Below are 121,896 nucleotides of genomic sequence, written 5' to 3'. Positions count from 1 at the left end.
GCAGTGGTAGCCACAGCAGGACCAGGGAAACATCACTTGGGCCATGAGAATCACTGTTTCTCCAGCTTAAAACAAACTATAAGTAACTTCCCAGATAATGAAGCAGCTTTTTACAATCCTGAGGCAACTAGAGATGCTTGAAGCTAGTCAGTTTGCTTAGAATGCCAGAACCTAAGGAGTTCTTTGGAATGGCAAAACTGACCTAGAATCTCTTCAAACTGGGCAAGGGACCTAACAATATGAGTCACTGAGGCCAACTGTGCAACTGTGTAGAGCTGTAGAGATGCATGATAATAGCATTCCTCGAGAGTTCTTTCCTTACCTGCCACATCAAGGTTCACCATTCATTATAATATATTATTTTCTAATTCCTATAAACTTCCCCTTTGCTGGGCAGAAATTCTTGAGTTCTCTCATGGGTACCATTCAAGCAGTACGATTCATCACAACCACTAATTGATCTTTACTTAAACTTGCCCTAGGAAAACAGAAAGTCCTCAGAGAATATGGATATGTGCAGTGTATGTTGGTTGAATCACAAACAGGAAAAGGTTTCTGTGGGATGTATTTTTAATGAGAACACATTGTTATACTGCGAGCATGTGGCATTCTTGCTTAAGAGAAACATTTACAAGAACACATACACATTTATATCCAAACACCAAATGAAGTAGATACTTTAAATGACCAGTTTGCACCAGAAATAAAATATATTATACAAAACAGGGGTTATATCCACAGTCATTAATCTTCATTTTCTACACAAAACAATAAATTAAATCACATTATATGCAGATAGTTCTACTTACATTAGAATAATAAATTGTAGCTTGTGCGGCTTTCATTTTATTTTTCTACCATATCTTGTGCGGCTTTCATTTTATTTTTCTACCATACTCCTGGTAGGTCTGTATTGTTTGGTAGTCCCATATTTAAAATAACAATGAGTAATATGGCCCAGAAGACAAGGGCTGCAGAAGTAATCCTCCACAGTATCTATTCCATGTCCTCTTGGTTTCAACTATTCACCGTGAACAAACGGGGAACAAAGCTCAGATTCTCAGGACCCAGCAAAAAGTCTGCAAACTCACAGCATCTCCAGGTTGTTGAGGGCACCCCATTGCTGTCTTGTAAGTAAGACACACCACACTGGACTTCAGATGTTGGCGTTGAATAATAAATAGGGTATCCTGTTTTGAAATCCAAATTTTCCTCTTTCTCGACATTTTCTGCCCAGTGATTGTGTGCTATCACAGCTTTGGTCCCCTAGCAAATAAACAATTTGGTAGTCCATGTTACGACTTACACCTTTTGTTGGAAGGGCCCTTTATTCCTGTGCATAAAATGTAGGTCTTTAAACACATGAATCAAAGCAACAGCATTTTTGCTAACTCTTGGTTTTGCTTATTCAAATCTCTCCCTTAAGAATCAATCCACACCTTATACATCAAAGAGCTATTATAACATATGGATTTTTACTTCTGAGATTCAGCTTCCATTGAAACCCTTTCACCATGTTTGAAGTAGCTTAAAACATGAACATTAACTGCATCAGCTGGTTTAGAATTGCTTTACCTTTGGTCTGAATTAACATTAGTGGTTAATGAAAAATTTGAACAAAATCCAATCCAGCACCTTTTGAAAGTCATTTTAATCCTAGAGTCTAGCTGTGGGGTATGCCTGTAAGAGACATTTGTGAGATCTACATGCTGAAAACCAAAGCAAGGCTTGTTGGAATATATGCACATCACAGGCTTGTCCTGCGTGTGTGGTCAAGTTAGCATAAGGGTTCTGATCCAAAGCCAGCTACATTCTTATAGGCAGCACTGTTTTTGTCTTCTTTCCCTCTGAGGAAGCACAGAGGTCCTACTCACAAGTTTCTACCTGCTTGGGCAAGATGCCGATGCATCTTGGAGCCACGATGGATGGTGGAGGGGGGAGTGAGGGAGGAAGGGTGGGAAGGACAGTGGCAGCTTGCGATGCCACCATCTTCTGTTTCTTTCAGAGGATCAAGCTCCTGATTCTTCTGGCTGGGTGTGTCCCAAGCTTCTTGCTGAGTCTGGCTGTTGAAGATGGGCTAAATTATTGGGTATTCTGTAGTTCTAAAGACCAACTGAAAAAGAAACAGATCCCTCTGAACAGCACCTTCTCATTCTCTATGCTTCCACACTGCCCCAGAAACATATTCCATGTTTTCAGTTTCAGTTTTTTCCACTGAAGAAGAAATTTAGCCCGTTTTCAGCTTCCCCATAAAGCGCTAACCACCAGGGCATAACTAAACAGAACCCATGAAATATAGATCGAGGGGCCTAATTTTGGTTGGTGTTTGGTTTTATACTGTATCCACTCAGGATCTGGGCTCTTTGTGTCCCAAGAAACATAAGTATGCATTCTTTTCAGTTTATAAATACTCCCTTAATACTGGTGGTATAATATTTTATTTGGCCTCCTAAAGAGACTTCCACAAATAGTCCTGTATACTCACTCACAAGAAGGTGGTGATGCCACGGGAAGCTCATTTCTGAATTGTCACTGTCTGTTGAGGTCTATACAATAGCTTCAATCTTACTGCCAATGGCATAACTTACACTTCCCAAATCAGGAATAATCAGAAAGAAAGTGGTAAAACTGGGACAAAGGGGGCACAGGTTCCTTGAATAAGTTAAGGACCCTAGAACCTGTAAACAGGGAGAACTTATGGGATATTCTAAAGCAAAAGTCTGAATTTTAAGGAAGAGGAGAAAAGGAGACATTCTCTTTCCATACATTTCTCTTCTCCCTCTGTTAAATATAGCTTCTGAAATGTAAAACAAAAACAAAAACTATTTCAGAGCCTATGGAACTATGTCTGTGGTTCAGGAAAGGATAAGCTGACAGTTCTGGGAAGTGTAATGTTGTAGGGGCTTCCTCATGGAAACTATAGTCATCTGCGGGAAGATATGCGATTGATACAGAAAATTATTTCTGGATAAAAGTGATTATCTGGAGAAAACTTTTATTTTTGAGCCCAGAAAAAAAAAATCTACAAAGTTGACAATGATAACCGTAAAACCTATACTTATTTCCAACACAACGAGTATATACTTTCTGTATATACACCATATATATATACGCCATATATACAGAAAGTAAATACTCATTTTGACCTATATAAATATCATCTTGTTTGGCCAGATGAGAAAATACTGATAAAGCTTCCCTTTTAAAATCTGAACACCCTAGACTTCAGGGTAAAAATGTATAGGCTGATTTAAGAACTAAAGCCCTATTTATTTTGCTGTATGATATCTGGCTTCTGGTGAAATATGAATGATTAGTTGTCAAAGATGCTGCTTAGCAGTTAGGAATTTAAGTCCCAGATTATAATCTCCAGCGATCTTAACCCAAGGTACACTTGGGACAAACACCTACACTTGTGAGATCTACATGCTCTCTACAAGCGACATTTTCCAACTTAATGGAGTTTTGGTGACTCATATGATGATTTTCAGGAGGAAAGAAGTGGAAATAGACATGTAAATTAGCAATCAATCTCAAGAACCCCAGAACTGCTTTAACTTTGGAGCAGAATGGCATGTATCTATGAAACCTCATGATTTGTCCTGCCATCTTTAAAAAAACTAATGCTTTATTTCTACCATTTTATCTGGGGATATAATATTAAGTTTAGAACTATTCCTCTACCTGAAGTAGAAATAAAAGTATTTGCTTTAAAAATGTTACAGTTATCAGGCCCCTATATAAATTCCAGAAGGGTTAGAAATGTTTATATCCAAAGACTGCAACCAGGTAGAGTGATTTTCTCCCTGTACATAGGCTTGAAATTACATTTTTTTCACAAACACAAGATAGTATAAAATGAATATCTCTAAAACACATTGAAAACATCATTGAAAAATAAAAATGAGAGAGAAATAAGCTCTCAATTCACAAAAAAAAAAAAAAAAAAAAAAAGATGGATGCAAACCTTCCATTCTGTTTTCACTCTGAAGATTTCTGAGCTGTTAAATGTTTTCTCTCCTATATTTTACTTCCCAAACTCTCTGCCTACATTGGAATTTCTGGAGCTTGCCTTTCTTGCCTTCTTTTTCCATCTTTTTTTTGAAGTCAGCACTTTTTCCTTTGCATCCTCCTGGAGAACTACAACATAGTCATTTCTGTTGATCATAACTCATTCTGTTATCATGCTCTCCAGCTGCCCGAATCCCGTTTTTTAAATGTAGAGGGGAACTATGCTTCACACAGAAATCATCGATTCACTGAAATAAGCCACTTGGCTGGCTGAAATAGTAGTGACAGAGGCAGACTCTTTCAGGGAAGCATGCTCAGCCAGCTTCCAAGATATTCAGCTTTCACTCTGCCTGCCTCCACTACTACCTGTGTGGACTACACCTTCATCACTACCAAGGAATTGCTTGAACTCCCCTATTTTCCTTCCGATACATGGTCTTTTATAGTCACTAAGGTAATTTTAGAAACTATTTTCCAGATGTTCAAAATGTTACTGAGGAAAGCCCCGAGTGATGTAATTACAAGATGGTACACTAATTTGGCAACTCCCTATTCTCTTACCATTTTCTCTATAAATTATCAGCAAAAATGGCAACCTGAGTTTAAACCTATGTATAGAGTACTGGGTACAAAGGAGATATTCAGATATTCAATACTTATTTAACTTTGTCCAAATCCCTTATATCTACACCTAACCCGCTATTGCATGGGTTATTAGTGGATGACTATAACACTGTATAAAGTTGTCCTTGAGGAAAAAGGGCTGCCTTAAACCCTAGTTAATTCTAATAAATTCCACCCCTTTATGTTGAAACTCATCATTTGACCAGAACTGGAAGAGTCTATCCCTAAAATAACTTTTCATTTAAAACAGAAAAATGGGGTGGGGTAGGGTAACTGGGTGATGGGCACTGAGGAGGGCACTTGATGGGATGAGCACTGGGTATTATACTATATGTTGGCAAATTGAACTTCAATGAAAACAAATGAAAAAATTTTTTAAAAAATAAGACAGATAAATTGATGTACTCCTGTAAAGTCTGTGATCTGAATACATTTCTAGATCTCTGTAATTAAAGCAGCAATTGGCATTTGGCTATGGCCAAGGGGTAGAGGGAAACAAGGAGAAAAAGTGAAGCATCTTTCATCATTGCTGGTTTGTTGTACACTTATATTTTGCTTTTAAAATATAAGTGGAATTTAATCTTCAAAATGAAAAAATAGACACATTTTCTAATAGCAAAATATAAGATTAAAATACCTAAAAATAAAGTGTTAGTGTGAAATAGGGCTTTTTTTTTACCTTAAAAAGTGAAACATTTTAGATTTGCTTTTCTTATATAAATCCTCTTATCTTATTAATAGTTATAACTTTCCAGAATAGCTTTTATGAGACACTGAAGGAGACAGGCAGGAAATCCTTTTTCAAGATACGAAGTCAGGACCTAAATATATACATTGGACAGAGCAGTCCTCAACTTCAAATCCGTCCATCAGCACTAGAAAAAGGAACACTGTATTTCCAACCTTGAGATTTTTCATTACATTTTCCTCTTTTTGGATGTTAAATTTTTCCAAGAATATTCTACTTTTAAAAACTTTATTCTAGCTATAAAACATTTCATTTAAGAAAACCACATTTTTGTAGCCTTATGTGACATGCCCCCCAAAACCATCAAGATATGGAGACATCAGATTTTCAAACATAAATCTAATCATATGCCCTTGAAACAGTATGAACATTTAACAGAGTGAGGCTATATTCTCATATTTGTTTGTCATGAGGTGAAAGGCCAGGAGGCTTATGGTGATTAATAACATTTCCTGAGCTTCTAAAGAAATTTTACAACAAAATGACTAACTGCTTAAAAGAATGAGTTCTTCAAGAGCGCTCCTTCTGTTCCATTGATGTCTTTCATCCCATCTATCTCCTTAAAGAATCTCAGGCCAAAAGAAAAGGCTTTCTTTTAAGCCACTGAAAAATGGGATCTGATGGAATCTTCCCGTAACTCTCGATGTTTTCCAACGTTACTTTCTTCTTGCTGGCTTCGCCTCTCAATGGTTATTCTGTATTTCTTCCTGGGTAAAGGGAAAGTGAATGTAGTAATAAAACCTTCCTTGGCTACAAAATACTATGGTTTCTCTTACAAAGAATGCCCTCAAGGGACATCTGGGTTTGGGCTGATAAATGAGAAGTGATAGAATATGAAACCCTGGTCAGAGATTAAAGCAGCGGTGCCCCAAGGCGTTATGCCCTTACTCAACAAGGAAAATTGGCATGCTTTCTGAAATGCCAAAGAACAAGCCCTCCCCTTTTTCCCTGGGTGCCTTGTGGGTTAAGTCTTGTCTTTCTGCCACAGAAGCTCTCCCTAACTCCCAGGATATGTCCGAGATAAAGATCAGATTAAGTGGACTGTGACCAAAGGAACAGGAATACAATTGTTCCCACAAAGAGTCACATACACTCAGGGTTACATTTCCATACAGAAATGAAGAAATCTTGGTCTAATGACTTGGGACTAAGCCACAAACTCAATCACCAAAGATTACAAAGGAATGGACCGCCCTCATGATTTGGGACTATCAGTATCTTGAACACACATAAATATTACAATTTTACGAGCTTTGGGGCTTAACCACAGTGGCAATTAAATGTGTGGATTCTCCAAATACTGAGCACAGACCAGCCCAAGAATGTGGCCTGCTCAGACCCACCTCCTCCTCTTTGGAAGGCAAACCCAGACACCTATTTCTGAATTGGAGGAAGCTTAAGAATAGGTTAAGTTGTTTTTCCTTTGTCCAAATTCCCTCTCCACTTACGAATTTGGTGGGTGATAGGAATTTGCATCAGGATATTTGTGATCAAATGATAGCCGTGGCTCTGTGGCCCATAGAGGGATGCAATAGAAAGCCCTGTCCCACTGCCCAGGATGCTAACCCATCAACCACCAAACCAGCTGTGTCACGAATACCATCACGAATGAATGGCTCCATTTTTTAATTACCATGCTTTTGGGGGAAAAGCAAGATACAGACAGGTGATAAGAAGGGCCGTGCAAAGGTGAGTGATAAAGGCAATAAAAGAAAGTGAATTTTAAAACTTGATAAAGCAGTCCTAACCTGAAAAAGTAGAAGGCCATTAACAAGCCAGCTCCTAGTAAGGCCCCCACCACAATTCCTGTCACTGCCGATTCTTCTAGACCACCTGCTTAAAAAAGAAACATAGATAATCAGAGTTCATTTGGAGAAACAATTGGAAATGTCTCCAGTTTCAGTCCCTGGAGGGTTTATCTCAATTTCCCACTTATGGCACATTTTCCTTTTTTTGTTGTTGTTTTTTAAGAAAGCTTTTCTAAGGGATCCTGCACTTTCCTTTTTTTACCAAGTACAAAGCTTAAGAAGCATTTAAGGAAGGACCAGATGAATGAACACACTGCTACAAGAGTGAGAGCTATGGGAATGAAGCAGGTTCAAGGAGGATCCGAGCAACACTGGAAACGGAGGTTTTCAGGTCCGTCCATCCACACTTGAGCTCCTAGTCAGAGAAGACAACTGGACAGACCACGGCACTGACCCAGCACATCTTATTTTCACAGACAGATGATGACACTTCGAAGTGCTAGAAGATTTGGTGAAAAATGCATTGGGCTAGTGTTCTGTTTTTAGATGTTCTCTCACCAAAGCCAGAGTTTCATGTCAAAATGTCCTATATAGCTTTGTGAAAATGTGAACAACAAACTGAAACAATCGAGTTCAGTAGTGTCCCAGTTATTATATAAACATGATAAATAGTGTAGTGTCAAGCCTTTAATGCATTATCCCATTTAATCCTCAGCCCAAAGGATTGGGTATGCTTTTTTCATTTTACATATGAGAAAATTGAGGTTTAAAGAAGTAAGGGAACATTCCTACAGTCACAAAACCAGTAAATGACAAGGGTGTAACTTGTCAGTAACTCCACAGATTGTTCTTAACACATTTCTGCCTTTCTCCTTCCCATAACTATCACATATACACAAATAACACGGTTTGAAGGCTGGTCCCAAAGTAGTAAGCACACACATGTTAGCCTGCAGTGACGGACGGGGCTGAAATACCGATACTCACTTGGTTCTCCCTCACCAGCTTATCAAAGGGTCTCTCTGAAGCAACGATTTCCAACACTTTCCTCTTTGTAAGCTCCTTCTGAGAATGTCCACTTGCTTCTATATGTATGGCAAGGCTGCTCATAAATAGTATATTTTACACATATTTGCCAATTTGTAAATTTGGTCGCGTTTAAGGGACATTATCTGTTCGGTTCTGAGGGGGAGGAGGACACGTGCAAACTCAAAATCAGAAGGAGACTTGCTACACACTTAATTTGATCTTTTTATTTTCCCTAAGTGGAAATCTCAAATGTTAAGGGACTATATTATGGCAAGAGATGTAATAATGGGGAGAAGCCTTCTACCACTATGAAAAAATAAGAAAGACCTAGAAACCTCTGAGGCAAGTGGGCTGCCAGTTTGTGAATTCGTCCCATGGGTTTTACCACATGCTTTTTACCAAAAGCAAGCTGGACTATTCGGAACATGAGCTCCTAGATAACATCTGTCTTTTAAAGTTGCATTATGGTTAATACCGTAGATGGTGAAACACAGAGCAATTAAGTCTCTAAACTTACATGATTTGCAAGGAGAGCTGTTGGTGTGCTCCACAATTCTGGTTTCATCTATTCTCAGTTTTAAAGGTCCCCAAGGATATTTGACATTTGGCCGCATTTCAAAACGACCTTCTTTTCCAAAGTAATCACCAATAACCTATGTAAAGGCAAAAAAAAAAAAAAAAAAAAAAAAAAAAAAATATATATATATATATATATATATATATATATATATATATATATATATATATATATATAAAAGCTCAAAGTTCTCTGTTTCCAGAGGAGGCACAGGGTGGGCTCCCCTATCACGCAGATGATGCATCCTTGAGGACTTCATCAGTCAAGATTTGCAGTCACTGGTGATGCTTTTAAGGTAAGCTGAATTTAGGGAGGACTGTGGCTCCCATGGCAGGAAAGTGGTTATATAGAAAACGATAACCTCGGAATTTATGGCTTTTCTCTTGCTCATGGGAGGAGGCACTGCTGCACCCCTCTGCCACCTGGCACACAGCAGCCGCGCGGTCAGCCGTAGTAGAGCCCAAGTTACTTTCAGGGATGTGGGAGAGAGTCGGGGTCCACTTCGGAGCCAGATTAAGCCATTAGAGGTACCCAGCCTCAGACCACCCTATAAAGAGTCAAGAAGGGGGCACCTGGGTGGCGCAGCTGGTTAAGTGGCTGCCTTTGGCTCAGGTCATGAATCCCGGGGTCATGGGATCGGGCTTCACCAGGCTCCCTGCTCAGTGGGGAGCCTGCTTCTCCCTCTGCTTCTGCCCGTTCCCCTGCTTGTCCTCTCTCTCTCTCTCTCTCTCTCTCTAATAAACAAATAAAATATTTTTTAAAAAAGTCAAGAAGTCTCTTTTAGGAACATCCTGTTTCACCCTTCTCTGGCTGGAAGATTAGTCCATGACTTTGGGAGTTACATTCTCCTCTCTGATGAATTTACCTATTTGCACCCCCATTTCCAGACTGAACTCTCTTTTTCAATTGGCTGGGTACTCCTGGATGACTCAATTCAAGGTCTGTCCACAGTTTCTAGTTCCAACTGAGGTTTCACCAGCTACCGGAGCCCTGATCTAGAAGTACCTTCCCGCCCAGGTTCTCGGGATCTGTTTCTCTTTCTTCTGGGCACCAGCACACCGCTCCTGAGTGGCCTGTGACATCTCCCCTCTCTCTCCAGAAGGAGGCCCAGCCAGCGTCCACAGGCCATTTCATGTCATAGTAAAAAGAATACTAGACAATCACCAAAATATAACAATCGCTGGCATGTGCTGAGAACTTACCGAGTACTTTACACACATTCACTCCTGACTGCTGACAGTGACCCTATAATGGACTGTTACTATCCGCCTTTTACAGAGGGAGAGACTAGAATGTACATGAGACCCAGACTACTCCAAGCGTTAGAAAACCATTCAGGGAATGTAGCAAGTGCCTGCTGGCTCTGCTCCTCCCACAAAGGCCAAACATGTATACTAAGAGAAAAGCAGCAAGTCCCTTATGCCAGGTCACATCAAGCGCTACAAGGACATCAACTCTGGGTGGGAGCCAACCAACAAGGACACTCGGCCACTGGAAACATGGGATTTCCCCACTTTGGGTCAACATGGAACCATTTCTTGAAATCTTCCAAAATACCCTCGACCAGAAGTGAGCCTTCCCTACTTGGAAACTCCAAGATTTTCAGCTCATTTTTTATTTGAAGGCTGCTTTGGGGACAGCTATTTGGACACCAGGACACATGCATTCCTTGGAATCTCAACAAGCAGAAGGAGCAGCTGAGGCACAGTCTCGTTTGCTCACCTCCTGGGTGCCTGCTTCTGGGTCTGTCATAGCGATCACAGAGAAATCCCCATACCGGTCTCCATTGGCATCTATGGACACCTGCCCGGCAATACCTAGAGGATGAGATGTGAAGAACTCCAAGTTAGTGACTTAAAAGACCTCCGTCTGCCAACAAAAACAAGAAAATGAATTGACAGGATTTTTTAAACAAACTCATGCCACAGGGAATCTCATCAGACTCTGAGCATTTTTGTTGGCATTTGGAAAGACATTGTAATTTCATCTGTGTCTGCATTCCTAAATTCTTAACATTTCTCCATTTAAAAATGAAAAGAAAAAGAAATAAATGACCTTCTTTGGGGAATATGTTCAAAAAAAGAAAAAAAAAAGATTAAGGCTAATCCTGAAAGTAGCATGCTTATCCCAGAGTTTTGTATTAATTAAAAAAAAAAAAAAAAAAAACTTCAAGGACAGAAAGGTTGGAGGTGCTGTGCGCTCCTAGACTTGTCATGAGTTTGTGTTATCACTGGCCAAACATTATAAAAGAAAACTCATTCCAGGCCCAGGATTCAGCGAATGCACTTCATTATGGGCTCCGGTGATGCACAGAAGAGCAAAGGGCCTGCTTCACAGGTCATGGGAGCCAAGCGCTGAAGAAGAGCTAGTCTTTACCCCACTTGTGTTCATTCCTTTTTGTTATATTTTGTTTTGGGGGTTTTGTTTCCCCATTTTTACTGGGATATAATCAGCACATCACTGTATGAGTTCCAAGGATATGGCGTAAAGGTCTGACTTCTGTATGTTGTGAAATGATGACCACGATAAGTGTAATTGACACCCACCACCTCATAGGGATAATTAAATTATTCATTGTTTATCCAGATGAGCTCTGGGCCATGACTAGGTGCTGAATTTAATGCTGCCACTGAGGCAGAGATGAACCGGACACGTTCCCCACTCAAGACAGGGGCAGCCTGGACTAAGCATTTCTGACTCCGTGCATCTGAAACCTAGCTTTCACATCGATGAGCTCTGTGACTGTGGGCAAGGATGTAGCCCTCTGGGCCTCAGTCTTCAGGACTGTGAAAGAGGCACACTAGCACCTCCCAGCCAAGAGGCTGTTGAGAAGATTAAGTGAGCTACAACAGGCTGAGCACTTCTGCCACAGGTGTGAAAGACATTAGTTGTCTTCTTCTGCTGTGGCTACTACCGCTGTGCCTGCAATCTGGGAGAGGACATCCGACCGTGCCCACACTACTCAGAGAAGGAACGGGCATCTAGTTGGAGACTCAAGGAAGACCCAGTAAAAGAGCAGGTCTTTATAGGAATGTTAGTAAAAATCCATGATTTAGACAAGCAGTCATCAGGGAGTAGCTCTCTCAGCAGAAAGGCTAGCCTTGTGAGCATTTAAGGGGATGAAAGCTGAAAGGAAGCAGAGGGACCATGAGGCTCTGGGGGAGGTGGCCGAAGGTGTGTCGAAGGAAGCAGTGAGGGGTAGTAAGACTGGCTTAGGGTGGCCAGAGTGCCCACAGGAAGGATCTGACTTTGCCCTGGCTAGCAACAGTGGCTTAGCTCATCAGTAAAAGCAAGTGTGTATCATTACTTGATACTAAATATGTCTACATTGTAATTTTCATTAACTAAAGTAAGAGAATGCATATGTCAGCCACATCCTAATTAACTAAGGCTATTTGTTTTCTTTCATTTTAAACTGTAATAGAGTTCAGTGTAATTCTTAGTGTTTCTATTGATTTGATTCTCTCCGGAAGTAAAGTGAATGTCTGGGAAAAGGGATCCCAAGGGAAAGTTCCATCCTCTGGTGTGGTTTGGAGAGGGCAAGTATTTGGGTTTACTGTCCTTTGGGTTGTGGTTTGAAGGACCACTGATTTTTCCAGACCTTGGTCTACTTTGCCACAAACAGAATGGAGCTACCATTCATCTTGATTTGTCTTTTTAATATAGACTGGTTACAAAGGATACACCTATATTGAACGTGTTTATCTTCAACAGCCTCTACAACTTTTAAATAAGAAACATCTTTTTTAAAAAGCGTATTTGTCTCCAAACATATCGCCTACCCCAAACCATCTGTCATTCCGTTCAGAGGTGTTTATAAAGGTGTGTTCTGCTAAGGCTTTTGCAGAGTGTTTTATGAGACAAAGTGGCCCTAGTAATCCAAGACCTCATTACACTTTAAGCTATTACAATTCTGCCAAGAAATGGGGTGAGAACCCTCAGGTGGCCAATTAGCAAGTGAGACTTCACCTGAGAGTATTGTGTATAAGGTGAGATTGTCAGGCTGACAGCAGAATTTTCCTGTACCTAAGTAATGAGACTTTCCACCCTCATTTCTATTGGCCTGTAGTGGACCTCAAGGTTTGAGCCACAGTCCTATTTACCTTGTCACTCTGACCTCTTACACAGAGAGGAAATTCAGCTTCTTCCCAAGCCATTTATTGAGAGCCTTGAATGATGGTCATAGGTTTCATGGTAATAAAATCCAAATTTGTCAAATAACATCCAGAGTATTTTTCCTTTGACAATTTAATGGTCACTTACAGAGCGACCATTTCTCAGAGTTCTTTTGGGGGCTACCCTCAGATTGATCAGTGTTTAGCAAATAAAATGGGCTTTCCAAACACTTCAAGCTCAAAACTTACATTGGCTTCGATTACCTTTACATTCGGACAGATAAGATTCTAAGTTTAGACTGAACTATATAGTCAATTGTTTTTGGACTCATTTCATATTGCCTGTATAGACCTGGCCCTAGAATGGAAGCACCAAGATAGTCTATGGGAAAATTTAGTTCATGCCCTCTATACAAAACTGAATTCCAGCCCTTGTGGGCACCTGCCCTTCCCTTAACAACCTCCTTTAGAAGACCAAGAACAAATGACCACACCATGTAGCGAGGAATAGCTAAGAACGGGATGTGGCCTACCAAGGTTGTGTCCACACACGCCAGTTTCTCAGTGTATTGGGCACAACTTCTGGGAAATTTGACTCTGTCCTAACATGCCCCCTGAATTATCCTATTTGATTCCAGCTCCTCAACTGAAGCAGTCAGAAGCTGAGCAAGACAATCCTAAAGACTTACTTGTTCATGTCCTACAATCTATCTAAAGTTAAAGTAGATGTCACTCTAGTTTCAAGTAAGATGTGGCATTCGCTAAATCCACCAAGGAGAAGTTACATCCACATCCAATTATCACCATAGCTGCTGCCCAGGCAGCTAGAACCTGACAAGGACAGGATGAGGCAGTTGAATACACTGAAGTCCCAAATGAGAAACCATATATATGTGCCCCAAATCCAGACCTGGCACTACTTGTTTGCATCACTGAAAAATTTTATCAGTTGAATTGCAAATAAATGTAGACATAGCCCCGGTGTATGAAAGGGCTCAAGGAAAGAGTTAGCATGATGCATCGGTCATCGGCTAGTCTGACCCCTTTGTACACGTAATGAAAGAGAAGCCCAAAACACTGTGTCAGGGACTAAGATGCAGGTCCTGAACCCTGCCTGGTCCAGCAATCTATACTCTGTATCAAGGCGTTTTAAATGACACCCATCCACATGATCCCCATAAGGATCCCTTTTAAAAACTCCAGAAAGACCATGTCCCTCAAAACCTTCTGGTTGGCTCTGCATCTCACTTAGGGTGGAACCCAAAGTCCTCAGCACAGCTTCCAGGGGCACAGGATCTGCCCGCTACCCACCGGCTGCCTCTCTGAGGGTGGCTACTAACACACTGCCCCTCACACGCTGTGCTTGAGCCACACAGGCCTCTTCGTTCTTCCAGGGGAACTCAGCACTCTCTCTCTCAACAGGCAACGCAAGGTCTTTGTGTTCGCTGCTCTGTCTAGAATGTTCTCTCCTAAATATCTACATAATTTCTTTCACTTCCCTCAGGTCTCTACACAACCACAACATTATTAGAGACCTCCCCCTGGCCCCTGTTCCTTAAAGTAACAGTCCTCCTACCACCCCCTCCTGTCACGTTCTGTCTCCCTACCCTGCTTTCTGATATAGCCCCAGAAATAGTGTATTTATTTGTTTGTCACCAATTCCTCCCCAACTACCCTGAAAGTTCAGCTGATTTCAGGGAGGTTCTTTAGTGCACTGCTGAATCCTCAGCACTTTGAACAATGCCTGGCACACAGTAGGTGCTTAAGAATATTTGATGACTGAATGAATATGAAGTTGATAGCTCCAAAGCTCCAGCAGCTGGATCATTCTCATTGACTCTCATGTCAATTTTCTTTGAGTGTATCAGTGAAGTGAGAGGAAACAAGCACTCTGATGCTGTTAGCAAGAATTTAGACTAGTAGACCTTGATGGAACATATTTGACAATATTTAATGCACTTTAAAAGGCACTAAAAAAAAGACACCAACATACATTTGGACCCAGATATCTCATGACTAGAAATGTTCCCTGTCAGATGTACTCGCAAATATTCATCAAGACGTATAAGAGGCCTGTGATAGCATCTTGCATAACAGCAAAAACTGTAAAAAACTGAAGTTATCCATCAATAGGAGACTGATTAAAGGAATCTTTGTGCAGCCATATGGCCAAAATCCATGGAACTATCATTTAAAAATGTGCTGAATCTTTGAGTGCTCGTATGGCAATTTTTTTTACTTGATATACAAGTTTAAAAAGCTGAGACGAAGAGTGGCATTCATTATATATTCCTTTTGTATAATTTTTTTGATAAGATATACAAATGCATATGTGCTGGCAGAAGGCACAAAATATTTTTAGACCGAATCATAGGAAATTGTTAATAGTGGTTACGTTAGGGAAAGTAGAATAGGGTGGGAAGGAAAACTTTCGCTTTTCATTTTGTACATTTTTGTACTGTTTAAATTTTCCAGCCAAGAACAGTCTCATTCTCGTACAATTTTTAAGTGTCAACAGAGATTGCTTGAGTGATGAGATTATAGGCATTTTTTTTCCAAGGTTCTTACACTTCTTTGTCCTTAAGAAAGCCCACAGCTGATATTTACCATTTTAAAAGTAAAATGAAAGCACAGGACTTGACTGGACCTGCTTATCATCTCAGACTACCCAGGATTGAACAGATAAATATATTACCTGGTATAATTTCTTTTAAAACATCACAGAACTCTTCACAAACTGATCATTGGTTGTGAATGAGGCTTGCGACAAATTTAATTTGAAGAAGCAGAGTTGTTATCTAAAAATCAGAAGGAGACAAGGCACTTCCTGTTTCAGTGGGACTCTACCAAAGCGCTTTCACAAGCTTTCTCTCATTTAATTTTCACAACAAGCCTGTGAGGTGGGTTGATCTTGACCTACTCTCCTTACTTCACAGCTGAGAAAAACAAGAAACTGACAAAGTACCACAGGTGCAAGAGAGAAAAGCAGAACCAGGGAAGAAGCAGCTTGATCGCCTGCAGAGTGTTGTCACCTTACAGACTGAATCCTCACCTTCAAAGGTTCTGTTCCAAGTCTGCTGGATAATTTTCCCTCCATCCTTCTTGCTGTAACCAGCTCTGAGTACTTCATGTAAAGCCAGAACATAGAGGAGGATGGCATCGTGGAATCCTTCAACAAACATGTTAACCTGGAAAGAAACCCCAGTTGGGTGAGCCCAAACACCAACGTCTCAACATTCATGAGTAATGTAAGCAAATCAAAACAGCTAACAAGTTAGACTTGAGGTCCACAAGCAGTGGCAGAGATGAGCAGAAGAGTAGCTAACAAGAATCACGCCATGGTTTTCCTGGCCCTGGCTTAGAAGGAAAACCATACCTCAGCTGGGGAATTTGGAAAGCAGACAAGATATTACAGAAGTCGAGGAAACTGTACCTGTTGGTGAAGCTAAGTATTCCAGGTGCATCTGCCTTTGGCCTCTACACAGGTGCCCTCCTCCTTCCTCACATCTGTTCTCTACCTCAAGCCAACTGAAGTCCAACCTCTCCCTTGAGGTCTTCACCATCTTCAACAGTCCCCACGATCTCTCCATGCTCTGAATGTGACACTGACTGAAAGAACAGTGCAGGTCCATTCATTCATTTTCAGACACCATTGAACACCTACTCTGGGATTCAAAAGGATTCAAAAAAGAGCAGGCACTGCCATTTTAACCTGCCCAGCATCTGTGTCCTCTCTTCCATCTCAGTTTCTCTTTCCAGCTTGTGTTCATAGTGGTTCCTGAGCATCTGACCCCTCCCTACCCAACTCTGGACCCACCCCTACCCTACTAAGCTCTAACAACAGGAAGGGAAATAGGCCCGGACCCGACTGGTTTATCCCAGCAGAGTTCTAGGTCAAATAAGATACCCCTTGTCCTCAAGAAACTTAAGTTGCAAGTACTTTGGGGGAAGTCACTTAATTTCTTTGAGCCTTGTTTCATTCCATAAGTACCATTTGAAAGTTCTTTTTTTTTTTTTTTTTACAGTACAAGTTTTCTTTAATAATGAACATAAAATGCATCACCTCACTTTTTAAATAACATTTCTTCAGCCTTCATGCCCTCTGATTAGAGGATAAATGTACATCTCATCTCTAAAAGCCATATTTTCCCACTGGATCCAAATCAGTCTTCATCCTGTGCACCCCAGCCTTTACCCCCATACAAATCTGCTTTCATGAAAATGAACCCTGTAAGAGGCAAGTACAGAACGAAACTAAATACAGAACGGGCATTATGGAATCCATTAAAGGTCTCATGTTCATTCGTCACAAAAAAATTACATGTAAATACTGGAATAAAGTGCTGGTGACCTCCAAGTACCGAGGACAACAGGATATGGGCTCTAATGCTTGGAAAATTATAGTCACTGTACATTTACAGCCCTGGGACCCTATCTATTTGGCTAATAATTGCCATATTTCTGAACTACCGAAGCACGGGATGAGCAATGGGTACCATCATAAAGATGTTTTAAAAAAAAAATCCATTAAACATGGCACTTGCTGACCCTGCTACTTGAACTAGCACAACTACTTTTTCTTCTTGTACCGCTCCTTTCTACTAAAAAGGAAGAGCAGGATTGATGAGGATGTTTCTAAAATATTTTAAAGAAAAATGATCTCTAAATGAATTGATTTACATAAAACCATGGTTGTCACTTAGGCACAGGTCTCTGGTGAGGTAAATAAGCCTCAAATACACCAAAGTCATGCCCAAAAAGGTTTTCAGAACCATTTGAAAGTTCTTATATTATATTTAAACCCACTGAACATTCATTGAACACGAAATGAGCAAATACAATCTTGAAACCGAGTAGCTTACAAATTCTGTATAAAGTACAAAAAAAAAAAAACAAAACTAAAAACAAGTCTTATTTCAGGAGAAAGTGACAAGAATGGAATGTCATGGAGCAGAATGAATTCAGCATCCCACAGACGACCACTGTGAGTCTTGGGGAGGAGGCATTCTATGCTCACCCCTAGAAAGAGATCCCATAGGAAGAGAGACACACTGACCTGCATCACCTCATTCAAATACAAGCATTCACAGCAGACACAGCCCAATGTCCAGTACTAGGTGGCCTCATCCGGCCCTTAAGGATGATGAGTTTTCATCACAGAAGCAAATATTTTGGATTTGCCAAAGCCCAGTGCTGAGAAGCCGTTTAGAATAATGGCTAGAACCTGGGCTCACTTCTCAGCTTTGCCACTTCCTAGATGTGTTTCTCCACAACTCTGAGCCTGTTTTCCCTATCTGGAAAATGAGGAGAATAATAGTACTTGTCTCATGAGGTTGCTCTTAGGTTTAAATGAATTACTAGATGTGAAAGACCTCCAACAGTGCCTGACAGAGTCAGTGCTCACAGGTTTTGTTGTTGTTATTGTGTACCTATAGAGAACTATAAACCGAGGGATCCTGCTTAGCCTTTAATTCCTAATAGCAGTATTCAGAAAATAAGCAATCCACTTATGGTATAACATATCTTGTGGACCCATTTTACATTTCATGGAAACTAAGGCTCCTTATTCATGCTTTAACATGCCAAGCAGTTCTCTTACTTCCAGAGTGGTCACACCCCTAATTCTGCCGGAGCATGAAGTGTGCACCCCACACTGGTCAATTCCACTGACCATCTAGGAGAGAAGGAGGAGGGGAAGAGTGCTGATTAACAGAAAAGCTCAGAGTTAGCTGCTGGACCCAAAGTCTAATCCTAGCCCTGACACATTACTTAATCTCTCTAATCTTCAATTTCCTCATTGGCTAAATGGGACTTTAGCACCTATTCATCCCACAGAGCTCTTCTGGGAATTAAATGAATTAGTGCATATAAAACAGTTTCTGGGGCAAAAACAAATGGTAGACACTGGCTTTTACTCTTAATCATCAAACTTAAGTTTCAGTCATTATTTTCTTAGGCAAAGAAGAATAGAGTGGGAAATAACATCTACTAGTCAAAGATAATTTTCTAGATATGCTAATTCAGATATGTTGATTTAGATATGCTAATTCAATTTTCCAAAGAAATATGAAATTTTCACTTAAGCCGTGAAGTCACCATGGCTTGAGAAAGTGTGTGTGCTGATGAGTTAATGCATCTTAGTAAGTGGACTTTAGCTGTACAGTTTCTCTGACCGTGATAAAAATATTTTTTTCAAAAGATCTATCTTCCCTTTGTTAATTGTATAAAACTCAACCTGCTACAAAAGGAAGTCACAGAACCTTGGCATATGGGAGACGGAAGACACCTTAAAAAAGCTCTGATCTAATCTCCTTACTCTTGGAGCCAAAAGAGCATCATTCCCTATCAGTCTTCCTACACTCGCTCACTGAGGGTTGTTCCCTCTCTAGTCCTTGTTCCTGGGGAGCTAGTATGGCCCCTGCTTACACTGTAAAGTACCAGCTACTGGGTATCAGCTGTCCACTTCTCTCCCTCCTCCTCCTCTTGATTCCTTCTCAAAATCCTAACGTAGGGCCATCATGCTGCCATTGGTGACCCAAAGCACAGGACATGTGCCCCAGTACCAACCCCCTTCTGGCCCATCCTCTTTCCTTGATAGGCCCTCTCAATTGCCCCCTGTACACTCCCCAATTATCTGGCTGAGAAACACGAACTTGGATTACCCTTTTCTTTTCTTCTTTTTAAAGATTTTATTTATTTATTCATGAGAGACACAGGGAGAGGGAGAAGCAGGCTCCCTGCAGGGATCCCGATGTGGGACTCAATCCTGGGACTCCAGGATCACGCCCTGGGCTAAAGGCAGACCCTGAGCCACCCAGGCATCCAAATTACTCTTTTTCCTAACAGGTTTGATGGGAGAAGAGAACAGATAGCTCTGGACACATGTCCAGGTCTGAAAACTCATTCTATCTTGATTTGCAAATGGATCGCAAAATTTACCTTCTTTCCTCCCAAAGTAGCTGAGTGTTTCCCTCTCCTGCCAAAATTAGCAGGAGAGCTGTTGACCCGCACTGAGGTTCACTGGCACCCCAGCCTGCTGCGGGGGAGGTTTCATAACACCTACCTCATAGAACTTCAAGCCAGAAGCAAAACCCTAGAGACCATCTTTTCTCAAGGAGAACATTCTCACATCCACACGTGTTTTTTAATGGGAGGAAAGCCCGTTAGCACATTATAGGCACTGAAAATCGCAAGTGTAATTTTTTTTTTTAATGAAGGAGAAAAAGATCCAGAGTACTCAGTTGCCTTGAAACATTTTTCACTCAACCTCCAGGCTAAAAGGAACAAAGTCATCTGGTATGTCCCCCTGCTTCTGGTCATAACAAAATTTGAACCTCAAAGTCCTGACTGACATATCATGCTATTGTTACTAATCGAAGAAAATAGGATTCCCCCACCTGAGTATTCTAGTATTTAGCATCATTTCTAGCCAAAAAGCTCTTCCTTACTGTCATTAGGCATAGTCTTTTTTTTTTTTTTAAATTTTTTTTTTTTTTTTTTTAATTTTTATTTATTTATGATAGTCACAGAGAGAGAGAGAGAGGCAGAGACACAGGCAGAGGGAGAAGCAGGCTCCATGCACCGGGAGCCTGACGTGGGATTCGATCCCGGGTCTCCAGGATCGCGCCCTGGGCCAAAGGCAGGCGCCAAACCGCTGCGCCACCCAGGGATCCCCATTAGGCATAGTCTTAATTAAATTCCTTAACACAGCCATTCCCCTGCTAGATGCTGAACAGTATAGTTCATGAGCCCTGGGAGTTTACAGTCCCAACCAAACAGTACCACAGCTCCACAAAAACACACAGATGGACTTTACACAACAAAGTTATGAAGTAGACCATGATGAAGGGCAAGCTTCGAGGTAATAAGTACTTATGCTATGTATCAAGTAAAATGCCTATCCTTTAAACAAGATGGAAGTCACTCATCATCTTCCACTCATTCTGGGAAGTTTGCCAGAACAAGATAGCATGCTGGCACTAACAGAGGTCTCATCATTTTATCTCCGTTCTCTTGATTTTGCCCTCTGTAGTTGGCCAGCAGCAGGTCTTCCAAATGGAAGAGCGCCATTTTGTCGCTGGCCTTCCTCTCCGAGAGCACCTGTCAGACATGTCTATTAGTGTTGTGTTATTTTTTTAATCCTCTATCATGGAGAAAGCTGAATTGAAATCTTGTTATATTTTAACTGATCATAAAGAGTCGCCCTTCATGACAGGACTCCTATCTGTGACAGTGAGTGGAGTCTTTCTCATTTCTTTTTGGAGGGGCAAATTCATAGATGAATTCCTCAGTGCCTGAGTTCCAAACAAGTAAGCAGAGTATGCTGCATGCCTCAGCTGTTCTGTAAAGTGAGAGTGAATAACACAGCAGTAATCTAGCTCCCCAGGTCGTCTGGATATCTGAGAAAGCCTGTAAAGCTCTCAGACAGAGGCCACTGGGAGAGAGCTACCAAAGTTAAATGCAAGGCTCGGCTGTCCTGGGATTTTGCTTGTGGTATTCACATAACTCAAGCATATCACACAGTGATTTTATCTACCTTACCACAAACCAGTGGTTCCCAATGCAAAAGAAGAAAGCAAAAGATATTGGGCAACATTTCTCAAGAGTCTTTTGAAAAAGACATGACCTTTAACCTCTCACTCAGTTGAAGGGGAGATGAGAGAAATGGAAATTTTTTAAAGATTTATTTATCTATTTTGGAGACAGCAAGAGGGGCAGAGGGAGAGGGAGAGAGAATCTCAAGCAGTCTCCACACTGAGCTCAGAGCCTGACATGGTGCTTGATCTCACAACTCTGAGATCATGACCTGAGCTGAAACCGAGAGTTAGACACTCAGCCAACTGTACCACCCAGGTGCCCCAAGAAATGGAAATTTTGGTGGTGAAAAGGTGAGAAAAGAACTGGGTCTAGGACGTGCCCTTTCCCCTTCATAGCAGGAACAATGACAGCTTGTCTAATTCATTAATGAAACTTATCCTGACCTACTGGGTCCCTGTGGTGGTGAATGGGGGAAAGAAATGGCCTGGGCATGCTACATGGATAGACCAAAGGTTAAAGAATTTTATACATTTGATGAACACTTTATAAGTGATCTCCATGCAATAAAAACAGAGATTTTGTTTTAATTCAACTTTCTGTTGAATCATAAAGTTAAAAAATCTATAATTTAGAGTAACATCAAGAATTTCCATAAACCAAGTGACATCACAACCTCTTCAACACCAAAAAGAGGGAGTTCTCATTCTTATTGGCAGACACTCCAATGCCTGCCTCTTCTCTACTGGGCCTGCCTTCATGGAATTCACACTTGGTCACTTGCTTATTTTAGCCTTGAGGAAAGTTAAGTTGAAAATCTAAATCCTTATCCTAGTTGAACTCTGAGGAAATGCAAAGGTCAAGAGGCTTACTAACAACAGTCAGGCAGCACATCAGGGAGAGAGCCAGGGCCCAGCTGTGTGCTGGCCGAAGCATTGCCATCATGTCTGGCAGATTTCTTCCTCCTTATACCGAAGTTATGACTTACATGGGGTGGGAGTTTGCCCTAAGTTTCCCAAATGACTGTCTCTATCCTGGGCTCAGATCCACCCCTGTAGCCATGCCTGCCTGGGGATTAACTCAGATCTTACAGCCTAGAATGTGGCTGCCCTCAGACAGAGGCAGATTTTTTTTTTTCCTCTGTCTCTCTCTAAAACAGAATGGATCATTAAACAAAAGCAGTCCTGGGAAGATCGTTAAGTTATGACCCGTCCCCTACTATAGCAACTGGCTGCCCTTTTAATGATTGCAGCAGCCGTGGAAGCTAAACACAGGCACCACAACACTGGTATATGGCATCCATTTACACGAGCATACCTCAGCAACCCAAGCCACATGGGGCCACCTGGTAGGGAGCAACAAAGTAGGGGAAGACTCTATGGAATTGGATTCTTCAAATTGGTGGCTATGGAGCACAAGCAAATGAGAATGACTCAGAAACTCTCCCCTTGCTCATGCAGAGAATTCAGTCATCTGATATGTTTGCCCTCTGAATATGTCACACACACGTCATATCCGGATATTTCTCATCACCCATTACCCTTGAAGGCTTAGTTGAGAAATGCACATACATAATGACCTAATTGTCCCTGGCTTTCAGATGATCAAATGAGTGATGTATGGTCTTGGCCTTGATATCCCACCAGTGCCCAACCAGATAGATGTGCCTCTGCAAGGCTTGGTGACCCAACCCCCACAGACTGCTCTGGATACTCATTGGCCTGTCTTCCCAGGGATCTGTGGTCCTACCAAGCACAATGTTGAAGTGGATAAATGCGTAAACCAAAATCCAATGGGAGAAGGGCTGGGCCAGAGAGCAGGACCCTGTGTGGCCTGCAGTGTTCATGCCAGGTGGTGAGGCAGACCCAAGACAAGAGGAAGGCTGATGAACAAAGCCAAAGGGAGATGGAGACAGGAAAACACAGAAAGCCAATTTCTGGCTTCATTATTTCTAAAAGGCCAAAATCAGCAGGGACATGTAAATTCTAATTTCTCCAACTTGATGACATCCTTTTAAACATGCTGATAACTTCAGACTACATCCCCTGAGTCATCTGGAGATGTGATGGTAAGTAAAAGATGGGCAAAAATCCAGGCTTTGGGGATTTTTTTCTTGGGTGGACTTCTTTTCATTTATGTCCTGTATCTTATTTTTTTTAATTTAACTTAATTTTTTTATGTCTTGTATCTTAAAATGAAACTCCTCCCTCCCCCTTTTTCTTTAAGCAATTTCAAGATGTAGTTAGAACTGAGCTAAGATCCAGAACCCCAACTCCTAGTTCAAGCATTCTTGATTTATTCAATCACTATGAATAGTGAAAAGGTTAATTTTATTAAATTCTTAATTCAGAGTTTCCCAAGATACATTTCACAGAGCAGCAGCATTCCTTAAAATGTTAATGGATGACTCTATAAATAGCAGGATTGTGGTTAACAAGTTTACAAAATGCTAGATTGAACAACGTCAAGCAGTTCTCTTTAGTGCCAGGTAATTATTAGAACAGCTAACTTTTCTTGAACATCTCCTACATGCTAGGGGCTACGTAAACAGTTAAGTTCTATTGTACTTAGTCCTTACAAAACTTTCATAGATAGGCACTGTATTATCCCTGAGATAGACTCTAACACTCTTACAGAATGGAGATATCTGAGTCAATGGATGGGGTCAGAATCCCAGAAAATGTTGGATGAACAAGTTCTTAGTAGGAGTCCAAACCAGGACTGCCTAGTTATCACATTTATCCTATTGACACATGTGTTCAGCCAACTAACACTGGAAAACAGCTTTGTGCTCTAGTCTGTGTTTTTAATTGGCTTGATAGCTCTAAAAGTATCTTGAGTATATAGACTGGAAAGAGCAGTAAGAGTCTATAAAAAAGAAGACTAAGACTTAAATGAACTCTATGCCCTACTCTTTACAAAATATCTTGGATTCTCTGAGCATGCCATGAGGTACCTTTACACATTAGCCCCTGGGCTTGGAATGCCCTCCCCATGGGCCTTGTCTCATCCAAAGCAAACTCCTACTCAACTTTACTGGATATTCTTGGATTACTCCCTCCAGATCCACTTTCCACCCTTCTTCAACCAGCTCTGTGCTCTGGGAGGCTGACTTATATGGACAACTCAACTGGGTTCCCTTGTCCCCTAGCTTCCGGTTGGTTCAGCAGATTAGAGGGTAGAAGGAGATAAAGATCAGGATGTCACCTGCACTCCTCCATCAGATGTCACAGGTGGTTCTCCAAAACTGCCACAAGCAGTTGCTAGCATGGGTACTAGTAACCTTTCCCTCCTGTTGCCCCTTCTGGTCTAGGGGTTGTAACAACTTCCCACATTTACAGGTCATGGGGTTCTATGCCATCTTTCGTTGATCTTCCTTAACTCCACACATAACTCTGTGACCATCCCTTCACTGAGTTCTCTTTCATTTCCTTTCAATGTGTCTTTTATTTCCTTCCAGGATCCTAATGGACACATCAACCTTCTGTGAGCCACTCAAACTTGTTCTTGCTGGATCTTTTGCTGAACCACCCTATTCCTCCTTTCTTCCACAAGTGCACTTAGTGCCAACTCATATCATCTCACACACCAGTCTATCTTGCACTTTTGTGTGCTCTGACATTCCACAAGCTACTTGCACAAACCCTATGGCAGGTATCTTAGTTTCCCTGGATCTAGCCCTGCATCTAACACAACTCACTTGAGTTGACTCCACTGTCACCTGTCATTAACTTACTACTTTCACTGTGCCTCTCTTGATGCCTTCTCCTTCTCTCAGACTTATTACTACTAATGTTCTGTAAACTGAGGAAGAAATCACATAGCTCATTATGACATTATGACTACACTTAAAATGGGGTAAACAGTTTCTGAGTAAGAATTTGAGAGATTCTCCTATGATAAAATGAATAGATTATATGTTGATTTTAGCTGCTCAAAGGCCTTTTTCACATACTTCTTTGCTTTTGACTGGATCTAATATAGTTGAGATTGCCATTAAATTGATCCTGCAGCTGCTACTAAGAGAAAGACCTCCAGATTTTAAAACTGATACATGATGCTTATGCTGAAACTAACAATATAATTCTCAGCCAGTGAATGAATGAACTTTTTAAAGAAACTTTTTCCATCAAATTTGCTACACAGAGAGAGAGAGAGAGAGAGAGAGAGAGAGATTATCTACCTTACAAGAAACTTAATTCCCTGAACATTTTGAACACTTTATTGATGAAATTAAGGAATTATTGTAAAATTTCAGGTGTGATAATAGCATCATAGTTCTGTTTTAAAAAGAGAGTTCTTTTTAAACTCTCTTTAAAAGCAGAGTTGTTTGTATCAGATTAACATTTCAAAAACAATTATACACTCTGAACAAAAATTTTTTTAAAGAATTAACTGAAGAAAAGAGACAGAAAATGTAGGAGATTTGACCATATTTTATGAGAACTAAATGTATATGAATATATCCTCTAAGGGTACTCCTTGTCCAGAAGACATGTGGTAGCTAGGACTCAAGCAGAAAGTCACAGCCTTCTTTGCTCCCAATGCACATCTGCATTTTACAGATGATGTAGTTCAGAGATGATACTGAGGACATAAATGAGGGAGTAAATCCTAGGAAAAAGAGAGCCAGAGAGAAGGGAGCACTCAAATCTGTTCATAAATTCTGCCGTCCTTAGTTGATTCCTAAACTGCACACACACAGGAAAGGCACCAAGGAATCCTGTAGAAAGCAACAGCTGGAAAGTTGAAGAAGCTAAGGAACATCTAAATTGCTGCCTTCTGCACAGAAGAGCATTTGGAGTTTGTAACTTGGGAAATAACTCAGGCTTTCTAGTAAAACCCTATTGGGCCACACCTCTCTGTACCAAGAGACTAAGGATTTGTCCTAAAGCTGAAAGCAAACCAAAAGAGAGTCACCTTAATAAAAAATAAAACCAAGCCTCCAAAAGCTCAAAGTAATTAGTAATTTAACTGCCTGCTGGAACAAAAATTACTCTTCAGAGTAACATAACTGAATACAGTCTTTATAACATATTCACAACATCCACTACAAACTCAAAAATATTAGACATTCAGGGGCAAGAGAAATGATCTATAGTCAAGAAAACAGTGAATAAAAAGTGACCCTGAAATGATCTAAATGTTGAAATTAGCAGATAAGAACATCAAAGCAGCTATTACAAATACGTAGAAAGGCTTAAAGAAAAAGATGACCACAAAGAATGACCAAATATGGAACCAGCAGAGAAATGAAATCTTTAAAAAAGAACAAGTGGATATTCTAGAACTGAAAAGTACAATACTGAAAAAATAAATACTCACTGGTTAAGTTTAAAAACAGATTGAATCCACTATTTAAAAGATATATATATGGGAATGTGAACTGGTGCAGCCACTCTGGAAAACTGTGTGGAGGTTCCTCAAAGAGTTATAAATAGACCTGCTCTACGACCCAGCAATTGCACTGTTGGGGATTTACCCCAAAGATTCAAATGCAATGAAACGCCGGGACACCTGCACCCCAATGTTTATAGCAGCAATGTCCACAATAGCCAAACTGTGGAAGGAGCCTCGGTGTCCATCGAAAGATGAATGGATAAAGAAGATGTGGTTTATGTATACAATGGAATATTACTCAGCCATTAGAAACGACAAATACCCACCATTTGCTTCAATGTGGATGGAACTGGAGGGTATTATGCTGAGTGAAGTAAGTCAATCGGAGAAGGACAAACAGTGTATGTTCTCATTCATCTGGGGAATATAAACAATAGTGAAAGGGAATATAAGGGAAGGGAGAAGAAATGTGTGGGAAATATCAGAAAGGGAGACAGAACATAAAGACTCCTAACTCTGGGAAACGAACTAGGGGTGGTGGAAGGGGAGGAGGGCGGGGGGTGGGGGTGAATGGGTGACGGGCACTGAGGGGGACACTTGACGGGATGAGCACTGGATGTTATTCTGTATGTTGGCAAATTGAACACCAATAAAAATTAATTTATTAAAATAAATAAATAAATAAAAATAAAAAATTTAATTTATTTAAAAAAATAAAATAAAATAAAAATAAAAGATATATATGAATAGTAAACATCTCAATTTAAAGAACAGAAACAATACAAAATCAATATACATAAACTAACTGTATTTCTATATTCTACCAACAAAAAATTGAAAATGAATTGTTTATTCTGCTTACAGCAGTTCTAGAACACATAAAATTATTAGCAATAAATTTAACCAAAGATGTAGAACCTCCACACAGAAAACTACAAACATTACTGAGGAAAAATTAAAGACAACTCAAATAAATGGAGAGATAGACCATGTTCATGGATTGAAAGATTCAATACTTTTAAGATGTCAATTTTTCCCCAAATAAGTCTACAGATCAATACAACCCAAATAAAAAAAAAGTCCCAGGATCTTTTTTTTGTAGCAATTGACGAGCTGCTTCTAAAATTTATATAGAAAAAGTAGGGATGCCTGGGTAGCTCAGTGGGTTAGCACCTGCTTTAATCCCAGGGCATGATCCTGGAGTCCTGGGATCGAGTCCCACATTGGGCACCCTGCATGGAGCCTGCTTCTCCCTCTGCTTGTGTCTCTGCCTCTCTCTCTCTCTCTCTCTCTCTCTCTCTGTCATTCATGAATAAATAAAATCTTAAAAAACAAAAAAACAAGTAAATAACTTAGAAGATGAAAAACTTCCTTTAAAGAGAAAGGCAAATTAGAGGACTTGTATTATCAGATTTCAAAATTGACTGTAAAGCCATAGTATTCAAGACAGTATAGAATTGGTATAAATACAGACAAATAGAGTAATGGAACAGAATAAAGAGTTCAGAATTCACACTTACATCATTATCTGAGTTTTGGCCAAGTCACTTAAGCAAGTCACAATAGAAAAAAAAACAGAATATAGGAAAAAACTTAAACTTGATTTCTATCTCTCAGCAAAATTCATTTGAGATGGATCACAGATCTCAATATAAGAGCTAAAGCTATAAAGCTTTGAAAGGAAGTGGAATATTATAAAATAATTATGCCACCAAAAGGTGTCATTAAAGATGTTAAAAAGTGAAAAAACTGGGATCCCTGGGTGGCGCAGCGGTTTGGCGCCTGCCTTTGGCCCAGGGCGCGATCCTGGAGACCCAGGATCGAATCCCACATCAGGCTCCCGGTGCATGGAGCCTGCTTCTCCCTCCGCCTGTGTCTCTGCCTCTCTCTCTCTCTCTATGACTATCATAAATAAATAAAAATTAAAAAAAAAAAATCTTTAAAAAAAAAAAAAAAAAAGTGAAAAAACTGAAAGAAAATATTCATTATACATAAATCTGACTTATATTCAGACTATTTCAAAAGAACTTATTTTTTTAAAGATTTTATTTATTTATTTATTTATTTATTTATTTATTTATTTATTTATGAGAGACACAGAGAGAGAGAGGCAGAGACACAGGCAGAGGGAGAAGCAGGCTCCATGCAGGGAGCCTGATGCAGGACTTGATCCTAGAATTCCAGGATCACACCCTGGGCCAATGGCAGGTGCTAAACCACTGAGCCACCCAGGGATCCCCTAAAAAGAACTTTTAAAGTCAATAATGAAAGACAAGAAACTCAGTTTAAATTTGGGCAAGTAGTTCAGCAAACATCACAAAAATGAAGTAAGCCAACACAGCACATGAAAAGAGGTTCAAAATCACTAGTCACCAGGAGAATGCAATTTAAAAACACAATGAGGTACCATTCTACCTTCATCAGAATAACTAAAAGTAAAAAGCTGACAACACCAAATGTAGATGAGATTGTAGAAACAACTGTAACTCTCATACATTGTGGGTGGAAATTTAAAACAGTATTACTTTGGCAGTTTCTTATAAAATTAAACATACACCTCTCCTATGACCCAGCAATTTCATTCCTAGATATTACCCAATAAAAATGAAAGCCTATGTCCCCAAAGAGACTTATACAAGAATGCTCATTGCAGCCTTAGTCATAATAGTCCCAACTTGGAAAAAAAGTCCATCTACAGGAGAATAAATTGTGAAATTATGGTACACATAAAATATTACTCAGCAATTTTTAAAAGAAAGACTAATAAATAAAACATCATGTAAAATCTCAAAACAGCATATGAAAGAAAGAAGCCAGACAAAGAGTATATACTGTATGATTCCATTCATACAGTATGTGCCATGTGAATTTAAGAGTGGGCAAAACAAATTCATGCTAATAAAAGCAAGAAGAGTGTTTTGCATCAAAAACAACAAACTACTTAGGAATAAATTTAATCAAGATCTGTGCACTGAAATTAACTCAAAATGGATTAAAGTCTTAAATATGAGGCTGAAACCAGAAAACTACCAGAAGAAAACACAGGGAAAAAGCTTCTGGACATTGGTCTTGGCAATGATTTTTTGTGGGTATGACATCAAAAGTATAAGCAGCAAAGGCAAAAATAAACAAGTGAGACTATGTACACTAAAAAGCTTCTGCACAGCAAAAGAAACATCAGCCAAATGAAAATGCACCATATGGAATAGGAGAAAATACTTGCAAACCATTTATTTGTTAAGGGGTTAATATCCAAAATATATAAGGAACTCATACAACTCAACAGCAAATAATAGCAGTAATCTAATTTAGAAATGAGCAAAGGACCTAAACAGACATTTTCCCCAAAAGGTTCATACAGAGAGTCAACACAAAAAGGTGCTCAACATCAGTAATCATCAGGGGAATGTAAATCAAACCACAATGATATATCACTTCAGACTTCTTAGGATGGTTATTATTTAAGAAAAGGAAACAGGGGTGACTGGCTCAGCTGGTTAAGGGTCCAACTGTAGATTTTGGCTCAGGTTGTGATCTCAGGGTCCTGGGATCAAGCCTGGCATCAGGCTCCATGCTCAGTAGGGAATCTGCTTGTGGATTCTCTCTCACTCTGCCTCTCTCCCAGCACTCATTTTCTCTCTCTCTCTCCATCTCTCTCTCTTAGATAAATAAATAAATCTTAAAAAAAATTTAAAAACAAAACAAAAATCAAGAGATAACAAGTGTTGGTGAGAATATGGAAAAAAAGGAACACTTGTGCACCATAGGTAGGAATGTAAATTGATACAGTCATTATGGAAAACAGTATGGAGATTCCGCAAAAAATTAAAAATAGAACTACCACTACTTCTGGGTATGTATCTGAAGGAAATGAAATCAATATCTTGAAGAGACATCTGCAACCCCATGTTCACTGCAACATGATTCACAATAGCCAAGACACAAAAAATACTTAAGTATCCATCAAAGGATTAATAGATAAAGTAACTGGTAGATATTCAATAGAATATTATTCAACCATAAAAAAGAAGGAAATCAAAAAAGAAGAAGAAGAAAGAAGAAGAAAGAAGAAGAAGAAGAAGAAGAAGAAGAAGGAGGAGGAGGAGGAGGAGGAGGAGGAGGAGGAGGAGGAGGAGGAGGAGGAGGAGGAGGAGGAGGAGGAAATCCTAACATCTGTGACAATATGACAAGATGAATCAGGAGGGCATTATGCTAAGCAAAATAAGCCAGACAGAAAAAAGACAAATACTCAAGGATCTCACCTGTAAGTGGAATCTAAGAAAGTCACATTCATAGAAAGTGAAATGATGATTGCCTGATTGCCAGGGGCTGGGGATGGGAGAAATGGGGAGATGCTAGTCAAAGCGTACAGACTTTCAGTTGTAAGATGAGTAAGTTCTAGGGATCTAATATATAGCATGGTAATTATACTTAACAACACTGTATTGTATACTTGTGAAAATAATAAAGAGTGTTATCTTTTAGATACAAACTAAAATATTTACAGATGACATGAGGATGCCTTTGATTTGCTTCAAAATTATCAGGTGTTGGGAGTGAAGGCAGGCAAGTTTAGAGATGAAATTAGACTGAGTTGGTAATTGTTGAAGCTCAGTGACAGGGACATGGAGCTTGACTATACCACACTTTTACTTTTTGTATATATTTGAAATTTCCCACAATAAAAAGTGTTCTTTATTAATCAATTCCCTAGATGAACAACTCAAGCCTGAAAAGTAGTAGAAATTTTCAGAGTTGGTGCTATTAGAACATATGAAAATACATAACAATCAGGTCAACATAAATGCTTTATCTAGTTCTGTTTTCTATCATCAATCAAAAATTTTTAAATCAATACTTTTTAAAAAGATATTCGTAGATCTTAGATATCAACCTAAAAGAATAGAGCAACACACCAAATGATCAACATGCTCTCAATGCCATTTGGAATCCATCATAATGAACTTATCTAAATCATTCTGGAACACATTTTAGGACAGCCGTTGGAAACTATGCAAATAATGAGTTTCATATGCTTACTAACTACCAGGAAAAATAGTCATCCCTTGTAATTATCCCGAAAGTACGCCTTCAGGTCTACAGTTTGAGAATTCAGTTAAGTCTTCAAATTTCAAGAAATGCCCCATAGTCTTCACAAGGATGGATCATGCTGCATCTTATTATACATTTTGAAGAGATTGATCTTTTTAAGCCTATCTCATTAAGAAAATTGTTTCATTCCGTTAAACAATTAAAATATACTGCATTTCTTTTTTAAAACATGTAGAGCTAACATTCTCAGCTAATGTGAGGAGACTCAATACTTCTAGGAAAGTTACCAAAATGGTCAGAGTAAAATACTCTGGATGCACATGTGTCATGATTTTGAATCATGGTGGTAGCCCGAATATTTTGCAAGGCACAATAACACTGAGCTCAATAAATATTATTGGCCACAATAGAAGAAGCTCCTGGGTACAGCCCAAAATAATCAGAGAATTTAAAAATTCCACAAATTGAAGGGAATTTAGAGCTCATACAGTCCAACCAACATATTGTACACATGAGAAACTGAAGCGCGCAGCAGTGGCCTGATTCACTCAAAGTCACACAGATACCAGGACAGAACTATAACCAGAACTCAAGTCACCTGACTCTAAACCAGCACCTTCGTCATCAGTGTTATCAAGCAAGGCACCAGAGATAGAGCACCACAGATATTGGCCTCTTCTTTCAAAGACTAATATAACTTCACTAACATAAGATTCCCAAGATGTTATCTGCATATCAGGAGGAAGAAAAAACAGAATGTGAAAGTTTATCCTAGCAAACACATTTTTAATCGTCAGGAAAATAGGATCAAAGGGAGAATATCGGATATCAGATTATTAAAGCCAGCTCTTGCTGCTATAAAAAAAAAAAAAGGAAGAAGAAAAGAAAAATTATAAATTGACATAAAGCCAGAAAAAAGGGCTTAGCCTTGTTAGGTCCACTGCTCATAAAGCCCATCCATCATCATTTAAGAACCTGCTATGTTATTTTAAGAACTGAGACATGGAACTTAAAGAGGAAAAGTCCTAATTAGAGACTCTATTCTCAAAGAACTGAAATGTCAAAAATCCTCTCTCAAATCTCACTGTCATCTGATTCAAGGACCCTCCCTCATTCCCAGGGCATAATGAATGCATTAAGGAGGTTGGCAGTCAGCTCACATTCTTCCTCTCCACCCACACTATTGCATTCATACTGGGCCATTTCAACGTCCCTGTGCATTATTCATTCATTTAACACTATAGCCTCTTGGTCCCCTGATTGCCATTATTTGACAAATTTCATCTCCACTCAGTTTCAACTCACTTTCATGCACACACCCTAAACCAATGCTTCTCAGACTTTAATGTGCATACAGGTCACCTAGGAACCTCATCCAAATGCAGGTTCTGACTCAGTAGGTCCAAGGAATGAGGCACTAAGATGCCTCATTTCTACAGTCTCCCAGTTGATCCTAATGCCACTGCTCCAGAGATTACACTGTGAGTAGCAAGACCCTAGACCTTGTCATCACCTGGAGCTGCTCTACTTTCAAAATCCTTGACAATCTTTTTTTGACTAGTCTCCTACTTCCCACTTCCTTCTGCACATAGAACAAGTTCCTTGAATTCAAACTTCCATCCTCCTTGACTCCCCTCTATGCTTTGTCCAGCCAAGCACCGAAATTGAGCAGTTCCCAATAAAAGGACGAGGCGGGAAGACACCATGTTATTCAGGCAGAGGTACTGGTGGGAAATTGGAAGCAGGGGCCTGTCACTCAAGAGAGAGGTTGCAATTGGAGATATAAATTTAGGTGCTATCCACATAGAGATGAACATCCTGCCCAGACAAGTGGATGTGCTGCCCAGAAATTGTGTTTAGAGAGAAAAGGGCCAAGGGAAGAACCCTGGGAAACACCAATATTTGTGGAGCAAGTGGGAAAGAGGATTCATGAAAGGACACTAGGAAGGACTGCTGCGTAGGCAGAGAACTTGGAGATGGCGGCGTCTTGGCAGCCAAGGGAAGGGCAAATTTCACCACAGAAAGAAACCTTTCCAAACTACTCCTCTGTGAAATCCGTCCGGTCAAGCCAGGTTATTTTGCTCACTATTCCCTAAATGTGTCTAATGGCATTCCGACTTCTAAGCCTGGATTCACTTAGCCTCATTTAGGAGGCTCATCTGTACCTATCTCTTCTTCCCTGTACTTCCAGAGCCATCCACACAGATGCTGAATCATCCTCACAGGACCTGGCACAATGCCTTGACCAAAGGAAGGACATGGTAAATGCTGGATGGTATGCATACAGATTCACACAATAATCATCTTCAGGCTCAACTATATGCATGGTGATACTCTGGGTCAAGTGCTCCGCAAGAATACATGTGCACCGAGAGAGTGTGTAGACTATATCTGAAATCTGTTCTCCCCAAGAAATTCTTGGATGGAGGTTTAACATAATATGTGTCACTGATGTGTATAGAAAAGGAAAAGTGTCCTAAAATTGAAATGCATTCGTATGCCAACACTGGGCAAACTGGGGCGCCAATCTGACATGAGGCCATTTGCTAATAGAAAAATTAAATTTTCAAGATCTTTAGTCTAGGATAAAAACACAGCTATCTGAGTTCAGTGAATTAGTGCTTATCTCACCTAGAGATAACAGGAAATGGAAAGAATAAAGGAAGTAATTAATAAAGATCCCCAAATTCAGACCAATTATCAAATTATTATACAAAAAAAAAAAATTCCTCGGTTCACTTCCTCCCTACCTCCAATCACAGCCTGTGGGAGCAAGATTTTTAGAACTTTATAAATGAAGCAAGTTCACTCCAGGGGGAGAAAAAAATCAGAAGACAAATACTAATCCAAAATAATTTCCTACAGCTTGAGTTACTTTCAGATTTCATCACAACTGGGAAGAGGATTGAGTCCCCAGCAATACATTATCCTAGTTCCTCTCTTTTAACAATTGGCTGGACCCCAGAAAGGATGTCATTTAAAACTGCTACTGCACACTGCTCACAGGGCTATGGGATGTTCTGCTCTCAGCTGCCGGGCTATTTTCTTTGGACACTATCACTCAAGGCGCTTAAGCTTGTAAAACCCCTTTACAATCATTTTTCATAACTTCCAAGAGCAACTCAGTGTGGTTTTCTCCATTTCGCAGATTAAAGTCTCTGGCACACAAGGTGGCATGCCCCGAGGTCATCAATTGTTTTAATGCCCATTAATTAATATTTATTGAACCACTACCTTGGGCTCCTCCACCACATCCACCCACCCGGATAAGCAGCATCAATGGCCAGGCCTTAGGAACCACACTCTGCCCTCGGACTTCAAAAACCTGTGGCTGCTGTCAGCATCAAACACCAGAATCCGGGGCTAGTGCAGCGGCCCATGAAGCTGCCCGGGGCCTGGGCGCCGCCCTCCTCCCTTCTCCCAAGCTGGAAGGCTGAACACACGGGCATTCTCTTCTGGCTTCTGTCACATTATGTCAACTGCAGAGGCCTTTTGCTGCTGTTCTATCCGTGAAATGCAAGGCTTCATGTAAGGGAGTTGAAGTTCTGAAAGTGCCATGCTGCTCCAGCTGGGGGGGGGGGGGGGGGTGATGTGACCAAAGCAACATTTCCTGAGCAGAGCTCTCAGTGAAAGAATGAATCCTGGCTTACAGGTGACTCTTTCACCTCCTCCTCCTGACAGCAAAATACCACCTTTAGGTTCATTTACTGTAAGTCTTCCTTTTCTAGGTTCTTCCTAGAAGTGCAACATCCTGGTAATGTTAATCTACTGAACCCCAATATCTTTGTGTAAATGAATTCCTCACCATATGGGAAAAGGGGGATGCTGAAACTCTGAGCCAGGAGCATCAGGGGAGGAAAAACAAAAAACCAGAGCTTTCATCCTCTCCAATTTTGTTGTCTGTTCCTTCACTTGCACTAACGGATATAATTGTTAGAGCTGATGCATGTTCTTTTTGCAAGCTGAACTGGTAATGTAGCCACAGTCCACATTTTAAGTGATCTGACTATTCTGAAAAGAACTTAAATTGTATTTTCGTTGTGAAGAATTTGGCCAAATGTGCTAAAATATCCTCTACTCTATGCAGTGACAATACAAATAAAAAAAAAAAAGTAAAACAGCTTAGGCTTCCAATTGTGAAACATATTTCCCCACTGCATTGCTATTTTAGTCATGCGTATTTGAGTATATTGTCGCGGCTATTGCAAAATATCTTTCTAACTGAAATTACATCACTGTACATAATGGAAATTAAAAAACAAAGATTGTCTTTCAAAAGGTCAAAATGAAACCTACTGTTTGGAAAAAATCCTTTTTCATAGGTACTGTGGTCTTCCTTAAACATTTTCAGATCGCACCTGTTCAATACTATTTTTGCAATTAATAAATCCACACCTGCCAAAATGTGAAAAATCACAAGCATATGGATAATTACTTACAAGCAAACAGAAAGCACTTGAAATAGGAGATTCCCAAGTTTTTAAAATATTCTAATTTAGCACAACTAAAGCTATTTAAAAACCATAGGAATAAAAAATTTCAGAACAATTTTCCTATTTCAAGAAAAGGAAACTATTTTTTAGATTTCAGGGCATCTTTATTTAAATGTGTTTTGAAAGCCAACTGGTATTTCTTTAGCTAGCAAAAAGAATGGCTTTTAATAAGCCCTTCCTTTTGCAGTGCCACTGTCTGCCTGATTACGTTTTCCTAATAAAACTAATCTTATTAATATGTTGGCATGTGAACTCATTATTTTTCTGTTGTTAAAAGCCAACTTGTGGTTCGCTTTTACTCTTTCAAATACAATTAGCAAAGCTCTCCAGTGCCTGAAAGGGCCCTTTCATTTGGACAAATTATTCCCTGGCTGGCTTTAAAGAAAGGGGGTGAGGACAAAAAGGGGAGATGGCCGGGCAAAGGGGGGAGGGTCTCCTCTATTCTGATGCATCCTTGGCAGACACAAAAGCTCGCCTGTGCACAATCCCACCAGAAGTGGGGCAAACACGGCTTGCATCCATCAGCTGCATTTTTTTCTTTTACTGAAGGGCGAACTTTTAAAAATCTCGGTAAAAGTATAGAGTCCATTAAATGAAACTATGTTAAGACAAGAGGGAGTGAAGTGCCTGGCCAAGATTTTATTGATGACCTGATAACTTTTCAACTGATGTCACCTCCCACTCTGTTCCTGTGCAAAACCAGTGTCAAAATACAAGCTGGTTTAGACAGCTTTACTGCTAGGCCATCCCCTCATTGAAGGAAATGAGAGTGTTGTTTTTCAACATTTTGGACTTTCCAAAATGTAATGTGTGGCCTATCTAAACAATGATTTATTAAACCTGTCTCTGTTCAAATACCTTGGCTAGATAAATCGGCTGCTCCCCAGGCTCCCATTTCACTTTTGAGTGTCAGAGGGAAACGTGGGAGAGAGTCAGTGCCCAGATACACATCCCACCTCCCTAACAATACTGCTGTGCATCAAACACTGCCGGAATATTTGTTTAATTAGTTAAATTTTCAACTTTTAAATAAGGAGAAAAAACAAGCTATGGGTGGCCCGCTAACCTCAAACGAGCAAATATTCAAGGTTATAAAATCACCCCCTGCTCAGAATACCTGGTTAGAAATGAAAACAGCATTTACCAAATTCTACCCCAAGTCAAGAACAGAGGTGGCATTAAGAAGCTCGAAACTGAATTTGAAAGCTAAAGCACTAAGGATGCAGCATTATTTCATAAAAAATGGACTCTATACATCCTTTATAACTAGAACACCCTTTCTTAATAACAAAAAGCCATTTCTGAGGTTAACTGGAGAAATACTAAAAAACAGTTCTGGTCCATTCTTAAAAACTAGGCTCTAATTTTGCAAAAGTACACTTGCAGCTGTATCTTTGCTAATGCAAATTGAACACAAAACACTGCAGTTACTTACGTATGCAGAGAGGGGTTCTGTGAACACAAACACGTGCCATAGAATGGCAACCACTTCAAACCTGAAGAAAAGTTGGTCTCTTGTTTTTAAAAACTACAGTAATAAAAATTTCCAAGAGACTTTTCTGAGGTATTGTCGCAAGCAGCAGCATAGTGTATTGTAATAAAAGTCTCCTAAAAGGGGATTGTTTGGAAGGGGTGTGTGTGTGATGATTGTTACACTGTGATTTTTCAATAAGGGATATGTACCTTCCAACCCAGATACAGACAATGAAAGGCAGCCTCTAAATTAAGACTAAAGTCAGAAAAACACTTTCAATACATAATAACAGAAACCCGGGGATAGGAAAGCTCCTTGACACGGTAGCCCGAATCTCTGGTTTTACAATAGAGGAAGCCCCAAGAGGTAAAGGGACCTGGCCAACGGCTATCTCTGCCCAAGGCCACTGCCCTAGTCTGGTCAGGAAATCTGCCTTCTCTCCTACAGCTCTTTCCCAGCTGGATTGCATTTGGCTCTAGAATAATGCTGTCTGCAATACTGGAGATTACCAGGGGTTGGATCACATTCAGAGGAGACAGTCCCTGCTTTGGAAGGTAACTGAGCCCCACAATGGGGACATCTTAATATGTTTAATGTCTTTAAATGCTTTTTAACTCGTTTTCCAAAGTATTTTGTTTTACAATAAGAGAGTCCTAACAGATTCTAGAAAGGGTTTTAAATCCTTGCCACTGCATTGTAATAAATTACAAATAACCTACCAGGACGCAAACAGCCCCCGTTATTGTCATTTAAATATCCCATCTTTTAACCTTAAAAGTCCACTTGGCTTTTAAAACATCTACTTTAAAACCTAAACGTCTACTTTGGCCAAAGGATCCCTAGATGATGTTCCTGTATACATACAAAAGAATCATTTTCAAGTGAGGCTGGTATATAAGTTATATTAGAGGAGTTTAGCCCTAGACATAAAGTAAAAAAAAAAAAATTCATACACCAGTATAATAAACCTGTAAAAGAACAACCCTTTCCTTAGTATTACTGTTGATGTGTGTTGTTTGTCTATAGTTGTTTTTAAAGAATCATAGAAGGCACACATGTCTGTGAGGGTGAGGAAATGAGCACTAAGCTATTAAGTCAAGAAAAAATAGACACTAGAAGGGAAACTAGAACCAAACAGGAATTTCTAAAGGAGCTACAGCATTGGGGTCCAAAAGAAACATGATAGATCCCTCTCTCAAACACACACAACTCTCTTCCTTGCTTTAAATATAGCAAGATTACTCACCCACACCTGTCACTACCAAAAACAAACAAACAAACAAACACACAAAACAGGATGGCATCGCCATCTTTGAACATTTGCGTAGTCCTGAGATTCAACAATCCAAGGAGACTTCTGGAAAAACACAAAGTCCCTCCAAAATCCCTACCAAAAAAAAAAAAAAAAACCATTACAAGAATTTTTTAAGGTGCAAACTTCTAAGTGGAAAGAGTGCAGGAAGGAAAGAGTAGATGAGAAACATCAACAAAATTCTGAAAGCTGGAAAGGGGTGACTAACACAACAGACCCAAAAAACTAAAGCTGGAGTGTGCACAGGAACAGGGAGCTCCACTAGAAAACAAAGAATTCTTGTAAAGAGATTCTAGAACTGGAGACACTAGTTATCTCTGGAGGCAGGGATGCCATACAGCTGAAAATGGCAGGATTAGTTGAAAGTCTGTACAGATCACCTCAAGTCAGATGAACCCATCCCTCCCCCAGCCACCGCCAAACCTTACCCAGAGAAGAAATTATCCCTTTCTATCCAGGCAGAAAACAGGTTTATCGGCTGAAAGTGTTGACACACAAAAAAATATCTGAACAGGAAGATATCAGGCTGGAGTCCCAGTGACCATAAAACTGAAAGTGGGGTTCAAGTGAAAATTCTACAATCCTAGAGGTGAGGCTTCCCCACCATGGTCTCCCAGAATGTACAGAAGCCTTATGACTCTCAGGAAGGGATTTGGAGGAGAATTCTTTAGTTAACCCGATGAGCCTAAGAGAAACAACCTCCAGCTAATCATATTTGGGATAACCCTTTGAAAAAGCTAGCTCAATATCTTATCACCTTACAATAATATCTACCTCTAAACAAGTTCTCGGGACGCCTGGGTGGCTCAGCGGGTGAGCGTCTGCCTTTGGCCCAGGGCGTGATCCTGGAGACCCTGGATCGAGTCCCACATCGGGCTCCCTGCATGGAGCCTGCTTCTCCCTCTGCCTCTCTCTCTCTCTCTCTGTGTCTCTCATGAATAAATAAATAAAATCTTTAAAAAATAAAAAATAAACAAGTTCTCATGCACACAGAGCTTCTAGATAGCCTCTTTCATGGATCACCCTTAAATGTAAATAGCTAAGGATTACCAATAGTTTAAGAAAACCTTGTAATATGAAAGAGAAAGAAATCAAAAGTAATATTTTTAAAGGAATTTGAAATAAGTAATGAAGAAAGTAAAAGAAAACTTACAAAAAACAACTTGTTTCAACAAAAGATACCAGAATTACAAAAATCATCTGTTTTATGTTCCCTTAGAAAATATTCTACTTACTAAATGATGACAGTCTACCAATTATAAATGGATCCCAACTTCAGATAAGTTAAAATGTGAAATAAGTGTACTCTAGAACTGATGAAAGGGTATATACAGAAAGATAAGATATTAAATCCAGGAAACAATAGAAGAGTACTATTTTTTAGAAAGAGAGGTACTCAGATAATAAGAGAGAGCTCTTGGAAATTATAACTACGATAGCAAAATTTAAAAATTCAATGGGAAGTCTGGAAAATAAAGTTGAGGCAATCTCTCAGAAAGGAAAAGAAAAAGGCAGAGTTGAAAATGGCAGAAAAAATTGGAGAATCAACTGAAAAGAGCTGACATCCAACTTTAAAATTCTGGAAAGAGCAAACAAAGTGACGAGCACAAAGATTTTATAAGACCCACACCAAGACACATCATTGTGAAACAGCAGAGCACCAGTGAGCCAATTGTCTGCCTGTGGCCTCCAATTCATTTCCCCTCCCTACATCTGCTTTGCTCTGCTCTATATCATAGGAGGATAATCCTTCCAGGCTGCATAGCCCTGTCAGCTGACTTCTGGTTGGTTCAGCCAACAGGAAGTACTGGTGGAAAAGTCAGGAAGAAGGGAAAAGCCAGGATATTTCTTCCTCTCTCCCATCTCGCCTTAGGTAGCAACCATCTCTGGCAAAGGATGTATTTCTTCCATGCTTCTAGCTCCTGTGACCAGCCCTAACTCTTTGGCCCCTCTTTGGTATAACTATTTCTCTCCTGGTCTTGCTAGCTCTGGAAGTAGTAATAGCTCTTGCTGTTGCAGTTTCTGGTTTGCCTTACTATTCCACTTGGCATTTCAGCTTTTCCTACACCTTAAATTTAGCTTCTCCTATTAAACTCCTTCTGTTGAATTACCTAGTTTTTCTTGACCAGACCCTGATTAAACAATCGACAACAACTAAAGGCTTCTAGAGGTAGAGGGGGGAAAAAGTGACATGAAAAGGATAAATAATCAGAATGGTAACACCAAAAGCTCCAAAACAATAGAGCAATGATATCAAAATTTGAGGGAAAATTAATCTTCAAACGAAAATTTTATACCCAGCTAAATAATTGATTATATAAAACAATAAAACAAAATGTTTTCTGATATTCAAAGTCTCAAAAGATTTCCACTCATACCACCTTCTCCCTCAAAACTAGAATAAAATTCAACTAAGAAGATTTGACATCCAAGAAAAAGGAGAACAAATACAGGAAAAAACTGAAGGACATTTCCAGTTTGATAGTAAAGGAAGCAATTACTCTAAACTGGAGCAGAAAAACAAGGAACTGAAAAAGAAAAATCAATACCATCCTTATAGGGAATGAGAATGAAATAGTGAGAACTACATGGAAGCAAATAGAAAAACAAGAAAATTATTAACTTCAGAGGAAAAGGGCTATACAGGAAAGGAAATGTAATCAATCCTAAAACACCACATGGTTCTGCTACCTGGTTCAATATTATACAGTCATAATAATAACTTTGAATATGGGTGGTAGCTTTCCTTCAATTTTTTTTTAAGAATGTACCTTTAACTAAAAACTATGTTATAAAATACTGGAAGAGGAAGGATGGAAGGAAAATTAGTATTTGTAGAAAAAGTGTGTAAATTTCTTTCCATTTTAGAAAATAATGAGATATCAAATTTTTCATATCAAAAACAGCAGTATAAATAAGCTATTTTAAAAATATAGAGGGAAACAGCAGAAGAAGCCAATAAAAACATTAAGGATTATTGCCTCTAAGGGATGGGAGTCAGGAGTAGAGAAGAACAGGACACTGCTGTTTGTCCATAACTCTTACAGTACCATAAATTTATTTTTAATTCAGTCAGGTTCTTTTTTCATTTGTTGTATTCAATCTAGAAAGCCCTGTATTACTTTGGTTTCAACAACAACAACATCAGGGGAAGAAGGTGAGCTTCACCCAAAGGCAGAGCCAACTGTTCATGAGGCCAGCCAGTGAATGGGCCACAGAAGTGCCAAACACAATAGGGAGAATGGGGCAAGGCCAAGAGTGGGATTTACACGACTGAAAAGTCAGACAGGCTGCCAGAGGGGAAAAGATGTCTCCAGCCCTGGCTCAGTCTAAATTGAGAAATAGTAGCAAGGACAAATTTAAGTCTACCTCTTAAAGTCATAATGTGAAAACACTAGGAACTAGAAAGACTAGACTGACTCTCTAGTCCAAAATGAAGGAAGGAAGGAATGACCTAGTATCTCTTTCATCTCAGCAATAAACTAATGGTTTTAGAAGTTAAAATTAGGAAATACTCAAACATTTAGGTGTTTCTTCATTTTCTTCCAGGGGAGTGATTTTTCAATGCAGCTGCACATGCACAATGTTATGCCCTACCCATGAGAATACACAGGGCTTCCGACAATAACTGGGCAAATGGAATGCTGACTAGCCATCGTCTAGTTCAATGACTCTTACTTTTTTGTGACACTGACCCCATTAAGAATCAGGTGAAGGGTCCTGGCCCCTCTCTCCAGAAACATACACCTACTCCCTAGTACTTCCTTCCTTTTCCTACACCCTGCACCCTATTCCCTAGATCATCACCTAAAAATACTAAGACCATGGATATTTTCATATATACACCACACAGGGTCTGCTACAAGATAAACTGTCCACACCTCTGTGAGTACTGTCAGTGTACCAGAATGCTTTACGTTGTGGTGCATAATGTTTTATATCCATGCTAGCATAGAGATGCAGCTCTGGTGGGCTTCCAGAGCTCATGGCCATGGATATACCTGCTTCAGTATTTTTAGGTAAAGAGGACCTCATCCCAGGTAGGACCACTGCAGGGTCACAGATCAAGCTCACAACCATGCTATCCGGAGAACTCAGTAAACAGCATCTCATGATCTAGAAAATAATGATTTACACTGCAGAAGAAAACAAGGAAAACAGGTTGCTACAGATGAAGAGACAGACAACTAGCCAGATTTTGTCAAGCGTGTAAAAGAGTAAAGAGAAATTGATATCTTAAAAGAGCGTATTTGGGCAGGCAGGGTGCAGGAAAAGGAAGGAAGTACTTCAGCCTGTGTTGCCTGCCAGGCTCACTTGTAGGACCCGAGACACTTAATCTTCAGGTCATGGGTTCACCTCCATGTTGGGCACGTTGTTAATAAAAGGGTCAGACTGATGTAGTGGAAAAAGAAAGTCATTGAAGCAGGAGTCAGGGGATGCAACTAATCTTGGCTTGGCTACCACACAGTGCATTCTAAAACCAAATGCCAGGGCTCTAGAATTGGAACCACTCACACGGCAAAGGCCAAACACCCATTAAGATACCCTTGAGTGAGATCCACTGCCCATGTGGCTCCACCAGAAAAGGCCAAGCAGGCACTTTCCAAATACTTGTCTGAGCCACGGTGGGAGCCCCTCTGATACTTGAGGGCCTCTCCAGTGGAGTCTTACTTCTAACTTTAGGTTTCTGATGATTCTCAGAGAATCTTCAGAATCCCCATTATGAAAACCCATTACTATCCCCCAATACCATCTCCCACAGCGTAAGTGAAACTGACTCCTCACTTTGTGGACTGACAAGGTCTGGTACAGGATTCCATCACCACCCAACATTGTTACATTGAGTGAAGCGTACTAGTTACGTCTGGAAAGGCCACCTCACCTGCCTGGGCCTCAGTTTCTACCTTTCCATCACTGTGATGAGAGTAGGTCGGATTTGATGTTCTCTGGTTTAATGATAACTAAAATCATAAGCATGAAAATAAAAGTTTACATTTATTGGCTGCTTCCTTTGTACCAAGCACAGAACAAAGGGAGGCAAGAATGAACAGAAATAGTTCCTCCTCTCACAAGGGTTACAGTCTGGAAGAAGAGGCCAGATTTAATTAGAAAAGCCCACACATAGCTAGAGGCTATGATGGAAAGGATCAGAGTGCCTTAACATAGTGTGGAGTGTCAGGGAAGACATGTCCTGAGAAGGTGGTGTCTGAGTCGAGATCTAAAGGGTAAATAGGAGTAGTAGGGACCACAGACGTGCAGAAGCATCATATACACTGGTATGGAGTATAAGAAACGAAAGTAAGAGAAATAATAGCTATTGTCCATTAAATATTTACTAAGCACCTGGCATTGTGTTAAATATTATTTATATACAATTCTTTAGTTCTCTCAACAGCCTTGTCAGTTAAAAATTATTATCCTCATTTTATATATAGTCAGTAAACTAAGGCACAGAGTTTCAGAAATGTGCCCAAGATAAGAACAGTAAGAGGCAGAGGCAGGTCTATGAAACCCCAAGGCCACATATTTTAACGATCAAGCTGCACTGTCTCCAGTAATGGCCCCTGGGCTCTACTAAAACATGATGTATCAGAATGGAATAGGTCTCCATTAGGTTCACTAGTAAAAAAACAAATGTACTTTAAAAATATTTGTCAGTTAAGTGGCTGACTTGATTTTGGCCTAGGTCATGATCTCAGGGTGCTGAGATTGAGCCCCATTTCATGGGGCTCTGTGCTCAGCGGGGAATATGCTTGATATTCTCTCCCTCTTCTTCTCCCTCTGCCCCTCCCTCCACCTGCACGTGTTCTCTCTCTCTCTCCAAAATAAATAAATATTTTAATATATATATTTTATATTTTTATGTTACCTGTAAGAATGGTGAAAACATCATCCTAAAGACACATGTACTAAGAACTAGACCATTACAGTACATGCAACAGATACAGCCCTAATGATAGCCCTGCCCTAAGTAGTCTGATTTTCTATCACACCACACACATGCACCCACCAAACTACCCACCACAGATCAGGAAAACAGGAGTAGATATTTGACCCAGAGATGCTAATGTACAGGTTGCCAATAAATAGCCTCTGAGATGATGCAGCTGAAGAAGCTGTACCTAGGCAAACATGCATAGGTTCAACCATAATCTTACTCCCCACAATAAGACCTGGGAAATAGAGAAGCTCAAAGTCTTGAAGTTTACAGAGACCAGAGTTATGCCTGGAGTGCAGACATTGTTAACATTAGAAAAATCTAGTAATGAAAATGATGTTTAAAAAATACAAACTTCCAGTTATATGATAAATAAGTTCTGAAAATCTAATGTACAGTATGATAACTATAGTTAATACGATATTGTATATTTGAAAGGTGCCAAGATAGTAGATTATAAAACTTCTCATCACAAGAAAAAAATTTTTTGTAACTATGCAAGGTGATGGAGGTTAACTAAACTTACTGTGGTAAGCATTGTGCCATATATACATATATAAAATATTAATTTATATGATATATGTCAATTTTATCTCAACAAAACTGGAAGAGAGAAAAATCTAGTAGTGCGACTTAGCACATTATAACAGAATTAAGAAAAAAATCATCTGATTATTTCAGCAGATATAGAAAAGGCATTTAATGAATTTCAAACACCCCAACCTACACAGATGATAAAATTGCATAGAACTTAATATGCACACTCTATGCACACACACACACACACACAGGTCAGTGCACTGTATCAGTATCAATATCTGTATTGTGATCATATACATAATTTTCCAAAGTGTTACCGATGGGGAAAATTGGGCAATATATACAACCAATCTCTCTGTACTGCATCTTAAAACTGCAAGTATCTCAATTTTAAAAATTCAGTTTTAAAAAGAGAGGCCAAGAGGTAGAGATGGGGGAAAAAAGGGTGGGATAAAGGAAAAGAAAATCAATTTTATGGAAACAAAATTGCATTAATCCATCAAAATTTGAAATCAAAATCTTTGAATTCAAAATTTTGAAATCGGGATCCCTGGGTGGCGCAGCGGTTTGGCGCCTGCCTTTGGCCCAGGGCGCGATCCTGGAGACCCGGGATCCAATCCCACATCGGGCTCCCCGTGCATGGAGCCTGCTTCTCCCTCTGCCTATGTCTCTGCCTCTCTCTCTCTCTGTGACTATCATAAATAAAAAAATAAATTAAAAAAATATTTAAAAAAAAAAAATTTTGAAATCAAAATTTGAAATCAAAATTACTATTCTACCTAACTCAGGGAAACGAACTAGGGGTGGTGGAAGGGGGGAGGAGGGCGGGGGTTGGAGGGGAATGGGTGACGGGCACTGAGGTGGACACTTGACGGGATGAGCACTGGGTGTTTTTCTGTATGTTGGTAAATTGAACACCAATAAAAATTAATTAAAAAAAAAAAAAGAAATGGCAAGCCTGAAACTGTAAAATGAACGTTTCATACTCTGTTACACAAAAAAAAAAAAAAAAAAAAAATTACTATTCTAATAATAATTTCATTTAAAAAATCAGAGCCACTCAACCTCTCAATGTTTCAGTATAGACTTACAAAAGTTTAAAGTTTCAAATTTTTGCATTTTGAGACGATCAGAACCTTTTAAAGGCTGCTGCCAACATGCTAAATATGATGAGTGCAGTACAACACATATGACATAGTGTCAGGGATATATTACAATTCACAGTGCCTATGATAAAAACCTGTGTCCAAAGTCTTTCCCTAAATTACACTATATAAACTTCAATACTTGTTGTGCTATTTTTGTTTCAGTTATTCTAATAAAAGATGCAATTGTGCCAAACAAAACAAAACTTCACCAACAAAGAATAGAAGGGAACTTCCATAATCTAACAAGGACTCTCCCCAAAATTCCACACTAAACATTATGCTAAAATGATGGTATAAATAGATATGAGATGTTATGTGTTCTTCATATTAAAGTTAAAAACAAGGCAAGGTTGCCCACTATCACTGCTTATATTTAATACTGTACTGGGATCCTAGCCAGTGCCATTAAAAGTTTTAATTTAATTAGTTATACTTAATTTAATGAAGTATACTTTTAATTAAGCATACCTAGGAAAAGAATTAAAAAGAAACAAAACTGCCACTATTCACAAGTCATGTGATCGTTTAGAAAATGAGTGGTAAACTTTAGAACTCATAAGGGAGTCCACCAAAGTTGCTGGATTTGAAATCAGTAGCAGAGGCTGAAAAGCCCATGATGAGTGTCATGAACTGAAGTTCTAAATAAGTAGATAAGAAAACCCGTTAGTATAAAGAAGAGAAGAAAAGACCTTTACAAAAGAGCTGAGTCCCAGAATGAAGACCACCAAGCCTTGCGAGCTGTGTTAAGCATCTCCTGCTGCGTTAGATCAAGGTCTAGCACCTATGATTCCCAGCTACAGCAGCTCCTGGGTCTTTGACTCCCCTATCTCCCTCTTCCACAATACTCACCACAACCTCCTGTCTAAACTAACCCAATGAACATCTGCAACTAGCGCTCAAAAGAACCCAACCAGAACACACATAACTTATGCTGGGGCACCTGGGTGGTTCAGTCAGTTAAGCATCTGACTCTTGATTTCAGCTCAGGTCATGATCTCAGGATTATGAGATCCAGCCCCTTGCCAGGCCTCTGTGCTGAGCAGGGAGTCTGCTTTAGAGTCTCAATCTCTCCCTCCTCCTCCGTCCCTCCCGACCCCTGCTTGCTCTCAGGCACTCTCTCTAAAAATAAATAAATCTTAAAAAAAAAAAAACATAAAATATGAAAAGTAGATGCATGTTTAAAATTGGCATAAATTCTTATAAGATCTAATTTCTACCTAAAATTATAATTCTTATTTACTTATAAAGTCATTTTTAATGATCCCATCATCAGAGAGAAACAATATTGTAATCAACTACACCTAATCTCTAAAGCACTTGGCTTGGAATATATTATGGATCTTTTCAGTAGGTACAGAGGAACATACTTCTTTTGTCCAAGAAACATCATTATGTGGAACAGCCTCTATTTTAATACTTGAACTTCAACAGCCTCAGGTAGGAGGCCAAACAAAAATGTTCAGTGCTTTTATGTTCTTTCCTATTCCTGAGGCAAAGGACTTGGATGATGACAATACTATCATAGGTTTCCTCAAACTTGGCTCTATTGCCGAAGCTCTACTTCTTTCATGATTCAGAACCCACTGTCCAATATGGTAGCCACTAGTCACATATGGCTACTGAGCATTTGAACAGAATTAGATATGTTGTAAGGCTAAAATACACACTGGATTTCAAAGACTTTACATAATAAAAAGAATTTATAATCTCCTCCATAGTTTTTACGTTGATTAATGTTGAAAGAACATTATATATTTAAATTTATATTTAAATAAAATGTGTTATTCAAATTAATTAATTTCACCTGGTTATTTTAACTTTTTAAAAATGTAACTACTAGAAATTTTATTTTATTTTTTTATTTATTTAGGATAGTCACAGAGAGAGAGAGAGAGAGAGAGAGAGGCAGAGACACAGGCAGAGGGAGAAGCAGGCTCCATGCACCGGGAGCCCGACATGGGATTCGATCCCGGGTCTCCAGGATTGCGCCCTGGGCCAAAGGCAGGCGCCAAACCGCTGCGCCACCCAGGGATCCCCCTAGAAATTTTAAATTACATCTGTGGCATATATCTATGTAACAAATATATATATAACATATATACATACACACACACACACTGGGCAGTACTGATTTAGAAAGTCAAAAGGTATTTTAAATGATATGTGTATTACACCTAACATTTAAGACATGAATAAATAGGCTTTTAAGACCCTTTATATTTCTTTTGATAGCAAATTCTTATAAAGACAGGTGTAATATAACAATAGTATAAAAGAGGCATCCTTTATTGAGCTCCAACTTTTTGATGGAGCTAACACTAAATGCTTCAGATAGAATTATCAGTAATCCTCCCTACAGGGAGGAGTAGTTTGGACCAGGGAGATTGTGTAATTTGCCCTAGATCACACAGCTAAGTGTTAGATTCAGCCTCTGAATGTAGGTCTGTCTGAGGCCAATGTCTGTAGCCAGTAATACTTCAAATAAAGAAATTGAGAGAGGTCCTGTTTGGAAGTGCCCAAGTGAAACTGGTCATACGAAAATGGCCATTATCCACTTTAGGCAAGAACTATCCAAAGTGATCTACCTATTGCTGAGAAGGTGTTCCTTTTCTGCTTTAGACACTGAGGAGTTAACAGTTTTGAAAATCAGCACACCAACCCAACCAGTCTGAGGAGTCCACTGCTCATCCTTCTCTGAGAAAAAATCTATAGGAGTAATGCAGAGTTTTGAGGAGCCACATAGCAAAGTGTGCCAGAGGCCTCAAAACAATGGTGCCAACCCTGGTATGGTCAGCTGTCTTTGGGGCCACCTCTTAGATGAGTTCCTTTGCTTGGTCCATAGTGTGTCCAAAGAATGCATCAGTAACAACAGCACTCATGGAGTGGGATGATCTGGAATACCTGAGAGACATTACACTGCCATAAGAGAGAAAAGCAGACCCGCCAAAAAGATTGCCAGAAGGGACTTCTAAAACTCAAATGATCTCTGCCATCAAGCTTTGGAAAAATTAAGCATGCAAAACTTTGGCACTCCATCATCCATCTTGTCCCCCAACACGCTCACAGCCAAATAGGCGATGGAAGTCTACGGACATCTGCTCAGCATTACCACAAGTACCCACAAAGAGCAATTTTCCCTACTGCAGCAGTTGAAAAAGTGGGGTGGGGGTGACTGGGGGTGTGGGTACAGGCCAGAAAAAAAAACACACAGAAAGCTCAGTGACATTCAGACACGAACCTAGGAAGTCTTGAATGGTTCAGAGTGGGACACTGTCACCTCTGATTTAATTAGAAGACTGTTTTCGGGATGCTGAAGGTCCAGGCCCATAATCAAGCACTTACATAATCCTCCTCATTGAGTCCTTGTTTCTCAACAGAACTTTTCACCTCCATGGAAAACTTCTCAAACTCAGGCTTCACTGTCCTCAGTAGAGTGATTGTTTGGAGGGACGAGTATGCTTGCTTAGCTTCAAAGTCATGTTTGTCTCCTCTCTTCCACGAGCCATCTCCTACAGAGAAATAAAAATATTTATAATTCCAAGGCAGTCACCATAAAGGGACCATTCTCCCTCTTCGACTGCAGTGTGTCACTGCATGTTACTTTGGCAGCTGGGGCAAGCGGTATTGTCATTGTTTTGCACTTGGATATAACCTGACAATGCCAAGATCCTCAAAGGAGAAGGCCTTGTGAACACGTGTTCTTTTGAAATGTGAGAGAGAAAGAAAAGCACGCTAGAGGTAACTGCTTTATAATAACCACGTAACTGTCATTTTCAGCCTCTGAGAACTGCAGCACTGCAGAAATAAGAAGAAAGTTTTTACTCCTTTCCATTCACATTTTTTTTTAAAAATACCTACTATCAACTGTGGAGGTCAACTGAGTTGTTACGCTGGTACAATAAACCTGATGTTATGTGGATGTGGAATGACAGGAATGCCACGTATGACAACGGATATGCACAAGTATGATAAAGTTGGCGCTAGTCATAGAAAAAAGTTTGAGATTATTGATATTTTTTGAAATATTTCTGGAATCTCTTCAGAATGAAAGTAACTTAGGTGAACATGAGGACTTATCTCTCTCCAGTGCTGGCAACGTCATATAAAAATTATTTATTGGGCCATATCCATCAGTGCATCGATGGTGATAAAATAAAAATTGCTAACATTCATTGAGCGCTATTATAATAACAAAGCTCTATTTATTGAACACTGTATATGTATAAACTCATTTAATCTTCACAAGAGTCTATGTTGGCAAATTGAATTTAAATAAAATATTTTTATGTATATTTTTTTAAAACTCTTCACAAGACTCTGTGGTTCCGGTACATTATCCCCTTTTACAGTTGGGGAAATAGAGGCATTGAGAAACTGAGTGCCCTTGCCTCACAGTGCTCCCGTTCACAAAAGCAAAGGCAAATGATGTGCATAAGATATATTACTCTTCTCTTTATGATTTCATTTTTGAGGGCACACGTGGCCTGCAGGACCCCAAAACGAAATGTTTGGCAATGAACTGTTGTTTCTATCAATTATCATTATGATCCCTACAGATCTCTGGAATCACCTCTAAGAATTCAACCTGCTGGAGTCCAACATCAGAGTCATTTGTGCGCACCGAGCCCTAGTCCACGGCCGGACACCTGGAGCCCAGCGGCTGAATAGTGAGGATGCTTGGGCTCCAGGGCATCCCTCTCCTCTTCCAGACAGAGCTTGGTGAAGAACTCCTATCAGTGCTTAAATCAGACAAATATCAGTGAACTACGTATGCCCCGCAAGGTTCTGTGATGGGCACCACGGTAGGCATTACGAATGTCTGGAACAGCCTCTGCCAGCCTCAAAAAAGGGATTCAGAGCCACCATATAAATAGCTGAAGTTATGACAGGGTAACAGCTAGGTCACTCTGGGCAGGAGGCGCCAAAGAGTACAAAGAAGCAAGCAGAAGGTGTAGGAAAAGGCAAGGGAAGGAAGGAGGAAGCAGCATCCCGGGTCCTAAATGTATGAACAGGATTTTAATAGAAGGACAGCAAGACGTAAAGGGGTGCTTGGCAGAGCCATGGCACAGGCAAAGGTGCAAATGTATACGACACCCAGTAGGCAGCTGGGAGCCCCAGTCCACAGCTCGAGAAGGGGCAGAGGCAAAAGCTTGTGTGTGGTGTTGTCTAATGATAATCCTCATAAGAGCAACCATTTACTAATTGTTTCTATGTGCCAGGGAGCTGTTAAAAGATAAATAAGACAGAGCTGAGGACAGAATTCATTAAAGACTAGATCCATTCTAAATTTCAGGCCACTAAACCAAACTTGACAAAGTCCTCCTCCGTATGAAACCTCCCAAACACCAAGGAGGTGACCGCATGCAGGGCAGGCAGCGGTGCCTGTAGTGACCTCACTGCAGGTCCTGCCCCGAGCCAGGGGACAGCCAGCTGGGTGCTCGAAACACAGACAACGTGGCCTTTGTTGAGGAGCCAAATCCATTCACCAGGAAGACACCCCCCCCCCAATTCTAAGAATGTCCAGAACATCTTCATCCCAAGGAGGAACCCATTTCTTTTAAGCATGCAATCAAAGTTTATTGATTCTTTATCATTGATTTGAAATATCAAGACAACGGGAGTGAGCTCTGCAGGCCAAGAGGGTCAGAGTTTCTTAGCTCTGGGAAAGAGTACTCTCCAGGTGCCTAAGAAAGAAAATACTTAACCCTACAGGGGCAGAATTAGAAAACACACACAAAACTGGAAACAGCAAGTATCGCACTTACTGAAATAGGAAAACACTTTTTTTCTGAAAGAAAAAAAATACGATACAATACATCTGTCTATCGCAATCTAAAGGGTAATAACTTTGGAGTTTTGTCTCCTAGGAAAAAAAAGGAAAACAGTAATGCTTAATAAATCTAATCCAAATTAAATACTTATCTAGTCACCACCATAATCAATCCCGTGACTGCCTGAGTTTGTGGGTGCTCCTTATTGTAATGTGTCAGTAACGCTGCCCACACCCAGGCTGTTGAACACTGGAAAAGCAGAGTTGGCTTGGCATGATGCCCCATCAGTAGGGACAAATTTAATTCAGTAGACAACTGGGTGCCTCTGGAGATTTATGAGTGTAACAGAAGAATGACATGATCAGAATCACGCCTTGGGAAATAGCAATGGATTCGCATGGGGAGACATGGAGGGTTCACAGCCACAGCCGTCCCGGCAAGAGGTTACGGGAGGCTATGCGAGGAAGTCACACTCCAAAAAGCCAAACGTGCTTTTCTGCGTAGTTAGAATCACGAGCAAGTGTTCTTTTGCTCTTTCTTTCTTTCTTTCTTTCTTTTTTTTTTTTTTTTTGCATATGTGGGTGTGTGAATCTAGTGAATTTTCAATATTTACTGCTTTTAGAATCATAAGAAGAGGGAGAGCCCTTGAGAATGAAAGGAGAGGACAGTGCGAAGGAATCTCAAGACTCTACCAGAGTGAGGGAGTGAGGGACACCGGGAAGGGAGGCACATCGCTGGTGACGCCAGTGAGGAAAGCAAAAGGGGTTGTAATTAGAGGAAAGGGCAGAGCCAGATGGAGGAGGAGGGAAGTGATGTGGAAATGGTAATGATTTCAGTTAGGGTCACGGTCAATCCAAGGTGACCAACTCCAGAATGCCCAAGTGACAACACTAGGCTGGAGCTGGAAATAGTGGTGTGAAGCCAGAAAGAGGAGTGAGTGCTAGAGAGAGAGCTGGATGTCATTTCCAGATGGCCTCGAGTTAGACCAGGGCCTGACTGCACTGGATAAGAAAGAGAAGGGGGAAGGGCCAGGCACAGACACTTTGGGGATGGTGTTCCTAGTGGGCAGGAGGAGTATGAGGAGACAGAGAGGAGCTGATGTGGAACCAAAGAATGCTGGGCCCACCAACACTAAGAAAACCTGGGTCTCCAGAAAGAAACTGGTGGAAACAATATGGAATGCTCTAGAGCTGTGCTGCCTAAGAGAGTAGCCACCAGCCACATGTGTGACTATTTAGATTTAAATTTATTAAAGTTAAGTACAATTTAGAATTCGGTTTCCCAGTCTCACGTGCCACACGTTGGGTGCTCGGTAGCCACATGGGGCTGGTAGCCACCACCCTGGGCAGCACAGAACACAGTCAGCATCACAGAAAGGCCCATTGGACAGCACTGCTTTAGAGGCACAGAGAAGGCCGTCGGTGACCTTGATGATAACACTTGCAGAGTGGCGAGCACTAACGTCATATTCTTCCAGTGGTCCTGAGCATGAGATTAAGAAGAGGAAAAAGAAGTCTACTGAGTGAAAAGTAGGGAAGGTGCCTCTTTGCAGTTGTTTCAGAAACAAGGAAAGTGAATTTGCTTTGTTTTGTATTAAACATCATGGAGCCCCAAACTTGTGTGTAGAGTAAGAGCACAGAATATTTGTGAAAGAGATAACCTGCTCGTCACCAAGCCCTGTACTCAGCAATCTCGTGGCCACGGAGCTGGCGCTGGCAAGGGGTACCCACACCGGGATAACTAGCCGAGACAACACAGAAGATGTCCAAGAAATGAATGCCTGGAGCTCACCTGGGCTGGCTGTGTAGCATTATGGCTCTTGACCTCGGCTCACCCCACCCTCTCCAAATGTCCAGGTGTTACATGCTTGCCACGAACTAGGCTGGTCCAGTTGCTCCCAACAGTAATAACAGCACCACTTAGTGGGTGATGCCATTGTGAATGGCATTGGCTGTAGCATTTCATTCTTTAATCCTTTTAAAAACTCCATGAGGAAGATGTAAATATAACTGCCACCATATAGATGAGGAAACTGAGGCTCAAGGAAATTGATGTGCCCCAAGTCCCTTAGCTAATAAACAGAAGCAGGATTCAAATGCAAGCCAGACTCCAAACACTGCTGCCATGCCATCCCTGCTCCATATTCATCTCACGAGACTTTGAGGTGTCCCAAGCTTTAAAAATGAACATACGATGGGATGACAAAATGTTAAAAAAAACAAAAGTAACACAGAAAGTAAGATCAAAAGAGGAAGTGTCTAAATGTGGTTTAACAACTGTTACATGTAAATAAACCCTCCTGTGCTTGCATGGGTAAAAAAAAAAATTTTTTTTAATTTTTAAAAAAACTGTTACAGTTCAAAGATTGTGTGAGAATTCTTTTTCTTTTCACATCATCCCAAACTGACTTTAATGTGCATATGTATTACTTTTATAGTAAAACATAATCTAATCTCTCCTCAATTTTTCTCTTTCCACTTTTAGCAAGTCAAATAATTGATGTGCATCCCCTAACTCTACTATACTTCCATGTTCACCTTAATTAGTGCCCTCTGAGTTATTAGGAAGTCAAGAAAGCTCTACAATAATCTTAACAGCCCTGGACAGGATCACCCAAATAACTTGCCACCTAACTTACATCCAAAGACGATAATGCCAGTGAATAAGAATGCTGATAGGTGCTATTTAGAACTCTACAGGGCAATATAATATCATCTTCTCTCTAGATTTTTTAAAAAGATATATTGATTTATTGATTTACAAGAGAGAGCATGTGTGTGAGCAGGGGGAAGGGGCAGAGAGAGAATCTCAAGCAGACCCCATGCTGAGCAGAGAGCCTGACAGAAGACTTAATCCCTGAACCCTGAGATCATGACCTGAGCTGAAATCAAGCATCAGATGTTTAACCAACTGAGGGAGGCACCCAGACACCACTTCTCTAGATTTTTTTAAACCTATCCTGTCAGTCTTATTTTCCATCATTTGAAATCCTCCATAATATATTCTGAATTCCTATAACCATAATTTGAGCAGATCTGAGAATTTTTTTGAGTTCTCATCAAGAACAAACAATCCAGTAATTAGTAAATATGGACACTATCAATATGGGGTTCTTTTAAGATCTAATAGCAAGTAAGTATTAATTAAAATACAGCCTTTTTCTAGAACTGGTGTAGAGTTTGGTGTGAGGAAGCACAGGTAGAAAAGGATGTTGAAGAACTTTTCATGAACATGTATCTGATTCTTAGGGCACAATGGGGAGCCTAGGTGGCTCAGTCGGTTAAGGTTACAATTCTTGGTCTTGGCTCAAGTTATGATCTCATGGGTCGTGGAATGAAGCACCCCATGGGGCTCCACGCTCAGCAGGGAGTCTTCTTGAAGATTCTCTCCCTCTGCCCCTCCCCCACTCTTGCACATGTGTGTGCCTGGACTCACACACTCTCTGTCTCAAATAAATAAATCCTTAAAAAAAAAAATCTCAGAGAAGATCCCTTACTGATGATAGGCACTAGAACCTTGATCTAGGTCTCTCTGCCTGCCAGAAGATTCTGTTTACTGCTTCTGCCCTAGGGAGGAACAGGGCTTCAGGGTTTGTGGCAAGAATAGACATTTGCCTCCCTATACCCATTCTTGCTTCTTCCTTAGTAACAGATTCCTAAATTGCTTTGGGGTGACACTGAGTCTAGCTGAAAATACACATTTCCTGGCATCTCTCACAACTAGGAGTAGCAAAGTAAGTAGAAGTTAGTGAGAGGGGCTTCCAGAGAGACCTTCAAACAGAAGTGAGTCAACTGAGATGGTGAGATGGTCTCTGTTTGCCCGTCATCTTTCCCTCTTCGTCTTGCCTAGAATGAAGACACCATCCCTGGAGTCCTAGCCACCGTCTTATGATTTTGAGGATGGACACTGTTCACTAAGATTAAGGGAGCCAAAATACAGAAGAAGCTTGGATCCCTGATGACATGGAACCACCACCTCTACACCGGGCTGCCCACCTCTGGACTTCTTACAGGTGAGAGGATAAACCTCTACATTTGTTTAAATCACTATAGGCCGAAGTCTTGGTTATTTGTATGCAAATGTAGTTCCTAATGCACCTACAACCATTTTTAAACCGTATTAGATAAAAGTTGGCCAATCTTTTAACAGACTATATGGCCTAAACTTATCTATAAAACTATACCAAGAGGGGTGCTTGGGTTGGTTAAGTGTCTGCCTTTGGCTCAGGTCATAATCTCAGGGTCCTGGGATCAAGCCCCACCTGGGGCTCCCTGCTCAGGTGGGAGTCTCCCTCTCCCTCTCTCGCTGCCCCCCACCTCACTCACTTTCTCTGTCTCTCACTCTCTCAAATAAATAAATAAAATGTTTTTAAAAATAAACTACACCAAGAAAAATGTATAAATTTACCATTTTTTAAAAACTATATATAATCATCAAAGTAAACTGAGACTACTAATATAGCTAACATTTATTAAACACTCACTATGTTTCAAGGTGTTTGCTATGTATCTCACATACATTACCTCATCTATTACTCAGCTTGATGCCATGAGGTAAGTACTATTATTACCGTTAGAAGAAACTGAGGCCGGCAGGGGAGGGCAGGGTTACCTTAATTTGCCAGACTGATACCAGAGCCCAAAGCCTAAGCAACCATTACATAAAAGATAAAAATGAAAAGAGGTCTAATCAGAAACTCCAAGGATACTCTGAAAGTTGTATGGAGCACGGTGTATAAACTCTACGCAGTTTAAGTTTCAAGAAGCAGAAAAACTGAACACAAGGAAAAATGCATTTTAAAAAGTTGTCCCCAAATCACCAAGAGTAAGTCACATGGCTATGACTTCTTATGCCGTGATACCATGCAATGAGAAGGACACGATGTCATTTTTGTAGTATTCTTGACGAATAAGTATAAACTTAATCTTACCATGTGAAAACAACAGGTAAATCCAAATTGGGAGACAATTTACAAAATAACAGACTCATCAAAAGTGTCAGGTCATGAATGACAAAGAAAGACTGAGGAAATAACACAGATTGGTGAAGATTAAGAAGATACAACAACTAAATGGATTGGATCCTGGAACAGAAAAAGATCATGAGGAGGAAAAGTAGTCAATTTCAAATAAGGCTTGTAGTTTAGTTAGTAATATTGTATCAATGTTAATATTCTCATTTTGATAATTATACTATGGTTATTTAAATTATTAACATTAGAGGAATCTGGATAAAAGGTATATATGAACTCTATTATTTTTGCAAGTTTTCTGTAAGTCTAAATTATTTCAAAATAAATTTTTTTAAGTTTTTCAAAAATTACCTCTAAAAAGAAGTTAGGTCCAGATACAGAGTTGAATTGTTTCCATCTTTCAAGGAATATTCTTATGGTATATAAACTGTTCTAGAGCACAAAAACAATGGAAAGTGTCCCAATTAATTTTATAAAGCTAATATAAACCTGATATTAAAATCTGGCAATACCACCTCAAGGCAAGAAAACTCTGTCCAATCTCACGCATGAATATAGACTCAAAAATCCTAAATAAGATACTAAAAAGTTAAAATCAGCAGTACACCTTAAAAAGTCATCATGACAAAGTATACTTAATTCCAAGAACACTACATTGGTTCAGTCTTAGGAAATGTATTAAAAGAATAGGTCAAATGTACATGATAAAATTCACCACTCATTTCCAATTTTTAAAACCACACTTAACAAACTAGAAATAAAAGGATACTTTAACATCTACTTCAATTCAAGAAGTCAGAAATTAAAGTATCATCATAGTTATATAATATTATCCTGGAGGTTCTTGCCAATGCAATAAAAAAAGAAAAAGAAAATGTTCAACTGACAAAATGGGGAAGAACTCTTGTTGCTATATAAAAATGATATAAAAGCTATTGGAATAGGGGATTTAATTTATGGAACCCTTGCAAGATAAATAAAACAGAATCTCTTAGCTTTTCTATAAAACAACTACAGTTATAAAATGTAATGGGAAAAGAACATGATCATTAATAATACCCGAGAACATAATACCTAAAAATGAATTCAACAAGAATGGTACAGAATATAAATGAAGAAACTGCAAAACTTTGCATAAAAAGAAATTTGAATAAATAATTTAAAAGTTAGATGATGTAAGGATGCAGGAAAACATACAAACTCATAGTCTGTTGCAAAAGCATATATATATGTATATACACACACATATGTGACACACACACAAGACTACTCAATATAACATTATTCTTAATAGTAAAAAGCTGAGAACAACATAAATATTGAAAAATGAGAGACTGGTCAGGTAAAGATGGCCTATCAGCATTATAAAACCCTGTGTAGCCACACTTGAAATAGTATAACCATTTTATTGAAAAATCTTTTTATAAATATATTTTTTATAAAATAAGCAAGATGCACATGCTTCTAAATATTATGATTAAACTTTAGCTGGGAGGCAGAATTATAGTAGCTTATTTTCTTCCCTATGATTTTCTGTTTCTCAAATTTTCTGTAATACTCACGTATGGTGATTAGCAAAGTACCACAAACTTTATCTGTGGATGCGAGGAATTCCAATACCTAATATTTGCACTGCACTGGCCCATTTATAATGTGCATTCACATGCATTTTCTCCAAATAAATACTATGTTTGCATCACCAGTGTGCAAAACTCAGAATAAATGTTTAATAATTCTCACCGGTCTCTGTCACTATCTCTGTGAACTCAATATTATAGCCAATAATATAATTACATTCTGATCTGAGGTCAAAAAATGAGACCACCATTTGGCTTATGCCAAAGAAGGGGAAAGAGAACCATGACAGCAAGGAGGAAAAAATGGGTGTTCATCCTGCAAGCCTCAACTCTTCAACCTTATCCACTGCAGGAAGCAGGAGACGAAACTTTTGTTTCGTCAACTTTTCTTTTTTTTTTTTAATTTTTATTTATTTATGATAGTCACAGAGAGAGAGAGAGAGAGAGAGAGAGAGAGAGAGGCAGAGACACAGGCAGAGGGAGAAGCAGGCTCCACGCACCAAGAGCCCGATGTGGGATTCGATCCCGCATCTCTAGGATCACGCCCTGGGCCAAAGGTAGGCGCCAAACCACTGCGCCACCCAGGGATCCCTCGTCAACTTTTCTTTATCCCTGTGAGAACTCTGTTTTATTATCTGTTTATGCACAATGTTCTATTGCTTGAGTTGTTTGACCAAGCCAGGGAATCAGAGCAGGAAATTGAGGTGTATCCTTTAAGGTTTAGATCCTGTCTGTCTCTCGACAGCAAGAAGAGTTCAGCATAAACAAGCCATTTGTTACAAGTACACTAATGATTCCCTATCACTGCTCCGTTCTGAGCAGCCAATGTGCAGTATTTGAGAAATATTGAGAAAATGTTCCATTGTCGCATGCTGTCCCCTTGGAAAGAGCCCTAACCACGTGTGGAGGATGTGTTTTGAACCTGTGATTTCCCTGGCCTTCTCAACCACCCTCCAGCACAGAAACACCCAGAAGTTCCCCAGATCTGTTTTAAAGAATCCCTATGCTTTCAATCAGAGGCATTGGTGGATCTCAAACTTCTAAAGAGGGAAAGCTTAACCTGTGGTCATCTGGAAGGAAGGGGCTGGGAGCAGTAGCTTTCAAAATGCTTTACCCCAATTCGCCCATAAGGAGTATTTTACTTTCACACTGCAGCCCATTACAAACATACGTGTAACGTGCTTAAATAGATACACACGTACAATTATATTAATAAGTTTTATGAAGTAATAATATGCATGCAATGTGCGACACATTTTGACATGTCCTATTACCTCGACATATTCTAGTCTATTCTATTAAAAATCATGCCCACATCTCATTAAAATATTCCCAAAGCCCCTCATGGTGGTAACCTGCAGCTGGAAACACCCTGGAAAGGGAGGGTCTTTGGGGCTGGATCTGTGACCATCAGGAGTGCCCAGAGCTATGCTCTCACCCGGACAAGTCCCCTGGTACCCCCCAGTATGAGGCACCCTCTTGCTCGGGGTTCCCAGAGAAGAAGAGCTTGAGGACTTAGGAGAGTATCACAAATTTCTAAAAATCCTTTTAATGGAACCGAATCTATGGAGGGAATTCACATTGCTGGCTTCCTGGGGACCTGTTTTTTTTTTTTTTTTTTTTTTTTTTTTTTTTTTTTAAGATTTTTTTTTGTTTATTCATGAGAGACAGAGAGAGAGAGAGAGAGAGAAAGGCAGAGACCCAGGCCCGGGGAGCAGCAGGCCCCACGCAGGGAGCCCGACGCGGGCCTCGATCCCGGGTCTCCAGGGTCACGCCCTGGGCCGCAGGCGGCGCCACAGCGCTGGGCCACCCGGGCCGCCCTGGGGACCTGTTCTGACACCTGATGGGGGTTGGGGGTGGGGGGGGGCTGGAAGCACAGTTACCGTACGAAGAACTGTTGAAGAGCTCGATGTTGAAGAAGGCGTAGTCGCCGCCCGTCATCCCGCGCCGGTGCGCCGCCAGCATGATGCCGCGGATCGTGTCGCCGCTCGCGCACATGATCACCACTGCGGGGGGGGGGGAGCACACCGCGTCAGAGCCGGCGGGGCGGGGGTGCCCACCTCGCCCCAGCCTCCCCCCTCGTTCCTCCCACCCGCGGAGGGACAGGCCCGCAGCTGCACCGGAGGCCGCCGGCCGACGCCCGCGCAACAGGTGACCCACGAGGCCGCGGCCGCCCACCCGCCTGCCCCCCGCACCTCGGGGGGCCACTGCGCACCCGGAGCTGGGCGGGGGCCCCCAACACCCAGCTTTGGGGATGCTCGACGCCAAAAAGACTTCGAGGAGCAGAAAACGAAATGTGTGATCTTGCGTCCTTAAGAGAAAGGTAATAAAAAAAATGTTGGGGGATCCCTGGGTGGCTCAGCGGTTTAGCACCTGCCTTTGGCCCAGGGCGTGATCCTGGAGTCCTGGGATCGAGTCTCACATCAGGCTCCCTGCATGGGGCCTGCTTCTCCCTCTGCCTGTGTCTGCCTCTCTCTGTGTGTCTCTCGTGGATGAATAAATAAAAAATATAAATAAATAAATAAATATATATAAATAAATAAATAAATAAATAAATAAATGAATGAATGAATGTATGTTGGGCAGCCCGGGTGGCGCAGCGGTTTAGCGCCTGCCTTTGGCCCAGGGCGTGATCCTGGAGACCCGGGATCGAGGCCCACGTTGGGCTCCCTGTGTGGAGCCTGCTTCTCCCTCTGCCTGTGTCTCTGCCTCTCTCTCTCTCTCTCTATGTCTATCATGAATAAATAAATAAAATCTTTAAAAATATATGTTTTGCTAGAAAGAGCATCATTGAGACAACTGGAGAGATGGGGCTGTAAATTAGCAGTATTGCATCTGTGTTAAAGTTTTTGCTTCTCGGGGATCCCTGGGTGGCTCAGCAGTTGAGCACCTCCCTTAGGCCCAGGGCAGGATCCTGGAGACCCAGGATCGAGTCTCACATCAGGCTCCCTGAATGGATCCTGCTTCTCCCTCTGCCTGTGTCTCTGCCTCTTTCTCTCTCTCTCTATCATGAATAAATAAATAAAATCTTAAAAAAAAAAAAAGTTTTTGCTTCTCTTAACCACAGTCTCATGACTGTGGTTATGTAAGTGAATGCCCTCGCTCTTGTAATCACACACTTAAGTATTTAGGAGTAAGGGAGCATGATGGCCCTACTTACCTCTCAAATGGTTCATAAAAAGATAGTGTGTGTGTGTGTGTGTGTGTGTGTGTGCACGCGCGTTGAAAGGGGGTAGGAAGGGAAGGAGTTGGGGAGAGATTTGGAGTGAAAGCATATAGGGCGAAATGTTAACAATTGGTGACAGTCTGGGTGAAGGCTGGGGAAAGTTCTTTATACTTTCTTACATCTTTTCCAAAAGTATAAAATTATTTCGAAATAAAGTTTTTAAAAAATACTTCAAAGCTGTCTCAGATTTGCCCAGCGTAAGCCAGTGAAGAGCATCACCTGCTTTTTGTACTGAATAGCATAGTAAGTACATTTTCCCAAAAAAGCAAACTGAGTGGTTTTAGGGAGAACCGTCATTTGGCAAATCAGAGGAGGCGGTGAGCAGTATAAGCTTTCTGCCTGAATTCCAAAACATTTTTCTCAAGCTGTCTCACCATATATAGGAAATAGTTAACAAGACTGCAGGTCCCTCCTCACGTTTGCTCAGTTTCTATCCACACTGCCAAACCTGAGCAGCTTTAAGCGGCTCCAGAACATGGTTGTCCGCCCCCCAAGAGCTCCAACAGGCTAGCGTGAAGTGGGTGCCCGGCCGTTCTCCAGTTAACTGGATCGCTGTCCACGGCCTGGTCCCCACCATGCAGACCACTCTCACACACGGAGAGAGGTGACCCGGAGAACCCTGGGGGCTGTCCCCATGTTATCACCATGCACGCCAGCCCTCCGAGATGTGTCTGTTCTTTGTACAAGCATGGGTGCTGAAAGACATAAAGCAAACTTCAGGCTGTGCCAAAGCTACCTTGGCAACCTCCATGAAGGGTTAGGCGCCTGTTGATATTTCATTTATTACACATGTTAATTCAGAGTGTTAGATCATGACTCTGACATTTCTTACTACAGAAGGGCTTGCTGTGCAGGCTAAAGGTCTAGAGAACAAGTTTTAACAATACAAAATTCCAAAAGGTCTCTAACTGTGGGAGTAGGTGTTGTTTGTGCCTCGAAATATTGTTATATATTTGGGATAAAGAGTCAAATACCAAGATGCCTCAGTAAGGAAGCTTTGAAAGAAACTTTTCATCACTCATTATGACCTAGACCCTTATTTTAGCTCGGATTCAAATTCTAGTCCCAGAAATGATGAAAGAGCCACAGTGCCCGCAACAGAGCAGCCAATAAGGAAAAGGCGGAGGCTGGACAAGTTTGAAGAGTGCAGATTCCAAGAGTGGGCATCTACAGAAGGCCCCCGGAGGCTCTGGCTGACTGTCCACCAGCAGCCCTCGTCATCTTGTGATCAGCTGATCATAGTCCGGAGTCTGGCCCTAAACCCCCAGATAGAGAACCTGTCAGTGCATAAAGAGTAGAGTCCTTGTTTGGAGTCAGAATCCCAATAACCTAACTCAGATGTTTTTAGATACTCTCAAATGCATATTCCTTCATTTTAATGAGGGCCAGAATTGTCACAAACACATTTGTGTCAACATGTACCTGGGCATGCCAAATGAGAAGCCAAATTGTATGCAGTAGGATGTTAGTGAGGATGAAATCCTAATCAGGGAGGTCTGTTGGAGGATTCAGGCATCCAAAGGCATCAAGCCTTGGTAACCCTAAGCATCCTTGTAAGTGCTTTACCACCCCAGGACCTAACCGCTGTGCCCTCATGACGGAACACAGGCTTCCCTAAGTCCTGGCTGGGCCCTTGCCCAACACTTGCCCCCCATTACTTCTTTGTCTATTTTTACAGCTCTGGCCCATCTCCTTCTCCCTTTTTCCATGACCACCAAGATAGGCCTCTGACAGACAAACTCCTTCTTTAAATGTCAGTACCTGCTGGGACTGAGCAGGAGTGACGCAGGGCAGCACTGAGGCTCTCTGAGCAGACTTTGATTATTTAAGATCTCATCCATTTTGTGTGGACCATGCAGTTCAACTCTCAAAAAGGAGACCCTAGTTTTGAAGTTCATGGGCAGGATATTGTTTTTTCTTGCATAAAAGAAGCCCGTAATGCACATTATCATCCAGTTTACGTTGGAGCAAGCACTTACAGACACTGACGAAGTGGAGGGAACGCAGAATCCTTTTAGATTTCTAGGATGTTCCCAAATCCCTTAGGGCTGTTTCATTCATGCCTAATTCAACAGCAACTATTTTTAGCCACTTGCCTTTATACAATCTGTCAGAAGGTTTAAAATAGTTTTCACTGAAATAGCTTTCTCTTCCGACTCATGTTTCTTCAGTTTATATAAGAACTAATTAAATTACACACTTATTATAATAAGTACAACTGGTATAAACGGATTTGGTGACAACTCTTGGAAAGAACGTGGACAAGTGTGAGAAGCGTGTGGGCATAATCAGAAGTATACAATGACCAGCATTCACCAACAGTCAATAAAGTGTATGGAGAAAAAGAGAGCTACAGTTAATGCTGCAGGCTGCTTAAATGAAGTCAGTTAAGACAATTTGTGTTGTATTTAAGCACAGTTAAATATATACATAGTCAATTTTTTTGGTCAAATTGTTGAACTTGTAGAAGGAGGGATGATGGTGTGATTCTAAGTTTCTGGATGGACTGTTCAGCATTCTGCTCTATTTCTCTCTCTTTGCCGGAGAACTTGTGATGTCCCATGGCACCTTCCACCATCTGACTCCCAGTGTCCTCTGTAAGTGACTTTGCGATCACCCTAAGAATGGCAGAGAGAAGTGCCAGGGGGTGGCCACAAGAAGCCAACTCAGAGAACCAGAAACAGTCCAGGTACCATATCTGAGTTAGGGGGGTATCTTTTCCCCAGTCTCATGTTTTCATCTGGAGCAAACTCTAAGAAGGTGACCCTCCTCATCCCACAAGTGCCTTCACTCATCCTCTCTCCCACCGGAGGAAAAGGAGTAAATTATTGGATTGGTGAATCTAAAAACAAAAATGGCATGCCAGTCCTTTCTCCCTTCCTCTTTCAGGTATGTGTCTGCTTGCAGAGGGCACATATTAAGGGTGAAGTAACAGTAAGTAGGCCCTTTTGGCAACAAATATAAATCCTTGTTTTCCAATAGGTTTTATCAATAATAAAAACATATTTTCATTTTCGGGGTACCTGGGTGGCTCAGTCAGTATAGCATCTACCTTCTACTCAGGTCATGATCTCAGGGTCCTGGGATGGAGTCCTGCATCAGGCTCCTTGCTCAGAGGGAGTCTGCTTCTCCCTCTCTCTCTCTCTCTCTCTCTCTCTCTCTGCTTCTCCCCCCAGTCATGTGCTTGCTCGCTCTCTCTCAAATAAATAAATAAAATCTTTAAAAAAGAAACACTTTCATATTCTCCAGCTGACTCTTGCACCCATCTTCCATTTGATTCTAAGCTCAAAAAAAGAAGAGAGATGTTATTTCATGGAAGCAAACCAAGATATGCAATGTACTGCAAATTGAAAACATGATAGCAGAAATTAGAAACCAAAACTTAATAGAAATTTGGGGAATCGTCAAGGAAATATCTAAATAAGAGGAATTTCTTTTTAAAAAACAGGTAGGAAGTAGGAAAAAAGAGATAAGGAAGATAGAGTTTCAATTCAAGAAGTCTAACATCCAAATAACACAAATAACATCTCTGTTCTGGACAGAACAGAGAAAATGAAGGGGATAAAAGAAATAATTTAAGAAATTTTTTTAGAACTGAAAGACATGAGTTTCTGAACTGAAGAGGTGTATCCCTCAATACTCTGAAGTGCATAAGGCAAGATACTGGCATGAAAATACATCATAACAAAATGTTAAAACTTTGAGAGCAAAGAGAAAATTCCGAAATTTTTCAGGAAAAAAAAAAAAAACAGATAACAAACAATAGGTCAAGAACCCAAATCAATTCAAGCTTCCTAGTAGCAACATTGGAATTTACATATAAGACAATCCTTCAAATCTTGAGGGAAAATGACTTCCAACCTAGATGTCCATAATAATGTATAAGGGTAGAATGAAGACATTTTTGGTCATGAAAGGTATCCAGTTTTAGCTCTCATCCTTCCTTTCAGAGAAAGTTCCCGGAGGATGTGCTTCACCAAACAAGAGCAAACCAAGAAAGAGGAACACATAGGGATCTAATCAGAGAGAGAGAAAGGGAGGCCATGGAAGTTGTAGGGGGGTATTAAAGAAAGACTCCAGAGTGACAACTGTGCAGCCTGCTTAGAAAATAACCAAACTGGGGGCACCTGGGTGGCTCAGTCAGTTAGATATCTGCCTTCAGCTCAGGTCATAATCCAGAGTTCTGGGATTGAGCCCCACATTGGGCTCCCTGCTCAGCAGAGAGCCTACTTCTCCCTCCCCCCTGGCCCTCCCCTTGCTTGTGCTCTCTCTCTCTCTCTCTCTCTCACTCTCAGATAAAGAAATAAAATCTTTTTTAAAAAGGGAAAGAAAAAAAGAATCAAACTGGAACATCTCAGGGCTTAAAATAGAGTTGATGGATGATTTAGTTTGAAGTCCATAGGAAACTAAGCAAACAAGCAAAAACAGGCTTTTTTTTTTCAACCCAAAGAAAACCAGAACAATAAAGAAAATATTGTCGTAATAGCCCATTTGGTCCAACTACAAATAGCATTTAGAAGGCAATAATGAGGGATCCCTGGGTGGCGCAGCGGTTTGGCGCCTGCCTTTGGCCCAGGGCACGATCCTGGAGACCCGGGATCGAATCCCACATCAGGCTCCCGGTGCATGGAGCCTGCTTCTCCCTCCGCCTGTATCTCTGCCTCTCTCTCTCTCTCTGTGACTATCATAAATAAATAAAAAATTAAAAAAAAAAAAAAGAAGGCAATAATGATATAGACATTGAAAGCTAAGCTAACCAAAAAAGTTTTATACAACCATTCTGAAAGGATGTCTGCAAGGAGAGCTTGAGCATGTGATTACCCATGCAGGGGAAGAGAACTAAATTATCATCTGCCCCTGGGATGGCAGGAGAGAAAACCTCCAACTGAAATAATCAATGTAACATGTCATTTAAAAGTACAAAGTCAAATACCTACAGAAGTCGCTGCAAGGGTTGCAAGTGCTTTCCTTGGGGAAGTGAGGCATGGGAAGCAGGAGACAGGAAACTTTTGTTCCTAATTAGGCTCCTGTAATCTTCTGACTTTTTAAACTATATAGCTGTATAACCAACTCCCATAAAATTAATATTTTTTTTAAAAAAAGGACTTCTTTCTGGCCATTTCTACACTATATATTGGGTTTCATTTGCAAAATAGAGATTGCACTTTTATTTTTGTTGTTCACAAAGGTCCATCCACTCCAAAGGCTTTCAGAGCTTCTACACTGCAGCTTACAATGCTTCTTTTTTCCCCTGCTGTTAGTTATTTTACACTTATCATACATTCTTTGCTTAAAAATTCTGCTTATCAACCACTTGGTCATTTACTCCAGCCTAATTCTAAAAATAAATGACTCTTGTACTGATTAAATACTGTTATCTCTATAGTTGTTAGCAGGCGCACATCAACATTAATGACTAAAAGGATAAAACTGCAGTTCATTATACAAAAATGTGTGTACATACTACATCTAGTTCTGCGCCTCCTAAGGTGTATAGACAAGACAATTGCTAGCTTCTGTTGCTTGAAAAAAAATTGTTTTAACTTGTCTTTTTAAAAATAAATTTATTGCTGACTCCAGAATACTGAGGGCAGTAGTGGACTGTAGAATTGAATAAGTTTTAAGTAAAGATCATCACTTTTTTACTAATACAGACTCAGGTATGTGTATTTTGGTGATGATGCATGTTGGCTAAAAACAAAAGAGGGAAAAAAATGTAATTATTTGCTTCAAAGGTAAATCCCTGAAAGGGATAATTAATGCTCCTCAGCTCTTCCTTTTACAGCACACAGACAAGTGAAATTCTAGTCATATTACTATTTGAGATGGTGGCACATCAGTTTTTACCCATTAAGAAATTCAAACATTTGTGATATGATTTTAAAGACGAGAGTAAGTTCAGAAAAAGTGCTAAAAATGTTATCTCCAAAAAACGGGGGCTGGAAGGGGGGAGGCCACTCTCTGGTTCTATGATGTTTAATACGGAGCTTTCAAGAACAAAAATGTGGTCGGTTATGTTTTTAATATTTGAATGAGCACAAATCCAAACCACAGATCAGGGTGAAGAGGCCTGATTCTCATCTGACCTCACTGTTTCAGGAAGAGGAAATTCTCCCTCTGAGAAGGTAAATGCTTTGCAGAGGCCACGCAGCAGCAGCAGCAGCCGAGTAGAGGTGCCAAAGCCAGAGCATCTGCTTCTCCTGCCAGGGCTCTTTCTCCATGACGTGGCCTCACCTCGGTGAGGGTGATTATCATCATATACATAAAATCATAAGAGCCACAATCAAACCTGACGTTTACTGAGCCCTGGGTATGTGTCTGGCACCGTTTCAGCACACGCTCTGGGTCAGCTCATTTAACCCTCTCGGCATCCCCAAGACAGGCCACCCCAACAACTTCCCCTTTACCTGAGGAGCCTGAGGTGTGAGATGTAGTAGCAGGTCAACCTCTTATGCCAGTAACGCCTGAGCAGGGGCAGGTGCTCTGGAAGTCAAACTCCACCGAACCCCTGTACCGAAGCCCTATGAAACACTTTAACCGCTTAGGGCAAAGTAAGGGGGATTAGTAAAAGATCCCTGGAGAGAGCTTTGTTACCGAGCACCTAGGGTGGGAATCGGGGTGTTTAACAGACTTAGGAGGGAAACTGCTTTTGTTTTATTATTTATGAATGTTTCTCTTTCTGCCAAGTCACTGTCGGAAATATATTTCAGAGTAAGAATGGTAGCCTCATCACCTGTAAAACACGCACAGTGCAGCCCCCGAGCTTTCACCACTAAACTCGGTCTTGGACAAAATAAAAGCAGCAGCAGCTGCTGCTGCTGCTGCTGCAAAAAGACCTGGGAACAGCTATGAGGCTTCGGTCACAGAGATACTCCGCGGCACCCAGCTGCAGCCCAAGCTCTCCGAAGCCCCCAGGCCCACCAGGGCCCTGGCGCCTCCCTGCCCCGGCCTCAGCCTCAGCCTCGGGAGACTCAGGGTCCGGGGGCGCGATCCGCCCCCATCGGGCGACCCTAGGCCATGACTCTCAGGCCGCGCGCGCAGGGGTGGCCGCCAGGGTCCCGACCCGCAGGGCTGCGGCCGCACAGGCGCCCTGGCAGCCGGGGCTCCCGCCCGCAGGTCAACCCCCACCCCCACCCCCACCCCCACCCCCGCGCGCCTCCTGCCCCAAAGCCGGCCCCGGACGCGCCAGGCCCTCGAGAGCCCAGCGGGGAAGAGTCAGGTTCGGGGAACGGGGCAACCCCGGGTCTACGGGGCTGCGCAGGACCCCGGGACCGGGCGGGAGGAAGCACACGTGGGTTTGTCCGCGGGCGTGGCGAGTCCGCGGCGCTGGGACGCAAGGGCCCTTCATCCTCATCAGCAAACCCCGCGCCCGCCTGCCTGTCGGGCAGGGACTGGGCGCCCACAGCCTGCAGGTCGCGCACCCACCGTCAACAGCTCCCGCCGCGTCTCCGAGGCGCGCGTGCGCTCCCGCGTGCGAGCGGCCAAGCCGGGCTGGGGGATGCCCCCCGGGGAGCCCCTGCCCCCTCACCTGCGCCGGGGCCCCCAGCTTCCGGCGGCGCTGTCCCCCCGCCCCAGCGCCCGGCGCCTGCCCGTGCCAGATCGTGGACTAGCCCTGCGTGGGGCGCAGCCCTTCTCGCCTCTGGCCTCCCCGCGTGGGGTCGCGGGGAGCTGTGCCGGGGCTGCCCCACCGGCACTCCAGGGGCGTGCACGCCGAGGGGGGAGCCGAGCCGAGGGGGGATTCCTCTAGCACTGTGCACCCCAAACCTGACACCTGGAAGGAGGCAACTCTCCTATGCTGGCACCTCAGCCCACCTCCACGCACCCTACGCTGCAGTGAAATGGGCCGCACTGGGGGCTTCTGAGATTAGGTATCCGCGCCCCCCCCCGCCCCCCATTTCTCCTCCCGCTCCCCGTAGCCGCGGCCGCCATCCTCAGCCACGAGCTTTGTCCGGTTTTGCTGGTCATGCAAACTCCCACAGACGGGAGGAGAAAACTTGGGGCGCACGTGCAAAGGCTGTCAGCGCCCGCTTCCCAGCGCGCGCTCCCGCACAGCCTCGCTCCGGGCGCTTTAGAGACCTCGGTGCGGAAGGTGCGGTGGCGCGGGCTGGGGCTGGGGGCGGGGGGCTGGGGGCTGGGGGCTGGGGGCGGACGGAGTGTCGCCTGGGTCCAGACACAGCGAGGCATTTTTGGTGGAAACCACAGAAGCTCGTTTATAAGCGCCACGGAAGGAATGAGAAGGGCGAAACAATGACCCTTTAAAAGAAAGCTGGGATCTGCGGAAGGCGCAGCCAGGGAAAGCCGGGGAAGCAAGCCAGCCAGGCAGCGGGGCCGGCGGGAGCAACGCCCGGGCTAGCGCCCTGGGAGGGGGCGCGCGGGTAAAGGGCCGGGGAGCAAGTTGTCCGGCGTCGGGCCGCGCGCGGACCCTGGCTGCCGCAGGGAGCCGGGAGTGCGCCCCCAGCCACCAGCCCGGCGCTGGCGATGGGACGGAGAAGAAGGAAAACCCAAGCGATTTGACAGCACCTGTCGGACCTGGGCACTCGCAGCTGCGGCTCAGGCGCCCCTCCCCTGGCCCACCGCCTCCCCAGGACCTCTGCATTCCCCTCGCGACCGCGGAGGGCGACGGGCAAAGGCTGTCGCAGCCAAGCAGCGCGCGCCCGGGGGCATCCCCGAGTGCGCGTCCGCCCCGGGTCCTCGGTGCGGCGGGGGGCGCGAGGGGGGCCGCGGGGTCCGCAGAGGAGCGCACGGGTGTGTGGGGAGAGCCGGCGGGGCGGCGGGGTTAGGGCCGGGAGCCCGGGGCGCGCTCCTGCTCACCTCGCTCACTGGCCTGGATGTAGCGCACGATGTCGTCCAGGTCCAAGTCTTTGGTCTCATCGAAGTTGTAGGCGGACGTGTGCAAGCCCTCCTCCTGGAAGACCTCGTGGACCCCTTCGAGGGCGAAGTAGCAGTTCCGCTCCAGCTTGTCGTCGCTGTAGACCAGCGCGGCGCGGCTCCACTGGTGGTGGCGGAACAGGGCGAGCATCATCTCACCCATCTTGGCGTATGCGGGTGCCACGCGCGTGAGGTGCGAGTACTCCGTGTCCTTGTGCTGGAAGCCGGCGGCCAGAGCCCCGGCCGACAGCATCGGCAGGTCCCAGTGCGACGCAAGCCGGGCCACGGGCGCCGCCGCGTACTCGCACACCGGCCCCAGGATGAGGTCGGGCTTGGCGCCGCGCGCCGCCGCCACGCGGTCCACCAGGCTGAAGAGCGCGCGGTTGCCGCAGTCCGAGTCCTCGTAGGCCACCTGGAAGCGGGTGCCGGGCGGCAGCAGCCGTCGCTCGGTCCCGTTGCCCTCCACGCTGCGCAGCGCGTACTCGATGGCCGGCCGCACCCGGGCCAGCGAGAACAGGTACGAGTCGTCCTGGGGCAGCAGCACCAGCACCTCGATCTTCTGCGGCGGCAGCGCCTCTCTCTGCCGGCGCCCTCCGCCGAGGCTGGCGCCCCCGCCGCCGCCGCCGCCGCCGACCAGCAACGCCCAGACCAGCAAGACGCACGCGGGGCGGGTGAGCACCAGCGCGGACGGCATCGCGCCGCAGGAAGGCCGCCTCGCCGCCGGCTCGCCCTCCGCCCCCCAGCACCCCGGCTCTCGCCGCCTCGCTCTTCTCTGCGAGGTCCCTGCGCCCCCTTGGGCGCTCTAAGAAAACAGAACAAATACCCCCTTCGCCCAGAGACAGAGGAGGAGTCCTTCTTGGCCGTGTCAACCGTTTAAAAAAAAGAGAGAGAGAGAGAGAGAAAAGGAAGAAAAAGTTCGCCGCGCGTAAACCTGTACGCCTGCAATATATTCCTACATATACTTATATATATATATATTCGCCCTCCCTTTATATATGCTATTTTGCTTAGAGGTGGCTTCTTATTTGGGCGTTGCTAGATGGCTTTTGAAAGCGTATTTGTAGAAGAGAGAGAGGAAAAAAAAAAAAAAAAAGTTAGACTTGTCCCAGTGCTTGGAATTGACGGTGCATCTCCCCCGCGTTTGATCTCATTGATTCGCGCCGGTTCCTGGATCCATAGCCCGCGTTTAAATAGCGTGGCCGCGGCCGCCGAGCGCGTTACCGCACAAGGCGCTCCGAGGCTGGGCTTGTATTTCCAGCGGGGGGGGGGGGGGGGGGCGGGGGGGCTGGGCTGGGGGAGCCTCTCATTAACATTCTTACATCAGGGCTCCTCCCCGCACGCGCACCTTCCCAGCGCTCCCGGGTCCCTAACCCCGACAGCTCCCAGCCAGCCCCGCCGGGTCCTTAAGGCCGCAGGCGCCCACGTCCGCGCCGCCCCTGGGCCCCCCCGGGCCCCCCCGCCTTGCCCCGGGCCCGCGCGCCCCCGCGCTTTCCCCAGCTCCAGGCTTGAAAGGGGGGAAACGTGTTTAAAAGGGAAGAAACGAGCGCGGGCGCGCACACACACACACACACGCGCGCGCGCGGTGCAAACGCGACAGGACTGGAGGAAGGGGGTGGTCCTCCAAACTCCAAACGTGCAGTTTCGTTGCAAATCTGCGTAAATCCCGCGCTCCCTCTCACCTCTTTCTCACTCGGGCCAGATTCCCTCGTGACGCGCCGCCTCGGGGCGGGCCCCAGCCCCTCCCGGGCCCCTGGCGCAAGGTCAGGGGACGGGGACCAGGGGACCAGGGGCCCAGGGCCGACGGCGGGACCGGGCGCCGGGAACTGGCAGCCAGCCCAGCCCGGGCGCGACCTGCGCCCCCGCCCCGCCCCGCCCCGCCGCCGCGTCCCCAGGACGGCGGGGACCGCACAGCCCCGAGGCCCGCGAGCTGCGCGCGGAAAAGCGAAACTTGTGGCTCCCGAAGGCGAGCGCGGCGCTCGGCCTCCGGAGGTGGCGAGGAGTCTGACGAGCATCTCCGAGCGTCCTCGGGGTTTTGTCTGCCAAGCCAGGTAACGCAGGACACCTCCCCAAGTCGTCACCCGGGGTCCCCTCCGGGCAGGAGCACCCCGCCCCCCACCGCTTCTCCTCGGGGCCGCCGCAGACCGCGCGCTCGCGGCTCCGCACCGCCCAGGAAGGGCCCGGGTCGCGGGCGGCGGAGACCAGGCTGCAAACGCGGCGGAGTCGGCGCCCGGGGGGCGGGGGGCGGGGGGCGGGGGGCGGGGGGCGCGGGAGCCCTGCGGCGCGCGTGCAGCCCGGCCACACCGAGGTCACCTGCGGGGCGAACGTGCTGCGGGACTGGGGAATTCTGATGCCGAAGCGCCGCAGATTAAAATAAACTGAAAACGTTTTCAAATGGTCTCATTAGACTGTGTCCGCGACCTCCTACTGGTCTTAGGCCGACGCCCTCTCTCGGCAGAAACTTGCAGCCGACCCAGCACCGATGCCCCCGCCCCAGGCGCTGCCTTCGGTGGGTTTGGTGGTGGCGGTTCTTTTTTCTTTTCTTTTCTTTTCTTTTCTTTTCTTTTCTTTTCTTTTCTTTTCTTTTCTTTTCTTTTCTTTTCTTTTCTTTTCTTCTCTTCTCTTCTCTTCTCTTCTCTTCTCTTCTCTTCTCTTTTTTCTTTTCTTTTCTTCTTTTTTTCTTTTCTTTTTTCTTTTCTTTTCTTTTTTTCTCTTCTTTTCTTTTTCTCTTTTTCTCTTTTCTTTTCCTTGCTCTTCCTTTTTTTTTTTTTTCCTTTTTTTCTTTCAACGCGGAGGCCCCAAAGAACAATCGCTCTCCTTTGTGACGGTGAAAAGGCAAGTGGGGTTTCAGGAGACGTGGCAACTTCAAGCAACAGCACCTCCTTGACGCTCTTTCTGGCACCGAAACTGTAATTACGGATAACGTTTCGCCCTCTGGGTCACTTAGATTTCAGGTTTCTGCACTATGATCCCTGGATCTTCGAGTAGGACCTTCCTACTCCTGCAAGAAGTCTCATGTATTTAATTAGAGCTGCTAATCAGTAGCAAAAGAGGCATCTGTATAAAATTTGAATCCCACAACGAGAGTCATTGGCACACGCTGGGAATGGAGATTTAGCACTTCACAGCGATTAAACCCTTCCTGGACTCCTGAGAAGAGAGGGAGGGAGGGAGGGAGGGAGGGAGGGAAGGAGGAGAGGGAAGGAAGGAAGGAAGGAAAGGAGGGAGGGAGAGGGAGGACACAACTAAATCACAAATTCCAAGGGTCTTAATGGATTTCAAAACTGGTTGCCAGGAGACGTGAAGGGACCGAGGTTTCCTATTACTGCTTTCTGTGCCCTGTGTCTGGGGAACACCGGCCAATGGCGATATGATTCTGCCCACTGAGTGGTGTGGGCTTATTAGGAGAGTCTGGGGTTTCAGTGGCACCCGGCGTGAACGCCTCTGCCCCAGCCACACCAAGGGTCACAACCAGGGCAGTGCATTTACGTTGGGGTATCATAGCCTCTCCGTGGCCTTTGGATCAGAGTTCTCAACTTCCAGCATGTCACTCAAGGGCACCGACAAGCTGTGGAAAGGAAGGGCCCCCAAACTAGACAGCAGAACCCGAGAGGCCAGTGTTACTGCTCTTGCTGGTGCTCAAAGCGCCCCTTAAAATTTTCCTGTGAGCAGAAATTAGGATTTTTTTAATTGAGGTATAATTGATATGTAACATTGCATTAGTCTCAAGTGCACTACATAATGATTCCATATTTGTACATACTGGGAAATGGTCACCACAATAAGTCTAGTTAACTTTCATCACCATGCGTAGGTACAAAAATCTTCTTCTTGTGATGAGAACTTCTAAGATCTCTTTGCAAATTTCAAATATGCAACTCAATCTTAACTATAGTCAACGTGCTATACGTTACCTCCCCAGGACTTGTTCAATGAGAAATTAGGATTTTTAAAGAAAAAAATTTTAATTGAAAATATGCACATTAATGGAAGTAATATAAGTATATGAATTTTAATGTTATGAGTTTGTTTACTTTCCATCAAATTAGATTTTTTTTTTTCCTCAGGGGCTGGAAAGTCTGTATAAATTTCTTGAATACCATGAAGTTCTCTAATCTCAGAACTGGAAAAGATGTTAGAAGTCACTCAAGCTGACACCCCTCCCTCACTAGATGGTAAATTAAGGCCAAAGACTAAAAATGAGGTATTTAAATACATCTTCATCCCTGAGAATATTTTTAAATGGGATTGAATTAGAAATAAGCATGTACCACCTATTATGCTGTGTAGAAGAGATTTGGAAACAAAGCTAACTTTCATCAAGTAATAACATTCTTTGTATTAAAATTTGACTTTGGGCAGCCTGGGTGGCTCAGCGGTTTAGCGCCACCTTCAGCCCAGGGCCTGATCCTGGAGACCCGGGGTTGAGTCCCACATCAGGCTCCCTGCATGGGGCCTGCTTCTCCCTCTGCCTGTGTCTCTCATGAATAAATAAATAAAATCTTTTAAAAAATAAAATAAAATTTTATTTCATATGCAGCTAAGTTTTGAGGATATACAGTACACTAAGATAACTATTAATAGAGTATAATAGAATTTTTGCAGCACTATAAACATAAAGACGGATTAAGCCAAGAAAGAAGGAAAAAAGAAAATAGCAATAATTCATCCCTTAGAGTCAATTTTTAAACATGTTCCTTTCAACTCTATAAAACAGTGAAACGGAAAAAAAAAAGATCGCTAACCTTTTCATTTAGTACATTGTTTCTGGCTACAATTGCTGAAGAAAAACAAAAGAAAGTTGCAGGGAAATTCTGCAAAATAAAATTAACCACATGAAAGGCAATGTTAGCTCTAACATGATTATTACAAAAGCTAGTAGACTTTTTTTTATAGGATTTAGAAACGTTTTCATCCATGTCCACAAACTGTATTTTTTAAGGTTAAGCTACTAAAATAAGGTGGCCACTTTTCTATATGCAGTGTTCGTTTGCCAACTCTTTGACGTGTCCAGTGTCTACGTGTTAACTCTGCCACCAGGAAAGACAGCGTTGTCCAGAGAACCTCGACATGCCATCCTGTGAAATGTGCTAGAAGCTATCATAAGGTAGTTTTTTCCACTAATTTTAATACTCTGTATAACCTCCCTGCCACAACCCCAGGGGCAACTTCTAAAGTAAAGGGCCTTCCAAAAAAGGGGAAAAAAGGGGGGTGGATGGCTTCAAGATTTTTCTCAGAGAACATCTTCTCCCTCCTGAAGCCAGCCCTGAGGTCACCTCGAAGCATACCCCTGTGAAGCCTGCGGCCCACAGAGAAAATATCTTCCAGGGACAGAATTGGTGAAAACACACTTCCCCCTAGAGGCAGAAAAGATGAAAGAATATTACACACAGTTCAGAACATTTCTGTAATTTAATGAGCATTGAGTTTTAACATATAGCTAATGTTTTAGAGGGAGACCATTCAAGACCTGGGAGAGAAATCCGTGAATGCCAAAAAATTAAATCGACGACGTTGCCTCTGGGTTTCAGCTTTCCTTAGCAGCGACTCTATTCATTGACCCCTTTTCTTCTATTTTACGAATCTCTGATTTATTTTCCAGCGCTATAAATAATAGCAATTGCATATTTTTTTCTATTTGAATTTGTGATTCAATTTCACCAGAAACTGCAGTTCCAGATGGCCCGGGGTTATTCTTTTGAAAACAGCTCCAACGGACTTGCTTCCTTGAGGCCAGATTTGTTTCTGTGTCCTGTCCTCTTAGGTTCCCATTAACCACGATCTCTTTTCACTTCTTTGAAGACGTCCTGAGACAAAATGACATGAGAAAGACTTCTGAAAAATGTGGAGCTGCTGTGCTTTAGCCCGAGTACTGGCATATGTTCCCTCGGATTTGCAAGCCACACGAAGAATTTTCCTATCATTGATTTAGAGGGAAGTTATTATTTAATGTAGAGTAGCACATTGACAAAAAGCAGTGTGCGTGCCTCACCTGCATGCATACCGTTACTGTTGTATTCAGCTGGTGTCTTTAGTTGTACATTGCATTGTGCTTTTCCAGAAAGGATTTGTGAAGGCACAAATAAAAATACATAGAGTGGAATTTTGGGAAAATCTCCTTAGGGCAAAGTCCACGGCCTTTGGGTCCTACTCTCTTAGACGATGCTATTTCCCCATACACCTTTGCTAATAGCCCCAAACCTCAGCCACACTCATCTCTCCCCTCTGGGCTTCCACAGTGTTCCTCGGGGTCATGACCACACTCGATGTTATTTCCCTGTACAGGGAGGTATGTCTGGGCTGGGGTCTGGGCTTCCGAGTGGCATCCTGGGGAAAGAGCACCCACAGACAACCCTTCCAGCGCATGGGCAGGTTATCCCCTCACCTGTGCGACCTTCAGTGTCTTCATTGAGCTCGATTTTCTTGCATTTCTTTACACTGGAGAGAGTAATATTGTCCTAGTATTGTAAAAGTAAGGATCAGAAAAAAGAGATGCAGAGGGGATGCCTGGGTGGCTCAGTCGGTTAGTCGTCTGCCTTCTGCTCTGGTCATGCTACCAGTGTCCTGGGATCAAGTCCCGAATCCGGCTCCTGCTCAGTGGGAAGTCTGGCTCTCCCTCTGCCCCTGCTCCAGCCTCCCTCGTTCTCTCTCTCTCTCAAATAAATAAATAAAATTGTTTTAAAAAAAGGAAAGAAAAAATAGATGCAGAGTGCTTTGTATATGGTAGGAAATTAATAAATGGCAGTTCTCATTATTAAATTCCCTTTGATGCCTGGTAGAGAGTACTGCACCAAGTAAGTGTTCAATAAATGTTTATGGAATGAAGGAATTAATTCAAAACCCCAAACAGTAAGCCTTCCGTGTAACTTGCTTGGAATTATCTATCGCCTGATCACCAGGCCTTACTTAATAATAATTGGTGACAGTGGCTTCCCTGGGGGAACCTTTTGGGCAATCACTGTGATTCCCAACCTCAGATATTTCCTGGTAAGCTTGAGACAAGAGCGTGTTCAATATCCTTCCCTCTGCACAGGAGAGCAAAGAGAGCTGGAGCCGATGTTTGCCCCCCACGGCTGCCCTTCCCATCTAAGAGGCTCCTCCAGAAAGTAAGGCGGCCTCCAGTCTGACTCCAGTCCAGAGCTAAAGGGAGCCAGGGGAGCCAGGGATACATCAGAGAGTAATTTCCCTTTTTGGGAAAAAATTAAGCAGCTTGCACAGAGGGGCAGGACTTTGGGGATGGGGAAGCAATAAGCAGGTTGTATGGAAGCACAGAGGATTGTGCTGGAAGGAATGTATTTAATTTATAGATCATGGGCATTTATCACAAATAATGAGAAAAGAATAAAACAGATCCTAATGTGCTAAGTACCCAGGTAATAAAAATGTCAGGCCCAGGGTTTAACGCTCTTGTGCAATTCAGCAAACCTTTTAAGATACCTACAGTGAGCCAAGGACTATCGTGTTCTATGGCTTAATTAAACCTACTGTATCAGACATTCATTTGCTTTGTTTGGGGCTGTGATCTGACCCAAGTTATACTTAATTCTATGCGATAGAAAATCACGTTATAATAGTCAACTGTGCTATGTTCAGGAGAAACAATATCAGGACAAAATTCTATCAAATTTCAAAAACATAAAAATAATTTTCCTGGTGTTATTACAACAAAACGTTCAACAGTTTATACTCTGAATTAATGAGCATTAATCTATTAGAATATAAGCTTCATGACAGCTGCAGTTTTTTCTTTAATCCTGCATTCCCTCCTTCAAGAAAGGCACAGTAGGCACTTAAAATTTTTCTCACCAATGATAAATCCAAAGAATATAAATTTTCCATAAAACATAATTTAGAAGAGAAATAACAAAATAATGAAAGGGAAAAAAGAGATAATTCAAAGAGAAATTCACTCGTAGATACAAACTCATATATATAAACTTCTAAATTCATAATTTTCTTTTTTTTTTTTTAAGATTTTATTTTTTACTTATTCATGAGAGACACAGATTGAGAGAGAGAGAGGCAGAGACACAGGCAGAGGGAGAAGCAGGCTCCCTGCTGGCAGCCCAACATGGGACTCGATCCCGGGTCTCCAGGATCAGGCCCTGGGTAGAAGGCAGTGCTAAACCTCTGAGCCACCCGGGCTGCCCATAATTTTCAAGACATTCAGATATGACCATGTTGGATTTCTGAATACAAAAACGATATAAGTCACCAAAAATCCTAAATGCCAATTTTAGGACGTCTTTAACACACTGATTCACCAACATCTCATCACTCATACTCCATTCTTGATTATTTCCTTGTTCGTGGGAAAAATACAGTATCCTAAAAAAAAAAATCAGTACATTATCTTTTGTCAGGAAGAGGAATTTAAGGTGATGAGGATAAATTTTTTTACACTATGTGCAATGTTGTGAAATATAATTTTTAATTTCTTTCCAGCAAGTACATTCCACTAGGTATTAAATCTTGGATAGCTGATACATGAGACTAAAATAGAATAGAATGCCATGAGGAAAACATCAGGAAAATTCTTGACATTTGCCCTCTCATATTTGCGGTGATCACGTTGTGACATCAAATTTCGCCCTAACACTAACAGAGAAAAATGTTTCTTCAAGCTTACATTGTTACTTTTCAATTGTTGGTAACTCTTTTGGCATTAAATATTCTTTTCCTCTTCATCCATCCTACAGAAAATGTCATCTTTTCAGGACTTCTTCTCTTTCTCCCTTTACTAACTACCTGGGGAAAATAGTAAAGATTATTTTAACCTGAATCCATTACATTGCAGACTCTTCGAAGTCTCGAGGTATGACATGGAAAGGACTTTCTACCTGGGCAATTTCTCATATTCCAGTGTATGTAAGTGTACAAAATTGTCTCAAATTGCAAATCATTCATGTCATACTAGATCACTATGAGGTTTTTTTCACCTCAGGCACAAATATTTTTAGTTAACTGTATCATCAATTCTTGTCACATTCAATCTGGCACCTATCAATCTGCAAGATTCTTTTTTTTTTTTTTTTTTAATCTGCAAGTTTCTTGTCTTACTTTCTCTCCCTCATTGGTTTCTTCACATTCCTTTTACTGCATGGGATCCTCTTTATGTGTTTAATATATGCATTAGGTAGGTCTATATTCTTGAAAAAGAGCGTTTCTTGTGCATGCCTGTGTCATTCCAATATAGAAATTGCATTATGCTATTTCTTATTTTCACATAGAGTAACATGGATAGATCTTAACTATTAGGTGAAAATTTTGTATCATTACTTTGGTTTAATTTTTAGACCTGGTAATCTCTTTTTTCCCAACTTTATTGAGGAATAATTCACAAGTATAATTATACATATTTAAAGTGTACATTGTGATGATGTGGTGTACATATACATTGTAGACTAGTTACCAAGTTCAAGAAAATTAATGCATATATGCATCACCTCATATAGTTAACTCTTTTTATATGTTTGGTGAGAACGCTTAAAATCTCTTAGCAACTTTCAAGTACACAGTCCTGTATCATTAACTATAGTCACCATGCTGTACATTTGATCCTCTGAACTAATTTCTCTTATAACTGAAAGTTTTTTATTCCTTTTGACCTACATCTCCCTATTTCCCTCTCCCCCCAGCGCCTGGCAACCACTATTTCATTCTCTGTTTCTATGGAATCAGCTTTCTTTTTTATTCTATATATAAGTGATAGCATACTTATATTTGTCTTTCTCTGTCTGACTTATTCCACTTACCATAATGTCTTCCAGGTTCATCCATGTTGTTACAAAGTACATTATGCAAAAAAATAAAAATAAGAAAAAATAAGAAAAAACAAATTACATTATGCCCTTTTTATGGATGAGTAATATCCCACCGTATATTCATTGTAATATTACATTATATACGTTCACATATATATATGTAAATATGTATATACAAATAGATCTCGCATTTTTTAATCCACTCATCCATTGAAGGACATTTAGGCTGTTTTCATATCTTCGCTATTGTGAATAGTGCTGCAGTAAACATGGGAGTGCAGATATCTCTTTAAGACACTGATTTTACTCCCTTTGGAAAGATTACCAGAAGTGAGATTGCTGGATCATATGGTAGTTCTATGTTTAATTTTCTGAGAAACTGTCATACTGCTTTTCATCATGGCTACACAAATTTACACTCCCACCAATAGTGTATAAAGGTTCCCTTTTATGCACATTTTCACCGTGTATCTCCTCTTTTTGATAAAAGCCACCCTAACAGATATGAGGTGATATCTCATTGTGGGTTTGGTTCACATTTCCCTGATGACAAGCGATATTGAGCATCTTTTCATACATCTGCCGGCCATTAATTTATATATATTCTTTGGAAATACTGTATTTTTGTGCCCTTTGTTCATTTTTAAATTGGATTGTTTACTTTTTTGCTATTTGGGATGGGCACTATATATTTTGGATATCAACCCCTTAACAAATACATGATTCACAAATATTTTCTCCCCTTCCATAGGTTGCCTTTTCAGTTTATTGATGAACTTCTTTAGCTAAACAGAAGCTCTTTAGTTTGATGTGTCCCACTTGTTTGTTTTAATTTTTGTTGCCTGTGCTTTTAGTATCTTATCCAAGAAATCATTACCAAGACCAAGTCACAGAGCTGTTTCCCTGTCTTCTTCTATAAGTTTTGTGGTTTCAGGTCTAATATATAAGTATTTAATTCATTTCAGGTTAATTTTTGTGAGTCGTCCAAGATAGGGGTTCAATCTCATTCCTTCACATGTGGATATCGTTTTCCCAATATCATCTTAAAGAGATATCCTTTCCCCATTGTGTGTTCTTGATGCCCTTGTCAAAGATTAGTTGACTGCATATGCATGGGTCCTCTGGGTTCTCAATTCTGACACACTGGTTTGTGTGCCTGTTTTGATGCCAGAATTATACTGTTTTGATAATTATAGTTTCATAATATAGTTTGAAATCAGGAAGTGCAATACTGTAACTTTGTTCTTTTCAGTATTGTTTTGGTTTAGGGGTCCTTTGAGGCTCCATAAAAATTTTAGGATAGTTTATTTTTAATTTCTGTGGAAAATGCCATTGGAATTTGATAAGAATAGCATTGAATCTGTAAATTGCTCTCAGTATTGTGAACATTTTAACAATATTAATCCTTCTAATCCAAGTACATTGGGTTGGTATATTTTCCAATTGTTGTGTCTTCAATTTCTTCCATCAATGTCTTACAGCTTTCAGTGCACAGGACTTTCACTTGCTTGGTGAAATTTATTCCTACTTTATTGTTTTTTATGCCACCATAAATGGGTTTCCTTTTTTTCTCTTTCAGATAGTTCATTGTTAATATATAGAAACACACAACTGAGTTTTATATGTTAACTGTATATCCTGCAACTTAGCAGAATTAATTTATTAATTCTGTAGTAACTGAGTTCTAACAGTTTTTTAGTGGAGTCTTTAGGTTTTGTTTACATAGGATCATGTCATCTGCAGAGATAATATTACTTCTTCCTTTCCAACTAAGATGTTTTTCATTTCTTTTCCTTGCCTAATTTCTTTGGCTTGGGCTCCCAATATTATGTTAAATGGAAATGGTGAGAGTGGGCGTCCTTTTCCTTTCCTGATCCTAAAGTATCTTAACTTTACACCATTAAGTATGATATTGACTGTGGGCTTCTCATATTATAGACTTTATTATGTCAGTGCGCTGATAGTTCCAGCCCTGGGGACATCAGGCTTGACATTTGCTGATCTCTCATTGGCCAAAGCATGTCACATAGCCAAACCTAACATCAACGTGGGAGGGTACCATGTAAGAGTGAGTGCCTGATGCATGCTTCATTGGGAGCCACTAAAATAACAGTCTACTATTCTAGAGGACAGTTCCACAGCATACTACACTAAAAGTACTGATTTACTGAGAGTCACCTAGAAAGAGGTATGACTCCCTGGCCAAAAAGTGAAACCTAGAGAAATATTTAACTCTTCTGGGTTGAGCTGGCCCAGAAGATTGAGAGAACACTGAGATAATGGGTTTTAAGACAACATCCCCACATGAAGACTGGAGAAAAAGTTCAAGGTACAAACAAAATAGGCAATGAGACTTCGAGCTTTGGAGCTGGAGGACATCTACTGAACAGGAATTCTCAGCCATGGAAGCAATCTGTGACAGAGAGGGCTAGTTTTCCACCCAATATACATCTTCCCTTTGTCCTTATTAACAGAACCCCATTTTATTCAAGGCAATAATCTTCTTTATTGAAAAACTATATTGATCAGCCTCCCTTGAAACTAAGTATGACAATGTGAAGCTAAATATAGCTAATAAAATTCTGGAAAACAGTGGATTTTCCTCAAAAAGTTAAAAATAGAACTACCCTATGGTCCAGCAATTGCACCACTAGGTATTTACCCAAAGAATAAAAATCCTAATTCAAAGGGATACATGCATCCCCTGTTTATAGCAGCATTATCTATAAGAGCCAAACTGTAGAAACAGCCCAAGGGTCCATCAACTAATGGATGAATCTGTCAGCCTTTTCACTTCTTCCTTCCTGGAATACGTACATGATGGCTGGAGCTCCAGCAGTCATATTACATTGTGAAATGAACTTTGGGATGGAGACTTTGTGCCAAGGATGGTGGAGAAGGAAAATCAGTATCTGAGACCCCACTGGTAGACTGGTAGGTTTTTATAAGAGTGAACAAACTATATTTTTTAGCCATTCTTTTTTTTTTTAGCCACTCTTTTTGTTTGAGTTTTTAACCAATACATCTGAACTTAATCCTAACTAGTACATCAAGGTAAATTGAGTAATTTGTACTATGTACATTGGCTTACTTGTGGCTTTTTGAAACATAGTATTTATTTTTTTCCTTTTTGTTTTTCCTGTTTTACAGAAAGTCTTTCAAAGCTCTGTCCTTGTTTCAGCTGTATCCAGGGAGCACAAGGCAAGAGAATCTTGCCTAGACAGAGACTGTGTATACGTAGGTGGTGGTAATAATAAAATGAGAAGACACATGAGGGTACATAATTAGAATTACAAATCAGCTTCCCATAATCACTCAGGCACATTGATAAACTTAAACTCTGGAAGTTCTGAATGACTAAGAGGAGAGAATTACTCTTTACATGTCCTGGAGAGCCATCAGATAAACCTTGAACCATTCTTTAAAAGATGGGAAATTAAAAAAAAAAAAGATGGGAAATATTTGAGCATAGAAAAGAGATAACAACAGGGGCACCTGAGTGGCTCAGTGGTTAAGCATCAGCCTTTAGCTCAGGTCATGATCCTGGGGTCCTGGGGATCAAGTCCCACATCAGGCTCCCCACGGGGAACCTGCTTCTCCCTCTGCCTATGTCTCTGCCTCTCTGTGTGTGTGTGTCTCATGAATAAATAAATAAAATATTTTTTTAAAAAAAGGAAGGAAGGAAAGAAAGAAAAGAAAGGACAACGGACACTCCAAATTATAGTAGTCTCACAAGCTTTGAGTCAGTTAACGGTGTGTGCTGGCTAGACTCAGAGGATGGACTCATTGAGGTGAAGAGTTCATATGGGAAAGTCATAGGAAGATGGAATGGAAAAAGAATAGGGAAAACTGTTAATAACATATTAGAACTTGAAAATTTCTCCTGAAATCATTGAGCAGAGCCTGAGGATTTTTAGGCAGGAGGATAATATGATGAAGCTAATGATTTTAAAAGGTTAGTCTGGTCTTGACATTAAAGATGGGTTTGGAACTGAAGGGAATCTAGAGGTTAGGAGAGTCTTTAAGGGTTCATATAATAGCCCAGATGTGAAATTATCTTTTCCTGGATGGACCAATGTGATAGCAACAGGAACTGAGACAAAAAGGACATTGAAAGCCTTTTCGAAGGAAGTCATCGGGACAAGAGGACAGCAGAGTTCCGAATAACATTAACATGGTGACTTGGGAGTTTGTTTCTCTGGAAAACCAAGAAACTCAAAAAGTGTCACTGAAAGCTATTACAGAAAGCTCAGAAAAGTTTCTGAGGTTTTAGGTCAGGCCAAAAATCAAAGCATATCTGAAAATCAAAGTGATTGGCATATTCTAAGAAAACCAGAAATGTTTGACCTGAACAGTTCCAATATTAGGCTGACAGACAATTATGGAACTTTATACCTTTTTGTAGATGATAAATCTCTGTAGAGCAATCTGAGTGAAATGGTTAAAACAACAAGTTCACTACATGTAATTTGGTATCCTGGATTGGGTCCTGAGATAGAAAAAGGACATTAGTGGAAAAACTGGTGAAATCTGAAAAAAGTCTAGAGCTTAATTAATAGTAAAGTACCAATGTTAAGCTCAAAGTTTCAGCAAATGTGCCGCAGTTACAGAAGATATTAACATTAGGGGAAACAGAATGTGTTAGTCCATTCAGGTGGCTATAATAAAAATATCATAGGTTGGATGGCTTAAACAAAAACATTTATTTCTCACAGTTCCGGAGGCTTGGAAGTCCAAGACCAAGATGCCACCAGATTCAGGGTCTAGTGAACTTCCTGGTTCATAGAGGGCCATCCTCTTGCCATGTTTTCACACTGTGGAAGGGGTGAGGGAGCTCTCTGGAGTCTCTTTTACAATGGCACTAATCCCATGATTGGGGCCCCACACTCATGATCTAATCACCTCACCAAGTCACTCTTCCCAATATCATTACACTGGGGTTTAAGCTTCAATATATGAATTTTGGAACACACACATTCAGCCCATAGCATTGGGAATGCAGGAACCCTTTGTGCTATATTTGCAATTTTTCTGTAACCTAAAACTATTCCAAAATAAAAAGCCATAGACTTTGAAGCCAAATAGAACTAGACTGAACTCCAGCTGAGTGAATTTAGGCAATTTCCCTAAATCTCACTTTCCTCAAAAATGAAAGAGGGTAACAAGAGTATAGATCTCATGGTATTTAATGAGACAATACAGGTGAAAACTCAAATGTCCTACCAGGTACCCAATAACACTTGGGTTTATTTGTTGTGGTATTGGTGAACTCTTTATTCAAAAGAGTTCTCAAGTAACTCAAAAGTAATGGAAAGATCTGAAAATTTCTGGGTCAAAAAAAAAAGATTCAACCACAACACACCTAACAGGATGGCCAAGATCAAACACTACCAACACCAAATGCTGGTGAGGATGTGTAGCAACAGGAACTCTCCTTCATTGCTGATGGGAATGAAAAATGGTGCAACCACATCAGAAGGTTGTTTGGCTGTTTCTTACGAAGCTAAACATACTCTTACCATATGATCTAGCAATCATGCTCCGTGGTATTTACCCAAAGGAATTGAAAACTTATACTCACACAAAACCTGCACACAGATGTTTATAGCAGCTTTATTCATAATTGCTAAAACTTGGAAGCAACCAAAATGTCCTTCAGTAGGTGAATGGATAAATCAACTGTGGTACATCAGATAATGGAATATTATTCTGCCTAAAAATAAATGAGCTCTCAAGCCACGAAAAGGCATGGGAAAAGCTTAAGTGCATATTACTAAGCGAAAGAAATCAATCTGAAAAGGCTGCATACTGTATGATTCCAAGCATATGACAGTTTAGGAAGACAAAATTATGGAGATAGTAAAAAGATAACTAGTTGCCAGAGTTTGGGGACAGGACAGAGATGAAAACACAGAACGTGGAGGATGTTTAGGGCAGTGAAAATAATCTGTCTGATACCGTAACGGTAGATAAATGTCATTATCTCCTGATGATTAAAGACCACGTTCTGTGTTTTCATCTCGGTCCTGTCCCCAAACTCTGGCAACTAGTTATCTTTTTACCATATATACAGATATATAATGCAGAAGAATGCGTTCTAGGTGGGCTCACAGGCTCCCCTCTTTCAGCTCCCACCCTAAGGAGTATGGAGGAGAGTCCCTGATGACCAGCTGATGACGGTAAGCAGGCTCCCCACTGAGCAGGGAGCCAGATGTGGGGCTCCATCCCATGACCCCAGTATCATGACCTGAGCCGAAGGCAGACACTTAACTGACTGAGCCACCCAGACACCTGGAATAAACTTTTTTTTTAAGATTTTATTTATTTATTCATGAGAGACACAGAGAGAAAGAGACACAGGCAGAGAGAGAAGCAGGCTCCATGCAGGGAGCCTGATGCAGGACTCAATCCCGGGTCTCCAGGACCACGCCCTGGGCCACAGGCAGGCACTAAACCGCTAAGCCATCCAGGGATCCCCTAGAATAAACTTTTTAATGCTTATCTCCTATTGGTTCTGTTTCTCTGGTTACATCTGGACTAATACAGGTAACTTCACCCAAGATTCTGGATTTAGTGTGTCACCACAAGCAGCTTGAGTTTCCAGTATTAAACTATGGTGACCAATGTCCAACAAAGGTGAGGTGACAGATATATAATGCAGAAGAATGCATTCTAGGTGGGTTCACAGGTTCCCCTCTTTCAGCTCCCACCCTAAGGAGTATGGAGGAGAGTCCCTGATGACCAGCTGATGACGGTATGCAGGACTGAAAATGGACCTCCACTGTGCCATAGGGACAGCCCTAAACACAGCAGTGAAGGAAAGTAGTGACACAAGCAGAGTGTAGGGCTGCACACTTAGTCATCCATGTCATGTGGAAAAAGAAGTGACCCAAGGTAAGAACACTTACAGACCACAAATGTACACCACTGTCCACCCCTAGCAGGGTATGAACTGTTCTAATCTCCTGTCTAACAGGAATGGAAAAGGACACATTCCTCACTGTTCTTCAGTGTCCATTCATATCAGCATTCATCCACCATTCATCCACTATCTGTGCGCCTGAGGTTTTGCTTAGAGGCCCACATCTGGCACAGCAGCTGCAGTCCAAGGTATTACCTGGCTGGGTGTGAGTAACCTTCTGTAATCCTTCGGGATTAGTCTAGATTTTGTAGGGGCTGAATCTGCGAACTAAATAGGGATGCAGGAGGACCACTATCCCCTGCACGCCTTAGGGTAACATCAGCCTGTGCTATTTCCCACGAGGATGCAGTGTTGTTTGGGCTGTGGCAGGAGGCAGGGTGAGGAGTTTCAGGGAATCCTCGCTGTGGTGCTCTCATCTTTCAGGCCAGTGTAGAGTCTCTGCCATCTAGCAGGCTAGGGACCAGCTTAACTGGTATAGACCTAGCCAACCCACCGCGAAGTAGACCTGGGTCAAGACTCTATTTCCTGGCCTCCCATGTGCCCCCACTAGAACAGTTGTCCACAAAACTGCTTTGGGTTCTCAGACAGCAATGTCACCTTGTACCCTATGTCCAACAGGTTTGGAAATGTTTGGTTATCCCCTTTTTCCCAGTGATTGGTTATCTGAGCAAATGGCTATGGGTCTCTCTGGAAAGAGATTAGAGGAATCATCACCATATCTACTTGCTACGGTGTTGGGTATCCTTCCTTCTGGAGACATGGCCTGTCCTTAATTCAGGGTATCTGCCTTAAAATAGCTCAGGTATGAAAACTGACCAAAGGATCATGACTTTTAGGTCTGGCTGCATTCAGCCCTTTTAGTTTCCATCCTTGATTTCTCTCCATGGCTTAAATTAAGCAATACCCTTACTGCCTGCCCTTCTGCCTCCCTCCCGGGGAGCGCATCTATTAACTCTGTAGCCTTCTTGGACATCAGCCCTGCCCACCCCCATGACCCTCTGATCCTGTAGCCTCATTGCTCCTGATGATTAAAGACCTGCTGTTCTTTATTATTTTGGAGTCCTTTTATTCCTCCGTTATCAGGAAGCTCAGTTCTGTCATCAGCCTCACCTACAGGGACAATGACCAAAGAGACTCTCAGCAAATCTGGTGCCCTCTGAACAGAGCATTCTTTGACATGTTGCTCGATGGACTGTCCTCTGGGCCCTTCCCCAGCACGTAACCAGCTGGTGGGCTTTCTGGCATTAGAGTCTCTGTCCACTCCCATGCTCTTTTCTGAGCCGCGACCCGAAGAGGAGATGGGTGTGGATCCTGAGGACTGTGTGGTGGGCTGCTTGGCAGACACCATGTGCTGTCTTCCAGCAAGCAGGGAGGGTGGCTTTTCATGGGAATAGTACACCCTTTCCTCAGGCTCAGGATGCCCAGATGAGTCTGGGACTTCAAGATTTTCCCCATCCCACGTCATAGGGCACCACTCTTGCCCAGTCGTGGCCCTGACGTTGGTGTCACAGGCTGTCTACTTTGGGAACTCAGCCACCTCCGGAGCACTATCACTCTTCTCATCACACACTAGGGCTTCACCTTTTGTTCTGCTCTCCAGCTGCAGAAATATTGAGATGGGATCAGTGCAGAACTAGAGAAAGGACAGACCCCACTGAGAAGTCCTGAGCCAGAGCTGTTTGCCATAACCCATGTGATTCGGGTTGGTCTTCCTTAGGGGGAAAAGTGAGGGCATTTTTAGTCACATGAAGAATAACCCATCATGTTAGGCAGGTGATTGCCCTGGTTGGCTGTGGGGTTTGGGGATGCTAGTGAACGTGAAAATGGAGATGCCAAGTGGCGGCTGCAATGAGGATCTGTTGGGGCTCTCCCCCCAAGGCCTCCCTGGCCCTCAACCCCCCAACTTCAGGACAAAGTAGGCGGCATTCAGTGTTCTGCCTCCTACTGTGGGAACAGGGTCAGAGGGAGCCTTTCCTGTCCCCACTCCCTGGCAGCCAGCGCACCACCATCGGGCCTGTTTTTGCCGAGGTCCAGGCATCTGGAAGGAGGGGCACCCGGGTGGCTGAGGCTGTCAGGAGGATGTGCACATGTCCGGGAGCCAGCGATGCTGGCGTTACCAGCCTGCTTCTAGCAGGCGCATGTCCCGGTTCTGATTCTCAGGCAACTGGGCCCGGCTGGCTCTGTAGCAGGTGCTCTCGGCAGCCCACCTGGATCCCCCGTGAACTGCAGCCCGGGCTCCACTGCCAGCGGCTGCAGCTCCGACTGGAGGCTCTCCCCGAAGCAGGAGGCTGCCTGCACCAAGGGCAGCCAGGAGGGCCCTGAGGCTAGGACCCACTCCCCCAGAGCCTGCCCCCCGAGAGCAAGATGACTCAAAGATCCCTGTTCCCACAGGCTCACAGAGTTCCGCAAGGGCACCCTCCAGGGGCCCACTGTGCTGGCTGTGATTATGCACCTTCTAGCAGCTGCCTCTCTTCCCATCTCACTTCTCCACTCTCCTAACCAGTAAAAAAGCCAAAGAAATTTCTTGCTTTCAAGCTCTTTCCCAGGCTGCTCCTGGAGGGAACCAAAACGCACAGGTTCTCTTCTGCAGAAAGGGATTTCAATGCGAGGTGACTCGAGGTGCCAAGAATTGAGGGGAGGGGGAGCTCGCCACAGGGAAATAGATAATCCTCAGAACTCAGGAAGGGTAGTCCTGGCGAGAAGAGCCCAGTCCACCCTTCACTGTATCCCTCCTAGAGGAGCCAGAGTCTGAGAGTATGTCCACGTTGCAGAGCTCAGGTCGAGGGCTGCCTCTGGCCATGTGCGAGGGTTGGAAGAAGAGAAAATGTTCCTTTTGGCTTCTGATGAGGGAAGGTGGTGTCTTCTCCCATCAAGACTTAGAACATAAAAAAAAAAAAAAAAAGACTTAGAACATGAGCCAAGTGCTCTTACAAAGGGTTGAACTCTTAAAAGAGGAGAGAAAAAGACAAATTATAACTCCAAGCAGGAAAAAGCCCAATGGCCTTGAATCTATTTCATTTTCTTCTCCAGGATTATGAAGAAGGGATGAAACCACCCAGGAACACCCTGCTGTTACCACCCAAATAACAATCACACCCTAAGCCATCTGCTCATCAAAATATCTGTGATACAAAAGCTTTATGAGAGTCACAATATCTTGTTCCTTCCCAATCTGAGACTGATTTTTTTTATCTGTCATTTCATAAATTAATTTCTCTGCCTCTGTAAACTTTATTAGGATTTAGTTTCTACCTTCATGAAATAGTTCATCTTTCTCTTATACCAGATGCCCTACTTCCACCCTCTCAACTTCCTTTATATTATTTATAAATCATATCTCATTTTTTCTGTACTTTTCCTAATCCCACAAGAGCATAAGGGCATGGAATTGAGATCCAAGAAGGCAATATAGCGTAATAAGGGGAGCCACCTTTTGAGCACTTGCTCAGTGAGAACGAGGCACTGTTGAGTGCCCTGCAGGCATTAGCTCGTTGACATCTCACAGTAACTCTCTGAAGTAGGCATTAGTATCAGCTTCCTTACAGAGATGATGAAACTTGAGCCTCCAAAAAATGGAATAATTTGCCTGCAGTAGCACTGGAAGCATGTGTCAGGGCCAGAACCTGAACCCAGTTATTTAACTCAAAAGCCCACATTCCTAAAAGAGTACTCCACAGGCAAAACAAGGGGTTTGGATTCAACCAGAACTGGGATTGAACTTGCCAGTGTCAAGTGTCACTATTATAGTGGAGAGCAACTCCGAGCCGCCCAGCGAGGTGGGCTCCCCAACTCCACAACCCTGCTGAACGCCATCTACCCTTTTCGCGTTGAGAAATCATTGTCAAAGAGTTTTCCATTTTAGCCATTAATCTTTTTTTTCCCATTTCTTTTTTTTTTTTTTAAGGAGGCTCCACACCCATCACGGAGCCCAATTTGAGGCCTAAGCTCACAACCCCAACATCATCACCTGAGCCAAGATCAAGAGCCAGGTGCTTAACCAACTGAGCCACCCAGGGAGCCTCCTTTTTTTCATTTCTTCAGTATAAAATGTAAATGCATGCATCTACATTTTGACATATATCAGACGTGTTTGGGACTGCTAATCTATTAAGAGGAAAGGTCTCTACCAGAGAGTTTTCTAATCTAAAGATCTAAAGATGGGCTTGGAATAGTCATAGAAAGAATCCCAAGTAAATTATTGATATGTCAGAATTTTAGAACTGAAAGGAACCAGTCCAGTTCTTTCATCTCATGGGTGAAGGAGGGCCTCGAAAGTGAAGGGATTAAAAATACCCACTGCCACTAAGGGAAGCCAAGCATGAAGGCTTAGGGACTCCATCATTCCTCAGTATATCTTAATTGTGTTATCATATGTTATGTTATTAAGAACTTTTGCAATTCTTGTTCTGAGCCTGCAGTGTGTAGACATGCTACTCAGTGAGCATTTAATGTTTGACCGAATTTTTTTAATTTTCTAAATTCAGCATTTTATCAAGTAAGCCATGTAAAAAATAATCCACCAAGTTTATTTTGCAGGGTAAAAAATATTTTTAATACATACATAAGCCCTCAGGTTCTACTTCTGTTTGATTTATGCTTTCCTGGGGAATCACTCATTATCTTAGAAGTCCCTGTGCTTCCTAGTCTCATTGTAAGCAGGCACTTTTCTCGTTCTCAGCAGGAGTCATTTTTAAACTGCCAGAGCTATGGAGATCAAACAGAGGCTTTGGTTGACATCTTTTATATGCCCAATTACTGGGCTTTGGGGGAAGATTCACAGTGGATAAAATTTACATTTTCTATAGACATATGCTCGTCATATAAAATCCAGGGGTCCTCTGGTTTCATGCAGCTATTCAAAGATTATGAAGCAAAATAATGGATTGTTTTCTTCTTTTGAACAAGGAAAAACCATGACGATCCAGTTAAATAATAATAATAATAAAACAAGATAAATAAAAAACAAATTGTAATAGCCAAAAGGCATTCTGTATTAGGGGAGAAATCTCTGTCCACAGAACTTCAGGTCTCAGGCAATCCTAAAATGCTAGATGCACACCAGCCCTGCCTGGATGTTGCTATAAACTGGGAAAGGCTCAGGAAGGGCATAGAATTGGGACACTAGGCAGCTTTAGAATGTTTACTGTTAAGGAGGGGGGGGGGCCCACCACACCACGCAGGGGGTAGGAAAGTACCAAGATGCAGAAGGAGCAAAGAAAGGATGAGCCAGGCCCTTAATTCTTGGGGAAGGAATGAGCAAGGCAGTATTGACAGGTTTGAACAAGTTGAAGATGAATAGTTTGAATATAATTTCATGGGGCTCTAAGCTCTAGGGGTGGTCTCCAGCTGTCCAGGACCTGATTTAGGGCACAGGAAGCAGTGGTTTGGTGTGTGAGTTAAGGAAAGGAAGTGGCTGGGGAGTCAGACTTTGGATGCGATGAGAAAGCCGCTCACCAGGGAGTCATTGGTGCTCTCTAGAAACCAGCTAGCCCGGGAAGGGGCAGTCTCTCCCCAGCCAGCAAGGCCTCCCAAGATGTCAAATGTCGTAAAATAAAGAAACTAGAAATCATGATTAATACAGAAGGCCACTCTCAGGCAAGTCGTTTTTTTGGCAGAATTAACCCAAACCAATATGTCATGTAGAACTGCTATTTGACATTCATCAACTCTGATGGAGAAACACAAGAGGAAATCTATACAATCTGGGGGTTTGACATATAATTCTGTCCCAGACTTTGCTCAAAGCTGGTGGGATATGAAACTGAGCCCATCACCTAAATCACAAAAGTATTACATTCAGAAAGCTTCACATTATCGTAAGGATAGAGGCACACTTTACCTTCCTCCTCTCCCGTTTAAAAATCTATCTGTATTTTTTCCACATTTTTTAAATTTAAAGATATATTACTTTTCAAGTCAGAGTTTTCTTTCTTTTACAGGTTGTGGGGTTAGTTTTAATAGAATAAAAATTAAAATATGTTGGTCAGCAAAACCTGTCATTATAGCTAAAAATCAAAAACATTCTAACTATCCACAGCTAAGAAATTAAGTAAATCATGAGATATCCATACAAGAACCATGAAACACATTTTTGAAATAATGTTGCTCAAGAATAAGGAAGTGCTTTTAACATACTTAATGAAAAATGTAAGTTATAGAATTCTATGTTCTATACAATCTGCTCTGCTGTAGAAAGAGACAAGTACTAACATCCATTAGGAAAAAAACAAAACAAAATGAAACAAAACACCGGGAGGATATGCACCAAAATAGGATCCACAGTTATATGAGTTGTAGGGTTATAGTTGATTTATTTTCTTCTTTTTCCTTGTATATTTTAAATTTCCACAATAAGCATGTATTATTTTATAAAAATTAGAAGATAAAAATCTTATTTATTTTTCTTATATTGGAGTTTCTTCTCCCAAAGAAATTTTCTCCTATTGCTGATTCTACTAGATCATAAGGCTCATATGACAGGGTGGCTGGGACCTCAGCCCAGACCTGCTGCACAACCTTTTCTTATTTCAGACCCTATTCAAAACTGTTCCTATGGGTTACCCAGTAAGTGAGTCAAAGCAGCATGCCCAAATGGGGCACATGCCTCCAAAATGCAGAAAGGTTCACTAAGCATCATACCTCATTCTTACGGGCGAGCAAGGCAAGGTGCAATAACATGTCTCTCTCTTTAGAAGAATATCCCAAAATGTTCAGATCACTAGGCTCTAAAAACTAACCAAGATACCAAAGCCCTAAACTTTCTCAGGGTTTATTTTTCACCCTAAGGCATACCTTTTTCTTGGTAAGACATCAAAATGGTTTGCAATATCCTCATCATTAGCATAATTCCATCCACTATGGGATATCAAAATGACCAATATTCTTCCAAACTCTACTGTGATAGAGAGCAAGAGAACTGACTTGGCCCTAGGACTAAGCACATGGGACGGGATATATATTCCAAACACTTCAGAAAACACAATCTGCCACGCTATGGCTGTTGAGTCCAGATTTTGATTAGCCAATGTAGCACACTGAGGCCAAGGCGTTACATCTAGAATCCCAGAAGCGTGCTCCAATGTTAATAATTCAGACCAAAAGAGCCTCACATAGTGTCCTTTTTTGGTCTAACACCTTTAGAATCCACTCTCACAGTTCCTCCCCAGACTCTTGCCAACTCAGATTGGTGACATCTTGTAGCTGTGTATAAACTCTGTCTTCCCAGACCAGCCCTTGAGCCTCTCCATCAGGGCTCTGTTGGTTTTAACTCTTGTTATGGGCCTGGAAGCAATGAGTGGTGACACTGGTTTGGGATGCAATTGCCAAGTATAAAAGGCTATTAGGAGGGGAAGGCTTGTTCTCTCAGAGAGGAGTACGGCTTCCTCTGCGGGCAGGGGAGATAAGGAGAACTCACAGATTCAAAGTTCTCAGCCTTGTCCATGTCTGCCTAAGTGTCTTCAAATCACCCAGGCCTCCTGTCCCACTCCAGCTTCACCAGTGCCCTTGCCGTAGGGTAAGAAGTCTAGCAGGTTTTACCTTCCTTACCCTTTACCCCTCAGCCATATCAACCCTGCAGTTACAAAAAAAAAAGGATTCCCTCCAAGCTGTCCTAAAGGCCTTCTGGTTCCCTATGTGTATTCTTAAGTTTATCTTTAAAGCTTTTCATTTCCCTCGGACTATCTAGAAGAAACCAGGTGTCCCCATGATTTTTACAAACACGACTATCACTATAGCGATTAAATCCCACAGCCACATGATCCCCATCTGCCTTGCCTTGCCCTCCATCTGCACTTCTTCATCATGCAGTGATCATTTGGGCAGTCATGGTGCCGCTAGGTGCCACAAATTATCCATGTCTCATTCTCCCCTCACCCCTACCAAGCACGTGATCTCTGGGCTTCTTGACTAGATACACAACCCAACCCCAAAATCCTGTTTCAAGGGTCTGTTTTCTGAGGATAATATGAATTATAAACCTGGATTTGTCCCTTAATTCCACAACCCCACAAAGAACTACAGGAATAAAACACAGATAACAACTGTCCCCTAACTTTACATAGGCTGCATCATATTACACTTTTCACTCTAAAATCCCCAATCTGTCATTCTTGGACTAATCTCTCTCCTCTTCCCATTCCCACTCAACTTTTAATTAAGCATTTCCTTAGAGGTGCTTAATTCCTTGCTTTCCACCTGAGGCAGATTACCAATGTGCTTCTTCAAAGTCAATGTGTTCTCCAAGAAAACGTGAATGGACTTCTTTTCTCTTACTACTTTTGCATCCCCAGCATGGAGCTCAATGACCGTCTCATAAGGCATATCAAAATTGTAATAACAACACTTTATATTTTAAGTATTTAGTATCAGTTTTATGTATCTTATCTCATTTAATCTTCACAACAATACCATGTGGTATTTACTATTATTATCCTCAACTTACTTATGAGGAAACAGGCTTGGGGAGTTTGAGGCACATGTTCAAGGTTACACACACAGCTGGTAAGTGAGAGAACCAGCACCATTTGACGCTAACGCCACCAGGCTCCACAGCTTCTTTTCAGTTGTGTTTACGGAATGAACAGCCAGATGAGGAGCCACAATAAATGCTATACATATGACTTTATTCCCACATTATTTTTTTGACCCAAAGTTTCCTCCCATTATCATTGACCCTTTTTTTTCATTGACCCTTTTTACCAGACTTAACCCTTGTGATTCCATCAATGGTTATGTGTAACAGAAACAAGAAAGAAGAAAGAAGGAAAGAAAAAAGAAAGAAAGAGAAAGAAGAAAGAAAGAAAGAAAGAAAGAAAGAAAGAAAGAAAGAAAGAAAGAAAAGAAAGAAGAAGAAGAAGAAGAAGAAGAAGAAGAAGAAGAAGAAGAAGAAGAAGGAGGAGGAGGAGAAGGAAAAGGAGAAGCAGAAGGAGAAGAAGGAGGAGAAGGAGAAGGAGAAGGAGAAGTAGAAGGAGAAGAAAGAAGAAGAAGAAGAAGAAGAAGAAGAAGAAGAAGAAGAAGAAGAAGAAGAAGAAGGAGGAGGAGGAGGAGGAGGAGGAGAAGGAAAAGGAGAAGCAGAAGGAGAAGAAGGAGGAGAAGGAGAAGGAGAAGAAAGAAGAAGAAGAAGAAGAAGAAGAAGAAGAAGAAGAAGAAGAAGAAGAAGAAGAAGAAGAAGAAGAAGAAGAAGAAGAAGAAGAAGAAGAAGAAGAAGAAGAAGAAGAAGAAGAAGAAGAAGAAGAAGAAGAAGAAGAAGAAGAAGAAGAAGAAGAAGAAGAAGAAGAAGAAGAAGAAGAAAGAGGTGACTGGTTGAAAAGTAACGTCGGCCCACAGAATTAAAGCAATGGCTGACCGGCAAATTTTGGAAAGGACGGAATCCAGGCAAAACCAGGGAATAAAGTAGCAGGAGCTAACAGGCAGGAGGCTGCCTTGGGCCTCCACCTTTTCAGTCCTGGTGTCACTCTGCGTCAAGCCTCAAATTCCAGTGACAGGCTGTCTGACATCATTGGATCCCCTGTCCAGCCCCAGGCCAGGAATGGGGTGGAGGTGGGAGGGGGCACCGGGATTGGCAGTTCCACCACGACTGCATTCCAGAAAGGAAAACAGAGGGGCAGGAGCCATCGGTAGGCTGCGTGGGTGCTGAACGGGCAACAAAATATCTGCCGCAGTGACCTCAGCACATCCACGATCAGAGGAGAAAGATCTGGAGTATTGAAAACAGGCAAGGAAAGGCACACCAGAGGCAAATGCTAGAGAAAAGGTCCAAAATGTTTAGAGTACTGTTTCTCAAAAGGACCGCTTCTAACAAAATAAACAAAATATCTTTCTTAAAAAAGTTCATGGACCATCCAGTGTCTTAAATTACTTTTTACTACAACGTTACTTAGATGTGTACCACTATGAAAATGGGGGTAGAAATCCTTGGATTTATAGCACTTACAGGATCATGAAGACACAACAAATTTTAAAATTCAATCCAAACAAAACGACAAAAGCAGTGAAATTCAAGTTACTTACATAAATTGAACTTGACAGCTGATATTTTTTGGAGGCGGAGCTGCTACTGCCAACGTGCATCTGGTCCTGCCCGCCTCGCTGCAGGCATTTCAGAGTCCAGCAGAGCTGTGCTGTGGCGTGCTTGCCCATGACTCAGTTCTCCCACCCCTTACCCCTTCAATCCACAGGGATTGTCCCACCTTGGGGCAGCAGGGCCAGGTCATTACTTGACCATCATATCTGTGCTCTTTTCTTATTAGCCCACAATAATTAGAGGAGCACTATTTGATGTTAATGAATCAGAAACACAAAGGCAAACAGAGACCTAAAAATTCTTGACAACGGTCAGCCACAGGATGATCGCTCAGATGCTCCATAACCTGCCGGTATTAAAATTTTTTAGAGTATTTTAGAAGCTTAAATGCAACTTTTAAACTTTCTTATGGAGAATGCATGGATATCTGAGACTATATCCTTGGAACCCCAGGGATCATGAGCTCCAGTTTGAGGAACAGGTGTTTCGAGCAATGGCATCATACTTAGAATAAATGTGTGATGAACCCTTTGGAAAGGGTTTTACAATGATTTGCTGCTATGAATTCCTAATATGTATGGTGTATAAATTTCCATATGCATCTGGTAGTTCTTATGGCCTTGGTCTTCTGCAAGTTGTATTTAAAGAGAGAGAGAGAGAAAAAAAAACACCTTACAGCCTCGTGATGACCTCTATGGAGTGGGTGAAAGCTCCAATTTCTACCAATACGGTAATACATGTTTGTCAAATTGTAGTTTTAAAGCATGTAAATTGAGTTAGTAGAGGTTGGGACTCTGACCATTCCTCTAGTTATGAAATGGCTAATAATTATCCAGCTATTCTGAGTAAATGCACATGTGGAGAATTTGGCTTCCCAGTGATTGTGAAACACAGCACTTGATTTTAAAATATTTCTGACCCAGTAAGACTAAATGACATTCTTCTCCTTTTAAAAAGATCAACTCAACCAGATTTTGCAAGTATTGATTTCCTAAATACATTTTTTAAAATTATTCTAAATTCTATGGCTGAGTTAGAATCAGAATTATAGCATCTTAATAAGGTACAAAACAGGGGATCCCTGGGTGGCTCAGTGGTTTGGCGCCTGCCTTTGGCCCAGGGCGTGATCCTGGAGTCCTGGGATCGAGTCCCACATCGGACTCCCGGCATGGAGCCTGCTTCTCCCTCTGCCTGTGTATCTCTGTCTCTGTCTCTCTCTCTCTCTCTTTCTATCATGAATAAATAAATAAATCTTTAAAAAAAAATAAGGAACAAAACACTGATGGCTGAAAAGCAATGCTTCCATAGGCAAGATAGGCTCCTTCAAGAATGTTTGAATTGTGCATTTATATTTCTAAAATAATCTCAGAAAGTTTAATATCAGCATGTTATGATTATCTGGGTGATCATCTATAACAGAAAGATTCTGATTATCACTGATGGCATCAGTCTCTTTAATCTATAATTATGCCTTGTTTACAAGTGTCTTAGAAACATGAACAAATAGCACTGAGAATATTTCAGTGAAGAAGAGCTCTCATATCACCCACATAAGAAAAATGTAATCTTGCGTGTGCTAGTTCCAAATCCCAGGATGATCCTGATTACATAGATCAAGAGAACTAGTTAATGGTAGGTTTATGAAAAGAGGCAATACGGAAATATCTTCTTAATATACAATTTCATTTTGGGGTGCCTGGGTGGCTCAGTTGATTAAACGTCTGACTTCAACTCAGGTCATGATCTCAGGCCCTGGTGATGCACCTGGCCCCATGCTCAGCAGGGAGTCTGCTTCTCCCTCTGCCCCTCCCCCAGCTCATGAGCATGCTCGCTCGCTCTCTCCCTCTCTCTCTCTCTCTCTTTCTCTCTCTCAAATAAATAAAATATTTTTAAGATATTTAGTTTCATTTTACACATATTATATATAGCCCTTAATTTCCGTAGTTAGAAATTCAAAGAATTTGCTTTTAATAGTAATACATTAATAATAACATGTTTTAAAAAAAAAAAACAAAAAAAATAATAACATGTTTTGGGGTGCCTAGGTTACTCAGTATATTAAGCATCTGCCTTCCACTCAGATCATGATCTCAGGGTCCTGGGATCAAGCCCTGCACCCTGTTCAGCGGGGAGTCTGCTTCTCCTCTTTCCCACCTCACGTTCTCTCACTCTCACTCTCTCTCTCAAATAAATAAATAAAATCTTTTAAAAAATAATAACATGCTTGTCAACATTTTATATCTGTATGAAAACTCCCATGATGAAGTTGGTCATACTGAAAGAATGCAAGGTTGGGTAAGTTTAGTTACTTGCACAATTCCAAATGAGTTAATAGTTGAGTAATAACTAAAAAAAAAAAAAAAAGAGATTTCTGCACCATCTGTCACCTAAAGATGTCAACTTTTACTGTACCTTACATGAGAAAAATTAGAACATTTTAGAAATACCAGAAAAATCCTATGGGGGTACCTGGTGGCTCAGTCAGTTGAGCATCCAACTCTTGATTTCAGCTCCGGTCATGATCTCAGGGTCTTGTCTCAGCATTGAGCCCTGTTTTGGCCCCTGATCTCAGTGGGGAGTCTGCTTGGGATTATCTCTCTCTGCCTCTGTCCCTCCCCCTGCTTGCTCATGCTCTCTCTCACTCTCTCTCTCTCAATTAAATAAATAAATCTGTAATATATATATATGGAAAGAAAAATCTATGGATCATCACTTTTTTAGCTGTAAGCTGGGGGAAGATATCCTGTAGAAAGTCATGTCAGGGTCTTCATTTCTAACTGGATATGAGCTAACTTATGAGCATCACGTGATCAAGTGTAATGGATGAGTTTGAAAGCACCCAGGCCTGGGGCTGACTACAGGCTTTGCCATTTATGAATTCTGTGACCCATACATGTCCTTAATTAACCAATTAAGGACTGAACTTTAGTTTCTTAATTTCAGGTGAAGAGGATTATAAGATTCACTTATAGGAGTGAGAGGACTTGGTTTCTTTTCTGGCTCTCTAATTCACTCTGGAATTTTGGCAATCTCACAACTACTTCAGACATCATAACTTCTAGGCAATGAAGGCTTTGATGGTTCTCAACAGGAATGGTACTTTCCTACACCCAGGAGCATTTGGATTTGTGTGGGGTGGGTTTTGGTTGTCATAAAAATTAAGGGAATCAAGAATGCTAAATGCCCTATAATTGGGAGGCCAGTCCCATATGACAAAGAATTGTTCCATCAGAAAATCAACATAGCCCATAGCTATGCTGTGAAACTAACATAGATCATCACTGATGTTTTCACTTTGACATTTCAGCATTTTATTTTATGTCATTGTTTCTTTACAATCATCTTGGATAAACCAATAATTAAGTGCTGTGAGCCACCAGGACACACACGAACGTCTTTACCAAAATAAAGAATTGTGGGGCAAAGAATTGGCTTTTTGGAGGGGAAAGGCAGTTGGAATGGAGTGCTCAAAGTAAGTCTAAGAGTGTGTGAAATAGATGCTTTCCGGAAAATAGTTCCTAAAGTGCTCCAGGCCAACTGACCTGAGGGCTTAGGAAAAAGACACTCCTCCTCTGCCTCTGCTAAGACCCACCCCTTATGCTCCCACCTCCTTCCTCAGGGCTGACCTCTTTCCAGGATGACTGATTGGTGGTCAGACTGTCCGTTCCTTTCACAGGAAACTCCAGCCTCCACTCCCAGGGCTGTAGTATTGTTCTTTAGCCCCCAAAGACATCAGAACGCATTTCTGTATTGGTACATTTGCCAAATGGGGTATTCAATCTTTAATAACACCATTTGGGGTCAGCCAAGTCCCACCCAGGTCGCTTTGCTCCAAGCAAAGCTCTTTGGCACAGTCTCTCCTCCAGCATAAGGCAAGAGAAGATTGGGGCCTGTGTGTGTTCCCACACTCTTCAGAGTCTCTGCCCCTGATACTGGAGCAAGAATAGATACACGTTGCTCCAGTGTTTGGAGCACTGACGTACAAAACTCCATGGCCTGGATCTGTACTTGGAAGAACCCCACTGATGCAAAGATAATGGGCAGCGAGGCGGCTCTGCCCACCATATCGCTCCCCACCCCCCGTGTACACAGACTAGTCATTTAGCAAACACCTGTCAGTTCCAAAAGGTCTTTGCTTCACCTTTCAGTACTAAAGGCCCGTCTCAACTAGTTCCCCCAGAACAAAGGGACAGCTGACCAAACAAATTAAAAGTCAGAAGTTTTCCCAGTTTCAGCTCATCAGGTGTTCAAACACTGTGGGGTACAGCATCAGTCAACATCACTCGTTACAACCCAACAAACATACACTGATTGCCTCCTATGTGTCAGCTACAATGCCAAGTCAGAAAGAAAGAAGAAAGAAGGAAGGAAGGAAGGAAGGAAAGAAGAAAGAAAGAAAGAAAGAAAGAAAGAAAGAAAGAAAGAAAGAAAGAAAGAAAGAAAGAAAGAAAGAAAGAAAGAAAGAAAGAAGAAGAAAGAAAGAAAGAAAGAAAGAAAGAAAGAAAAGAGAGAGAGGAAAGAGAAAGAAGAAAGAAAGAAAGAAAGAAAGAAAGAAAGAAAGAAAGAAAGAAAGAACACAGCTCTCTAGATTCAGGAATAAACATGTATAGAAATTCAGTCACAAGTTCCTGAGAAACAAATTCAAGTAACAAACCTACCGCCATACATCTCTTTGGCAAGCCTGAGAATTTGGATGCCAGTAGGCCCAAGTCATTCCTGACAGGCATATTTAGAAAAGGAAGAATGCACGTGGAAGCTGGACTGCTGAAAATAGAAAATGAAGGTAGACCCAGAGCATGTCTTCAATGAAAACTCAGGAAGGTAAAGGAAGCGGAGGGAAGCCTACTTCCTCAGGATTGTGCTCTGGGATTGTACAGAAGGAAGGAACTAAGACATATATAAGAGGGCTTGACAGCCAGGGCTGAGTAGACACCAGGCGCCCCAGGAAGGCCAACAACTTGGCCTGTCTCCAAATCAGCACTATTTTTTAAAATGGTTCAACATTTTTATTTAGTGAGGTTAAGGTTAGGGTCCTTTTATTCTTCCTTTCTTTCCTTTTTTTTTTTTTTTTTTTTTGTTAAGATTTTATTTATGGGACACTTGGGTGGCTCAGTTAGTTGGGTATCAGCCTTCAGCTCAGGTTGTGATCCCAGGGTCCTGGGATCCAGCCCCTGCTCAGCAGAGCGCTTGCTTCTCCCTCTCCTTGGACCCTCCCCACTGCTCTTTAAAAATAAATAAATAAATAAAGATTTTATTAATTTGAGAGAGAGAGAGAGCACACAAGTGAGGGGAGAGGAGTAGCTGTATGAATGTGGTCTGTCAAAATATCTTACTGTACTCTTTCCTATTTATTTTTTTTGAAATCTGATAATAAACTACTCTTTTCCTTTTTTTTGTATATTTTTTATTGGAATTTGGAATTTGATTTGCCAACACACCTTTCTATTTCTTGTAATGACGTGAGATGATACACCGCCTGCCTGATGAGATGAGGTGAGGCGATGGCGGAGGCGTGGTGCCATAGCATTAGGCATCTAGTGACCCTATGACAATAGGTCAGAAGGAGGATCATCTACTTCCGGACCACGGCTGACCACGACTAACTGAACCCCAAGAAACGGAAACCCCCAATGAGGGGGGACAACTATAAAGCAAATGGAACCAGGCTTCTCATGCAGAGAAGAGGTACAAATACAGGAGGGAAGGAATGAACTTTTACGGTGATGGATTCGGATTGGAGGTATTGGTGGGCGGTCATGAGTTTCAACAAATAGCAGATACAGAAATTAATATAAATTTAAGAGTGTGTTTCTGCACATACCTATATCAAGAGAGACAGTGAGAGAATCTACCTACTAAAAGGGCCCAGGAGTAAGAATACCCCAGTAACAGTGAGCACACCCAGTACCCAATCCTAACCACCACTGGCCACTGAAGGGAACCAGGGCTCCCTGAGGGAATGGCCAGCCCGCCCCAGGCTGGGCAGGGAAAGCAGAAGATGAGCCTGGAGCCTCTGACGCCAGAGAGCAAGCAGTGCTCAGGGGATGAGGGGACATGCCAAAAAAGAGCAGAAGCCAGCCCAAATGGGGGCCAAAATGGGGACAGTTTATCAAGATAAGCTACGGTAATCATAGATTCTTACCCAAACACGTGAACCCATATTCATACTGGAAAAACACAATCAATGAATTGTCCGTTTAACGAGGTACAGGATACATACAGCTCTCCACAAAAATAGTTACTGATCTACTTACTAATTTCCAGAGAGGAAAAGAGAAGTCTCGGAGGTAATAATGTTCTGTGTTGTACTTGCAGCTTTCCTACATGATTGCTCCAAGATTCTATCTTTTAAAAGTGCATGAGAGGGACGCCTGGGTGTCCCAGCGTTGGGTCCCAATGCTGTTGGTTAAGTGCCCTGCCTCAGGTCATAATCCCAAGATTCTGGGATCGAGCCCCACACTGGGCTCTCTCTGCTCAGTGGGAAGTCTGCTTCTCTCTCTCTCTCTCTCTCTCTCTCTCTCTCTCTCAAATAAATAAATAAAATATTTTTTAAAATGCATGAGAAATGTTCATTTGACTCTGACTAAAACATAGTCAGTGGCTTGAAAAAATTCAAACAGAACATTTCCAACTTTTCTGGTGGTTGTTTCCTGTTGGGATTTTCTAATTCTAGCCAATTATTGGGAGGTCTATTAAATAATAAAAGAAATCCGTCATCCCTCATTCATTCCATCTGCACCAAGCTCCCTGTGCCATGCTTTCCTTGGGTTGCGGACCCCAGTTGCCTGGGACGGCTCACATTCAAGTGACTGGACGACCGTGTGTGTGCGCAGCACAGTCAGGAGACACAGCTTGGCGTTCAAGTTACTTTATTTCTACTGGTAGGTGCCATCTGTCTGGCCCAATTTACCATTGCCCTACTGCCAACTCGGGCCGCATCAGCCCCTGGGGACTACTGCTCCCCCCACCCTCCCCAGGCGGCCCCCATGGAGCCACAGTGAGCGTGGAAGTGACCCTGCAGTCCCCACTGGCTGGCTATTCGGATGGACACATGGACAAGGAGGAAGCAACATGTCTCTCACTGTACATGCTATCTCAGCAAAGATATTTGCATGCACATTGTTTCAAGTGCAGAAGAAAGACCCTAAAAAGTTTCCATCGAGCACATTTAAATTATTTGTAGCATAACCATATTACTGTTTAAAGACGTGTAAGATGCTATGGATAATCCCTCTCAGAGCTGCCATGGATGGTTGGGCAGGTTGTGCCCTGCACAAGGGTACCTGGCCGATTGAGGCTGTGTCCACCCAGAGAACGTGGGGCATTATAAGTTTTACATGGAGAGTCTGTATGGCCTAGCAGCAGCCATGGATGTATTATCTTTACTACTCTGACTCAGTGAGCAACAACAAGAAATTGTATATCAGAGAAATACAATTATATGGTTTCACTCATATGTGGAATATAAGAAACAGCACAGAGGGTCAGAGGAAGGGAGGGAAAACTGAGTGGGAAGTCATCAGAGAGGGAGAAAAACCATGAGAGACTCTAACTCTAGGAAACAAACTGAAGGTTTTGGAGGGGAGGTGGGTGGGGGGATGGGGTGACTGGGTGCTGGGCTTTAAGGAGGGCACGTGATGTGATGAGCATGGGTGTTATACGTGACAGATGAATTATTAAAATATGCATCTGAAACTAATAATATGTTGGCAAACTGGATTTAAATTTTAAAAGGAGAAATTTTTTTTTTAAGATTTTATTTATTCATGAAACACAGGACCCCAGGATCACACCCTGAGCCAAAGGCAGGCACTTAACCTTTGAGCCACCCAGGCATCCCTAAAAGAAGAAACTGTATAAAAACCTTTATATGTTCACTTCTCACTCCACTACCTCAACTCCTTAAAATCTCGTTTTTCAACTATAAATTCTCCTTCCATACAGTGTCAAGAACCTCTCCTTGCAATCTGGTAAGACTGGAGAAATAGCACGACATGGTACTTGCAGAGCGCAGAAAAGTACAAAGCACCAGGTGGCTGGAAAAGAATAGACACAGGACGACTAAATCAAATTTCGAAGTAGCGGTCACTTTTAAACTTGCCTGTAACATCTTGTATAAGCAGAAATGTAGCACTGGGGAAGTTGCATTCTTACATCATTATTTGGATGATGTCCTATTCAAAATTCAATATGACCATAATGGTTGTAGGGATTTTTCTATATTTATTATAAAAAAAAATTTACCTAGCGCATGTTTCCATTGAGTTCCACAGAGAAAACTCATGTCTATTGCATAAGTCCCTGGGAGGAAAAAATCTGGAACATGGACTTTACCCTGCTAAAGCAAGTTCATGATGGAATTATCATGCTATCATACTAGACAGGTTTTTAGTAAAATTAGTGTTGGTAAAAACAAACAAAGAAGAAAAAAAAAACCTCATTCCCTTTTCAAGTGGGATTTGTACAAGAGAATACATTCTCACTGGCCATGCTATATAGCCAGACAAGTAGGCAGATTACTAGCTGTAGTGTTATAATTACAGGCCCGAGGCTTGAGCGCTAAGTCAGGGTGTAGAATTGAAAACGTACAAATCGGGGCTCAGTGGTTGAGCACCTGCCTTTGGCTCAGGGCGTGATCCTGGAGACCTGGGATCGAGTCCCACGTCAGGCTCCCTGCATGGAGCCTGCTTCTCCCTCTGCCTGTGTCTCTGTCTCTCTCTGTGTCTCTCATGAATAAATAAAATCTTTTTTTTTTAAAAAGGCTAAATAAATAATAAATAAATAAATAAATAAATAAATAAATAAATAAATAGAAAATCTACCAATCATTCACTGGCTCAGTATGCAGTTTGACTCCCTAATGGGACTAGTTCAAATTTCCTTTTTTTTTTTAAGATTTTAATTATTTATTTACGAAAAACACACAGAGAGAGAGGCAGAGACACAGGCAGAGGGAGAAGCAGCCTCCATGCAGGGAGCCTGACGTGGGACTCGATCCCGGATCTCCAGGATCAGGCCCTGGGCGGAAGGCGGCTCTAAACCGCTGAGCCACCCGGGCTGCCCTCAAACTTCCTTTTAACATTGTATTATAGATTTAAAAAGGTTGCTTTAAAAGAAAAAATCTAAATCTGTTATGGCTTATGCATAGATTTTTTTATTAATTATTACTTTATTATTAACTATTTCAAAATACACAAAATAGAGTATAGTACACCATTTGGCTATAATAAATATTTTCGCTTTGCCATCCATATCTCCTTCAGGTTTTTCTGTTGTTAATGAAGTGAAACTTAGCACTGCAGCCGCTGTCTCCTCCGTGGCCTTTCCCAGGGTCATTTCCTGCCCCCAGCCCAGAGAAGCTCACTATCCTAAAGCTGAAGTATTTCCATCCCAAGCATATTTTTAAACTTTTACTTCCTAAGTACATAAACAATATAATTCTGTAACTTGGGGATATTTTTTCACTTCGTATTGTAGTCTTGGTTTTTTTCCATATTACTATACAGACTTCCAAGTCACTTGTGCTGATTACCAGGGGGTGTATCAATCGTTTATATCCATTCTGTTCCTGAAGGAAACTTCGGTTGTTTGCACTTTTACATCATTGCAAACAAGACCGTGATGGATGGTCTGGTGCATTTTTCTTGGAGCACAGGCATGAGAGTTGTTCCAGAGACCTATCCATCGCGTTTGCTTTTCCATAAAGGTTGCTTAAATACAGCAGATTTATATGGCTGCAGCTAGCGACAGGTTGCCAAGAAATTTCTTCCCTTCGTGGAGGAAAACCTCACGGTGGGGGAAGGGCTCTCTGGGTGACCTGGGCCCCTACCGTGCAATGACCCCTGCAGAAGCCCAGCTCCCTGGAGGAGCAGCAGGGACCATCCAGCGCACCTCCTCCACGGGGGATCCAGGGCCTGCAGCTCTCCGCCCTGCGGGTGCCCGCCCACTGCCCCTAAAGCCTGCAACAGACGGCTGCCAGCCCCGTGGAATGATGTGTGCATGTGACAAACAGCCAAAGCCGTCCGGAGGTTTCCCAGTGAACAGGACAGCTGGGGCAGGCCGATTAATGCCCCTCCCCTGCCAAAGATTTCCCCATCCAAGCCCTGAAACCTGTGAAGGGACCGCGCAGGTGTGATTAAGTTAAAGGGCCTTGGGAAGAAGCGATCATCCTGTGGTACCTGGACGGGGCTTGGCCCAGCGTAATCCCAGGAGTCCCTAGGGAGGAAGGCAGGGGGTCAGGGCTAGACGCTGGGGGATGCCTTTGGAGACGGAGGAGGGGACACCGATGGAGGAATGTGGCAGCTTCTAGAAGCTGGAAAGGGCAAGGAAAGGGATCCTCCCCCGGAGCCTCCAGAAGGAACACGGCCTTCCCAACATCTTGATCTTAGCCCCATGATCTGGCCCGGTGTTTCCTTCTGGACTCCAGAACTGCAGGGTGGTGGATCTGTGCTGTTTAAGTCACTGAGTTTATGGTGATTTATGACAGTGACCTGGAAGGAACAACAGCAAGGGTGGAGGAGGACCCACCTTGTGGGTCCCAGGACTCACAGTGTCCCTTCAGAACCCCAGCCACCAGGGCCCCTGAGCCCCACTGGGGACTTGGCGACCCATTCCTGCAAGTAGTCAAAGACCTTTAGAATTTGTGGGTGTGGGGGTGGCAGGAAATCAGGGTGTTGTTTGTGCGATCGTCCCCATCTAAGGATTGGAGGAAGCTCTCTGGCATCCCTTGCTCCCTCGTCCACCCCTGAGTTTGGAACCTGAGGCGTTGTCCCCCTGTTCTAGGTCTGGGGGCTGCCCCCTGGGGACACCTGCCCAGGATCCTGCACTGGGACCCTGGCTCCGAGCCCGACCTCGGCCTGCGGGGCTCCTGCCTCGGCCTCTCACTTAGACGGAAACCTCTGCACACAGACCCCTTCTGTTCCATCTCCGCAAGTCCCTGCTCTATGACAAATGTGGATCTTGCTGCCCCATTCCCTGGACTTGCCACCTGGTTCCACTTGTCCTGAGGGTTGGTCTGACCTCTGAAGCCTAGAGCTGGGCATGACTGACTGAGACTCTTATGCTAAGCGCACTTCCCAGCCACTACTCAGTTTGGTATCCTCATTAAATGGAAGGTCTATCTCTTCTGCAACCTGAATGGAAGAGTAGCCACAACAAAAAAATAAAAAATAAATTAAAAAAGAGTAGCTGCAACAAACGGAAGGCCTATTTCAGAGCCAGGAACAGTGCTGGCAGCTTTATATACTCAGCCCGTTGGGTCCTAAAAGATCCCAGGGTGTGTCAGATATCAGAATACCAAGGCCCCAGCCTTCTAGAAAAACTCACCTTCCTTCTTTCAGAGACCCGCTCCCCACCTCTCCACCACGAAGACCATGTAGCTGTAGTGGAGTGGTCAGTGACGTCCTCCGCTCTGCAAGCCACCGTAGGGGTATGTGAGCTGAGCTCATGAGAGCTCCTCACCCTCCTGCCCACCAAGACGGGGCAGGTGACCTTGACCTCCAGTGGGGCTGATCGTAGCCCTGCTCCAAAATGTTTCCAGCAGAGCATTTTAGGGAAGGATCCCTCTCCTAGGAAAGAGGGGAAGGGCAAGCTAAGAGGTCTCTAATCTCACAGGGAAAGCTGTTTGAAGAGGATGAAACAGATCCAAGGACACAAGAGTCACACTGAGAAAATAAACTTTGACGGGATTGAAGTCCCTAGAGATGTGCAATGCACGGTGCTTCCAAGAGTGGGCTCGGAGTCAGACTGCCTGGGGAACGCTGGGAAAGGTCTCCGAACCTGAGTTTCACCTTTGTAAAAAGATAATAATAGTACTTCACTCGTGGGGCTATTGTGAGTGAATTAACACAGATGAAGCATGTTGAACAGTGCTTGGCACACGATCATCTCACAATAAACATTAACTATTATAACCTGCTCCACTATGTCCTGCCTTTGGTTTGGTCATCCGAGCAAATGTCTAAGTTAGTGTTGGGTCAAAAAAAAAAAAAAAGAGTTACTGTTGGGTCTCTATTATTTGCAACCTGAAGCGTCCTGAGGGATGTAGTCATGATTTTTCTAAATTCCTGGATTCCATGTGATGCTCTAGGAGAAAGAGTTTCCATACCTAAGTTTGAGCAACTCTTGGATATTCCTTGTGTATTTTAATTTATATCCCTCCCCTCTTTGATAGTCTCATTAGATGTGAATATAGTAAAGGCTCTGAGTGACCCTGCAACCAAAAAGCCAGTTGAGCTTTATTCAACCTAGCACTTTCCAAACTTAATTTTTAATTCGGTTTCTTTTCTTCTTTCCCGAGATCCTTGTTTTCTATTCTACAAAATGAGTGTTCCACAGGATACACGCTGGTGTGATAAACAGAGCATAAAGACAAGAAGGCTGAAGAATATGCTGAGGGACAGGCTGAACCCACATCTCTTTGAATCTAAAATATACACCCTTTCTATAGTTGTATACACATACACACAAACACAGCCGAAGTATCACTGACCATCCGGAAGGTAAGTGTTAGACATACCGGTTTTGAGTTTGCTTTTCTGTTTTGAGTGTAACTTTGCCAGAGGACAAAGTTCTGAGCGCTTGTTCTTGCAGATTCACATATGCCATGCAAAATCAAGTAGAATTAGATCTTCTTAAGAAAATTCTGAATAAAAACGATCTGGGACATGCAACAGCCTCCTCTTTGAAAAATTATAAGAAAGATGACTTTTCTTTTTTTGGATCGCCAGAGCCAATTTTAGAAGAAACACTAGCTTGGGAGATGTTTTCCTTCTAACCTACACCGTCAGATACCTTTGTCTTCATTTGCAAGAGGGCCAAATTATTGCACAAGTTCTCACATGTCCCTCTGGACCAAACTCTAGCTTCTGATTATCCAGAGCGGTGTCATCGGACCTGAGCAATGGATACTATTGTTATTATCATTATTATTGTTGTGGGTTGGTTTTGATTGTTGGGCCCTAAGAATTGTCAGAGGGGACTTCTGGACCAAAGGAGAGACCCGGTTGCCTCTGGCAGCCTTACAATCTAAATTAGACAGAGTTGTATAACAGTTTTAGGCATCTGATATGGAACTTGCCAAATTTCATGGCTTCAGGCACACGGAATGCACATCCCTGCTCCAGGGAGGCTAAATATTTTTCCAAATCAGTAGATAAAACAAACTCCCTGACCTCAACTTACTTCCTGGTGCCTGGAGTCCTGAGTAGCTGATGAAGAGTGTCTGTCTGCTATCAAGTGACAGGACACCCTCAGACTGGCTCCTACGCGCGAGACCATGTGGTATCTGATCCTGTCTCCATCTTCAGAGCTAAGATTTTGGCCACAACTTAAAGATCTAGGTCCAGAGGGCAATGGGCCAGGGTTAGATACCATTAAATGCCATTGAATCAGCCTTGAAGGGCAACTGTGGCTTCCTACTGCATGAGGCAATGCTCTGCAGCTGGAGGCCGGTGACAGCCTGTGATCACAGACCCCGGGCAAACCAAGCCTCAAACGTCACATCTGAAATGGAGAGGTGGCCACACCACTGTCTTAAGTAAATACTCTACACAGATTTTGGACCCTACGGAGCCAACCAAGTAGGGAGTAAATGCATCCAAGGGAACCTGAAGCTTCTGACCTAAGGGCTTGGTTGGGTAGACGCCTTCAACTATTTGACAGTGACATCTACTGACTGTGTCAGACACTGCCACCTTATGGATAAAATAAGAGCCAGCTAAGCTTTGAAGACTGCAAAATGCAGGCGTGGGGGAGTTCTCATGGATGGTCCAGAGAGAGATTAATAGAGAAGGGAGAGCACAGATATTAAAAAGCATCATAGGGTGTTACAGACAATAAAAACTAATTTCCTACTAAGGAAAAGGGCTAAGCCCTTTGAGTCCTTTCTAGGAGAGCTGCCGTAAAGGCGCTAGGCGCTAGAGCCTTTCTGTGTCCCTCAGCTCATGCCCCTGGCATCATGTGCCTGGAGGTTTCCCCTGGACACTCCATTGCATTTGCCTGGTAGACTCTTCGGCATTTGCACTGCAGTACATGAGTGTGCTTTTCTCCACACTTTGTCCTCTCCCTGCCCCATCCCCTGGTAAACAAGCTATATTCGATCAAAAGCTGGGGTTACTATCTTTTTTTTTTTTTTTTTGAGTCATGGGAACAACTTTTTTCTGACATCTGCTGAACCCAGGGAGCCATGCAGCCACAGTCTCCCCTCACGTCCTACTTTATACACAGAAAGACACATGACCCACTTCATTCCAAGCCACCCTAAACCTCCCAGGCGCCGGAGTTCCTGCAAAGGCCACCAGGCTGCCCGTGCTACTGAGTGGGCTGCTTGGGGGGACTGCTCACCCCACTGTAGGTCCTAACGTACACCCTGGAAAGCAAGGAGAGTGTCACTTCCCACCTCTGCATCCCTCAGACCTACCTGGTGGCCTTTAATAAATGCTTACTGTATGAATCAACGATGGAAAGGCCTGTTTTAATTAAGCCGTAGATTGAAAAGGTTCTGCTCTTAGCTACCATCAGGCCCAAAGAGTCAAAATTGGAAACACGGAAATTAAATATTTTCAAGGAAAAATTGAGTCTGTCTTCCTGGTCTTTTCTATCGTTGTCTATTTTTAAAAAATTAAAATAAATTTTTAAAGAAGGAACTCTTGCAGGGGTCTGGGTGGCTCGGTTAAGTGTCTGCCTTCGGCTCAGGTCATGATCCCAGGGTCCTGGGATCGAGCTCCGTGTCGGGCTCCTGGCTCAACAGAGTCTGCTTCTCCCTCTCTCTCTGACCCGCCCCCACCTATACACACACACACACACACACACACACACACACACTCATGCTCTCTCTCTCTCAAATAAATAAGATCCTTAGAAAATTAAATTAAATTAAAAAGGAACTCCTTTTTAACATTTGTCTCCACTAAGATCACAACACAGTGCCTTAAATTTCCATAATTTTCTCTTTAAGGAAGTGGATTTCAGTTCTCCAGAGGAATGCTCAAAGAGGAATCCTGTGCACTGTCAGGAGCTGAATCAGGAACTGGCATAGCCTCCCAGACCTTAGACCGGGGGCCTGATTTGAAGAGTGACAGCAGAAGGCTGGGAATCAGAGTCACAATTGATTTAGGATAATAACCTTGAAAAAAAAAAGGATAATAACCTTGGCTTTTACTGCTAACATTCTCCTTTTCTTCACAAAGGCTTTCTCCATCAATTTTTATTTGGTAGATAAAATGCATGTATGGGAAACAGTATTTTCTAAATGTTGTCACAAAGACTAGATGCTCAGAATGTGTGGATGTAAATATGTTGTTTTAGTCCATTCGTTATTGCTGTGCAACTGCTTGGGGAGCCTATAGGGATTTCAGGGTGTGTTTTCATGCTATTTGAGGTTGTTGCGTAATTATGACAATTAAACTCTGCAAGCAAGGTCTGGTAGGATTATTGAATCTCAGCCCGTTGACTTCTCTTTGGGGGGCATTGGATGTGTCATCGGAAGGAAGAAAGATGCAAGAGTAAACAGTTGGAATGAAGTAGAGATCATCTAGCACCCGACAGAAAGATGGCATGTGAGCAACTTAGCTTGCCAAGGGTGCCTAGCTCAAATCGGTACTTAATCTAGAACAACTAGGAAGATAACGGGGACTCACCATTTAGCCACGCCATGGAGACAAAGGGGGGAAACTCCCAGCAAAGGGCTGGGATGTTGTCTCGTTAGGGTTGTGCCTCCATGACTTCCCCTGCAGAGGGCTGGTCACTGCTGGGGTAACCAGCAAGGGGCGGGGGGCACCAGAAATAGAAAAAAGTTGTTTAGGAATTCTCTCTTGGAATAGAATTTGGAAGGTTAGGTTATCTTTAGTACCCCAGGAACTAGGAAGCGAGGCAGCTCGCTCCAGGGGACCCTAAGCAGAGAAGACTTGGCCAAGGGCCTATTGGCTTCCTGTAGCAGTCAGTAATTCTCTGCCTTTTGTCCCTTCTTAGATCTCAGGAAGGCACCTCTGACGTGACCTTGGCTCCGCTGTGCTGTAGGCATGCGTGGAAAGGTCACACTTCCCTGTTTAGGCCAGTTTTGTTAAAAGGGAAACAATCACCGCTACCCCCAGTCGTCATGGAGTTGGTAGCAGGGGTGCATATAAGAGATCCCCCACCGGATGGTGGAACTTGAGGTACAAACAAAGGGGCTATAGGATCCAGCCGTTCCTCTTCTCCAGGAGATTCTCTTTCCAGGGTGAACCTTGAAGGACCTGGTTTGTTTGGGTCTCTTTTGTATTTTTTTTTAATTTTTTATTTATTATTTATGATAGGCACACAGTGAGAGAGAGAGAAGCAGAGACACAGGCAGAGGGAGAAGCAGGCTCCATGCACCGGGAGCCCGACGTGGGATTCGATCCCGGGTCTCCAGGATCGCGCCCTGGGCCAAAGGCAGGCGCTAAACCGCTGCGCCACCCAGGGATCCCTGGGTCTCTTTTTTATTAAACTAGGGGTGGTGGGCAATGACTGTCAGGCACCACTGGCTCCTGAAAGAAATGATCTGATACCTAAAATGAAAGAAGTTTTTATGGACTGAATTTTGTTCCCCCTAAAATTCGTGTTAAAACCCTAAACCTCATTTTGACTGTATTTGGAGAGAGAACTTTAAAAAAGATAATTGTAGTCAAATGAGGTCATACAGATGGGGCCCTACTGCTATAAGACTGGTGTCCTTATAAGAAGAGGAAGAAGAGGAATGCCTGGGTGGCTCAGCGGTGAGTGCCTTCGGCTCAGGGCGTGACCCGGGGTCCTGGGACTGAGTCTCACATGGGGCTCCCTACAGGGAGCCTGCTTCTCCCTCTGCCTGTGTCTCTCCCTCTCTCTCTGTGTCTCTCATGAATAAATAAATAAAAATTTTTTAACAAAAAAAAAAAGAGAGAGAGAGAAAGAGTGAGAGAGGAGAAGCAAGAGGGGAGCGCTGGGGTGGCTCAGTCGGTTGGACATCTGCCTTCGGCTCCAGTCATGACCCCGGGGTCCGGGATCCAGTCTCGAGGTCAGCTGGGAGCCTGCTTCTCCCTCTCCCTCTGCCCCTCTCATCACTACTGGTCTCTCGCACTCTCTCAAATAAATAAATAAAATCTTTAAAAAAAGAAGAAGAAGAAAGAGAGGAAGAGAGGTGACTGGGTTAAGTGTCTGACTTGTGATTTCAACTCAGGTCATGATCTCAGAGTCATGAGATCGAGCCCTGTGTCAGGCTCCATGCTTGGTGAGGGGTCTGCTTCTGTCCTTCTCTCTCTCCCTCTGCCGTCCCCCAGGCTTTCTTTCTCTAAAATAAATAAATAAATAAATAAATAAATAAATAAATAAATAAATAAATAAATAAATCTATCTATCTATCTATCTATCTTCATTAAAAAAAAAAAAAAAAAGGAAGAGGAAGAAACCAGAGATCTCTCTCCAGTGAGCCACAGAGAGGTAGCGGTCTACAAGCCAGGGAGAGAGGACTCACCAGAAACCAACCCTGACAGCACCTTGACCTTGGACTTCTAGCCTTCAAAACTGTGAAAAAAAACTCCCTTTCTGTTGCTGAGGCCACTGGGTCTGTGGCTCTCGTCCTGGCAGCTCATGCACCAACACGGAGGCCCAGGCCCCTCGCTCCCCGAGGAGTCGTGCCCTTTGCTGAGGCGCCTGTTAAGACATTGTGTTCCCGGACTCAAGTCCTCTGAGGACGTTTCCTCGGGGAAAGGGGCAAACTTGCTGATGGTTTGAATAAAGTAAAGTACGAGCTCCAAGGCTCCACCAGCAAAGGGGCTCCGCGATCCCCAGGCAAGAACTTCTTTGCCACTGCACAGCATTTTCTTTTCCAGAAAACATCCACATTCTGAGAGAGAATTTACTTCTCGGATCTGCAAACACTTTGGTGGCATTTTACAATATCACCCAGTAAGTTCCCATCTGTGTCCTCTGGTGACTTTCAAATGCTTCCCGTGCCACCCAGAGCGCCCCCGCCTTTGTCCTCGTCCAGTGGAAATCACCAAGACTGCATTCCTGGGTTTCACACTTGCTGGGGACAAGAAGGAAAGTGTTGGATTTATCCTGATATCCCAACCCCAGGGCACCTAGGAGAGATTACAATATTCACTCCATAAACGTTGCCTTCGGTGAACTTTAGCAGAACCAAAATTCAGCCACTGTAAACACCTGGTTGAAAACTGCCAACCCTACTTCCATTTGGATGACGCTTGCTCATGTCTGCCTCTGTTTGCCTCACGTCTCTCAAGCTGCTTTTTGCAACACTCCTGGCATCGTGTGGGAAAAGCATTGTAAGACTGCAGTGTGAGGGACACCTGGGTGGCTCAGCGGTTGAGCATCTGCCTTTGGCTCAGGTCATGATCCTGAAACCCCAGGATCAAGTCCCATGTCAGGCTCCCAGCATGGAGCCTGCTTCTCCCTCTGCCTGTGTCTCTGCCCCTCTCTCTCTGTGTCTCTCATGAATAAATGAATAAAATCTTTTTTTTAAAAAAAAAAGACCGCAGTGTGAATACAATCAGCAGAACATCTGATCATAACTAAAACATAACCCAGGACTTTGAATCACAGATAAATCATTTTTCTTGAAGCATCTGAACCAAAACACATAGTGAATGCAACCTAGCAATACAGATGGTCAAAGAGACTGGAACTACTAAAACACAGCATTTTGCGGGGTTGGGGGGGGCCTGGATGGCTCAGGCCATTAAGCGTCCAACTCTTGATTTTGGCTCAGGTCATGATCTCAGGGTCCTGAGACCAAGCCCCAGGGAGGCTCTGTGCTCAGTGGGGAGCCTACTTGAGATTCTCTCCCTCTGCCCCTCCCCCTGCTCATGCTCACTCTCTCTGAAATAAATAAATACATCTTTTTTAAAAAGGCCGTTTTTTTACAGTCTTGAATTTGTAGAACAGATACATTCAGCATGATGCACTTTATTTTTTGATCATTTGAAAGCTGTCTCTAACCCTTATATGTCAGAAGAATTGATTGGATTGAATATGGATGGGACACCTGGGTGGCTCAGCGGTTGAGCTCAGGGTGTGATCTCCGAGTCCCACATGGGGCTCCCTGCATGGAGCCTGCTTCTCCCTCTGCTCCTCTCTCTGCCTCTCTCTCTCTCTCTCTCTCTCTCTGTCTTTCATGAATAAATAAATAAAATCTTTAAAAAAATGAATTGAATATGGTTAACGTTCACCAAGGAACAGCAGGACAATTATCCATTAAGATAACTGGCGTCTCTATAACTAAACTAAATCTCGCTCCACCCCACTCCCACCCCACCATCCATTCCTTTCACTGAAACGTTAGTATTGTCATTTTGAGATGCTGAGCTGTGCTATGGCTTTGGACCCCCACAGGGGAGATTTGGGGGCCCAAACCCGACGCTGTGTGCCCTGGGGCAAGGAAACACGTTTCCCCTCCTTGCCCGTGGACGAGCCCACAGCACTTACAAAATGCTGACATGGGGGAAACCGGGATCACCGGGGAAACCCACTGCCCCTAATGAGAGACTCTTTGTAGCCGGAGGCCAATCCCTAGCCCTCCTCTCCATCAGCCTGTGTACATATTGGAGGTTTCTCCGACTTTTGGCCTTTAAAAGAAAAAAAAACAAACAAACGTGTTTTGTTTCCTCGTTCCTTTTTACTCCTACCACAATCTCCTTCATTCAGTCTACCCATTTCTAGAAGCTCACATCCAAGCTCCAGCCTCCTGCAGCCAACATTCCCGCAGTCCTCCCTCCACGAGGCTGTTTCGGGTACAGTGGTGTAGTCCATCTGCAGAATGTGAAATTGGGGGCTCCTGGACTATGTCAAGGCTCCAATGTGTTGTTTTTTGTTTTGTTTTTTTTTTTTTTTGGCTTTTCAGTTTTTGTTGTCTCTAACCTATATAGTGTTGAATTTTTTAAAATTCATCTATCAATGTCAGAAAAGAAAGATCTGCTCCACCCCCCGCCACCCCCGCCCAGCCCGACCTACAGTTCCAAATGGCAGCAATTAGCCAAAGCCAAGTAACAGCTGCTCTTAGGACAAGGCGCATACTCTGGGGTCTGGGTTCTGGCCCAGGGCCCCCCACTCCCACAGCTCACCCACCCACCACACTCCCTTTCTTCACCCTCCTGGCTCCTGAGGGCCTTCGAGTCCATGCTCTCTTCTTGTTCTTCAGGACATGGACGAGCAGATCCAAGGAGCACAGTAATGTCCATCCCACATGGGATGGCCATGGAAGACAGGGAGCCTCAGGGAGAGGGGACAGACGCCAGGGCAGGGCGCTTAGTGAGGAGGAACGACCAAAGGCAAGACCACTTGACCCTCCGCCTGAGCCAGCAGCTGTGGTCTCCTGAAGTTGGTGGCACCTGCGCTTCCATCAAAATACTTAGAACCAGAGCTCTTTTCTACCGCCTCCTTCTGCTGCTCAAATAGGACCAGGCTCTCCTCTCCAACACTTCTGGGCGGTTACAAGACACACTCCAACCACCACGAACGTGAACACCAGGAGTGTGGTGGTGCACCACATAACCGGCTTGTCTTGCTGTGTCCAACTGGTCATTGAAGCGTCCCTTATACAGTATCTACGATACATTTATGACATATCATAGATGATGAAATATTCATTTCATTCCAACAGCAAACACTATTGCTAGTATCATCCCCTTTCGCAGATGAGAAAATCGTGCTCTGCAAAGTTAGAGGGGCCCCCCTGCTAACCAGGATCTAAGACTGAAATCCAAGTCTCCTGACTCCAAACGCCGTGCTCACGGCCGGTGAGGCCGTCGCTAGGAAGACAGCCCTGTACAAGCAAGCCGCTGTCCTCTCGTGTGCCACGAAGCCATTTCTGAGAGCGAGCACCACGGAAGCTACTGGATGGATGCTCAGGTGTCCTGAGCATGCTAGTGTTTTGAAAGGCAGGACTGGTGGGAGGCACCAAGGGCCACACGGGGCCTCTGCGCCCATCCTCCGCCCTAAGTCCCTGCAGATCGAGGCTCCCCTCTGCACACGGCAGGGAGGTCCCACCACCGTGAAGCAAAGCACGTGCAGTGACTTGAGGTTCAGGGGCAGAGGTGTTCTCCCCTTCCCTTAAAACATTCCCACCTCCAGGCTGAGAATTCACACGGAAGAAGTTCATCGATGGCAGAGAAGTGTCCTTTAATTCCCGGGTCTCGCCTTGGCCCACATCCCCACACGCTAAGGACACCTTGCTGTGTGCAAGGCTCAGAAGCGTGCCACGGATTATAACTTCTCTCCTGAGGATTTCCATGAAATTTCCTGACTCTAAGGTTTGTGAGATGTTGGAAGTTGCCAGAGGAGTCTGTGGATTTTGTTCGGTGGAAATAGAATTACAGAATCTGAAGGCTAAAGGAAACCTCCCAAGTCCATGCTTGCCAGGGGCTGGGCCAGACCAAGCTCCTCTGATAGACGCGCACCTGCGAACATGCTGCTCCTTCCCGCCCCGTGTCTCTCACCCCCGAAACGTTTTCTTTGCTCGATTCTCTTCTTCATCTTCTCGTTGTATTATTTATTTTCCTTTCGGAAAGAGTAACTAGGCAGTAACAGGTTTCTTAAGTAGACCTCACCTTGCCCTTGCCAAATCAAGAAAAGGAGTGAATGCAAAAGTAACTATGATGTGACTAAGAATGTGGGTGGGCGGGAGGCTGGTGGGGACCCAGCCCAGCTGCCTGGCTGCCTCTCATGCTTCTGGCACCCATCTCCTCGGAACCCCAGAGAGCTACCTCCGAGCCTGAGGGGGAAACGATGGTCTGGAGCAACAGCAACTGCCCTTGCCTTTGGATCCATTGCTCACACTGCAGGGCCCTTGCCCAGAAGCTGCAAGGAAGGTAAGAGCAAGACAGAATTTCAAAGAGAAAGGCGTTAGGGATCAAATCTTTGAGCGTGCCATCTTTCCTTGGCCTCCTGGGAGGATCTGAGGGCAAGCAGGCAGGGGACTTCCAGAGAGCAAGCAAAAGACATTGTTGGAAATCACTGTTTACTAAAAAAATTGTGGGGACGATGGGAGGTAATTGCCCTTGGTCTTGACCCATAGGTTGGGGTCAAGGCCCTCGTAAGGCCGACAAGGTGATGATGGCTGTAATTAGTAAGAGGGTCTCAGAGAAATGTACCCCCAGGGAAGCAGCCTCTGCCCCGGAGAGACTCCAGCACCCTGGAGAACGTCGAGTGGATTTCACCCAGTGTGTCCATGGGTTTCCCAACATATGAATTTCCTCCTGTGAAAGGAAAAGCAGATCTTTCCTTTTTTTAGCTCTCAAAGTATCAAATTAGGGTGACCTTACAGAGCAACAAACTACAGCTCCATAGATGGAGAGACCCTTGAAGACTTCCTGACTCCACAAATGGAATTGTTGGCCTCAGGAAGTCACAGTGACCTCCTCTTGCTTCAAACATTCAAAGACAAAGCAGATCCGTCAGGCAGGTGAGAAAGGGGCTCTTGGATCCGGTGTGTGTTTTCACTGGTTGGCCTGTATGGTTTAGAGAAACAGAGCAGGGAAAGTGCACTTCAGGAAGCCATCCTTTGAGATAGGTTGTTCTAAAACTTCAGGGCACTTTTTCTTAACAACTCCCCTTCTGTTTCTCTCTGCCTAGCTAAAAGGCATTTCTCATCCCTACTCTGCCCTCCAAACCCCATGACGAATTGGCCAGCTCTGGAAAAAAAACGTTAACAAATAGAAGGAAAGAAAGATCCCCACGTGGAGCCGGTTCTTGCGTTCATGGCTAGAGCACAGAGAGGTCCAATCAGACCTTCAACAGGAACTCGTTTGTTGATTGACAGCAAAAAAAGACTAGGTTTTGTAAAATTTTTTCAAAGTCCATGTCATATAATGTGTTAGGTAACAGGCTTAGCCTCTGAAAATCTTAAAGACAACATTTGCTGTTTCAGTCTATTAAAAACTAGTAATATACCAGCACGCCTATAGCCAGAGTCCTTATTTGTCTTGGTCACCATGATTTCTGTGGCCTCTAGAACAGTGCCTGGCATATGGTAGACTCAATGAAGAATAAGAAATAAAGGAATGAATGAACAAATGAATGAATGAACTGAAAGTTCATTAGGTGGGAAAGGAAATGAAGGAACATTGAAAGTATCCTGAACAGGAGAGAAAAAAGAAGCAAGAGAAGTGTCTGTTTAGGTTCTTCTCATTTCTTTACTTCAATTTTCATAAATTAATCATGATCGTCTCAACAGAGACCATGTTAGTTATTAGATTTTAGCTTCTTTCCCAACATTGTCCTGTTGGACAATGTGTTGAATAATGTAAATGGGCACCAAATGGGATACCACTGTGAGAGTTTGTAGCATGTTGTGAACTTTATTACTTTACCACTTTCGTTTCCAATCTCTTAATTCAGTAGCAAATGCTGTTGAGAGGATAGAAGTTTAGTCTGATAAAGACTTTGGACTCGTCAAGAATTTTTTCATCACATTCATTTCATCAGACTTAATATCTCTATTTTGTAGAGTATTTTCTTCTAATAATACTGAGTTCTAATAACTGGATTATAAGGTAAAAATTACGTATTAAATAAGCAGGTGCCATTTTACAATTTTCCTAGTTCCTTTTTTTTTTGTTTTGTTTTGTTTTTATTTGGTTCTGTTTGCTTTTCATTGAGTGTTGAAATTTTTTACTCATGTTCTGATTGTAACTTTGCTACCACCTTCTGGCAAAATAATGAACATCTTACGATCTTTGACTAGAATGAGTTTGCATAATTTTGTTTCATTCGTGTTCTATACTTATTTACTTCACCTGTTTTAACCCATCAAGGTTAAAAACAAAAGCAAGAAGTGTTGCCGTAGCTCATCCAGGGCAACAGGTTGAGTCAGGAGACGGAACTTATGCCCGTTGGGGTGGGACACACCAATGACTGTGTGAATCTGTCCTAGACATTTCAATGGCTCAGAAGAGAATGAAAGATCAGGATCCTCACCAATGGCTTCGCTTAGTCCCAAGATCTGACCTTGCCCTCCCTACCCTGCCCTCCCTAAGGAAAACATATTGTTGTAACACAGCAAAAGGAAGGGAAAGAATACCGAGCCATTCAACTGTCACTCAAAGGAAGCAAGATAAATAGACCCTACACAAGATGAGCAAAT

General features: G+C 42.6%; 1 protein-coding gene and 2 long non-coding RNA genes across 4 annotated transcripts; 1 reads left to right on the top strand and 2 right to left on the bottom strand.

Moving 5' to 3' along the window:
• Positions 1-552: 552 nt before the first annotated feature.
• On the bottom strand, positions 553-72,638 carry NPR3 (natriuretic peptide receptor 3). Of its 2 annotated transcripts, none has more exons than XM_041748619.1 (8): positions 71,042-72,638; positions 60,888-61,010; positions 50,027-50,193; positions 15,905-16,040; positions 10,460-10,554; positions 8,678-8,813; positions 7,132-7,219; positions 553-6,090 (listed from the first exon to the last, which is right to left on the bottom strand). In XM_041748619.1, exons 1-8 carry the CDS (start codon positions 71,790-71,792, stop codon positions 5,979-5,981), a joined length of 1,608 nt encoding a protein of 535 aa, XP_041604553.1. In that variant the 5' UTR covers positions 71,793-72,638; the 3' UTR covers positions 553-5,978. The 2 variants fall into 2 exon arrangements, with proteins under 2 accessions (XP_041604553.1, XP_041604554.1); XM_041748620.1 differs by having other exon boundaries at positions 7,132-7,216.
• A 14,640-nt stretch (positions 72,639-87,278) lies between these two features.
• Positions 87,279-96,557, top strand: LOC121487198. The gene is made up of 2 exons (XR_005986788.1): positions 87,279-87,969; positions 90,812-96,557. It is a non-coding gene; the product is annotated as an uncharacterized LOC121487198 (long non-coding RNA).
• On the bottom strand, positions 90,302-99,593 carry LOC121487199. Its single transcript, XR_005986789.1, has 2 exons — positions 97,790-99,593; positions 90,302-90,656 (listed from the first exon to the last, which is right to left on the bottom strand). It is a non-coding gene; the product is annotated as an uncharacterized LOC121487199 (long non-coding RNA).
• Between the last annotated feature and the right edge of the window lie 22,303 nt (positions 99,594-121,896).

This window comes from Vulpes lagopus, chromosome 3 (genome assembly GCF_018345385.1).
Source record: "Vulpes lagopus strain Blue_001 chromosome 3, ASM1834538v1, whole genome shotgun sequence".
In the NCBI taxonomy this organism is placed as follows: Eukaryota; Metazoa; Chordata; class Mammalia; order Carnivora; family Canidae; genus Vulpes; species Vulpes lagopus.
This window is presented reverse-complemented; position numbering and strand designations above follow the sequence as displayed.

Bases quoted from the DNA above. Each gene is read 5' to 3' on its own strand.
- NPR3 (XM_041748619.1), bottom strand. From the start codon at position 71,792: ATGCCGTCCGCGCTGGTGCTCACCCGCCCCGCGTGCGTCTTGCTGGTC. The intron at 61,011-71,041 runs GTGAGCAGGAGC...CCCCCCCCGCAG, and splicing joins CATCCAGGCCAGTGAGCGAG to TGGTGATCATGTGCGCGAGC. The intron at 50,194-60,887 runs GTAACTGTGCTT...ATTTCTCTGTAG, and splicing joins CTTCAACAGTTCTTCGTACG to GAGATGGCTCGTGGAAGAGA.